The 144,179-nt window shown below is 44.0% G+C and overlaps 3 protein-coding genes and 1 non-coding gene across 17 annotated transcripts in view; 3 read left to right on the top strand and 1 right to left on the bottom strand.

Annotated features, from left to right (window-relative positions):
• The window catches only part of Rabepk (Rab9 effector protein with kelch motifs), a 20,396-nt gene extending 12,441 nt beyond the window's left edge, over positions 1–7,955 (top strand). For 4 of the 6 annotated variants that reach the window (XM_027423714.2, XM_027423716.2, XM_027423715.2 and 1 more), the window contains exons 5-8: positions 2,284–2,445; positions 3,619–3,768; positions 6,866–7,015; positions 7,639–7,955. In XM_027423714.2, coding sequence (XP_027279515.1) covers positions 2,284–2,445; positions 3,619–3,768; positions 6,866–7,015; positions 7,639–7,931 — 755 coding nt within the window. In that variant the 3' untranslated portion in view covers positions 7,932–7,955. The remainder of the gene's footprint in view (positions 1–2,283; positions 2,446–3,618; positions 3,769–6,865; positions 7,016–7,638) is intronic. The other 2 variants (XM_027423719.2, XM_027423717.2) reach the window with 2 other exon arrangements.
• Positions 7,956–9,004: 1,049 nt separating this feature from the next.
• On the top strand, positions 9,005–9,104 carry LOC113830759. Its single transcript, XR_003486865.1, has one exon. It is a non-coding gene; the product is annotated as a small nucleolar RNA U13 (small nucleolar RNA).
• A 2,442-nt stretch (positions 9,105–11,546) lies between these two features.
• Positions 11,547–15,790, bottom strand: Hspa5 (heat shock protein family A (Hsp70) member 5). Its single transcript, NM_001246739.2, is given in 9 exon segments — positions 11,547–12,328; positions 12,692–12,859; positions 13,143–13,380; positions 13,507–13,897; positions 13,991–14,103; positions 14,591–14,728; positions 15,111–15,342; positions 15,434–15,652; positions 15,739–15,790. Coding segments are annotated over 8 exon segments (1,965 nt in total). The 5' UTR covers positions 15,556–15,652; positions 15,739–15,790; the 3' UTR covers positions 11,547–11,765.
• Positions 15,791–33,217: 17,427 nt separating this feature from the next.
• On the top strand, positions 33,218–106,752 carry Gapvd1 (GTPase activating protein and VPS9 domains 1). Of its 9 annotated transcripts, none has more exons than XM_027423720.2 (27): positions 33,218–33,351; positions 51,044–51,261; positions 54,849–55,692; positions 58,502–58,588; positions 60,782–60,916; positions 61,022–61,211; positions 62,677–62,757; positions 65,371–65,531; positions 67,377–67,506; positions 69,582–69,707; positions 72,576–72,749; positions 76,421–76,561; positions 78,878–79,012; positions 79,543–79,662; positions 80,739–80,816; positions 80,947–81,311; positions 84,102–84,189; positions 84,980–85,060; positions 89,641–89,763; positions 91,138–91,267; positions 94,359–94,468; positions 94,688–94,847; positions 96,324–96,511; positions 100,263–100,476; positions 102,965–103,037; positions 104,403–104,600; positions 104,853–104,993. In XM_027423720.2, the coding sequence occupies exons 2-27, from the start codon at positions 51,077–51,079 to the stop codon at positions 104,991–104,993; spliced, it is 4,458 nt and encodes a 1,485-aa protein (XP_027279521.1). In that variant the 5' UTR covers positions 33,218–33,351; positions 51,044–51,076. The 9 variants fall into 9 exon arrangements, with proteins under 9 accessions (XP_027279521.1, XP_027279523.1, XP_027279525.1 ...); XM_027423722.2 differs by lacking the exon at positions 33,218–33,351 and adding an exon at positions 33,389–33,639 and having other exon boundaries at positions 67,377–67,443; XM_027423721.2 differs by lacking the exon at positions 33,218–33,351 and adding an exon at positions 33,392–33,639 and having other exon boundaries at positions 104,853–106,752.
• The last annotated feature ends 37,427 nt before the right edge of the window (positions 106,753–144,179 follow it).

Here is a 144,179-nt window from a genome sequence, read left to right as displayed (position 1 = left end):
GTGTATGTGAGTGAGTGAGTGTGTGTGTGTGTGTATGTGTGTGTGTGTGTGTGAGTGTGTGAGTGTATTGTGTGTGTGTGAATGAGTATATGTGAGTGAGTGTGTGTGTGTGTGGTGTGTGTGTGTGTGGTGTGTGTGTGTTTGTGTGTATATGTGTGGGGTGTGTGTGTGTGTGTGTGTGTGTGTGTGGTGGTGTGTGTGTGTGTGTGTGTGTGTGTGTGTGAGTGTATTGTGTGTGTGTGAATGAGTATATGTGAGTGAGTGTGTGTGTGTGTGTGGTGTGTGTGTGTGTGGTGTGTGTGTGTGTTTGTGTGTATATGTGTGGGGTGTGTGTGTGTGTGTGTGTGTGTGTGTGTGTGCGCGCGCATGCGCGCACGCACGCGCGCGCGAGTGTGTGCATGTGTGCATGTGTGTATGTGCTCCACAGCCCAGGGCTCATGCCTCAGCTTGGGACCCTATCTTTTTGACTCTGGGTGATGGCATTTATTTAAAAACAAAACAAAACCCCAGTAGTACACGCCTATAATCCCAGCATTCTAAAGACAGGGGAAGCAGATCTCTATATGAGTTTGAGGTCAGTCAGGCCTATGTGACAATTCCAGGCCAGCCAGGGCTATATAGTCAAACCCTATCAACATTCAAAACAACAACAAAAACAAAACAGTGAAACTCTGGGAAGATTCTATCAGAGAAATTTAGTGTGTGTGTGTGTGTGTGTGTGTGTGTGTGTGTGTGTGTGTGTGTGTGTAATATTCCTTTACACTGTGTGAATATATGTCACTGTGATTGGTTTAATGAAGATGACTGGCCCATAGCTAAGCAGGATAAGGTTAGCAGGAAGAACCAGACAAAGAGAATGCTGGGAAGAAGGAGGAGAAGGAGTCTCAGGGATCACTAGCCAGACTCAGAAGAAGCAACATGCAAAGTACATAGATGAGGTAAACAAGACCCAGGGCAGCACATAGATGAATAGGAATGTGTTTCTTTAAGTTATAAGAGCTTGTTAAAACAAGTCTTTGCTGGGGCTAGAGAGGTGGCTCAGAGATTAAGAGCACTGGCTGTTCTTCCGGAGGTCCTGAGTTCAATTCCCAGCAGCAACATGGTGACTCACAACCATCTATAGTGGGGTCTGATGCACTCTTCTGGCATAAAGGCATATATGCAGATAGAGCACTCATACATTAAATAAATAAACAATCAAACAAACAAACAGATAAACCTTTAAAAAAGAAAGCAAAACTGTTCAAAACACAGCTGGAGAGATAACTCAGTGGTTAAGGGCACTGTCTGTTCTGACAGGGAGCCAGGTTTGATTTCCAGCACCCACATGGAGGCTCACAACTGTAACTCCAGTCCAGGGGATCTGATGCCCTCTTCTGGCCTCGAGCACCAGGCATGGTGTACATATATAGATCCAGGCAAAACAGTCATACACATGAAAATAAAATAAATATTTAAAATGTTTATCTAAAGCCCAACAGCCATTTGCTAGCTATACCACCTTAAACAAGTAACAATATAGTTTGGCTTCAGTTCCCATTTGAGAAGGGAGAAACTGACATTTGCCATTTATTGTTCAGTAGGATTATTAATATTATGTATGCCTGTCAGAAGAGGGCATCAGATCCCTGATGAGTGAGGTCCTTCTGTGTATGTTTGTTTGCCCTAATGTGGTGGCGGAACTCAGGCAGCTGGCGGAAAGAGTTATCATTACAGATCCCATTATAGATGATTGTGAGAAACCGTGTGGTTGCTGGGAATTGAACTCTGGACCTCTGGAACAGGAGTCAGTGCTCCTAACTGCTGAGCCATCTCTCTAGTCTGTCTATTTTCTTTTTTGGGACACATTTTCTAGGGAACTTGGCACATTTGAGCTCAGCTGTCCAGTGGGAATATATTTTAGTAGACACTGGGCTCCTAAATGCAGGGGCAGAGTTGGCAGCAGACACGATACTGATCTCACTCCTCGTTGAACTTAACGGCTTCTCGGCTCTGGGGAAATGGGTCTGTCTGGACAGCCTCTGGTATCATTGTATTCTTCCTTGGAGAGTATGAGCTCCCTGCCTAAAGTTGTGCCGTGCCCTGTCGTGCTCCTTAGAGACTAGTGTACAAAGGTGGCCCTGCTAAGCCCTACCAAGGGTCACAGTCCGGGTTGGCAGTTGTGCGTTAGTGGTAAAATGCAAGCCCAGCAGGTCCTAGTACAGATCCCTAACACCTCATAAAGCTAAGAGTAAACCCAAAAGCCCCTCAGCCTAGGTCTGGCTTATTTTCTGTCTGGACTAGAAACCAGGACTTGGACCACACCAGAAGTGAGCAGCCCCCCACCATCCCCGAGAACATTCCACACGTCAGCAGCTGCTATTGGAAACCAGCTATATGTCTTTGGAGGAGGAGAGAGAGGTGACCAGCCTGTGCAGGATGTGAAGTTGCACGTATTTGACGCAAGTATGGCCTGGGGGTATGGGCGTCTTGGGGCTGCTTGCCTGGCCAGCAGCCTTTGTTATCTCTCATACAGGAAACAGGGTCTTGAAAAAGGGTTTGAGGGCTGGAGAGATGGCTCAGAGGTTAAGAGCACTCACTGCTTGCTCTTCTAGAGACCCTGAGTTTAATTCCCAGCAACCACATGGTGGCTCACAACCATCTGTAATGAGATCTCAAATCCCCACCTCCCACCCCCCAAAGAGAGAGAGATCTGGTGCCCTCTTCTGGTGTGCAGACATACATGCAGGCAGAACACTTGTGTATATAATAAATAAATCTTAAAAACAAAAGATAGCATATTAAAAAAAAAAAGAAAAAGGTTTTGAGCTAAGTAGAGTATTTGCCTGGCATTTACCAAACCCCACTCACATTTTGTCCCTTGCACCACACAAACCAAGAATGATAACAGATATGTGTCTACCTATAATCACAGCAGGTGAGAGATCAGGCCTAGCTGAGGATACATGAAACCTGTTTCAAAAAAACAACAACACAACAACAACAACAACAACAAAATCAAGCTGTGTGGATCAGCACACAGCTTTAATCCCAGCACTATGAAGCAGAAGCAGACAGGTCTCTGTGGATTCAAGGTTAGCATGGTCTACATGGTTCTAGGCCAGTCTCGGCTACATAGTGAGACCCTATATCAAAAACAATGACAAAAAGATGGTTACTCTGGACTGGATGTAGCTCAGTGATAAAGCATATACTCAGTATGTGCAATACCCTGTACTTGATTTCCTGTACCTCTCAAAAACAAACAATGACAACGAAAGAGAGAAAAAGAAAAAAAAAAAAAAAAAACCAACAACTCTGGTGGATTTTCACAGAAGAAGCACACACCTGTATTTTAACCTAAGGACAGTTGTGGGTTAATGTTTAAGGGATATATTTTTTCAATCCAAAGCAAGAAATGGCTCCCTAATACTCAGACTATAGGGCCAGCATGCTAGATTATTGGCTTTGCAGTCTCTAGCCCTGCATGTGTCCAAGTAGAGGCTGGTAGTAGGATTGAGATCTACTGACTAATAAGTCAGAGATGGGATTCCAAGGTCACTTCCTTCTTGGAGCATCTTTGCTCTGGGAGGTGCTGAAGAGACAGGTTACCTACTGCTAACTCATTTACTCTTGTAGACACTTTGATGTGGTCTCAGCCAGAGACACATGGAAGTCCTCCATCTGCTCGGCATGGCCATGTGATGGTGGCAACTGGGACAAAACTCTTCGTCCATGGAGGCTTGTCAGGGGACAAGTTCTTTGATGATCTTCATTGCATTGATATAAGTAAGTATGTCAGTGGATCAGAGGGCTTAGAGTTAAAAATTCTTTAAAATGTTCTTGGGAAGAATTCATCTTTGCTCTTATGTGTTGGTAACTTGAGTGGCTGTTAGAGTCTTTCCTAGATTCCATGAAGTATGGCCTGAATAATAAGGAATGTGAGGCTGGAGAGATAGCTCAGCCATGAAGCACACTGGCTACACTTTCCAGAGGACCTGGATTGGGTCCCCAGTGCCCACATAGCAGTAACAGCAGCTCCTGAGTCTGTTGCCCTTTCTGTCTCCATAGGTGCTGTATTTAGGTGGCACACAGACATACCAGTGGGCAAAACATTGTACACACTAAATAAGTGAATTAGACAGGTAGATAAGCAGACTGACAGATCTGAAGAAGAGGAGGAAAAAGAAAAAACTATTATTAACAATTGGACTATCAAGATGGCTCAGCAGTTAAAAATCCTTACTATTCTTGCAGAGTCCCCAAGTTTATTTCCCAGCATCCACTGGCAACTCTAAACAGCCCCAGGGGATTCACAACTGCTAGTCTCAACTGACCCCTGCATATACCCACACAGACACACACACATAAATACACATAATTAAAAATAAGAAATTTCTAGCCAGGTGGTGGCGGACACACCTTTAATCCCAGCACTTGAAACAGAGGCAGGCTAATCTCTGTGAAGATGGAGGTTTCTATCCCACCTGGCCCCACAGCCTCTTTACTCCAAGTAAACACACAAAGAATTATATTAATTTATAAATTATTCATCGATAGCTAGGGCTTCTTATTCGGTAGCTCTCTCTTTTTTTCTTTTTTCACGGGGGGTGGGGTTCGGGGTGGGGTGTGGGGAGTGGGAGGGTTCAATTTAGGGTTTCTCTGTGGCTTTGGAGGCTGTCCTGGAACTAGGTCTTGTAGACCAGGCTAGTGTCGAACTCACAGAGATCCACCTGCCTCTGCCTCCGGAATGCTGGGATTAAAGGTGTGCACCACTAATGTCCGGCCTGGCTAGCTCTCTCTCAATTATTAACCCATAACTACTAATTATGTATTTCTACATGGCCTTATCTTACCAGAGAACACCTGGAGCATCCTATCTTCCCAGTCTCTACATGGCCTCTCTCTACCTCCTCTGCCCTCCCTTCTCCTGGTCTGTTCCATCTCACTTTCTTACAGTTTGTGTTCGAAGTTAGAGCTCTTTAGGATTTGGCTCTTACTCCATTTCTGGTCCAGATAATGGAGTGGATGACCAGAACTGCATGTTTGCGGGGCTGCTTGGTCAAAAGCCCGGGAAAAAGGAAAGCTAGAGAGAACCTGAAGATTGTCTCCTCCTCTGAAGGCTGGATTTTCTTCTGAGTCTCTTTGGCTTTGAGCTCCATGGGGCAGGGACTTCCTGTTTCCTTTGTGTGTTGCAAGCACTTAGTGCAGTCAGCTGGATAGTGGCTAAGCGCTTGTCTGCTCTTGAGTGGATGGATGAATAAATGAGCAAGGTCTGCCTGGCTCTAGGCTACAGAACAACGGGAGGATGGACAGAAGGTACAAGAACCACTGAGCCATGTCTCCAGCTCTTGGCCTGATAATTTTCTAAGACTGTTCATTTTCCTGTGCTGAGGAAGTGCTATTTCTAGCTATTGTTTTCTTACTTCCCAAACAGTCTTGTAATGTAAAACCCAGTGGTATGTATGTATATCATTTGAGTGCTCCTTCAAAAGCATGCAGACATCTCCACAAAAAGTGTTGGAAGCCAGGCGGTGGTGGCTTTAATCCCAGCACTCAGGAGGCAGAGGCGGGTGGATCTCTGTGAGTTTGACACAAGTCTGGGCTACAAGAGCTAGTTCCAGGACAGCCTCCAAGCCACAGAGAAACCCTGTCTCAAAAAACCAAAAAAAAAAAAAGTTGGAAATGAGTGCTGAGTCAGCAAGATGCATCATAGAGGACACGACCTTGCAGCCTCGGTATGACCAACTTATGCCACTTACAAGCTACTCTGGTCAGTCTCTGTCCTCTCACTCTGTGTGTTCATCTATAAGAAGAAAAGATGTAGATAGAAGTGATGGCGCCGGGCGTTGGTGGCACACGCCTTTAATCCCAGTACTCGGGAGGCAGAGGCAGGTGGATCTCTGTGAGTTCGAGGCCAGCCTGGTCTCCAGAGCGAGTGCCAGGATAGGCTCCAAAGCTACACAGAGAAACCCTGTCTCAGAAAAAAAATAAAAATAAAAAATAAAACAAGACTTGAAAAATGTATCTAAAACATGCATGTATATATGGACATGTATGCCTGCATATTTGCACACACACACACAACCTTGCCTATGTGGACAGTGGACAGTTAAAGATTTCATCACTTTTAAAGGTTGCAATGCTTCTCAGAATACGCCAAAGAGCAGAATCTCATGATATGCTTTTTAAAACTGTAGATCCTTTGTTCCAAATCAGAGAATAATTCAAACTGCCCTCCCTCAAAAACAGTTTTGCACACTTAACCTTTCTCTGTTACTTCTTAGAGATCCCTGTGACTCAGGCATGATATTGAACATATTTTAATCCCAGTGTTTGGGAGGTAGAAGCCAGCCTGATTTCCATAGGGCATTCCAGACCAGGACTACATAGTGAGACCCTGTCTTTTTTTTTTTTTTTAAGATTTTATTTATTTATTTATTTATTTATTTATTATGTATACAACATTCTGCTTCCATGTATATCTGCACACCAGAAGAGGGCACCAGATCACATAAGGAGTGGTTGTGAGCCACCATGTGGTTGCTGGGAATTGAACTCAGGACTTCTGGAAGAGCAGCCAGTGCTCTTAACCTCTGAGCCATCTCTCCAGTCCTTTTGTTTTCTTTTCTTTTCTTTTCTTTAAAATAGGGTCTTGGGGCTCATCCATAATGAGATCTGGTGCCTTCTTCTGACCTGCAGGGATACATGCAGACAGAATACTGTATACATAAATAAATAAATAAATAAATAAATAAATAAATAAATCTTAAAAAAAAAAAAACAACACCTCCCTATGGATGACCCTCAATAATCATTTTGCAAACTGGAGCAGATAATTTTGAAATCTTATCTTAGCTCATTTAAAAACTCTTTCTTGTGACAGGTAACATGAAATGGCAGAAGCTTAGTCCCACAGGGGCTGTTCCAGCAGGCTGTGCTGCCCATGCTGCTGTGGCTGTGGGAAAACATGTGTATATGTTTGGAGGAATGACTCCCAGTGGAGCACTGAACACGATGTACAAGTATCACACAGGTGAGCAGGTGTCACTCCTGGCCTGTTTTTTTTTTTTTTTAAGGTTTATTTATTATGTATACAGTGTTCTCCTGCATATATGACTGCAGGCCAGAAGAAGGCACCAGATCTCGTTACAGATGGTTGTGAGCCACCATGTGGTGCTGGGAATTGAACTCAGGACCTCTGGAAAAACAAACAGTGCTCTTAACCACTGAGCCATCTTTCCAGCCCCGCTCCTGGTCTTTAAACAAATACAAACATTGTTTGAAAAGTGATGCAGAATCTTGTCGTAGTGGTGTCTTTTATCCCAGGACTTGGGAGGCAGAGGCAGGCGGATCTCTCTGAGTTCAAGGCCAGCCTAGTCTACAGAGCAAGTTCCAGGACAGCCAGGGGTACACAGAGAAACCCTGTCTCAAAAACAAAACCTTTCAGAAACAAACCCCACAGAAAAGCATGGTCTCTCTGTGTAGCCCAGCTAGTCTGAAAATGTCAGCAATCCTTTTGCCTGTGCCTCCTGAGCACTGGAATTAGATATACATTGTGCGACCCAGCCTGTTTTCCCCTTTATTTCCTCATTGTGGATTAACTAATGCAGAAAATCATTGTTTCTGGAAACATCTGTCTCTGTCCCTCCTACTTAGAAAAGCAGCATTGGACCTCACTTCAGTTTGATACTTTCCTACCCCCTGGACGACTAGACCACTCCATGTGTGTCATCCCATGGCCAGTGATGTCCACCTCTGAGAATGAAGACTCAGATTCTGTCATTCTAAAATGTGAAGCTGAGAAAGGGGATGCTGCTGACATACAAGTGGCTCAGGGTGGTGGGTTACCTGAGGAAAGCCAGACTAACATGTTGCTCTGTTTTGTGTTCGGTGGGATGAATACAGAAGGGGAGATCTATGACGATTGCTTTGTGACTGTAGTTGACTAATAAAACCCACATTTTTATTATTTGTTACTTTTTACAAAAGTGAGGCCTCTGTGAGTCACACTGCCAAATCCTTGGCACAATGTAGTCTCTTAACCAAGAGTGCTGTGCACACCTGGGGCTGTACATGCCTGTGGAGGCAGAAGGGTCAGGAGGAACTCATTGGGAACTTCGGAGACATAGTAAATTAGAAGCCAGCCTGAACCACATGAAATGCTGTCTCAAAAGAAAATAAAAAAGACTCTAAGATGGTTCAGCAGATAAAGGCACTTACCCGGGATGACCTGAGTTGAATTCCAGGAACCCACATGATGGAGAAACAACTCCCACAAGTTGTCCTTTGCCTTCCATGAGTCTGTCGGTTGTGACAGTGTGTATCTACTCACATACTGGGTGGATGGATGCATGATTGGTTGATTTTTTAATCAAAAAATAATAATGGCCAGGCGTTGGTGGTGCAGGCCTTTAATCCCAGCACTGGGGAGGCAGAGGCAGGCGGATCTCTGAGTTCAAGGCCAGACTGGTCTACAAAAGGAGTTCTGGGACAAGCCAGAGCTGTTACATAAAGAAACCATGTCTTGAAAAAAAAATATATATATATATATATATTTCCCCCTCAAAACCAATAGCAAGTGTTTAGGCAGCTCTGGAGTGTAACTAAGTCTGTGGGCCAAAGCCCAATGTTAAAACTGGCCTTGTTTGCTTCACGCTGGGTCAAGGGAGATTATATATATAAATCTTCATCTTTCACTTAACCAGCTTTGGTAACTGGATAGCCGAATGCAAACAATTCCAGTATAAAGTTTTACCAGCAATAAAATCTGCAGCTAACCAAACTAGGTATTGGATAGACATTTATCAATTGGAATCTCTTTTTAATCTGCATTAGCTAGTCATTAAAAAAGAAGTGCAGAGAAGGGGCTGGAGAGATAGCTCGGCAGTTAAGAGCATTGTTCTTACGGAGAACCCAAGTTCAGTTCCAGGGGATCCTATGCCTGACACTCTGCAGGAAAAACACTCATACAAATGATCAGAATTTGAAAAAAAAAAAAGTACTGATAAAAGCTGGGTGTAAGATCCTTTTTTTGGTTCATAGCATGATGGGTGTTCATGCCATTGCATGATGTGTGCCTTCCCTTAACCTTGTTCAGACTTGGGCATATTACCCATCTAAAAACAGAAAAAAAAAAAAATCAGAACATGGTGCTTTATGCCTTTAATCCCAGTCTAGTCTACGTAGTGGGACCCTGATTTTTGTTTTGTTTTGTTTTTTAAGGAGTGATAGCAAAGGAGGACAAGAATGAAGATGCCTTGTCTTTCCTGTTCACCCCTTGACCCAGCATGAAGCTAACAAGGTCAACTTTTTTAAATTTCTAATTCATTTTACATACCAACCAAGTTCCCTCTCCCTCCCCCATCCACTCCTCCCAAAGAGTAAGGCTCCCACGGGGAGTCAACAAAGCCTGGCACATTAAGTTGAGGCAGGACCAAGCCCTCCCTCTGCACCCACCATAGTGAATGGACTCCAAAACGCCAGCTCATGTACCAGGAATAGATCCTTATCCCGCTGCCAGGGGTCCCACAAACAGGCCAGGCTACACAAGCCCACATGCATAGGGCCTAGGTCAGTAACAAGGTCAATTTTAACATTTGCTTGGGCTTTGGGCCTGAAGACTTAGTTACACTCCAAACCTGCCTAAACACTTGTCTATTGGTGTTTTTTGAGCAAAGATCGGACAGTCTAGTCTGGCCTCAAAATTGTCATCTCCCTGCCTCAGCATCCCAGAGTGCTAAAATTACAAGCATGTGCTATCATGCCCCTGTCCATCTCTTTAAGGTAAGGTGGACAGGACTGGAGCAGATGGAGTAGGATTGCACATTGTAACCTTTAATTTGCTGACATACTTCTGCCTCAGCAAGCTTCCCGAGTATGAACCACCGTGCCGGGTTCAAAATATAATTATAATATAATATAATATAATAATGCACAAGTAAGACAGGGTTGCTGTCAGGTCCCCAAACTTTTTTTTTTTTGAGACAGGGTTTCTCTGTATGGCTTTGTAGACCAAGCTAGCCTCAAACTCACAGGCCTACCTCTGCCTCCCAAAGTGCTGGGACTAAAGGCATGTGCCACCACCTCCCAGCCTCAAGTCTACCAGTAAGTAAACTAATCTTACAGCTGGTTGGTTGTTCAGTTACAAAACACCCATCTTTGGACAGTACTGAATTTCATGTTAGCACTGGACAAAATCCTCATTGATCATATTGATTACCTAGCTCTCATCCCTTTCCTTAGGAAAGCAATCTTAACAATCCTCAACCAATCCTTGGACTAGCAAGTGAAGTTTGTAATTTCAATACCAGTAAAACCTTTAAGATTTGGGGGTTCTGACCAAATTAGGCTTCAGAGCATATTTTGGTTCATAAGCCCTGCTGAACTACATACATAACTGTAGCTGGTATATCATTAATCCTCCTGCCTCCAGCCTGAGCCACTTCACCCAGTATGCAATGCTGGGTATCAAATATAGGACTCGAGGCTGTTAACTATCTTTTTTGCAACAGGGTCTCTATATAGCTGGGGCTGGCCTGGAGCTCACTATGTAGACTAGTAAGTATGGCCTCAGAGATCCTCCTGCCTCTGCCTCCTGAGTGCTTACATCAGAGGTGTGTAGCACTGTGGATTTTCAAGCTATACATTTTAAAATATAAATTACAAACTAAGTACCACCCAGTGATAAGCATGTTTGGCACATTCAAGTCCCTTGATCTTACATCACAAAGAAAAATAAAATCCAAGTGTGTAAGTCATCAGGTCACTCAATTTTTTCTTTTTCTCTGGCAGAGGATTAAACTCAAGGCTTCACACTTGCTAAACAATGCCCTACCACTGAGTACATACCATTTTTGCATCTTTTCAGACAGCCTCAGTTCCCTAGGCAGGGCTTGGACTTGTCATTTCTCCTACCACAGCTGGAATTGTAAGCCTGGCACATCATAAGAGAATCTGCAGTCCCACATCACGACTTGTTAGAGGAAATGAAAAGGGGCAGTGATGGTGCACTTTGACTCCCAGCACAGGGGCATAGAGACACATGGATCTGAATTGAAGCCCAGCCTGGTCTAAAGTGAGTTCTAAGATAGCCGGGCCTACACAGAGACCTTGTCTTGAAATACTAAAACCAAAGAACAAACAAAAAACCCCAGAAAGCAATTTTACAAAGGGGAAGTAAGATTTCAGTCATAGTCAAGAGAACTGGACTTGGGCACTGTGAAATGAGCCTTGCCTAGGGGAAGAAACAGCAAACATCCTTTGCCTTGCTGTAAAGCTAGACAAATTCAAATTCCCAGGAAGTAGAACAACCCAGCAACATCACAAACCCTCCTTCCCTGCCCAACATATAGACAAACACCTGAGAATCGAGCCTTAAATTTTACCTATCTAAAATAAAAGACAGATAATTACAAGCTTTTCACAAAAATTAGACCAGTGTAAATAACAAACATTTATTGGTGTCATTTACGGTAGAAAAAAGTTCCTACACCAGATGTGCATGACCCAATTGTTAAATAGAACATTTCCAAGGTGAACACACACCCTGACCCAGCTTTTTCCCCAATTTTAAAAATTGCCAATTCCTCCTTTCCCCAACCCCAAGACATGTGAGCAACTGCTAATGAAAAGCAGTAAACAGCCACTTGGGCTATAGCATTTTCAACTCCACTCTGAGGTGAAGATTCCAATTACATTCGAGACTTAAGTTCTCTCAATTTTCTCCTAACGAAAGTTCCTGAGTCCAATATTTACAATATTACAGCCCTAGCAGATCAGTACACCTACAACTCATCTTTTTCTGATGTATCCTCTTCACCAGTTGGGGGAGGGCCTGCACTTCCATAGAGTTTGCTAATAATAGGCTGAACAATTTCCTCTAGTTCCTTCTTTTTAGCTTTAAAGTCTTCAATGTCTGCATCCTGGTGGCTTTCCAGCCATTCAATCTTTTCCTCTACAGCTTTCTCCATGGTTTCTTTATCTTCAGAGGAAAGTTTACCGCCCAGCTTTTCTTTATCTCCAATCTGGTTCTTGAGAGAGTAAGCATAGCTTTCCAACTCGTTCCTGGTATCAATGCGCTCTTTGAGCTTTTTGTCTTCCTCAGCAAACTTCTCTGCATCATTAACCATCCTTTCAATTTCTTCAGGTGTCAGGCGATTTTGGTCATTGGTAATTGTGATTTTGTTTTTGTTCCCTGTACCTTTGTCTTCAGCTGTCACTCGAAGAATACCATTAACATCTATCTCAAAGGTGACTTCAATCTGGGGTACCCCACGAGGAGCAGGAGGAATTCCAGTCAGATCAAATGTACCCAGAAGATGGTTGTCTTTTGTTAGGGGTCGTTCACCTAGAGCAGTAACAGGAAAAACTTGTTATTGACAAGCCTCAGTGTACTGGTATCCTTACACTTCTTATAATGTGGGGAGTGGGTGGCAAGGACCCTTTATTGGGGTAAAAGTCAGTATTGAACCAAGAGCGGCAACTCACTGGGCGCTACTACTCTTAACCAAATTTCATCTCTTAAAAAACACTATAAAAGTCCCTTAATTTGTATTTCAAAAGCCAATGGACAAGTATGCAAAGTACTGAAGCAGCTTCTTCATTTGAATTACAGAAGATACTTCTTTCCCTGGGCATTTTAATAATGTATTATTAGATCCAAAGTCACACTCTTTCAAACTACACAATATTTGTGAATGTTAATAATTACCTTCATAGACCTTGATTGTTACAGTTGGCTGATTATCAGAAGCTGTGGAAAAGATCTGAGACTTCTTGGTGGGTACCACAGTGTTCCTTGGAATCAGTTTGGTCATGACACCTCCCACTGTTTCAATACCAAGTGTAAGAGGACATACATCAAGCAGTACCAGATCACCTGCAGAAGAGAATTAATCAAGTTAGATTTCAATTTGAGTCCTAAGAGCACTACACTAAGCAATGTCCCACTGTCATTTGCCCAGGTTGTAACCATAAACACAATAGAGCAAATGAATTAACAGCTACTAGTGATGTTAACTAAGCCTGACCCAGGTCTTGTCATCATCACTTTACCTTCATTAGCTATGTGACCTGTTGCTCCTCACCCTACAGCTTTCTGAAGCAACAGCTGACCACTGGCTACTCCAACACATATGTGAGAGATACAGTGAGTAACCCACCTGTATCTTGATCACCAGAGAGGACACCAGCCTGGACAGCAGCACCGTATGCTACAGCCTCATCTGGGTTTATGCCACGGGATGGCTCCTTGCCATTGAAGAACTCTTTCACCAGCTGCTGAATCTTGGGAATCCGAGTAGACCCACCGACAAGAACAATTTCATCAATGTCTGATTTCTTCAGATCAGAGTCTTCCAACACTTTCTGGACTGGCTTCATGGTAGATCGGAACAGGTCCTACAAAAAAGGCATGATTATGATTAATGTGGTGCCCACTGTACCTAGACATTGTTTAGTTACCCTGCATCAGGTATCCTAAATTCTACAGTGTAAGTGGCCCTCAGCAGCAACCAAAGAGCTTACCATGTTCAACTCTTCAAATTTGGCCCGAGTCAGGGTCTCAGAGAAGTCTTCTCCTTCAAAGAAGGACTCTATCTCAATTCTTGCTTGATGCTGAGAAGACAGGGCTCGCTTAGCCTTTTCCACCTCACGACGAAGTTTCTGCACAGCTCTGTTGTCTTTTCTAACGTCTTTCCCAGTTTTCTTTTTGTACAGCTTGATGAAGTGTTCCATAACCCGCTGATCAAAGTCTTCCCCACCGAGATGAGTGTCTCCATTCGTGGCCACCACTTCAAAGACACCATTGTCAATGGTCAGAAGAGACACATCGAAGGTTCCACCGCCCAGGTCAAAAACGAGGATGTTCTTCTCGCCCTCTCTCTTATCCAGGCCATACGCAATAGCAGCTGCTGTGCTGTAAAAATGAAGTAGAGGAGAGAAAAATCTAAAGCCAGGTTCTCATTTCCCCTACCTGGCAGATCCACTGAACCTCGAGTTCCATACTTACGGCTCATTGATGATCCGCATGACATTCAGTCCAGCAATGGTGCCAGCATCTTTGGTTGCTTGGCGCTGGGCATCATTGAAGTAAGCCGGCACAGTAACAACTGCATGGGTAACCTAGGAGGACAAGAGATAACTGAAGTATACTTTGTTACTTCCCTATCTTATCAACTACAGCCAAAGCACATCAGTTTCTTTTTGGTTTTTTGAGACAGGGTTTCTCTGTGTAGCCCTGGCTGTCTTGGAACTAGCTCTTGTAGATCAGGCTGGTCTCAAACTCACAGAAATCCACCTGCCTCTGCCTCCCAAGCGCTGGGACTAAAAGCATGCACCACCAACACCCAGCACACATCAGTTTCTAAGTCAGCATACTGATAATATGATACTGATAATAAATCATAAACTTTTATAACCACAAAATTAAATAACTCATGAAAACTGACTAGCATTTAGATTGACCTTCCACAAAGCACTAAATCATTAAGCCTGACAAAAGTTGTTACCAGTTAGATTAAAAGATTTTAAACCAGGAAGATTTCCTATGTAAGCCAACAGGAGCAACAAAACCTTTTAACACTTAACACCATGCCACACATGTATTTACCTTCTTTCCCAAATATGCTTCAGCAGTTTCTTTCATTTTAGTGAGAACCATGGCAGAAATTTCTTCTGGGGCAAATGTTTTGGTTTGCCCACCTCCAATATCAACTTGAATGTATGGTTTAGTTTTCTTTTCAACCACCTATGATAAAGAATAATTTAAAGGTAATTTTTCCGAAGTTGAAACAATGGCACCACAAAGTTTAAAGAAAAAATAATCCGTTTCTTCTCTTCCATAACTTGAATTCATTTTGGTCCCTTAGGGAGATCTTGACTAAGACTAAGCACAGCTGTATTGTGGGCCGATCGACAGTTTTTAGTCTACCTTCCAACTTTTAGACATTGTAACACTGTGTCTCTTCTCATAATACTAAAAGAGACTACATCTAAAACCGTTACGTAAACCCCGACTGCATCCTTTTAGCCGTTTGAATGTTTTTCCGCCTCGTTTCAACCTCTAAATTTCCCACCACCCTAACAGCCCCTTAAGCGTGGGTTAAAAAAAAAAAAAAAACGGATTGGACCTTGAAAGGCAAGAACTTGATGTCCTGCTGCACTGAAGGGTCATTCCAAGTGCGTCCGATGAGGCGCTTGGCGTCGAAGACCGTGTTCTCGGGATTGGAGGTGAGCTGGTTCTTGGCCGCATCGCCAATCAGACGCTCGCCTTCAGGAGTGAAGGCCACATACGACGGCGTGATGCGGTTGCCCTGATCGTTGGCTATGATCTCCACGCGGCCGTTCTTGAACACACCAACGCTGACGGAAACACCCCACAGAAAAGGAATCAGCACCTCACTCTCTCACGCCGGCCCAGGAGGCCACGCCCCACTCTCTCTCCCCCACTCACCAGGAATAGGTGGTCCCCAGGTCGATGCCGACCACCGTGCCCACATCCTCCTTCTTGTCCTCCTCCTCGGCCCGCACCGCGCAGAGCAGCAGCAGCGCCGCCGCCACCATAGGGAACTTCATCTTGCCGGCGCTGTGGGCCAGTGCTCAGCGGTCGGTCCGTCTGCAGTCTCGAAGTCCAGCAACAGGCTGTAGTCCCGGAGCGCGGCGGCGTTCCGATCTGAGGGCGACAGAAGCCCCCCGGGTCAGGAGGAGCCACGAGACAGGCTCAAAGGAGGTCTGGCAAGAGCAGGCCGCGGCGCTTACCTCTCGGAGCCGCAAAGGCAGGTCCTCCGGTCACTGTTGTCTTGGCCAGTGTGGAGCGCGCCGCCGCCGACTTGGCTTATATACCCTCCCCCCAGCCCCGTCGTGGAGGCCTCCGATTGGTGAAGGCGCTTCTCGTTGGAGGACGCTGATTGGTCCATGCCACCAAGCTGGCCGCTGCCGATTCGAAGCGGCCTCCTCCGCAACTTACGTCACCGCTACGCCCCCCGGGCTGACTCATTGGCTACTGGTTACTCTCAACGGCCGCCAATGAGAGACAGCATCCGCCCTGTGCGCCGGTCCTATTGGTTCAGCAGCTGCCTGTCCCTCAGGTGACCTCTCAACCCGAGACCGTTTCCGCCGGTAACCGTCCAGGTCCTCCCGTCACCCGGCCCCCGGGGACTGCTGCGGGGTCTGCGTGTCAGTTCCCTCTGGGCGGTGGGACTTGGGTCCTTCCCCGGTCTGTCCCTTACCCCGAAGCAGTATGCGGCCTTTTCTCCTCCTAAGTCCCCTCGGGTCCCGAGCTGCTCAGCCTCAGCATAGATGCTGTGGTCGCCTGGGAACGCATCTCTGCCCTTCCCAGCCTCCCTCACGTTCTCGGGTAGCCGAGCGCCCGGGCTCTATGTTACCCACCCGGCCTGCACGTCTCGAGCTGGGTCCTAGTCTGTGTTCTGCCTCTCTGCGAATCGTGGCTCTTCTCAGCCAACTGTTTTCCCTTCACCCCTAGGCCAGCTGCATTTGTCTATCCTGGCCTTGCCAATTTTTCTTTTCTTGGGGTTAAGTCCCAGAATTGGCCTGGCCATTTGCAACCTAGTACTGAGCCCCCCGCTATGCTGTGGCTATTCTGTTCTATGAATAGTCAAGCGAGCACTTTCCACCCTGGAATATATCATTTTTTTTCTCTAGCTTGTCGCCCCATAATGTTCCCGATCCTTGTCTATCATTTTCATTTGTGGCTTGGTTATAATTTACAAGTCCTTCCTCATCCCTTCTTGACACCATTCTATCCTGACTCTTGAAATAGGTCTGATATGACAAAGGCATTTAGCAGACAAAGAAAAAATTGTCTTCCTGATGCTATGTAATAATAACATGTTGCAAAAAATACTAAATGTACTTCGTTGTTCCTTTTTGAGACATGGTCCAAACTGGTCTTGAAGTACTTATCCTGCTTAAAACACTGTTCTAAGGTTTTTTTTTTTTTTTTTTTTTTTTTTTTTTTTTTTTTTGCATGTGTCATTTAGTCCTTTGATTAATTCTTGGTAGATGTTTCCCATTTTCCAGAAGAGATCATTGGGGGGGGGGGGTGGCTAAATAGAATAGTCACTGGTGAGTGGTACAGGTAGAATTGATAACCTGGTTGATCTGTAGCTTATGCTATTGACTTTTTTGGTTTGGTTTGGTTTGGTTTTTCGAGACAGGGTTTCTCTGTGGCTTTGGAGGCTTTGTCCTGGAAGTAGCTCTTGTAGACCAGGCTGGTCTCGAACTCACACCTGCCTCTCCCGAGTGCTGGGACTAAAGGTGTGCGCCACCACCACCCACTGACTTTTTTTTTTAAGATTTATTCATTTATCTTGTACACAGAGGGCACCAGATTTCACTACAGATGGTTTTGAGCCACCATGTGGTTGCTGGGAATTGAACTCAGGACCTTTGGAAGAGCAGGCGGTGCTCTTAACCACTGAGCCATCTTTCCAGCCCCACTTTTTTCTTTTTTTAAAGATGGAGACTCATGTAACCCAGGCTAGCCTCAACACTATGTAGCAGATGACTTTGAACTCCTGAACCTTCTGCCAATACCTTCCAAGTGTTGGGACTAATAGGCATACATTACTGTGTCCAGTTGGGACTTGACCCAAGATTCTGTGCATGCTAGGCAACTGACTGATATCCATCCCCTGGGATGGAGCTCTCAGATCTACTGTCTCTGCCTCCCATGTGCTTACTTATATACATGCTTATAGGAGATGCTTAGGATGTTGTCACGGGCAGGAAATGACTCCAGTATTCCCATTAAATGTATCTTGAGCTTCATAAGTAGACTGTCTGAATACTACTGGAACATTACACACAGTTCACTAAAATGTGAGCTTGTGAGTCACTGTTCAGGAATTTCTCCTTTCTTGTTCCTCAAAGGTTATGTTGGTGACTCAGTCAACACCATCTTTTCTACAGATGTTGCATCATACACCACTTTCAGTAAGGCTTGTAATACTGTCATAACATTGATCTTCCTTGGGACTGTACCAGTCCAGTATGAAGACAGAAGTCACTAAGCCCAGTTTACTGCTGCATGCCTTTAATCCCTGGTCCCATGAAAGAGCAGCCAGTGCTCTTAACCACCGACCATCTTTGCAGATACTTTTGGCTTGAATTTTAAAGGAGACTACAGCCGGATATGGTGGCTCATGACTTTAATCTCAGCACAAGGGAGGCAGAAGCAGAGGGATCTCTTGAATTCAAGGCCATCCTGGTCTAAATAGTTCCAGAGCTGCATATTGAAACCCTATATGAAAAAAGAGTAAGAACAAGAAGAAGAAATGAAAGAAAAAAATCACTATTTGACCACATCACAGCTTCATGTCATTTCAAGCACATCTGTATCACAGTCTATTTCCACTAAAATACAAAACTCAATTTCAGCCTGTTTTTTGATTAATGAAGTACTTGCACCAATTTTTGTAACATTTAAAAAAGTGATACCTGAGCCACACCTAGTGGTAGGCCTGTAACCCCAGCTACTGAAGAGGCTGAAGCAGGAGGATTACAAGTTCATGTGTGCCTGGGCTATACAGTGAGTCCAAGGCCAGCCCAGGAAACTTAGCAAAAACCCTGCTCAAAAGAGGAAGTTGGGGGTGCAGCTCAGTGTTTGAGCACTTGCCTGGCATCCTGAAAGCTCTAGCTCCCCTGTCTCTGTTTCTATGTCTTTCTCTCTGTCTCCCACTCTCTGACACACTAACACAGTGTCTTCTTTTCCTAACTTAATCTTGGGTTTGGCTGGGTTAGGTTGAGATAGGCCCATTTACACCAGGCATCAGGCTTGCTTCCAATACTCTATGTAGTCAAGGCTAGCCTTGAAGTTCTTATCCTCCCAAGTGCTGGTATTTGAAGTATGTCACCAAGTTAGACTGACTGGCCAACTTCTAAAGCAGTGATTCTCACCCTTCCTAATACTATGACCCTTTAATACATGTTGTGGTATTATACCCCAACCATAAAATTACTTCATTGCTACTTTATAACAGTAATTTTGCTACTGTTATGGGTCATGATGTAAATATCTGTGTTTTCCTTAGGTGATCCCTGTGAAAGGGTCAGGAGTTGTAACTCACATGTTGAGAATTACTATGCTAAAGGATTAAGTATGTCAGTGGCTATAGCATCCTTTACTTTCTTCTTTTTTCTTGGGTAGGGGTTGTTATAATGAGACATGGTTTGTAAACCAGGTAGGCTTCGAACTCTCAGAGATCTAGCTGCCTATGCTTCAAGAGTGTTAGGATTAAAGACGTGCACCACTACTGCCTGGCTCTTTTCTTTTTTGAGACTGAATGTTTCTAGATAAGTATACTACATATTTTTGGCTGGCCTGAAACTTGTTATATAGACTTAGCTGACCTTAAACTCACAAGGAGCCCCTACCTCTACCTCCCCAGTGCTGAGAGGAAAGTCATGAGCCACCATGTCCAGCTGTAGTCTCCTTTAAAATTCAAGCCAAATGTATGTGTAAAGATTCTTGGTGGTTAAGAGCACTGGTTGCGGCCAAGCATTGGTGGCTCACACCTTTAATCCCAGCACTTGGGAGGCAGAGGCAGATGGATCCCTGTGAGTTCGAGACCAGCCTGGTCTACAAGAGTGAGTTCCAGGACAGCCTCCAAAGCCACAGAGAAACCCTGTCTTGAAAAACCAAAAAAAAAAAAAGAGCACTGGCTGCTCTTTCAGAGGACCCAGGTTCAATCCCCAGCACTCACATAGCACCTCACAACCATCTAACTCCAGTTCCTGGGGATTCAAAGCCTTTTGTCTTCTGCAGGTGTCAGGCAGGCATGTGATGCACAGACATACATTCGGGCAAAATACCCACACAAATAAATTATTTTTAAACACACACATGTATAATGTATATGTATGTAGGCCAGGATAGCAAGGAGAGCTGGGGTTTAACTCTTAAGAGCACACACCTTGGCAGATGTGCCCAGTGCTGCAGACAGGGCTGTCACCGTAACAGTGGGAAAGAGCATCCTAACCCGGTCATAATGAGGGAGCTTTGTAACCGGTGAGATTAAGATATCCTTTATTAGAGGGGCTGGAGAGATGACTCAGAGGTTAAGAGCACTGACTGCTCTTCCAGAGGTCCTGAGTTCAATTCCCAGCAACCACATGGTGGCTCACAACCACCCGTTATGAGATCTGGTGCCCTCTTCTGGTGTGCAGATATACATGGAAGCAGAATGTTGGATACATAATAAATAAATAAAATATTTAAAAAGATATCCTTTATTAGATAAATGCCAGCCGAACGCAAGCCAGAACATGCCAGGGGCAGCAAGGCAGGGAGGCCAGAGAGAAGGGGCTCCCATGTGCCTTGTCTGTCCCTTTAAAACCCTATCTTGAGTCATCATGACCTCACCTTGACCACACCCTGATAGGTGTGGTCAGGCACACCTGTAGCCAGCTTGAAGAGCTGAACATGGTAAGCTCTTTAGTTGCTGCCGAGGACTTACACTGTCCCCTACATATGTACAATAAATACACACATACATACATACATATATGCATATACACATATATATACTTGAAGCCAGGTGTAGTGGCCTTTAATCCCAAGATTGAAGAGGTATAGGTAGGTAAGGTAGATTTCTGTCAGTTGAAGGCCAGACAGGCTACATAGTGAGATCCAGTTTCAAAATAAGTAAAATCCAGGTATTGTATGTATTATGGGATATTCTAAGGCACAATCCTTGTGGCAATAAATCGGTAGGTACACAGACAAAATGTATTTGCTGAATGTTAAAGGTATCATAAGAGGTAATAGCCACTGTGATCAATGTACACAGTTTCTTTGCTGTTTTGTTTGTTTGTTTGTTTTTGTTTTGACACAGGGTCTATGTAGCCCTAACTGATCTGGAGCTCCTTTTGCACACCAGACAGGCCTCAAACTCATAGAATCCTCCTGCCTCTGTCTCTCTCCTGAGGGCTGGGATTGAAAACCTGTGTCACCATGCTCAGCTTTCTTTTCGCTCTTATGGAAGAATTTTCTCCACCATGTTTTAGAACTTAGGAATTGAAGGCCCAAGAGATACAGAAGTTTGCCCAAGAAGTCACACACCTGAGAAGTTGTGGACCCAGGATTTGTGCTGTTGAATGGTGGAAATGTGATTTTGTTGTTGTTGTTGTTTGGTTTTTGGGTTTTGTGTTTTTTTTGTCTTTGCTTTTGTTTTTGTTTTTTGTTTTTTTGTTTTTTTTCCAAGACAGGGTTTTTCTGTGGCTTTGGAGGCTGTCCTGGAACTCGCTCTGTAAACCAGGCTGGTCTTGAACTCACAGAGATCTGCCTGCCTCTGCCTCCTGAGTGCTGGGATAAAGGCCTGTGCTACCACCACCTGGCTTGTTTGATTAAATTTTATTAATTTTAAATTTGTGTATGTGTGTGTGCACATGAGTACAAGTGCCACTGGAGGCCCGAAGAGGGTGTTAGATCCCCTGGAGCTGGATTACAGGCAGCTGTGAGCTACGAGGGACTAGAACTCAGGTTCTCTGGAAGAATGATGTATACTCACAACCACTGAGCCATCTCTCCAACCCATTTCTGAGACAGTCTCTCACACTGTGGTACTGGCTGGTGAAGGATGACCTTACACGACTCATCTTCCTGCCTCCACCTCCTATTTAGAAAGTGGGAAAAGTGTGATTTTTTAAGGTTTATTTTTATTTTATGCATAAGGTGTTTTGCCTGCATATATGTCTGTGTACCACATGCACCCTTGGAAGCCAGATGAGGGCATCAGAATACTGAGACTGAAGCTACAGACCACTGTTAACTGCCATGTGGGTGATTAGAGTGGGGCCTGGGTCCTTCTTCCAGAATAGCGCATGCTCCCAGCCACTGAGCCATCTCACCAACCCTGGGAAGTTTGGTTTCTCTGCAAGTTAGGCTATTATCTTCTACTTCAGTCTCAGAGCACAGAAGACAGCTGTATATTTTATAAATATTTTGATAAGGAAATAGAGGCATTCATTTAGTAATTTAAGCCAGCTCATTTGGCTTGTGCTCCTATGAGTAAGAAAATATGTTTTAATCAGTGATAAAGCTAAGCTGGGGTAGGACTCACCAGGCTTAGGTATCATATATGTATTTGTGGTTTGAGGTCTGTTTGCTGCTGATACATCTGGATGGCTGGCCTGTGAACTTTGGGGAATTCTCCTCTCTCTTTGGTAGGAAGGAAGACTGGAATTATGGAAACATGCTACTGCCTTGCTTTTGGTGTTTGTTTTTTTTTTGGGTCCTCATGTTTGCACAGTAAATGCTCTATCCATGAAGCAATGTCCCAAGCCCAGTCATGTGTGTGCATGTGCATCCTTCCACCATGTGTGTGCCAAGGATAGAACTCAGATAGTCAGGCTTTCTTAAAGATTTACTTATTTATTATGTATACAGTGTTCTGCCTCTATGTGTGAAGAGGGCAGCAGATCTCATTATAGATGGTTGTGAGCCAGCATGTGGTTGCTGGGAATTGAAGTCAGGAACTCTTGAAGAGCAGTCAGTGCTCTTAACCTCTGAGCCATCTCTGCCCCCAGGTGGTCAGGCTTTAAGATAAGCTATCTCACTGGCTGGCTGGATCACTCTTCCTTCCTGCCTTCTTTTTTTAAGGCAGGTAAGGTGTCATTCTTTAGTTCATGCTGTCCTGGAACTCACTGTGTAATCCACACTGACCTAAACTTCTGTTCTTCTGCCTCAGATTTCTGAGATTGCTGTGATCGATATGCAGCAATAATTACCATGCAAGGCTTGTATATTGAAAGTGGAAGCCGGGCGTTGGTGGCGCACACCTTTGATCCCAGCCCTCGGGAGGCAGAGGCAGGTGGATCTCTGTGAGTTCGAGGCCAGCCTGGTCTACTAGAGCTAGTTCCAGGACAGCCTCCAAAAGCCACAGAGAAACACTGTTTTGAAAAAACGAAAAAACAAACAAACAAAACAACAAAAAAAAAGAAAGTGGATTAGAGCCAGGTGGTGGTGGCTCATGCCTTTAATCCCAGCACTCGGAAGGCAGAGGCAGGTGGATCTCTGTGAGTTCGAGACTAGCCTGGTCTACAAGAGCTAGTTCCAGGACAGCCTCCAAAGCCACAGGAAAACCCTGTCTCGAAAAACAAAAAAAAAAAAAAAAAAAAAAAAAACCAAACAAAAAAAAAAAAAGAAAGAAAGAAAGAAAAAAAAAGAAAGAAAAAAAAGTGGATTAAATGGAGCTGGAGAGATGGCTCAGTGATTAAGAACACTGGCTGCTCTTCCAGAGGACCCAGGTTCAATTCCCAGCACCCACATGGCAGTTCACAACTGTCTGTAAGTCCAGTTCCAGGGACCTGACACCTTCATATCAATGCTAGTCCTGGACAGCCTCCGAAAGCCACAGAGAAACCCTGTCTCGAAAACCAAAACCAAAAAAAAACAAAAAACAAAAAAACAAAAAAAAATTGTATATGTGTGTGATGGTGCATGCCTTTAATTCCAGCACTTGGGAGGCAGAGGCAGGCGGATCTCTGTGAGTTCGAGACCAGCCTGGTCTATAAGGTCCAGGAAAACCTCCAAAAGCCACAGAGAAACCCTGTCTCGGAAAAAAAAAAAAAAGGCTTCTCAGGGTTAGAACAAGGTTCAGTGGTTAAGATTACTCTGTTCCTACAGAGAACAGAGGTTCAGTTCCTAGCACCCAAATGGTGGCTAATAGCCATCCTAACTCCTGTTCCAGGGGATTCAATGCCCCATTCTGACCTCCGTGGGCACCAGGCACACACATGTTATACACACACACACACACACACACACACACACACACACACACACACACACACAGGAAAAACACTCATGACACATAATATAAGTCTTTGAATGTTTTAAAAAGTCTTCTCATAATCTGTATATGTGAGGAACATTATCACTACCCTCCATCTCTCAGAATATTTTCATGCACATTAACTCACTTCATCCTAGCAGGATAGGAAAACAGAAATCCCAACATTAGACAAGGAAGAACCCATTAGACAAGGAAGAATCCCCTTTTCAAAGTCATGTACAAGAATCTTTTCATTTGATACTCTCTCCAAGAAATGTGAGCAAGCCTCAATCTGGGTCTAAACATTCAACTTTTTTTGTTTTTGTTTTTGTTTTTGCTTTTCAAGACAGGGTTTCTCTGCTTGTCCTGGAACTAGTTCTGGCCTCAGACTAATAGAGATCCGCCCGCCTCTGCCTCCCAAGAGCTGGGATTAAAAGTGTGCACCATTACTGCCAGGCTTCATTTTGTTTTTTTGAGACATGTTTTCTCTGTGTAATAGTCCTAGCTGGTCTCACTTTGTATACCAAGCTGGCTTCAAAGTCAGAGATCTGCCTGCCTCTGCATCCCATGTAGGGATTAAAGGCATGTATTCACCACCACCCAGCAACATCCAACTTCTTATCTAGGCAGGGCTTTCCCTTTTCCTCCCTGTTCTGTGCCTCTCAATCCTTTTCTTTTAGAAAGGAAGACAGCCTGCAATTCCAACACTCAGAAGGTTGTGGCAGGATAGTGCATTCAGGGCCAGCCTGGACTACACAGTGAAAGTACTCTATATTTAAGTCAGGTATGGTAGCTGTCTCTGCAATTGCAGGACTTGAGTGAGAAAAACTGCCACAAGTTTAGGTCAGTGTGGGTTACATAGTGACATGGGGCAGCTTGGGATGGTAGATGAGACTGACCACCCGTGTCCCTCTGCAGAAACACACACAGTTGAATCGGTGTGTGCCTATGGAGGCAAAGGATAGTTGGCTCTCTCCTTGTATCTTGTTGAGGTAGGACGTCTCTGGTTTTTGTATCTGCATATTCGAGGCTAGCTGGCCTACCAACTTTCAGGTAATGCTCCTTGCTCCAACACACATTTCCTGGTAGGAGAGCTAGGATCATATATGTAAGACACTGTATTTATTGGCTGGGCGGTGGTGGCGCACGCCTTTAATCCCAGCACTTGGGAGGCAGAGGCAGGTGGATCCTGTGAGTTCGAGACCAGCCTGGTCTACAAGAGCTAGTTCCAGGACAGCCTCCAAAGCCACAGAGAAACCCTGTCTCAAAAAAAAAAAAAAAAAAAAAAAAAGACACTGCATTTACATTGGTTCTGGGATCAAATTCTGAGTAAGCTTATATAAACATCAACTTGGGCTGCTGAGCTCTCTAATTCTGACACAAATGTTTTCCTTCATAATTCAGGGCATGCATACTGGCATGTATGGTTTTCTTCATCACTAATGAGATTATGCATTTATCTATTGAGAGCCAGGTGTGGGGAGGCAGAGAGTTGAGTGTCTATGAGTTTGAGGCCAGCCTGGTCTACATAGTGAGTTTTATGCCAACTAGTGTTACACAGTGAGACACTGTCTCCAATATATATATATATGGTTTTGAATTATATTTTGGTATAGGTGGTGGTGATAAGAGGGTTATGTATGTATAGCATGTGGGCATGCACATACTGTAGTGTTCATACAGAAGTCAGAGGGATCGGTTCCTTCCTCCCAGGCATCAAACTCAGGTTGTCAGGCCTGGCACCTTTACCCACTGAGCTATCTTACCAGTCCCGCCCCCGACACAAATCATTTTTCTTTTTCTTTTTCTTTCTCTTTTTTTATTTTATTTTATTTATTTATCTATTTATTTATTTATTTGGGTTTTTCAAGACAGGGTTTCTCTGTGGCTTTGGAGGCTGTCCTGGAACTAGCTCTTGTAGACCAGGCTGGTCTCGAACTCACAGAGATCCACCAACCTCTGCCTCCCAAGTGCTGGGATTAAAGGCATGTGCCACCAACACCTGGCTTCATTTTTCTTTTTTAAAACAGTGTCCCCCTATGCAATCCATGCTGGTCTCCTGCCTCAACCTCCCAACTGCTTGAATTATAGGTATGTAGCGTTGACCCCACACCCATACATATATGTATATTTTTCTATTTTTTTTCATTGTTAGGGATTGAACTCAGGCTTTTGCATATACCAGGCAAACACTTTAGTTCTCAGCTACCTTTCTAACCTCAAACACACAGATTGTAAAAATTAGTCATTTTTGCTATATGTATTTTCAGTAACTCTGGTATATGTTTTTATTCCCTTACCTTTTTTTTTTTTAAAAAAAACATTGACCTTCTATTTATTTATTTATTTATTTATTTATTTATTATGTATACAACATTCTGCTTCCATGTATATCTGCACACAAGAAGAGGGCACCAGATCTCATAACGGATGGTTGTGAGTCACCATGTGGTTGCTGGGAATTGAACTCAGCACCTCTGGAAGAGCAGTCAGTGCTCTTAACCTCTGAGCCATCTCTCCAGCCCATTCCCTTACCTTTTGAGATAGGGGCTCATGTAGCCCAGGTTGGTCTTGAACGCACTGAAGCTTACTTTCAACTTCTGGCTGTCTTGCCTCTACCTTCCAAATGCTGGGGTTGCAGGTGTGCCACTCCCAGTTTTATACCCTGCTAGTGATGAAATTCAGGGTTTCTGTATGCTAGACAAGCTCTATCCCAACTAAGCTACATTCTTAGGCCTTTTATGATATTTTCTAAAACCTTTAGATTTTTAAATCATTGCAGACTTACAAGATTGGAAAAATTATAGAGCCCTATGTCTCCACTCAGCTTCTTCCAATGTTAAACTCTGGAAATTCACATTGGCATATTGCTTGTTTTAACTAACCTCCATGTGTTTTCTAACATTTATTTTCTGTGTGCCTGTGTGTGGGTATGCATGTGGAGCTCAGAGGACAATATCTGGGAGTCATTTCTGTCCTTCCATCATAGGGGTTCCAGGTGCCAGACTGCCTTTATCCAGTGAGCCAGCTTGCTGGCTATTCTTTCCTCCCTCCCTCCCTCCCTCCCTCCCTCCCTTCCTTCTTTCCTTTTTTTTTTATAAAGATTTTATTTATTTATTATGTATACAACATTCTGCTTCCATGTATATCTGCACACCAGAAGAGGGTACCAGATCTCATAATGGATGGTGGTGAGCCACCATGTGGTTGCTGGGAACTGAACTCAGGACCTCTGGAAGAGCAGTCGGCACTCTTAACCTCTGAGCCATCTCTCCAGCCCCTTTCCTTTGTTTTTTGAGACAAGGTCTCACTATATAGCTCTGGCTGTCTTGGAACTCACTCTGTAGGCTACTCTTAAACTCACAGAGCTCTACCCACCTCTGCTTCCCAAGTGATGGGGCTCATTCTCAAAGCCTGAGAGGAGCTGTGTCACCCCAGCTGGTTGACAATATCTCTGTGGGACTCAGCTCTCCAGAGGTGTTGCACCTATGGTGGCTTCTTTACATCACAACATACCTCGATTCACTGTCCAAGAAGTGGGTCACATGAGCCAGGCAGACAGTCTCTGTCTAGCAGGGGCTGTGGGTGTGGTAACTCTTAGAATAACCCATCATCTTCCAATATAGATGGAGAAGAAACAAATGAAGCAGTGGGGTGGATTTGCCTTAAACACCACAGTGGACTGCCTTGGCACAGAATACCATTAATTATTGAGGACATTAATAAGATCATTATTGTGTCAACCAGTGGAATTTCTACCCTGACTTCCATAGTGACTGGATAGCTAACATTTCCATTCTTTGTTGTTGTTGCTGCACTGGAATTGAATTTATGGCCTCCAGCACACCACTGGTTTATATCTTAAGTCTCACTACCTAGCCCTGGCTGGCCTCACACTCACCTCTACTCTTCAGTGTTGGGATTAAAAGAATGGGCCACGATATCCTGCCAAGGAGGTCATTCATTCTTTTATGTACTGATAAGGAAAGATGTCCAAGATATGATACAGCGTTCAATAACAAGAAAGTTGTAGAACATAGAATAGGATGTAAAAGATGGTCTTTTTTTTTTTTGGAGACAGGGTTTCTCCTTTGGAGCCTATCCTGGCACTCGCTCTGGAGACCAGGCTGGCCTCGAACTCACAGAGATCCGCCTGCCTCTGCCTCCCAAGTGCTGGGATAAAGGCGTGCGCCACCAACGCCCGGCTAAAAGGTGGTCTTATATGTACTACACACACACACACACACACACACACACACACACACACACACCACACACACACCCCCCCCCACACACCCCCACACACACACAGACACACCACACCACCACCACACACACACAGACACACCACACAGAACACACAGACACACACACACCACACACACACACACACACACACACACACACACACACACACACCACACATACACACACACACCACACCACACACACACTACACCACACAGAATGCACAGACACACATGCACACACCACACACACACACACACACACACACACACACACACACACACTATACCACACAGAGCACACAGACACATGCACACCCACACATACCACACAGACATACACACATATACACACAGACACACACACCACACAGACACACACACACATTGCATCACACAGAGTGCACAGACACATGCACACACACCACACACACAGACACAGACACACAGACACACACATAGAAATACACACCACACACCATACACACCACACAGAGACACAGACACACACCACACACACACACACCACACAGACACACACACACACACCACCACACACACACACATGCCACACACACCACCCACACACACTACACACACACTTACATACACCACACACACACACACCATACACACAGACACACCACACACATACACTCCACACACACACCACACACACATACACCACACACACATACACCACACACACACACACACACACACACACACACACACACACAGACACACACACACAGAGCACACATACATATATAAACAAATACACATAGACACACACACACACACACACACACACACACACACACACACACACACACACACCACACATACATCACACAGAGCACACATACATATATAAACAAATACACATAGAGACACACACATATTCATACACAAAAACACACCTACACAGAGACACACATATGTACACAGAGACATACTCATACACACAGAGCACACACACATCATAAACAAATACACACAAAGACATACACACATCCACACTCACATACAGTCATCCTCCTAATCCCCCCTCACACACACCAGTTGCATAAGTAAAAAAAAGCTAAATACATGGGGCTGGAGAGATGGCTCAGTAGTTAAGAGGGAATATTTCTCCTCCATAGCACTCAACTTTGGTTTGCAGCACCCACATCAGTTGGCTCCCAGCGGTCTGTTACATCAGCTCTAGGGGATCCAATCAATACCTCTGGCCTCCTTGATCACCTGCACTAATGTGCACACACATAATTAAAAAGTAATAAAAATAAATCTTTTTAAAAAGGCAAATGCATATTTATTTCTAGATAATAAATGGAGTTCCAGGTTAATAATGGTTAATAGTATGAGGTTCTCTGACTTTAGGGATTAATTATTGATTTTAATCAAGCCAGGCTGATGTGAGGCCTTCAGCAGTAGATAGAGCACTTGTACTGCATGTGTGAGGCTCCAGGTTGGGTTCCCTGGGTACCATCCCCAGCACTGCAAGTAAATAAGTAAATCAACAATAAAAAGACCTTCATCTGGTGATAGTAGTGTCAGAGAGATGACTCAGAAAGTAGAGGTGTTTGCTGACAAGCCTGATGACCTGAGTTTCTAGCCCCAGGTCCTACCATGTATCAAATTCCTACAAGCTGTCCTCTGACCTTCATATGTGCACCCATATACATAGACACAAAATAAAATGATAACTAACAACAACCTTTTTTTTGGTCTTTTTGAGACAAGATCTGTTTTTGCAACCCTGGCTATTTTGGAACCTGTTCTGTAGACCAGGCTGGCCTTGAACTCATAGAGCTCTGCCTGCCTCTACCACTTTGAGTGCTACTGAGATTAAAGGAGTATGCCACCAGGCCCTTCTTCTTCTTCCTTCTTCACATTTTTTTTTTTGAGAACAAAAATCTCACTATGTATTGGAACTCATTATGTAGATCAGGCTCACCTTGAATTTACAGCATTCCTGCTTTTGCCTCCAAAATGCTGGAATTAAAGGCATGAGATAACGTGTCCAGCCCTAAAGCACCTTTTAAAACAAAGTTTTATGTCTTTAGTCAATTTTTTGCTTTGTTTTGTTTTTTTGAGAAGTGTTTCTCTGTGTAGCTTTGACCATCCTGGAACTCTCTGTAGACCAGGCTGGCCTCAAGCTCACAGAGATCCACCTGCCTCTGCCTCTGGAATGTTGGGACTAAAGTCATGCACCACCACCTCATTTTTTTTAATTCAACACATCTAATTAATAATGAAGTTTGACAGATCACCCAGTTTTTGTTTGTTTGTTTTGTCTTACTTCTCTAAGACTGGCTAGGCACACAGGAAAGAATGCAATGATTTTAACAGTTTAATTTCTGAGTTTGTTGCTGCTGTGTTTCTGAGGCACAGTATTTATATGGACAGTGTGGAATTGGGAGTAGGAATATCTGAACACTAATGAGGATCTAGTATGAATTATCACAGTTGGGTCAACTGAGACAAGGTCTTGCCCCACAGCCTAGGCTGGTGTCAAACTCGTGATCCTCCTGCCTCAGCCTCCTGAGCACTGACATTACATGTATTATCATCATGCCCAGAGAGATTCAGTGAGAATTTGTTACCATGGATAAATAATTTTACATCCCTGTATATCATGGTTGGCTGAAGAAAATGTCCTTGGATAGAACTCATTGTTCATTTACTTATTTATTCTTGAAAAAGCCTCAAATATTCCATGCTGGTTCAAACTTTCCATTCTCCTGCCTCTAAGTCCCAAATGCTGGGGTTACAGGTATAAACCACCACACCCAAACAACAGTAAGAAAAAAAAATCACTATGACAAATTCTAGAAAGTACAGGTGATTTGCCCCACAGAGCAGTACTAGCACTATTTACTAAATTCTGACCATTTTCCCCAAATTTATTGTGACCCTATTTTTCTCTCCCACAGGCAAAATGCATAGAGTGTAGTAGCTACTCCACAGCCTGTAAGAAAGGTTCTGGTAAGAATGTTACATTCCTTAAGAATGCTGAGTGGAAAGAATAAAAGCTGCCCATCTAGTTCAGGCTCTCCATGTGTAGCTGACAGAACAGGAACTGAACATTCCTGTTCTCTTTTCACTTACAATGCACAGTCTACTTCCTTCATGACTCTTAAGATCCTTTAGCACCTTTCCTTTTCATTTATTTATTTATTGAGACAGGGTTTCTCTGTGTAGCAGTCCTGGCTGTACTGGAACTCACTCTATAGACCATGCTGGCCTCGAACTCACAGAAATCTGCCTCCCTCTGCCTCCTGAGTGCTGGGATTAGAGTTGTGCACCACCACCACTGCCCTACCCTCTCTTTCTTTTATTTATGCATTTACATATTTATTTATGTATTTATTTACACACTTACTTACACATACACACCATCTATTTATGTATTTATTCATTTATGTAGGGGACAAGTACCGGCCACAGTGGAGGTCAGAAGACACTGTAGGTGTCGTTTCTCAAACTTCAGCCATGTAGGGTGTTTGGGATTAAATTCTTGTGGTCAGGTTTGGTGGCAAATGCCTTTACCTGGTCTTCTTTTGTTTCTTTGAAAGACTTTCCTTTATCTATGTGCTCTGAAGCTTTTGAACTTCTTCTTCCTCTTCTTTTCTTTCTTTCTCTCTTCCTCTCCTTCTCTTCCTCCTTTCTTCTCTTGTTTTGAGTCTGGGTCTCTCTACACAACCCTGGCTATCCTGAAACTCAAGTGCTGGGATTAGAGTTGTAGGCCACCAATCCCAGCCTGAGTCCTGATTTCTTAATTTAATGAGGTCTTTTTTTTCCCCTCAGAAATCTCATAGCACTTTGTAATTCTTCATAGTACTTCATAATTTAGCTTATTGTTACATTCTTAATCTATGGGAGTACCTCTCCACTTTAGATTGTAAATTGTACCCACTTGCTTTTTCATCTTCTTGGTGCTTTGTACAATGTAACAGACCCAACTGATAATCTTTAATTGAACTCACCTCTTGACTCTGTTGAATGGCAACATGGTGCCAATAACATCTGGCCAGCTAGGTACTCACAATGCTATTTTAATGAGGTAGCAAACAGGAAGCAAATTCTGTCAAAAAATTTCTTTTTTTGAGTAAGGATCTCACAGGATAGGCAGGCTGGCCTGGACATGCTGTGTAGCTCATGGTGGTTTGAACTCTTGGCAATTTTCCTGCTTCAGCCTCTCAAATGCCGAGATTACAAGTGTGAGCTACTGTGCCAGTTAAGTCGGTCCCCGTCCCTCTCCCACCCCAGACGAGGTTTCTCTGTAGCTTTGGAGCCTGTCCTGGAACTCGCTCTATTGACCAGGCTGGCCTCGAACCACCTGCCTCTGCCTCTGCCTCCGGAGTGCTGAGATTAAAGGAGTGTAAGACCACCACCACCCAGTGCCAGTTAAATTCTGATCAGTTTTAAGGAGGTGTACTGAAGAATGATGGAAAACAGTCTGGGATCTGATTTACATTTGAAATAGTTTGGAAGATGAGTTTTCTTTCCCCTGGCCCCCTCCCCCCTCCTTTGACTTTAGACTCCTGGTGTTGGAGGATATATTCATTGTCTTCAATATTTTAAAGGGCTGTCACAGTGGGAACCAATCCTTGCTACCGGAAGCCTAACTACTAGCAAAGAGGACTTCAGCTCTGCAGGAGGCAGGTCTTTCTAACCTTTAGAGCTGTCCAACAGTGGAGCACGCTGCACTTTGTAGAGGTTGTGAGTTGCCTGATATCGGGACCTCTGAAGTGACACAGGAAGGCTATCTGGCTGAACTTGCGACTTGCGCGGGCCCTGCATGCGCGGGAGCTGCACCTATGACTTTTAAGGTATGTTCTAATTCTAAGATTTCTGTGACAGTTCGCTTCTGCTAACGGCTCGTTACGTGCCATTTTAGTTTTAAAAAACACACAAAATTTAAACATATTTAAAGTAACTGTATGGTTTACAATAAGAATCGACCAAACGACAAGTGGGAAATTAGATTTAATACTAAAAATGAAGATACCACCCAAGTGACGTAGTTTTTAACTGAAAAGGAATGTGCGCATGGGTGTGGAGAGAGAAAGGGAAGGAGGGAGGGAGAGTAAGAGGAAGGGGAGGGAGGGATAGAGGAGAGCGAGAAGAGAGGGAGGGAGGGAGGGAGGGAAGAAGGGAGGGAGAGAGAGAGAAGAGAGGGAGGGAGAGAGAGAAAGGAGGAGGACGGGAAAGGCAGAGAGGGAGAGGGAGAAGAAGAGAATTGATGATTGGATGATGTCCCGGGCAAGTGAGGAGTGTCATTTCTTTCCACACGTCTTCTCCAGCACCAGGTACACTGAGAGGTGAGAAAGCGTGGCTCCGCGGCGGACAGGTCCGAGCAAGCTGCTCTACCGGGAGCGGAAGGGCGGCCGCTGGCCGGACCACCGATCCCAGGGGGCCCCGCGGCACCGCGCACGCGCACTGGCGAGGGGGCAGCGCCGCCGCGGGAGGCAGGGAACCGACTGGCGATCTGTGGCGGCTCTGGGCGGCGGTGGCAGTTCGCGGCGACGACGACGGCGACGGCGACGGCTCCGAGGCCGAGAGGGCCGTCCGGCGGGGACCTGGGCGCCGTCCTCCGCATGACCTCATCGGTGAGTGCGCGTCCCGGCCGGCCCGCGCCGCGTGCGCCGCTCCCGGCTGGGCAGCTCCGCCGTCCGGCCTAGCTCCGCGGCCCGCGCCTGACGGCCGCCCAGCCCCGCCCCGCCCCGAAACCCGGGCCCCGGGCCCGGGCCCCCGGCCTGCGCCGCGCCGCGCCGGGCGACTCTCGGCGGGAAGCCGCGCGGCGGGCCCTGCGGAGAGAGAGGCGGCAGTGTGCGGGCCCCGGCGGCGCCCTCAGGCGGGGGACACGGGGCGCGTGGGGGATGGGACGCAGCGCGACGCGGCGGCAGGGGCGCAGTGCGCGGGTCGCCTCCGTGGGCGTCCGGCGCAGGTGGGCAGCCGAGCCGCGGAGACACGGAGGTGCGGAGCCGGGAGCGGACCGAATGGCTTCGCAGCGCCGCCAGTGACGCGCCGGACGGGCTGACGGGCTGGTGACGCCGTGCACCCGCAAACGCGCGCCGGCCGGGCTTGGCGTCTGTGCACTTGGCGGGGGTGGTCTGCGAGTGTCCGTTCTTTCTACCTCTCTTCCTTCAGTGTTGCGGGTGCTGGTTGGGCAGACCGCAGAAACGAACGGGATTCGATGCATAATTCTACATAAAGTGAGAGAAGGTGAGATGTCAGATGAGAGGAAGGTACAAGGAGGACTCCGTTTTTAACGTGTAGTAAAACCAAGCTTAATAAAATGCAAATTTTGAGTTTGAGCAATAGGGGATGAGTGCTTGGAACTAGAGTTTCCAGCCCCGCGGTTCCTTAGTGGATTGACTGTAGATAGAATGTACCTAGACCTTTTGCGAGAATGATGGTAAAATTACACCTTTATTTACAAACCAGTAATTGAAACTGACAGTTGCCCTCAGTTATGAAAGCAGGCAGCAAACCACAATAGTACTAGCAAGTCCTGTGAGTTTGCCGCCAATAAAAATGACAGATATTTTTTGTGTCACATTTACAGTTGGAGGTATCTTAAAATACCATGCCTGTTTATCGATCAATTTCTTTGAGTTTGTGGGTTTCCGTTATATCTTAGTGTAATATGCTATAGTTGTACATGTCAATTTTTTATTTCATAATATGCCCGTACTCACGAATTTTACGTTTAAAAGCAATATGAGAAGAGGACCTTAAGCTTCACCAGACTATCAAAGACGTAGATCCATGGCACGAAATGATTAAGAATTCCAGAAATAGCTGGGCAGTGGTGGTGTATGCCTTTAATCCCAGCACTTGGGAGGCAGAGGCAGGCTGATCTCTGTGGAGGCCAGCATGGTCTACAAAGCAAGTTCCAGGACAGCCAGAGCTGTTAAAAACAAAAACAAACAAACAAACAAAAAAACAAAAAGCAAAAGCAAAAAAAAAAAAAAAACTTTGGAGAAGTTAAGAAAGCAGAGGAGGGAAAAGCAGACAGAGTGAGACCATATACATACAAAGCAATGTTATAATTAAGGACCTAATTGTCCTGTTGACCTAAAACTGGGTATGTACACCAACCAGGCTGGCCTCAAACTTGCTGTAGCTCTTCTACCTCTGTCTTCCAAGTGCTGGGGATATAGGTGTATGCCACCACTCCTGGCTTTTCTTTTTAACATATGAATCAGCAGAGTAGTAGTTTTGAAAGATGACCAGACTGTAGATATTTCAAATAGTATACTGGGGAGTCAGCAAAATACTGTGCTGAAGAAAGGGAAGTGAGCATTTGGCCTTTTGAGTTTGTGCTGAGGCATACCCATACTTTTAAGTAGTAGAAGCCCTTTAAGCCTGTGGAAGGAAATTTTAGTATTTGCTGATTTTCTTTTTCTCTTTCCTTCTTGTGCATGTTGTGTGGGTATGTACATGTTCATGTGTTTTTGGAAGCCAGAGTTTCATGTTGAATGTCTTCTGTCTTTTCATTTTATTTTTTACTTTTTGGTTTTTCGAGATAGGGTTTCTCTGTGTGGCCCTGGCTGTCTTGGAACTTACTCTATAGGCCAGGCTGGCCTTGAACTCAGAGATCCACTTGCCTCTGCTTCCCCAAGTGCTGGGATTAAAGGCATGTGCCACCACCAACTAGCAGCTTCACCTTCTGTCTTTGCAGCTCTAGTGTAGAATTACAGGCACTGGCCTTTTACATAGGTGCTGGGAATCTAAACTCAAAGCCTCAGGCATGTGTGGATAGCCCTTTACCAACTGAGCCATCTCCCCAGCCCTCCTTCTCTTAAAATAAATTTCTTTCCTTCTTTCCTTCCTTCCTTCCTTCCTTCCTTCCTTCCTTCCTTCCTTCCTTCCTTCCTTTCTTTCTTTCTTTCTTTCTTTCTTTCTTTCTTGTTTTTGCATTGCTGTGAATAGAACCTAGGGCTTTGAACCTAGGGCTTTGCAGGTGCTAGGCAACCGATCTACTGCTTTAAGGCCAAGACCCTTTTTTATGGTTTTCTTAAAATCATGAATGTGGTATGAACTTCACATAGGAAGAGATCCTTGTTTTTCTTTCTTTAAGTGAAAAATAGCAGGCTCAACTGCTGTAATGTGTCTTTGGTTGTTATTTTTTCATATAGGACAAAAAATAAACAGATTATAGAGTCAGGAAGTTGGTAAGTCATCTTTTAAAACATTCTCTTTTGATGAATATCTTTCTTTTATCCCAGCACTCAGGAGGCAGAAACACATATCTTTGTGAGTTCAAGGCCAGCCTGGTTTACAAAGCGAGTTCCAGAACAGGCTCTGAAGCTATGGGGAAACCCTGTCTCAACTCCCCCCCCAAGTACCCCCCCCCAAAATAAAAACAAAACCAACCTCTTTAAAATTTCTCATGTTCTGGCACTCTGGTAGTGCTGAGAGTAGACTCAGGGCCACAGGCACTCTGGATAGGTGCTCTACTGCGGAGCTGTCTTTATGCACAGCTCTGTAGTTTTCATTTTGAGACAGGGTCTCACAAAAGTTGCCCAGGGTGTTCTGGAACTTTCTGTGTAACCTAGGCAGACCACAAAGCATCACATCTTTGTCCCCTACTCCTTTGTTTTCTTTTTGCCATGTTTCCATCTGTTGTTATGTATATATATTGAATGGTTTAATTATTTTTCTTCCCTTATGTGCTATCTTCATGACAACAGTATCATTGTCTTCACTGCTGTTCTAGAATAAGGGCTGATGCATAGCAGGTGCTCAGTAAAACAGTCCATGGACAAATGAGCTAATCTTTCTCTCTCTTTTTTTTTTTTTTTTTTGGGGGGGGTTTTTTCGAGACAGGGTTTCTCTATGGCTTTGGAGGCTGTGCTGAAACTAGTTCTTGTAGACCAGGCTGGTCTTGAACTCACAGAGATCCACCTGCCTCTGCCACCCGAGTGCTGGGATTAAAGGTGTGCTCCACCAACGCCCGATTGAGAAACCCAGTCTTTAAAAACAAAACAAAACAAAACAAGACAAGGTCTCACTATGTAACCCTGGCTGGCCTAGAACTCCTATATAGATCAGACTGTCCTTGAACTTCTTATCCTTTTTCCTAACCCTGAGTTGGGATTGTAAGCATCAGTCACTATGCCTGGGTCACCAGATATGAAATTATCTCACAAGCACTGTACAGTTCTTCTGTGAGCATTTGTTTTCATATGGGCATTACCTACTAGCACATGATGCCACAGAGGGTTTGGCTAGATTTACCTTCCCATGATCATGAAATGAAACAAGAGAGGTCTGTAGGTCAAGTGCTTTCTGATCTGCTGAGGTTTCTTTTGCTTGTTTTTGAAGGCAGGGTCTTGCTGTGTGGTCCAGGCTTTCCTGGAACTTGTCTCAGGCTCACCAACCCTTTTGTTTTTTCTTAATTATTACTATCACTTTCCATGCTGAGGGATATAATTTTGTTTTGCCAAAAAAAAAAAAAAGAAGAAAAGTAGTTCTAGAAGGTATATTGTTAGTATTATTATTGAATTAGAGAAATGAGAAAACAGATAAATGGTGCAGCTTTTTTTTTTTTTTTTTTTTTTTTTTTTGAGACAGGATTTCTCTGTGTATCCCTGGCTGTCCTGGAACTTGATCTGTAGAGCAGTCTGGACTTAAACTCAGAGATCCCCCTGTCTCTGTCTCCTGAGTACTTTAATCCTACCCCTCCCCCCCATTTTTTTTTCCCTCTGAGCCAGATTCTCACATTGTAGCCAGGCTGGCCTCAGAGATGCAATGGCAGTTTGGGGGACCTCATCTTCTTAAATAATGGGTTTTACAAGCAGCAGTCACCATCCCTGGTTTATGATTTTTCCATATAAATTCTTCTAAAGGGTACTGGGGATTGAACCTAGGCCTCATGTGAAGCAGTAAGTTTATTCACCTTAACCCTCCTTTTATGTTTTATTTTGAGATAGAGATGCACTAAATTGCTCAAGCTGTCTTTGAAGATAAGATTCCCCCTGACTCATCCTTTCAAATAGTTGGGATTGCAGCTCTGTTCCACCAGGCCTGGTGTCACATTCCAGATTTTACTTGTTTGTTTATTTATTTACTTATTTATAAAATGGTCTCACTCTGTGGCAATAAATGGCCTGGAACTCCCTCAGTAGACCAGGCTTTTCCATTGCAATCTGTCTGCCTTTGCCTCCTCAGTGCTGGGATTACAGAGGCATGCCACTTCACCTGGCTTTATTTACTTATTTGTTTGCAATTTTAAAGACAGGTGTGGTTGTACATATCTTTAATCCCAGCACTCAAAAGTCAGAGATAGGCAGATCTCTAAGTTTCATGCCAGCCTAGTATACAGAGTGAGTTCCAGGACAGCTAGAGCTACACAGAGAACCCCTGTTTGGAATTTTTTTTTTTTTTAAATTACATTATTGTGTGTGCCTTTGCCTTGTTTGTTTGAAATATAATCTCAAGTAGCACAGGCAGGCCTAGAAATCACTATGTAGCCGTAGCCAGGACTGGCTTCGAACTCTTAAGTGCTGGTGCCACCATGCCTGGTTTACATCCTAGACTGAAGGAAGTGAGTCCTATTCTCTTGGTGCCTTCTTTCCTGCTGTCATTTCTTATGTGTACCAGCTGGTTCCACTGAGGATGCTGACCTGCTCTCCAGTGATGACAACAATACCTACAACTTTACAAATACTGTTGGTAATAGTATTTTGGAGATTGTGAGGATATATTCTTTTCGTTGGTGCTGCTAACTATGAATTTTGTTACTTTTTAAATATGACAAACTGCAGTTTATTTTAAAAATTACCCCCTATATTTGCAGAAATGTTTAAATTTTTCTCAGGTACATCTTGGCATTAGGGCATTTACTTTATTCTTTCATTTCTTCCATTTTACTTTCTTTGAACACAGTCTCATAATGTAGCCCCAACTGGCCTCAAACTTGAGATCCTGCCAAATATTGGGATTATATAGGTAGATGCCATAATATCCATTTCTTTTTAACATTCTTTCAAGGGTGAAGATATTGGGGAGAATTGGTTACATGTTCTAGGAATCTCAAGGGTTAAGTATGATTTTTATTTTTTTGTTTTTTCGAGACAGGGTTTCTCTGTGTAGCCCTGGCTGTCCTGGAATTCACTCTATAGTCCAGCCTGGCCTCTGCCTCCCGAGTGCTGGCGCTAAAGGTGTGCACCACCATTGCCCAACTCCATTCTGTGCCTTTTTGAGTGTGAAGATGAATCTGAGAGAAAAGCATATTACATGATTTTACAGCCAGGTGTAGTGGTGTACACTTGTGGGTCTTTGTTTGTTTGTTTGTTTATTTATTTATTTTTCCAGACATGGTTTCTTTGTGTAGCCCTGGCTGTTCTAGAACTGGATCTGTAGATTAGGCTGGCCTCGAACTCAGGTCTGCCTACCTCTGCCTCTCAAATGCCTGGGCTAAAGGTATGTGCCACCATGTCCAGTTTGTGGTATATACTTGTAATATGAGCCATGTAATACTGGAGGCAAGGGGAACAAGAGTTCAATGCCAGCCTTCTCTACTGAGTGAATTTGAAGGCTACATGAGACCCTGTTTCAAAAAACCTTATCCAAACAGCAACAAAAACAAAACACTGTGTGTGTGTGTGTGTGTGTGTGTGTGTGTGTGTGAGTGTGATATGTACGAAAGTCAAATGTAGACCACAGTTCTGCTTAAGCCTGTGTATGTGTTTATACAGCTTTTTAGTATAAAATATAAGCTATTTTCTTAAGACAAGGTTGTGCTCATTATCTATCAGCTCATTATCTGTCTATCCAGAAAGGTGCTTGCTTAGTCTTGCTCCTGTATAATGCTGGTACACTCACACAGAGACTAGTAGAAAGCATGTTGTCAAAACGTGGCCAGTTCTTCTTCTCTTCCTTCTTTTGCTTACTAATGTATATCTTATTAATAATTTTTTTTATGATTCTTGAAGGATTAAGTAAACCAGAAAAATGAAAATATAAAAAAGGGGCCAAGGGCTAGTTGCTCTTTTCATTTACTTCAGGATCAGAGCCAATAAATAGTACCCTCCCAAGCAATTATTTGGACTAACTACTTGCTTTTTTTCTCTTTTTCTTTTTCCTTTGTGGTCCTTTAGCTCAAATCCAGAGCCCTGCACATGTTAGGCAAGCAGTCTACAACTGAGCTACATTCCCATTATAAGAAGTTTGTGTGCCGGGTGTTGGTGGCTCACGCCTTTAATCCCAGCCCTCGGGAGGCAGAGGCAGGCGGATCTATGTGAGTTCGAGGCCAGCCTGGTCTCCAGAGCGAGTGCTAGGATAGGTTCCAAAGCTACACAGAGAAACCTGACTCGAAAAAGGGGGGGGGGGGGGGGAGCTTGTGGGCTAGCTCTTGCAGAGGTCCTGATTTAGTTTGCAGTACCCATATGGCAGCTCACAGCTGTTTGTAATCCAGTTCCAGGGGATCTGGTTCCTTTTTATTTTTGTTTTTGTTTTCAAGACAGGGTTTCTCTGTGTAACAGCCCTGACTGTCCTAGAACTCCCTTTGTAGACTAGGCAGGCCTCAAACTCACAGAGATCTACCTGCCTCTACCTCCTAAGTGCTGGGATTAAAGGCATGGGCCACCACTGCTTGGCTATTTTTATTTTTATATTTTTTTGGGGAGGGAGTCAGCCCCTGAGTTTTTGTTCATCATTTAAAAACATATAATAATAAGCAATGACAAGTAAGAGCTAATACTTATTGAGTTCTTTTTCTTAGGCATTTTAATTTGCTTTTAAAGGTTTATTTTTATGTATGAGTCATTGGCCTGTGTGTATGTTTATGCACCACATAAATGCCCAGTGCCCTAGGAGATCAGAGGAGGGCTTCTGATTCCCAGGAACTGGAGATACAGGCAGTTTGGAGCACTGTATGGGTGCTGGGAACTTATCCTAGGTTTTCTGCAAAAGCAACAAGTGCTCTTACTTCTGAGCCATTTCTCTAATCCAATGAGGACTTTTTTTTTTTTTTTTTTTTTTTTTTTTTTTTTTTTTAATGAGGGCATTTTAATGGTTGGTTTCTTCTTTTTTATTTTTCTTTTTTTCCGAGACAGGGTTTCTCTGTGTAGCTTTGGAGGCTGTCCTGGAACTAGCTCTTAGTAGACCAGTCTGGTCTCGAACTCGCAGAGATCTGCCTGCCTCTGTCTTCCCAGGGTTGGGATTAAAGGCTTGTTTCTCCACTACCCAGTGATAACTGATTTTTTAGGTCAGGAGGTTTCTTTTCGGTAGAAGCACAGGCTCCATAGCTACACAGAGAAACCCTGTCTCGAAAAAACAAAAAACAAAAAAACAAAAAACAAAAAACAAAAAAAAAAAAGAAAAAATTATTTATTGTAGTTTATGTGCATCAGTGTTTTTGCCTCCATGTCTGTTTGTATGAGGGTGTCAGGTTCTCTAGAACTGGACACAGACAATTGTGAACAGCATGTGAGTCCTCTTAACTGCTGATCCATCACCTATCACTTCCTTCTTAGAACTGAAGGTGTTGAGATTATTTAGTCCTGAAGTCCAACTAAAACTTACCTTGCCAGACAGCTGTAAGCTTTCCAAGAAAACTGGGCAATGTCTGCACTCTGATTTACATATGAGACCTTGTTCAAGAGTGAGGCAGTGGCAGTAATTTACTTACAATTAATTCATTCTTTGGTAATCTCATACATGCTTTTATTACGTTATAGTCACATTTATCCTTCTGCTCTCTCTTAGCCTCTTCCATCTTCCTTTTCCCAACAAGTACCAATTCTACTGAGTAGTGGTAACCTTGACCATAAATTAAAACACTCACAGTTGGGAGACAGTGAATGCCTTTAGTGGTTACACACACACACACACACACACACACACACACACACACACACAGAGAGAGAGAGAGAGAGAGAGAGAGAGAGAGAGAGAGAGAGAGATTGAGATTGAGATTGAATTTGATTGTGTGTGTATAGCTATGGGAAACCGAATTTGAAAACTGGATAGAACTGGATTCTAGCCAAGGGTTGTGGTGGTGCACTCCTTTAATACCAGCATTAGGGAGGAAAAAACCAAAAAAAAAAAAAAAAGAACTGGATTCTAGTCTTAACTTTATATGTTTACTAATTTAATCTTGGGAAATTAAATTATTTTCACTTTTCTCAGCTATGTTGTAATTAAGAATAGTTAAGTATCAGGTATGGTGGTACACACCTTTAATTTCAGAACTTGGGAGACAGAGGCAATGGATCACTTGATGTCTACATAGTGAGTTCCAAGCCAGTCTGGTCTACATAGCAACTTTTAAGACTCTGTCTACCCCCTCTCCTGAAAAAAGAATGTCAAGACTCTGTCCAACCCCCCTGTCCCCCCCCCCTCCAAAAAAAAAAGAATTCTTATAGATGGCTCTGTGGGTAAAGGTGCTTGCCACCTATAGTGAGGGCTTGAGTTCCATCCCAGGACTCATATGGTATAGGGAGAACACAGAATCCCACGGACTGTTTTCTGACTTCTGATTTCCACATGTGTTCCCTGACACCCATCCAAGTCAATAAATGAATAGCAGTTTAGGAGAAAGAATACTTACCTTCTAGATTGGAAATGTTGGCAGAGTACATACTTAGCATGCATTTGACTGTAGGTTCAGCTTCCAGTGCCAAAACTGAAACAAGAAGTCACAGGATTTCTGTTTTTTTAAGATTTATTATGTATACAGTGTTCTGCTCCTGTACACCAGAAGAGGGCACCAGATCTCATTACAGATGGTTGTGAGCCACCATGTGATTGCTGGAAATTAAACTCAGGATCTCTGGAAGAACAGTCAGTGCTCTTAACCTCTGAACCATCTCTCCAACCCTGAAGTCTTAGTATTTCATATATTAAATTGGAGGATTTAGGCACCCAGTTGATGTAGAATGTAAGTTTGAAATGTGGTAGTTACTACTATTTGTATTTGCTAAGCACCTATGTACTTACAAGTCATAAGTGCTGTCTAACCTCAACTATTCTACTTCATGTCTCTGTCACTCTCCCAAATAGACACATTGTCATACTGTTGCCCAATCTGGTCTAACTCACTGTGTAGCCCAGGCTGGCCTTGAACTTGTAGCAACTCTTATCTGTCAGCCTCCCAAGTGCTGGGAAGGATTACATGTATAAGCCATTGGCTGCTGCCTTTTTTTGTTTTTGTTTTGTTTTTAAATGTGTGTAGATGTTTTGCTTCATGTGTGTATGAGCATCACATGCATGCCTGTAGAGGTCAGAAGAGGGAGTTGGATTCCCTGGGATTGGAGTTACATAGCTGTATATTACCTTGTGAGTGCTAGGACTCAAACCAGGATCCTCTACAAAAGTAACAAATGCTGAGTTACATTTCCAGCCCTGTCTACTACCTTTTATATATGTTCAATGCTGGGGACTGAACCCAGACAGGTATTCTGCTACTAACGTTCATTCCTAGCAAAGACCCTGGTTATTTCAAATAGGGTTTTATAGCCTAGGCTGGTTTCAAACTCAGGATTCATCTGTTTCAGCCTCCTGAATGCTGGAATTGCTGGCTTGTGCCACCATGCTCTGCCTCAATCAATATTTCTGGTAGCTTAAGATAAGGTTCACTATTGGGTGAAAGTTAACATTAAAGCTGGCTTTTCCCAGCACTTGGGAGGCAGAGGCAGACTGATTTCTGTGCCTGGTCAACAGAGCTAGTTCCAGGACAACCAAGGCTGTTAAGCAATGAAACCCTGACTCAAAAGCCCCCCCCCCCAAAACAACCAAAACCAACCAACCAGCCAAACAAAAAGCTGGCTTTTCAGGGCTGAATGTTTTGCTCAGTGGTGGAGTATTTGCTTTGACATGTGTGAGGCCATAGATTAAACCTCCTGCTCTGGGTGTGTGTGTGGGGGGGCGAAATAACAAAAACTTAATTTTTCTTAAACAGTTCTGCCTAGGAAATACATTTACCTCACTCCACAAATGAAATTAGTGCAGAATGTAAGAGCTCTGGAAATTGTGTAATGAAATTTCTATACTTTATTTTTTTAATCACAGAAAACTAAAAGAAAAACATAGTATAATACTTTGTGTCACAAAACCCTTTATGAATACGTGAATACAGACAGCAGGCCAACTTTTATTTGCAAGCCTAGTTGGCCTGTCACTACCACATACCATTGTAGAACGATGCTTAAACAGCCTGTCATTCCTAGCTGGCCTAAGTGATGTTTTAACTGTATGAATTGAGAAGCTTAAATTATTCCTCAAAATTTGATTTAATATGAATGGTAGCATATTATATATACATACACATATATGTGTATGTATATATTATTTTTGTTGAAGAAGTGGCAAGTGGCATTGAGTTTAAATGTCAGAGCCTAGTTTTTGACCCTTTTAAAAATGAAATTGGCAAAAAAAATTAAATTAGCCAATACAGAAAATGCATTTTAGGAAAAAAATATATATTTGTGGTGGTTTATCCTGACTGAACTTTTTTTTTTGTTTGTTTGTTTTTTTGAGACAGGATTTCTCTATGGTTTTGGAGGCTGTCCTGGAAGTAGCTCTTGTAGACTAGGCTGGTCTGGAACTCACAGAGATCCACCTGCCTCTGCCTCCCAAGTGCTGGGACTAAAGGCATGTGCCACCACTGCCTGGCTGACTAATATTATTAAGTATTATATTACTATTATTTGAGACAGGGTCTTTTTGTAGCTCTGACTGGCCTGAAACTCATAGTAGTCCAGGCTGGCCTAGAACTTGCTATGACCCTGCTTGTTACTCTAGTTCTAGACTTGTAGATATATACCATCATGCCTAGATGGTACCAGTTCTTTGATGTCATTTGATCTCTTTTCTTTCTTTTTCTCCTTCTTTTTAATTTTGTTTTTTTGAGACAAGGTTTCTCTGTGTAACCTTGGCTGTTCTGGAACTAGCTCTGTAGACCAGGCTGGCCTAGAACTCTCAAAGATCCGCCTGCCTCTGCCTCTCAAGTGCTGGGATTTAAAGATGTGTACCACCACTGCCTGGCCACTTGAGCTCTTTTTTTCAGAGTGATCTGTGGTGATGCAAGTACTGGCAAAGATATGAAAGCATTTTGTGTTTTCTATGATATCTGGAACTGGGGGTACATGGGCCTATCACATGCTCTCAGATTTCGAAGGACTGGTTTTTATTGAAAAGACAGGAGGTAGATTGTAAAAGATAATACAGCAAAAGCAAACTCTACAGTCAGTGGTTCCAAGTAAGTGATATAATTGGTTATTTAGCCCAGAGTTGAATTTATCATTAGACAATGAATATGATTGCAAATGTTCATTGAGCCAGGCTGTAGGAATTAAAACTTGTAGATAAGAAGATATGAAGACACAGGATAATAGAAACGAGAAGGTCAATTTGAACATACATTTGTACATGCATTAGTAAGGAAAAAAATAATAGAGTTAAATTGGCTTGGATAGTCTTGAGTTAAGACTGGTTTTTAATTTTGAGTTAAGGAGTTTGAAAATATGCTCTAAAAATTGCAGACCAGTTAACAAATCTTTAATATACTGTTTGTATGTGTGTTGTGTCAGCGAGTGTGGTGGTTATTTTCACCTATATACTGAGATTACATTGAGGCAGCCTGGTCTGTAGGAAACCCTATCTCAAAGTATGAGGGGGAGGGGAATACAGTCAATATAGTCAACGTATTGTCATTAACTATAGTTACTGTGCTTATAAAATAGAGCTCATATTTTTTCTCCTAACTGTAATATTTCCTAATTCTTCCTGTTCCTGCTACCTGAGACTCTGGAAGCTACCATTCTGCTTCTGTGAGGCGAGCCTTTCTGAGTCTGCATGTGAGTGAGCTCATGCAATACTTGGTCTTTCTCAGCCTGGCTTATTCATTTAACATAATGGTCTTTAGTTCCACCCAATGTTGCATGTGTAACTAGTTCCTTCCCCCCTCCTCCTGTTTATGGCCAAATAATATTCCATTTATATATTATATATACTATATAGACTAAATAATACACACACGCACACGCACACGCACAAGCACGTGATAGATACTTCTTGGTCCCATAACAGTTCTTAAAATTTTGTTTTACAGTGTAATGTTTTATGACATCCTGACCAGTTTATTATAAGGAAAGCTTATAGTTCTGCTTAAAGTAAAATGCTTAGTGAGTTTGCCTGTAGACTAAGCTTATTAAATGGTCTCTTATTAATGGTCTCTAAAGCTGGGCAGTGGTGGTGTGCATTTTTAATCCCAGCACTCTGGAGGCAGAAGCAGGTGAGTCTTCATGAATTTGAAGCCAGCCTGTTCTATAGAGTGAGTTCCAGGACAGTCTGCAAAGCTACACAGAGAAACCCTGTCTCAAAAGAAATAAAAAGTCTCTAAAACCATGTCTTTAGGGCTAACAACATGGCTCAGAGAGTAAAGCTGCCTGCTGCCAGGCCTGATGACTTGAGTTGGATACCTGGAACCCACATGAGAGAACCAGCTCTCTAATTTTTTGTATATATAATTTTGTTTACTTACCTATTGATTGATACTTAGGTTGGGTTGATTCCAGATAGTGGCTGTTGTGAAACGCTGCAATAAACATGAAGGTGCAGCTGTGTTTTTCACACACTGATTCCGTTTCCTTTGGTTAGATAACCAGTAGTGGGGCTGCTGGATCATGAGGTGGTTTTGTTTTTAAATTTTGGAGAATAATATTGTTGCTGTTCATAGTGATGATACAAAATTAAATTTCCACCAACAGTATGCAAAGACATTATTTTCTCTACAGCCTTCCCAGTGTATGTGGTATTTCAGTGTGGATTTAAGTAGATGCAGCTAGAAGTCAAATAATAGTCAGTAAAACCATCAGATTAAAAAAAAGCAACAAAATAACTCCTTACTATGACTAGAAGTCAAAGTAGACATGACTGACCAAAATGTTTAGATTAGATGGTTGAGATCTGTGTTTCTTTGTTGTCAGACAGATCTGAATCATATAGCATGGAGTTCAACACTTTCTTGAACTGTCAAACGTCTATGAGAGCACACCCGTCACTGGCTTGTGTAGGTTCAGGGAGGCATAAAAAGCCTAAATAACAGCTGGGTAGTGGTGGTGCACACCTTTAATCCCAGCTCTTGGGAGGCAGATCATTGTGAATTGAAGCAGATCTCAGTGAGTTCAAGGCCAGCCTGGTCTACAGAGTGAGTTCCAGGACAGCCAGGACTGTTACACAGAGAAATGCTGTTTAACGCCCCTCCCCCCCACAAAAAAAATGCCTAAATAACAACAATTGCAAAAAAGCTGGGAGATGGTGGCACACACCTTTAATCTCAGTACTTGGGTGACAAAGACAGGCAGCTAAGAGATTGAGGCCAACCTGGTCTACAGAGCACGTTTCAGGACAGCCAATGTTACAGAGAAGCCCTGTCTTGAAATATAAAAGACAAACAACCAAAAAAAATTAGTTTGATATTAACATTTTATTGCTAGTTTAAATTGTTAGTATTTTTCAGGAAACATACTTTTTCTAATATCTATACTTTCTTTGTCTTCATATGGTAAAATATTTCCTACTTATATTTAATTATGTTTAAATTTTATTTTATTTTTAATTTTGGAAAGAGTCTCACTGTGTGGCTAACTCGGAATTCACAGAGATCTGCCTACTTCTGCCCTCAGAGTACCAGGAGTGAAGCCACATCATGCCTGTTGTGTCCAAATTTTATTTCAGCTGTTTCTTAGTTTATCACTACTGTTAACTTGTGCTGTAAGTATTGTCTTAGAAGAACAGAACAATTTTATCGACTTCAGCAATTCTTGTTTTGCCTTTAATCTTGGCACTTAGCAGATCTTGGTGAGTTCAAGGATAGCCAGAACTGTTACACAGAAAAACTCAAAACAGATAAAACCTCACTCATTTCCTTAATTGTCATTTTTGGTTTTTATTGCTAAGAATTGAAACCAGTGTCTCAAGCAGGCTATATCTCTAACACTGAGCTGTATTCCTTAGTTTACAATAATTGTTCTTAAATTTTTGGTTTTTTTTTGTTTGGTTGGTTGTTTGCTTTTGAGACAGGGTTTCTTTGTGTAGCTCTGGCTGTCCTGAACTCATTCTGTAGACCAGGCTGAGCTTGAACTCAGAGATCTTCCTGCCTCTGCCTCCTGAGTGCTGGGATTAAAGGAGTATGCCACCACTGCCTGGTTTGTTTTGTTATCTAAAATACAGGTATTTCTTTTTTTTTCCCCTTTTTTCTTTTCTTTTATTCTTTTTTCTTTTGGTTTTTCGAGACAGGGTTTCTCTGTGGCTTTTGAGGCTGTTCTGGAACTTGCTCTTGTAGAACTCACAGAGGTCCTCCTGCCTCTGCCTCCCAAATGCTGGAAAATACAGGTATTTCTATTGTTATTATAAAACATTTGTGGTCTGGCAGTTCAGGGATATAGCTCAAATAATAATTTAAAATAAGAATGTTATTTGTATGTTTATCTAGTTATTAGATATATAAGTATTGTTTGATTTCATTCATACCTTTGAAATAAAAATTGATTGATTTCATTCTTGCCTTTGGCAAATACTTACTCAGTTACTACTGTGCACTAGACACTCACCCAGGCTTGAGATCAGAGCAGTGAACAGAACAGACAAGTCCTGGCATACATTGTTAAGAGGTGGAAGCCACTCAGTAAAGATGGTTAATAAGCCAGTAGGTATCTGTAGTAAATGCTTGGTAGGGTTTTGGAGGGTCAAAGATGTAGCTAGGGAAGACCACTTAGAACTTTAGGTTTCATTCTAAGTATGAGGTAAAGTCTAAGGAATCAAATGATGTGACCTTAAGGTACACTCAATATTACAGGGAGAACAGACTTGGGAATTCAAAATAGGTAGCAAAGAAATCAGCTAGTCATAGGCTTTCTTTCAGGGGAGGCGATAGTAGATTCCCAGTACGTAATCAGATTATTTCAAAGACAGAGTCAACAAGTGTATTGTTATGTGAAAGTAGTCAAGGGTGACGCCCTTTAGATTGTATTGGATGTTGTCAACTCCAATTCAGAAATAGTCTGCTGCGTGTGCAGGTGCATATGTATAATTTCAGGTCTTGGGAGACTAAGACAGGAGGATCAGGAGGTCCAGTTCATTCTCAGCTACATGGTGAATTTGAGGCTAGCCTGGACTATATGAGACTATGACAACCGACAAAAGGACTGAGGATGTAGCTCAGTTGGTAGAGTACTTGCCTAGCATGCACATGGGCTCTGACCCTGGTGTTATATTTTGCTGCAGCTATGGATGTAAAGAAAGGAAACTAGGGATGAACAACCCACGTGTAGTTTACTGACAGGAAGAGGGGGAGGATGGGGTTGGATTGTCAGCCAACCCGAGAGGAGACAGAGAGAGGGGCGGGGGGAGGCTGGACCTTTTAAAGGGAAGACTGTGCATGCTCACTGAGGTTTCATGCACGTGCAGAGTCTTCACGAAGGCCTAATGTGTGGCAGGTGACGTGGTGATGATGTAGCAGTTTTCCTGTGCGTGCCCCGCCCATTGTTAGATGGTGGGGTCAGCCAGGTTTATATCCTTACACCTGGCACCACATAAACTGGGTACAATGGCTCATCCCTGTAACCATGGCTTGGGAGGTAGAGGCAGGAGAACAGGAGTTCAAGATCATCTTTGGGTACATAAGCAAGTCAAAGCTAGCCTGGCCTCTGTGAGACAGTATCTCCAAAAACTGATATATATATGTGGGCTGGACAGATGCCTCAGTGGTTAAGAATGCTTGTTCAGTGATATCAAAACAGGAATCCAGATCCCAGTGTCCAGTTAACAAGCCCAGTATCTGGTGCATGCCTGTAACCCCAACTCTGGGTGTGTCAAAGACAGGGGGATTGCTAAAGCTTGCTGGCTGTCAGCCTAGCCAAGACAACTTGAGCTCCAGGTTCTGGTAGATACCTTGCCTTAAAGAAATAGGCAGAGTTATGAAGACTACCCAATGCGCTCTTGTCTGGCATATGTATATGTATGTGTATAGGTTCATGCACATTTTTAAAAAAATTGTGGTCTAGTGAGATGGCCCAGGTGATACAGGTACCTGCTACCAAGCCCGAGGACCTGAGTTCAATCCCTGAGACCCACATGTTGGAAAGAGAAAATCAGACACCCACAATTTGCCCTCTGACTTCCACACATATGCTGTGACATATATGTAAGTGCAAAAATAAAGTATAATATTTTAAAATTTTGTGTTTCTTAAATTACAGAAGGCTTAGTATAGAAAATTTGGTAAATATAGATTTTTTTAAAAGCTCCTAATAAGGACTTTATTCAGAGATAGCGTTTTAAACAGTTTAAGCCCGCATCTGTCCATCAGCCTAGGATCATCCCTGGCTGTTTTCCTTCATGTTGCAATCACAATCTGTTGGTTTTCTGAGATGGGTGTCTCATGTAGCCTCAGAGTCACTAGGTGGGCAGCCAAGGGATGACTTTGACCTTCTGGTGTCCCTTTCTCAACCTCTCAAATGCTGGGATTATGTTTAAATTAAAGTCAGTGGTTGTACTAAATATAATTAAAGTCTTACTTACAGACAAATTCTTTTTTTTTTTTTTTTTTTTTTGGTTTTTCGAGACAGGGTTTCCCTGTGGCTTTGGAGGCTATCCTGGAACTGGCTCTTGTAAACCAGACTGGTCTTGAACTCACAGAGATCCGCCTGCCTCTGCTTCCCAAGTGCTGGATTAAACACATGTGCCATCACCTCCCGGCTGACAAATTCTTTTTTATGATTTAATTTATTTTAATTTTATGTGCATTGGTGTTTTGTTTGCATGTATGTTTGTATGAGGGTGTAAGGTCCCCCAGAACTGGAATTATAGACAGGTGTGAGCTGTCATGTGCTGGTAATTGAATCCTGGTCCTCTGGAGAGCATCCAGTGCTTTTAACCACTGAGACATCTCTCTAGTCCCCATAATCAAAATTTTAATGTATTCTGCTCATTTTGATTTTAGAAAATAACTTATATGACATGAACTTTTGATTTTGTCTTTTTTTTTTTTTTTTTTAGTGATCAGCCTTTGTACCTTTTCCGAATTCAAAGATGGTGAAGCTAGATATTCACACTCTGGCCCACCACCTCAAACAGGAGCGCTTGTATGTGAGCTCTGAGAAACAGCTCATTCAGAGGCTAAACGCAGATGTGCTGAAGACAGCTGAAAAGCTGTATCGGACAGCATGGATTGCAAAGCAACAGAGGATTAATTTGGATCGGCTAATTATAACTAGGTAAAGTCAAAATTTTTAGGTTATACATTTTGTGAAACTGAAGTCTATGCTACTAACTGTAACTAAATGAATTTCTTTAAGTGCATGTTTTTAAATCAATATTAGGTGAGTCTTCGCTTATAAAATATGTGGAGTTTATTTTGTTTATTAATTAGCTTAAATAGTGAATAGAAAATTATAACTTAAGGATTAATATTTTATACCATACTAGTTTTGTGTCTCTTTGTATATATAACATTTTATTGTTATAGAGAGTAAATTTTGTGATATTACTTATATACATTTCTATGCTTTGGAATTGTATGTCTTTTAAAGAAAAATGTTTTTTATGTTATGTGTATGAGTTTTTTTTTTTTTACATTGAGTTGTTATTTTCTTTTTTTATTATTGTTTACATTCCAATCCCAGTTCCTCTTCCCTCCTCTCCTCCCACTACTGCCACTTCCCCCTCCGTCTACTAAGTCTGTCCCATCATCTAGTTGAGGCTCCATATAGAATGGGCTCCACTAAGTCAGTTTGTGCTTTAGAGTTAGATCTTTGACCTGCTGCCACTGGTCTCATATATTTTCTCAGTCACACTGTTGTCACCTATATTAAGGGAGTCTAGTTCGGCTTTAAGCAGGTTCCCCATTTGTCAGACCTGAGTTAGTGATCTCTCACTAGCTCTGGTCAGCTCATTCTGTGGGTTTCCCATCATGGTCTTGACTCCTTTGTTCATATTATTGGCTCCTCCCCCACTTTGTCCAGGAACTTGGCCCGTTGGTTAGTTGTGGATTTCTGCATCTGCTTCCATCTGTTTCTGGAAGAGGGTTCTAGCTTCTCTGCGGTTATGGATCATAGGCTGGGTATCTTTTGCTTTATATCTGGTATCCACTTATGAGTGAGTACATACTATATTTGTCTTTCTGGGTTTGGGTTAACTCACTTGGGATGTTTTTTTCTAGTTCTTTCCATTCATTTGCCTGTGAATTTTAGGATGTCATTGTTTCTTACCTCTGAGTAGTACTCGATTGTGTAAATATACCACATTTTCTTTATCCATTTGTGTAAATATGCCACATTTTCTTTATCCATTCTTCAGTTGAGGGGTATGTAGATTGTTTCCAAGATCTGGCTACTACAAATCATGTTGCTATGAACATAGTTGAGCAAATGTCCTTGTGGTGTGACTGTGCCTCCTTTGGGTATATGCCCAACAGTGGTATTGCAGGGTCTTGAGATAGGTTGATCCCTAATTTTCTGAGAAATCACCATACTGATTTCCACAGCAGCTGTATAAATTTGCACTCCCACCAGCAATGGAGGAGTGTTCCCCTTTGTCCACATCCTCTCCAGCATAAGCTGTCATTGGTGTTTTTGATCTTAGCCATTCTGATCTGTGTAAGATGGCATTTCAGAGTAGTTTGGATTTGCATTTCCTTGACTAAGTGTTGTTATTTTTCTTCAGTTGCAGCTGCGGGTGATGAAACATGAACCACAAGACTCAACAAACCCACGTGGAGTTTATTGGGAAAAGGAAACACAGAGAGGGGTAGAGATGGAAGATGGGACAGAGATGGAAGAGATAGAGGGCTTAGGAGGCACTCACTTAAAAGGGGAAGCTTGCACATGCGCACAGAGTCCTTATGCAGCCACATAACGCATGGCATAGCCACGCAACACAAGTCTCTTTGAGCCATCTAAGTATCTGCCTGAATGCCGGTGTGCATACCCTGCCCATTGTCAGGGGGCGGGGTCAGTATAATGCTTGGATACCAAAACTAAGGATGTTGAACCTTTTCTTAAGTTTCTGCCATTTGAGATTGTTCTGTTGAGAATTCTTTGTTTAGATCTGTACCCTTTTTTTTTTTATTTGGTTTACTTGGTAGTTTGATTTCTAGTTTCTTGAGTTCTTTGTATATTTTGGAGGTCAGCCCTCTGTCAGATTTGGGGATAGTGAAGATCTTTTCCCATTCTGTAGGGAGCCTTTTTGTCATGTTGACCATGTTCTTTGCTTTACAGAAGTCTCTCAGGAGGTTCCATTTATTAATTGTTTTATTTATTTATTTATTTATTTATTTAATTTATTTATTATGTATACAGTCTTCTGCCTGCATGCCAGCAGAGGGCACCAGATCTCATTCAAGGTGGTTGTGAGCCACCATGTGGTTCCGGGAATTGAACTCTGGTCCTCTGGAAGAGCAGTCAGTGTTCTTAACCACTGAGCCATCTCTCCAGCCCCCCATTTATTAATTGTTGCTTTCAGAATCTGTGCTACTGGTGTTCTATTTAGGAAGGGTCTCCTGTACTTATGCATTCAAGGGTATTTCCCACTTTCTCTTCTATGAGGTTCAGTATGGATGGATTTATATTGTCTTTGATCCATTTGGACTTGAGTTTTGTGCATGGCGATAAATACGGATTATTTGCATTCATCTACATGTTGACAGCCAGTTATACCAGCACCATTTGTTGAATATATGTTCTTTTTTCCATTTTATATTCTTTGCTTCTTTGTCAAAAATTAGGTGTTTATAGGTATGTGGGTTGATACCGGTCTTTGATTCCATTCTATTGGTCCACCTGTCTGTTTTTATGCCAACACCAAGCTCTTTTTTTATTACTATAGCTCTATAGTAGAGCTTGAAGTCAGGGATGGTGATGCCCCCAGATGATCAGGATAGTTTTGGCTCTCCTGGGTTTTTTGAAAAATTGTGCTGGGATTTTGATGGGGATATAGGAGTTGTTTTGCCCACATACATATCTGTTTGCCAGTAGTGATCCAAATAGTTTTTAACTGTAACAATATTAGTATAATGTTGATAAAAGTAGTCAGATAAAAAGAGAATATATATTGCATATAACTGTATAAAAATCTTCAAAGGCAGGACTGATCTTTGATGTCATTCAGAATCACAGCTCTTTGTTGGGCTTTCCAGGGAGATATTGACGGGAAGGCCATACAAAAGCATTTCATGAATCAAACCCAGGGCTTCGTGCATGCCAGGCAAATGCTTTTCCAACTGTGATACTTCCCAGCTCCCGTTTTGATGATTTTTAGTACTTGAATATTTGTGAATGTTTTTGTGTCAGTAAATAGCAGGTTTTTTTTTTTTTTTTTTTTGATTTTTGAGACAGGGCTTCTCTGTGTAGCTTTGGAGCCTGTCCTGGAACTAGCTCTTGTAGACCAGGCTGGTCTCAAACTCACAGAGATTCACCTGCCTCTGCCTCCCAAGTGCTGGGACTAAAGGCGTGTGTCACCAATGCCTGGAAGTAGATAAGCAGTTTTTAAGCTATAACAAAGTTTGAAATTTAATCCGTAGAGGGTCACTCTGGAAAATGTTATTAGTACCTATAAATTGACACTGCACTAAAAAAAAAAAAAAAATTGACACTGCACTAACTTTGATTTAATATGAAAAGACTGCCTTCCTCTTTACTTTTAGGTGTGTATTACTCATTCCTTGCTGATGTTCTCAAGGATTTAGCAATTCAAGGGGATATCATTGTTGGCACAATAATGAACTCAGATTTATTCATTCCAATATAGTGCCTGTGTTGTATTGTTGTTATTAATATTATTTTGCCTTTGTGCTACTGTTTTCTAGTGCTGAAGCTTCCCCTGCTGAGTGTTGCCAGCATGCCAAAATTTTGGAAGATACACAGTTTGTTGATGGATATAAGCAACTGGGATTTCAGGAAACAGCTTATGGAGAATTCTTGAGTCGGTTAAGAGAAAATCCTCGACTTATTGCCTCCTCTTTGGTTGCTGGAGAAAAACTCAATCAGGAGAGCACACAAAGCGCTATCTACACAGTCTTTACCTCCTTGTATGGCAACTGTATTATGCAAGAAGATGAAAGCTACCTCCTTCAGGTTTTACGATACTTGATTGAATTTGAACTGAAAGAAAGTGACAACCCCAGGCGGCTTTTGAGGAGAGGAACTTGTGCCTTCAGCATCTTATTTAAACTGTTTTCTGAAGGACTGTTTTCTGCCAAACTTTTTCTGACAGCTACTTTACATGAGCCCATCATGCAGCTCCTTGTGGAAGATGAAGACCATCTGGAAACAGACCCAAACAAGCTAACTGAGAGGTTCTCCCCAGCTCAGCAGGAAAAACTCTTTGGAGAGAAAGGCTCAGAGAGATTCAGGCAAAAGGTTCAAGAAATGGTAGAGTCCAATGAGGCCAAATTGGTGGCTTTGGTGAACAAATTCATTGGTTATCTCAAACAGAATACATACTGCTTTCCGCATAGTCTGAGGTGGATTGTGTCACAGATGTACAAAACTCTCTCTTGTGTAGACAGACTGGAGGTTGGGGAGGTCAGAGCCATGTGTACCGATCTTCTCTTGGCTTGCTTCATTTGTCCTGCAGTTGTCAATCCAGAGCAGTATGGAATAATATCTGATGCTCCTATCAATGAGGTGGCGAGATTTAACCTGATGCAGGTGTGCCTTTGCTATTACTAATGCTATTATTAATTCAATTTATAGTCAGCTGGTCTTTATATAGTGGGGTGGGAAGAAAATGATGACATTGTTCATATATTCTTATCATTTCTTTTTCTTTTTTTCTTTTTTTTTTTTCTCTTTTTTTTTGAGACAAGTTTTCTCTGTAGCCCTGGCTGTCTTGGAACTTATTCTGTAGAGTGAGTGCTGGGTTTAAACCAACATCCAGCTATCATCTTGCTTTTCAAGTTGTCTTAAATATTCGTTTCTCATAAAAAAAAAAAACCAGCAATTATTTTAGGATTGTGAGGTATTATAGTGATAAAACACTGCATTGGTTTTCAGTAAAATCCTTGAACTCTTAGAGATAGAGTTAACTGGGTTTTCTAGAACAAGCCCATCACCCCTTTCCTGTAATTTCAGAGTCCAGACTGATTGGAAACTGAAAATGTCCTTTGTACTTCAAAAATAGAGCTGAGGCCTGGCAGTGGTGGCACACATCTTTAATCCCAGCATTCGGGAGGCAGAGGCAGGGGTAACTCTGTGAGTTCAGAGACCAGCCTGGTCTACAAGAGCTAGTCCAGGACAGGCTCCAAAGCCACAGAGAAACCCTATCTCCAAAAACCAAAAAAAGAAAGAAGGAAAGAAAGGAAGGAAGGAAGGAAGGAAGGAAGAAAGGAAGAAAAAAAGAGCACAAAAATGGAGCTGAACAGGCTGCTACTTACAGTTAGTGTTCTTGGAGTACTAGTGACCATATAGACCTTTCTGCAGAAATGCTCATGTGTTTTGACAGTTAGACACCACTCTATGAAGATGTTACACATATGTAGTAAGTTACCCTCCTAAAAATCTGAGTTCTGGGTTAAGGAGATGGCTCCTCCTGTAAAAGTCCTTGCTGAGGACCCAGATAACTTGAGTTCAAAGTCCCTGGAACCCATCCTAGTAGATGAGAGCCAGCTACTAAAAGTTGCCCTCTGACCTCCACATGCATGCCATAGAGGAACCAGCCTCACATGTGCTAAGCACATGTTCTACTGTTAAGTTACACTTGAAGTCTTATTTATTAATTTATTTGTTGTGTGGAATGTTTTACATAAAGTCTTACTATCTAATTATTATTTATTTTATGTGTGTATGGGTGTTTTACCCAGTCTTATTTATTTAACTTATTTTGTGTGTGTGTGGAGGGGATTTTGCCTGCATATATATCTGTGCAATGTCTGCAGAAGAGAACAAGGGATCCCCTGGAACTGGAGTTATAGACAGCTGTTTGCCTGCCAACAGAGGCTGGTAATTGAATTTAGGTTCTCTGGAAGGACAGCCACTGGTCTTAACTGCAGAGCCATCTCACTAACCACCCTGCGCAGTGGTTTTTGTTTTGTTTTGTTTTGGTTGAGTTTTTTGAGACAGGGTTTCTTTGTGTTAGTCCTGGCTGTTCTAGAACTTTGTAGACCAGGCTGGCCTCAAACTCTCCAGAGATCCATCTTCCTCTGTCTTCTGAGTGCTGGGATTAAAGGTGTGCCTGACTCAATACCTGACTCAATAAGCCTTTAAAAAAAAATCATTGGTTGGTGCTGGAGAGAGGCTCTATGGGTAAAAAAGTTTCTTCTTCTTCTGGAAAAGTTGAGTTCAGTTCCCAGTGCCTACATCAGGCAGTCCACCATCTCCTGTAACTCCAGTTTCAGGGGATCCGACACCTTCTCTGGCTTCCAGGGGCAGGCACACATGTGACTTATACTCAAACACACACACACATTTAAAAAAAATTGATTCTTGCTTTCATGGTTGCACACACTTCTAATCCCAACAGTTGGGAGGCAGAGGTATGCACATCCCTGTGAGTTCGAGGCCAGCCTGGTCTACAAAGAGAGTTCCAGAACAGCCAGGGCTACATAGACTCTATATCAGAAATAAACAGAAAAGTATAAAGAGAGTGTTTTACCCTAGATTCTTCATGAATTTGTAAGGGGAAAGGCACTTTGTGTTAGCTTTGAAGTCAATTATTTTGTGGGTTAGCCTTTGCAAATTATTTAAACATTTTATCAGGCCCACAGGTAGTTCGAGGGTAAAAAATGGTGTGTAAGCTTAACTTGAATTCCATCTCTGGAACCTATGGTAGAAGAGAGCTACTCCCAGAAGTTATCTCCTACCCTTCACATGCACTGTTGCATGTATGTATTCCCCATCCCCCATAATGCACACACATACAGTAATAATAAAGGTTTCTTTGTGTGTAACCCTAGCTGTCCTGAAATTTGCTCTGTAGATCAGGCTGGTCTTAAACTCAGAAATCCACCTGCCTCTGCCTCCCAAGTACTGGGACTAAAGGTGTGTACCATCGCCTGGCTAGTTTAAAATGTTTGTAAGTACACAAAAAGTGCAGTATCAGAAATCAGTATACTGCACTTGCTATTTCCTAATGTTCCTGTCATGTGTTAACAAAAATTACAGCAAAATTTTCTACTTCCTTTACCACATTTTTTTTTGCTTTGTTATGTTTTGTTTTGTTTTGAGACAGGGTTTCTTTGTATAGTAGCCCTGGCTGTCCTAGAATTCTCAGAGATCCACCTGCCTCTGCCTCCTGAGTGCTAGGACTGTAGGCATGGGCCACCACCGCCTGACTTAACCTCTTAATATGAAAATACTAAAAGCTGACATAGATTTTACTGGGAACGTTATTTTCTTTGCCTGATCAGATGAATGTGGATATTATTATGAAACCAGATACTTAGACTAGAATGGAAGTGATTTCATAGACCAGTGTTGATGTGTGTAGCCTACATATGCTTATCACTGTTTTTGTTCACAGGTTGGCCGCCTTTTGCAACAGTTAGCAATGACTGGAAGTGAAGAAGGAGATCCCCGGACCAAAAATAGCCTTGGAAAATTTGACAAAGTAGGAATGAATGTTGGGTTATGTGCAGTACTCTTTGTAGACTGTTAGGTGTCCAGGTGTGCTAGCCCACACCTGTAATCTCAGCTGATTCAAGAGGATTGCCATGAGTTCAAGGTTAGCTTAGACAACAGTGTAAGCCCTCATTATCACAAACACCCTTACTTGGTGCACAGCTTTAACCCCTGCACTCAGGAAGCAGGGGCAGCTGATTACTGTGATTCTCAGGCCAGCCTGGTCTACACAGAAGTTTTAGGCCATCCAGGGCTATTTAGAAAGACCCTGTGTGGAGAATAAACAGTATAAAATACAATTTATAAAAATCTGGCAAAGTATTACTAAATTTAACTATTCTGTTTATTAAATGTTGTCTTTAGGTAATATGAAAGTTAAATAATACAGGCATTAATTTGCTTTTAAATTGGTTAATATTGAGTCAGCATTTCTCTATTGATTTCTCTAATGGTTAAACTTTCTTATAAATAGGTGTCTGGTTCCCTGGAACTGGAATTACAGATAGTGATGAGCTGCCATTTAGGTGCTCCGAATTGAATCTTGGTCCTCTTTAAAGAATAGTCAGTGCTCTTAACCACTGAGCTATCTCTCCAGCTCTCCTATTAGATTACTTTTTAAATGTTTGTTTTTAACTAATTTGTTACTAATTTAACTAATTTAACAATCAGCAGTAATTAAGTACTTTTAAGTGTTCTTCATTTGTGGCATTGTTTAGTTAATTGAGTAAAATAAGTATTTCATTAGATTTTGAATAAATTATCACTTCAACTTGATTTAAAATTCAAGTGTTGGAGCTGGAGAGATGGCTCAGAAGTTAAGGGTGCTTGCTGGTCTTACAGAGGACAAACAAGAGTTTAGTTCTCAGGACCCACCTTGTGTCGCTTGCAACCACTTGTAATTTCAGCTCTCAGGGGACCCTGCATCCTCACCTTACCTTTGCAGTCACCAGCACAAATATGCTAATATATGTATGAATGCATGTGTACATAAATAAAAATTAAAATAAATCTTAAAAATAAATGAATAAAAAACATAAAAACTCAAATACTGTGCTGAATATAGAAGTACATACTGTAATCCTAGTGCCAGAGGGGTGGAGGCAGGAAAATTACTCTGGTTGGAGGACTGCCTGGACACTATGGTGAGTACAAGGCCAACCAAAGCCACAGACTAGGATTTTTTTTTTCCTCAAAAAGCAACAAGAGGGAGCTGGAGAGATGGCTCAGAGGTTAAGAGCACTGCCTGCTCTTCCAGAGGTCCTGAGTTCAATTTCCAGTAACCACATGGTGGCTCACAACCATCTGTAATGAGATATAGTGCCCTCTTTTGGCCTGCAGGTATATATGGGGGCATAATGTTGTATACATAATAAATAAATAAACAAACAAACAAATAAATAAATCTTAAAAAAAGAGCAACGAGAGTAACAACAAAATGTCCAAGAAACAGCCACGTGGTAGTGGTGCACCCCTGTAAACCCAGCACTCAGGAAGGAAAGAGAACAGGCGGATCTCTGTGAGTTCGAGTCCAGCCTGGTCTATAGAGTGAGTTCCAGAACAGCCAGGGCTACACAGAGAAACTCTGCCTGAGAAAACAAAATACCCTTCACCCCCCACAAAAAAAACCCCAAAAACAATACTCCAAGAAATGGGGCCAGCAAACTGGCTTAGTGTGTAAAGTGCTTGACACCAAGCCTGATGGCCTGATGATCCTCAGAACCTACAGGAGGAGAATGCTGACTCCCTCAGGTTGTCTTCTGATCTCCATGTGTGCATATGAACACCCTCACTGCCCCCACACACAAATAGATATATGAAAACATTTAAAGGAAAAACCAAATAAATTAAAAACTTGTTCTGTGCCATTTCCCCATACTTCTCATCTCTCACCTTCATTTCCTTTCCAAAAAGATCTCAATGAGTTCGTCTTCTAGGGGGTCTATGTGTATCAGCAAATTCTTCATAGGTCTCCCACTCCACACCCCTGCCTGCCTATCTTTCAGAATTGTAGGTTAGAGATTACATATACTTTGTTTTTCTTGAGCTTATTCTGCATCACCACATAAATAGTTGCAGGTTCTAAAATGTTAGGTTTCAAATAATTTTCATGAAGTTACATTTTTTTCATGCTGTCCACCTTGGTCAGATGAGACTTTCACATTGATCACTTCTGTTTTAACAGAGCTGTGTTGCTGCTTTCCTTGACGTTGTAATTGGGGGCCGTGCAGTGGAGACTCCCCCACTGTCCTCCGTTAATCTCCTGGAAGGCTTGAGCAGAACTGTGGTTTATATAAGTTACAGTCAGCTTATTACTCTGGTAATGGCATCATTCTTCAACTGTTAAGTTTTTTGAAATTCTTTTAGCCATACATTGGCAGGTCACAGTTGAATGCATCCTATAAGAAGTATGTATTATTACCAGGTGAATTTTATGAAGAGTGTGATGTCTGGAGATCAGCTGAAAGAAGATAGAATGGCTCTTGACAATTTGTTGGCAAACCTGCCCCAGGCTAAGCCAGGGAAGAGCAGCAGTCTAGACATGACTCCATACAGCACTCCTCAGATGTCTCCAGCAACCACTCCAGCCAATAAAAAGAATCGATTGCCTATAGGTAATGAGAACTTTCCATGTTGGAACTTTTTTTTAAATATACTATCTCTTCAAAGTGGGAGTTGTAGTTAATAGGTATTTACCCAATTTTCGTGATGCCCTGGGCTCAGCCTCCAGCACTGCATAGACTGAGTGTGATGGCACAAGGCCTTAATACCAGCACAGGAGGTGGAGGCTGGGGCATCAGAAGCTTAAGGACACCTTTGGGTAGATCTTGGCCAGCTCAGGTTCTATTAAATCCTGCTTTAAATAAATAAGTATATATTAATGTATATACACACATATATATTTAACTAGGCTTTACTCACTGATTATGTGTTATCTATCGTAGAAGCATGCAAAAATTGAGCATGTAGTCTGTAGTGGGTACTAAGTAAGCCTTTTACAGATGTTTCATTTAATCCGCATAAATATCCAGTCACGGTGTGGTCACTATGTTGCACTTGAAACACTCCAGCAGATGCCGTGAATACAAAGAACATTAGTATATGCCCTGATAGTGTCAGGTTAGTCACTCCTAGGTAGTCAGGGAGAGTGTGAGACCAGTGCTCTTCCTGCTAAGTGTCTATGGAGAGAAGCATGTGGGTCACGGGAACATAACTTAGCCAGGTGTAGGATGAGGAGTGGAGCTTACACTCTCTTCTGAGGAATGGATGGGAGTTAGACCAAAGAAGCAGGAATATTAAGCTCAGGAAGCAGGAGTATTCCAGCATCTGCATAATGACCTATTCAATTTGGGTTAGCTTTGTATGTCTTCCTTTCTTTTGGGGGGGGGGGTTGTTGTCTAAGGATTGAACCTAGGGTTTTGAACATGCCAGACAAGTGCTCAGCCACTGAGCCATATCCCCTGCTCAACTTTCCACATTTTTGCTCTGTTTTATTTGTTTGTTTTTTTGTTTTGAGACAGGGTTTCTCTGTATAGCAGCTCTAGGTGTCCTGGAACTCGCTCTGTAGACCAGGCTGGACCAAACTGTGAGTTAGAAGTTTATTTTTCGAACTCTGTCTCGAAAAATAAAACAAAATAATAAGTTTCTGAGCCAGGCATGGTGGCTCACACACACCTTTACTCCCAGCACTCAGGAAGCAGAGGGAGCCAGCCGGAGCTACACAGTGAGACCCTGTGTCAAAAAAACCCAAAATTTTCTTTTGTCTAAAAAAATATTTTTTATGTTTAGCGATTTTATTATTTATAATTTAATAACATGAAAAAAACACTATTTTTGGTAGAGATCCCCCTCCCCCATTATTCATTGTTGTACATTAGTTTTTTTTTTTTTTTTTCTTTTCTTTTCTGGTAGTTGAAAATGTAATTAGAGATGGATTTAATGGGGAGTAGATTTTGAATGTTTGCCCAGTATTTTGTATGGTCATGTGACCTTGTCATTGCATTTAATTTCATGTTTTAAACAATGTTTCCAATGTTCAGAGGGTTGATTTTCTTTCTATTTAATGTTTTTGCAACCCAGGACAACAGTTAGCAGCCATCACTGCCTGGGATTCCTCAGCCACCAATCTCACTGCACATATTCCTCTAGTAACCCCATTTGGTGGGTAATAGGCTGTTCTCCTTTTCTTCCATAATTGCACTTTAGAAATAATCACAGGTGTGCTCTGTGTGCATGCTGCTTTTGCTTTCTATAAGTTGCTACATGAAATTTGATCACTTGCATTTTTATGAATTACAACTTTCAAGTTTGCTTAGACCATAGAGCTGCTCATGAGGTTAACTGAGTTCACAGTTCAATAGAAGATGGGGCATAGAAAGATGTGGTGGCCCTGTCTTAGTAAGCTCACAGTTCAGTAGAAGATGCAGGGGTAGAAAGATATGGTATGTCTGTTTAGGTTTTGGAGGTTGGGGTGAGGTGACTTCAGAATGAAAGTGATGATGAGTGCATCTACAGTTTTGTGAAATGATGATTGTCTCTGCCTCTGCCTCTGTCTGTCTTCACTGTACTGTACCATCAGAGCATTTCCACTTGTACAGTATATTGAGTTTGATTGCTCTGTGAGAGAAAGCGTAAACTTCTCAAAGGAGACTAGGTCACTTTGTCACAAAAATTGGATGTTTCATTGTTCAAAATTTCTTAAAAGGATGAAGCCTGGGATGGCTCAGTGGTAGAGTGTTTGTTTAGCATGGGCAGGCCCTGAGTGCAGTCATTAGCACCGTGGATGGATGGATAAATAGGTTTTTTGTTTTGTTTTGTTTTGTTTTGTTTTTCGAGACAGGGTTTCTCTGTGGCTTTGGAGGCTGTCCTGGAACTAGCTCTTGTAGACCAGGCTGGCCTCAAATTCAGAGATCCACCAACCTCTGCCTCCTGAGTGCTGGGATTACAGACGTGCGCCACCAACGCCCGGCTGATAAATAGTTTTTTAAATATATATATATATATATATATATATATATATATATATATAACAAAATAGTTGAAAAATAAGTATTACTTGTAAGGCTGGAAAGATGATTCAGAGGGTAAAGAATTTGATGCCAACCTGACAACTTGAGTTTGATCCCTGGGATTCATATGGTAGAAGAAGAGAACTGGTTCCCACAATCTGTCCTTTACCTCTGCAGGAATGCTGTGCTAAACCCCCACACTAACGAAGTAGAAAAAGGAAAAAAGAAAGGGAAAAATATATTACTGGTAGGAAAAAAAACCAAAAATAATGAATTAAAAACAAAAAACATTTTGTGGATGCAGAGGCAGGTGGAACTCAAGGCCTGCCTTGTCTACAGATTGAGTTCCAGGATAGCCAGGGCTACACAGAGAAACCCTGTCTCGTGCGTGCTTGCGTGCTCGTGTGCATGCATGCGTGCATGCGTGCGTGCATGTGTACGAGTACAAATGCTCCAGCATGTGCTGGTGGAGGTCAGAGGTCAACTTTTAGGAGTCAGGTTTCTTTTTCTACCAAGTCGATTCTGAGACTTGAACTCAGGTCACCAGGCTTGGCAGCAAGTGCCTTTACTGCTGATATACCTGTCAGTCTGAATCTTCTTTAGACTATTTCAGTAAAGCATAAAGGACCTCACTTTAACATACAGCAGTATCCCCTGTGTCTTTAGAAAGGATGGATGTATTTCAGAAGAAAGAAATGTGCTTTCAGAAACTGACCCTGGCTTTGTTAGTGATTGTATAATTCCTTTGCTGGGCATGGTAACAGATGCCTGTCAGCTCAGCATCCAGAAGGTAGGAACCCTCTGGAATAGTGGTGATGGTAGGTTCCAGACTTCTCTGAATTACCTTATCTTACAGAGATAAGACCAAGCATATTACTTCATTGTGTAGTAGGCTTTCACCTGGCATATTTATTTATTTTATTTTTTCTTCTTTTCTTCTTCTTTTTTTTTTTTTTGAGACAGGGTTTCTCTGTGTAGCTTTGGAGCCTATCCTGGCACTCGCTCTGTAGACCAAGCTGGCCTCCAACTCACAGAGATCTACCTGCCTCTGCCTCCCGATTGCTGGGATTAAAGGCGTGAGCCACCAACGCCCAGCGTCACCTGGCATTTTTAAACACTTAAACATATATTAGTAGTATGTGAGACTGCTGGCAGTTAAAACTTTTGAAAGAAAAATAGTTCAAGTGTCTTAAAAACATGAGAAACAAGGTAGTCCTATTTTGTACTTGAAATCCTGATTGGCTGGGATGTGTTTCCTGTAACACATCTGTGATCAGGTGTGGCCTTTCTGTTCAGTGGAGGTGGAACACTATTTCTGATGATGTTTAAAACTTTTTTTTTTTTTTTTGTATTATGTGTATGAGTGTTTTGTCTGCATGCATGTCTGTGTACCAGGTGCATGCTTGGTGCCTATGGGGGCCAGAAGAGGATGTCAGATTCCCCAGGACTGGAGTTACAGACAGTTGTAAGCAAGTATGTGGTTGTTGGGAATTGAATTCAGGTCCTCTGTAAGAGCAGCTAGTGCTTTTAACCACTGAGCCACCTTTCCAGCCCTTTAATGGTCAGTTTTGAAGGAGAATCTGTGTTAGTCATCAGGAGAGTGACTAGCAGGACCTAGTGTTTGTTTTGTTTTGATTTTTCCTGTCTTATATTTTTACCATCATATTTTATGCAAGCATGAATGTTCAACACTAAGAGAAAATACATTTTTGTATTCCTGTGCTATTTTTTTCATTTTGACTTTTTCTCTTAAATATTTTGTTAGCAACTCGGAGCAGAAGCCGAAGTAATATGCTAATGGACTTACATATGGACCATGAAGGATCATTTCAGGAAACCATCCAGGAGGTTCAACCAGAAGAGGTGCTGGTCATTTCCTTAGGGACAGGTCCCCAACTTACTCCAGGGATGATGTCAGAAAATGAGGTATGAGGGTATTACTACTTTTTATTTTGTTTTTCAAGATGGGGTTTCTTGAAAAAAGAGATTTACCTTCGTTTTCCTCTGCCTCCTAAGTGCACTGGGATTAAAGGAGAGTGCCACCATTGCTTAGCGCTTTGTTTCATTTTGTGTTTTGATACTGAGTCTCATATAGCCATTGCTGGCTTGAACTCTGATCTTCTGTCTCTAACTCCCAAGTTCTGGGGCTGTAGGTATATACCACTGCACACAGCATAGAGCTTTATAATGTATAAAAAAAATAATGGAAAATATACAAAATAATATAAAAATTGCTAGTGGTTTATAAATAACAGAAGTTTATTTTATTGTTCTGGAGGCTGAAAAGTTCAAGACCCAGGTGTGTTTGGTGTCTTCTTAGGGCCTTTCAATTTTTTAAAAAAAATATGTATATATTGTCCTGTATGCCTGCACGCCAGAAGAGGGCACTAGATCTCATTATAGATAGTTTTTAGTCACCATGTAGTTTCTGGGAATTGAACTCAGGACCTCTGGAAGAGTAACTAATGTTCTTACCCTCTTACCCATCTTTCCATATAGCATGGGCTCCACTAAGTCAGTTTGTAGAGCACATCCTATTCTAGACGACCAAGCACACACATCAGGTGGCTCACAACTGCTTGTAACTAGCTCCAGGGGATCTAATGCCCTCTTCTGGGCTTTCCAGGCACCTCCCCTCCTTCCAACATATACACATAGTTTAATTTTTTAAAAAATTTCAGTGAAAAATAAAAGAGACTATGAAGCTGGGCATAGTAGCACACACCTATAATTCTAGTACTTGGGAGGAAAAGGCAGGAAGAGTGCATGCTTAGGATCAGCCTGTTCTGCATAGGGTTCCAAGGCAGCCTGGGCAATGAGAGAGACCCTGTCTCAATAATCAAATAAAAAAGAGAAAGAAGGTAAAGGGAAGAGGGAGAATGAATGTTAGAGAAAAAAAAATCAGTTTTAAGAATTTGTGAAAAGAGTATAGAGTTAAAAGCAAACAAGAAGAAGCAATCTTAACTCCAATTATAGGGAGTGTCTTGCAGACTGTGTGTGTGTGTATTGTGTACTAGCTCCACACATTTTGGTTCTTGGGGATTGATCTCATGTCATCTGTCTTAGAGGCAAGTGTCTTTCTTACCTGTTGATCTTACTGACTTAGAAACAACAACTTATATTCAATAAATGATGGTTTATTTTTCAAGACAATTTATTGCTAGCTTGGAAAGTCACAGCTCATAAATTCAGATGTGGTAGCTTACACCTGTAATTCTCATGCTCAGGTCATAGCTGCAGGGGGGCCAAGGATTCAGGGCTAGCCTGGGGCACTAAAACACAACAAAATCTGCCAGATTCTTGGCTGAACACTAAGCTGATGTGTACAGAACAGCACATGAAGCCTTGTGTTGCCTATGCCTCTCTATTGACTCCCTGTGTGACTGTCAGTTGCTGGCCCTGATAGAAGGAAGGAAGGACATAGCTTGAGTTGACTTTAAACATCAGACTTTGTTCTGAGTTCATGTGAAAGCTTGACAGGACTTACCAATGGGTTTTTAGTTAAAAATAATTAAGGCATCTCCGAGGAGCAGGTGGGAGGGGGAGAGGGGAGTGGGAAGAGAGAAGGGAAGGGGAAGTGGTATTGGAATGTAAAAAGTAAATTAACAACAACAACAACAAAAACAATAAATGAAAATAAATAAGTAAAAAAAGATAAAAAATAATAAGAATGTAAATATGCACTCTTAGTTTATTTATTTTATTGTCAGTAGTCTTTTGTTTGTGATAAGCCAAACATTTTATTCTATTTCTATTGTTCATTTTTTTCAGGTCCTAAACATGCAGCTCTCGGATGGAGGACAAGGAGATGTCCCTGTTGATGAAAACAAACTCCACGGTAAACCTGACAAAACCTTGCGCTTTTCCCTCTGCAGTGATAATCTGGAAGGCATATCTGAAGGTGAAGGGCTACTGCATTCAAGAGTGTGTGATCTCAGTTGTTCTGTGTTCTTTAAAGGAGCCTTATAAAGTATAGTTGAGCCACCTGTGCCTCTCGATAAGGAGGGAGAGTGACATTTTCCTCTAATGAGCCTTGAAATGGCTGGAAGACTGTTTTCTGAGTAAAATTCAGACTGCAAGAGGCTGTTGGTCATTCAGAGTTAACGTGCTTCTCAGTCTTGATCTCCGTCAAAGCTTATAGAGCTCCTTTAGAAGGATATAGTGCATGTGCAAATGGGGAGGATGGACTTACTGTGACTAGCATCTCAGGATGTTGTGATACTTCTTACTGTTCTGTGTTCCTTTATCCACACACCCACACCTGCCTTTATGAATCAGGACACCATGGAATTAAAAAGGTAGTTGAGGGCAGAAGTATAGCTCAGTTGCTAGAACATTTGCCTGGCATTCATAGATTTAATCTTCAGAAGTAGAGGAAACAAAAAAAAGGCAAATCTAAGACAGATCGTGAAGAGTTTGTCATTCCATATATTAGGGTGTTTTGTTTATGAAAAAAAGTCCAGTTTATACTAACATTTAAGAGAAGATCTAAATGAGTAACATATGTTCACTGTAGAAAATGTGGAAAAGAAAGAAACTCACCTGTAATTTCACTATTAACAGTTGATATTTGGATTATTTATAGCAAAATTAAGCTTATGATATTTTGTAACCTTTTTACTTTTTTGTGCCAATAACGTTCCCTTTGTAGTTTCTGTTAGTATTCAGGCATCTGTACTGGCTGCCCTTGGTATTCTGACAGGATACATCTTCAGCTATGGCTACTAAGAGCACCACCTGTGCATATTCACTGTGTTCCCTTTTAAAAGTGCCCTGCCCACCTTCCACCCACCCCCCTTCTCTCTCTCCCCCTCCATTTGTGTCCCCCACCCCCACCCCTCTTTCCTCTCAACTGCTGCTCTTGTCCCTGGAGGCTGGTCTCCCCCTTTCCCTTCCCCTTCCCACTTTTTATGATCCCTTTCCCTAATAAAAACCTCTCTGCCACATGGTGTCTTTCTCTTGAGCCTGCTACTTTTCTTAAATTACAATAATTTGTGTTCTTAAATATCATGCTTTTATTTTCATTTTATTTTTTCATCTTTCTTTTTGAGACAAGGTGTCACTATGTATCCTTGGCTGGCCCAGAATTCACTATGTAGAACAGTCTGGCCTTGAACTTACAGTGGTGCTCCTACCTCTCTCCCAAGGGATTAAAGGCATGGACACCACACCTGGCAATTACATGCTTTTAAAGGGATTTTTAGCATTGATTTGTTTTGGCATTCTTCTGTGTGTAGAAAGGGAGAATGCTTCTACTTTTTATTTGGTTATTTATTTATTTATTTACCTTTTCACTTTTATTTATGACCAATATTCCCCAATTTCCCCTGGTCAAGAGTTCTTTGAGACAATTCCATTAACCTTAGCTAATTGTCTGATTTGTCCATGCTATGAATGGCCCTGCAGGTGGCATAGGTTTTAAACTGGCCATTAAACCTGCCTGTGACCTTGTCAACCTTGTCTGTATTCATCTGGATGAATGAATGGTCCTTGGCACTGGTGATGTGGCTATTTGCTGAGCATGGATGTCCACAGACTTGCTGATGTTGTTCTGCATGTCCAGGTGTCACCTGCTCCCTCCAGGTCCTGTGCAGAAGTGCAGAAAGTACTTCTACTTTTTAAATATTACAGTAGTTCTACAATAAGCACCCTTAGCTTATTTTTCCTTATTAGTTTTTTAAAAGATAAATTTCTAAAGCAGAGCTATTGGCTCTCAAAGGCATCTATATTTTTAAGGAAATAAATCCAATATTAAAAGCGTTTTAAGTCAAGCATGATGGCACACATCTGTAATCTCAGGGCTCAGAAGGCTGAGGCAGAAGACGTGAGCTTATGAGATGAGTCTGGGCTATGTAGTGAGACCTTGTTTCAAAACAGAACAAAAACTAATTTTTAGGTCTTTTCATGGCATGAAATGTGATGTGGTAACTTATGAATGTCTTAAAAAGGTTGCTAACAGGACAAACATTCCTCTAGGTCCTTCTAATCGCTCTAATTCCGTGTCTTCTCTGGACCTGGAAGGAGAGTCTGTGTCTGAGCTTGGGGCAGGACCTTCTGGGAGTAATGGAGTTGAAGCCCTCCAGCTGCTAGAACATGAACAAGGTAAAGTAGTGGTGAATACAGCTATACAGGAGAAAAAAAGGTTACATGATTTCAAAAGAAGCTGTCTAATGGCATGTGAGCTGCCTGTGTTTGGGAAGTTGACTAATGACCATTAAAGTTGCATTTATTCCTAGCTCCTTCAGTTTTTAAAAAGATGTTTAGGGAAGTGAATGATTGAGGCTTAGTTACACACAGCAGTATGAACTCCTTTAAATTCTGTAATATTTGCTGTCCTTAATTCTTATGGACAATGGTGTACAATGGTAACTACTCAGGGCTCAAGGAATTTAGTTTAAGGAAATAACAGTATGCAAATGGTTAAGAGCCCCCAACCCTGGTGATGGGCTTTGATCCTTGTAACCCACTTAGTGGAAGAGAACCAACTCCTGTAAGTCGTCCTCTGAGTTCCACATGTGCACCATGGCATCACTGCATGCACACATTCAGACAGTCACACAGATAGATACACAAACAGAAAAGAAAAAGGAAGCTAGGAAGATAGCTCAGTGAGTAGCTCACCACACAAACATGAGGGCCCAGGTTTGGATCCCCAGCATGTACATGTAAACCTGGGCATTATGCACACCCATAACCTTAGCTTGGGGATGGAAGGATGGAGAGGTGATGGGGCAGAAGCAGGCAGATCCCTGGAGCCCTCTGACCTCTTGCTCACATACACATGAAAGCTGTATGTACATCCAACAAACAAAAGCTTCTAGTTAGGGAACATATCCTCAACTAAGTTTGAGGTAGTGATTCTTAGACTTTAGTGTACATGAAAATTACTTAGGGAGTTTTCCAGGCCATCCTAGATACTTATTTTTGAAAAGAAAAGCAGTGTTGCCATTGGAGTGTATGGCTTGTATAGAAATATTGCCATATTGGATTTGTTTTCAGTGTAGCAATTGATACTAAACTTATTGCACATAACAGAGAAACCTAAAATTAGACAATTTTTGAGGTTGAATGAAAAATCAAACCTTTCCAGGAGGTGGTGGCACACACCTTTAATCCCAGCATTCAGGAGGCAGAGGCAGGTGGATCTCTTGAGTTCAAAGCCAGCCTGGTCTACAGAGCGAGTTCCAAGACAGCCAGGGCTGTTAACACAGAGAAACCATGTCTGGGGAAAAGAAAAGAAAAGAAAATCCCATCTTTGTGAGGCCTTCTGAGTGATTCCACTATATGAGCTGACAGTCTTCACATGTGAAATCCTAACGTAGGGAGTGAATCAAGAGTTGGAGAGATGGCTCAGCCATTTGTTGTGTGACAAAACTTTTCCTGGGGAAACACTACACATGCCTACTCACTCCAGATGGGGAGCCTATTACCAAAGTCCAAACTTGGTGAACCATAACTTTCATTGGGGTTACTTACAGGAGTAGAAATGACTCAAAAACCTCATTATGAGTGACAGTTCACAAAAGTTTGGTTTTTCTTGATTTTATATCTGAGATGGACTGCCAGCTTTTACTGTTTACTCTGGCAGGAGGGGCCTAGTGAATCTGCTCGGTTTCAGGGGCTTCCTGAAGCTATTTTGAGTTGTTTATCTCTTGCTTAAAGAGCTTTCCTTCAGGACGGAATGTTTGAATTTCAGAGAACTCTGTTAAATAACACTGCTAAGAGGACTTACGGCTCTTGCACAGTGCCCTGCTTCCATTCCCAGTACCCACATGACAGCCTACATGGGATCTGCAAACACCCAGGCATGTTTGTGGTACAAATACATATACATGTAGGCAAAACATTCATATACATAAAATAATAAATAAATAGAGAGTGCATTTAGATATAGGTATAGTGTGCATGTCTTTAATCCTAGCACTCAGGAGGCAGAGGACTTCAAGCTAGCTTGGTCTACACACAGAGATCCTACCTTAACACAAAGGCAGAAAGTGAATTGAGCTAGATGTGGTGACCTATGCCTATAATCCCATCATTAAGAGAGGGTGAGGTGGGACAAACATAATTTCATGTCATTTTGAGGCCTTGTTTTAAAACAAAACAAAAAACATCATCAAAAAACCAAATCAGTTTTATAAGAGAATTTACAAGAGTGAGTTGTGGGGCTGGTCAGATGGCACATGGGTAAGAGTGCTTACTATGTAAGACTGAATGCTCTACAGTCTGATTCTCCAGCCATATGTGCCTGTATGTAACCTCAGCATTGGGTCAGAGACAGCACAGTCCTTGTGGCTTGCTTAGCTGGCTGGTGAGCTTTCAGCCAGCAGTAGCGAGGACACTTGGCTTCTGAATGTGCACATCACATACATAAAACAAGTTGTAGAAAATTTGTCTAGGAAAGAATGAAAACTCTAGAAGACGCACTTGAGCTATTGCCAAGTGAAATAATTTACATATGGGTTTACCGCCTAATTATTAACACAGTAATTGGATCCAGTAAGTAAGCTACTCTGAAACATTTACTTTTCCTTTCCTTTCTGGGTTAGATTTTTTTCATTTAGACTGGGCTCCTCTATCTCCTGTCAGCAGTGGTTAGGTGGGGATTTCTGCTAATCTTAACTGGGGTGAGTTGATCAGTGGGGAGCAGGCTAGAATGTGTGCTTATTAATGATAAAATGGGGGCTGGAGAGATGGCTCAGAGGTTAAGAGCACTGACTGCTCTTCCAGAGGTCCTGAGTTCAATTCCCAGCAACCACATGATGGCTCACAACCATCCGTTATGAGATCTGGTGCCCTCTTCTGGTGTGCAGATATACATGGAAGCAGAATGTTGGATACATAATAAATAAAATCTTAAAAAAATGATAAAATGAATAACTTGAAGTTTAAAGATACAATTCTGTCAGATCAACCAAAAAGTTGTATCTGTGTCACCATTTTTAAAGTGCTTAAATTTGTTTTTGATAGCTACAACACAAGATAATCTTGATGACAAGCTGAGGAAGTTTGAGATTCGTGACATGATGGGACTGACAGATGATAGGGACATATCAGAGACAGTGAGTGAGACCTGGAGCACTGATGTCCTGGGAAGTGACTTTGACCCTAACGTTGATGAAGATCGTTTGCAAGAAATTGCAGGTAACTGGTGTTCAAGGTCTCTAGAAATGAATAGCTGTTTACTTGTTATATCCATTTGTTCATGGGAGGGTTAGGGCTAGGGCTCTAAGCACTGCCTGGGTAGCTGGGCTCCATATGGAACAAGGCATTTCAGTCCCTAACCTAAATAGACATGTGATACCTACTGTCTGTGTTAATCTCCGCCATGCTGGTAAAATGGCTGAGCTGGTAAAGGCCCTTGCTTCGAAGTCTTACAAGCTGACTTAGATCCTTAGGATCTATACAGAGAAGTAAAGAACTGTTTCCCAGAAGTTGTTCTCTGACCTCCGTGTATGCCATGTTTTTGTTTGTTTGTTTGTTTGTTTTGTACATTAACCAGTTTATTACAGGGTGGGAGAGGGAGAGACAGAAAGAGGGTAAGAGTGAAGAGCAGAGGAAGAGGAAGCTAAGAGCGAGAGAGTAAGAAAGCATAAGTGGGCGGGGTCTGTCTTTTAAATACAGTTTTAATACACACTTTTTTAAAAATACAAAAGAAGGTCAGGTTAATTCCAGTTCTTGGGAGGCAGAGGAAGAGGCAGGTGGATCTCTGTGAGTTTGAGACTAGTCCAATCTACAGAGAGAGTTCCAGGACAACCAGGGCTACACAGAGAAACCGTGTCTTAAAAAAAGGAAAGACCACATGTCAAATATTATCTTTGGAGAACAGTATATGCTCTTAATGTGTGATTAGACTATTGTCTTTTTGAGGCTAAAAACCTTATGAAGGTTTTTATAGATAGACTATAGCCATAAAATAAGGACTAACAGAATACTGAAGTTCTCTAAAAGAACTGTAGGTGTAGATATCAGTGGAACACTAGCCTACCATGGGTGATGGTCTAGGAACCATCACCAAGCACCACAGGACCATAGAAAACATTGAAATGAGCTCATTTCTGGAAGGAATAATTCTGTCCTAAAGGAGGGTAACTAACCAGTTTTTCCTTTTTGTTTTTGTTTGTTTGTTTGTTTTTTGAGACAGGGTTTCTATGTCTAGCTTTGTAAACCAATCTGGCCTCAAAATCAGAGAGATCCGCCTGCCTCTGCCTCCTGAGTGTTACCACTGCTCGGCTCAGTTTTTCCTTTTTTTAAGCGTCAGTTTATTGTGTTAGGTTCAAAACCTACCCTTTTTAGAAAGCTGTTTTGTGACTTTTGAAAGATTCATAATACAGCCTTTTAATTATCTTTATTTTATTTTATTTTATTTTTGTTTTTTTGTGACAGGGTTTCTCTGTGTAGCTTTGGAGCCTATCCTGGCACTTGCTCTGTAGACCAGGCTGGCCTCGAACTCACAGAGATCCACTTGCCTCTGCCTCCCGAGTGCTGGGATTAAAGACGTGTGCGCCACCAACGCCTGGCTTCATTTTCTTTTTAAATCATGGAAAATATCAACTAAAGACAAAACAAAAACCCAGAGAATGGTAGGAACTCACTGTATCTGGCCTTGAGTTTCAGCAATTAGACACACATGGCCAGTTTTGTTTTCCTATTCTTCCCCTGTCCCGTGGTGTCTCCCCACCCCCATCATGCTTAAGCAAGTTTTAGACATTCTTTTTTTCTTTCTTTCTTTTTTTTTGTTTCATGTATATGAGTGTCTGCATGTATATATGTGTACCGTATGCATACCTGATATCTGCAGAGGCCAAAAATGGGCATTAGATTCCCTGGAATTGGAGTTAGAGACATTTGTGAGCCTATCTCTGTTGCTTTTAAGCCAGGCGTTGGTGGCACACGCCTTTAATCCCAGCACTTGGGAGGCAGAGGCAGGCGGATCTTTGTGAGTTCGAGGCCAGCCTGGTCTCCAGAGCGAGTGCCAGGATAGGCTCCAAAGCTACACAGAGAAACCCTGTCTCGAAAAAAAAAAAAGCTTTTACTTTTACTTTTAACTATTCTCAAAACTTTCTTATGACCCAAAATAGAATGCTTCTTTTTTATATAAATGATTTTGTTTCTTTTTTTGTATGTATGTGTATGTATGTGTGTGTATATATATATATATATATACATACATATATACATACATACATATATATATATGGTTAAGGGTTAGGGTTTTGTATGTATGTATATATATATATATACACACACACACACACACACACACCAATAATGGCAGTATGTTATGCATCAGTAGCAGCAACAGCTTTTCCAGGTTCTGCAGTCATTTGAACAAAATTGTAGAGACATCCAGCACTCTTCAAAAAAAAAACAAAAACAAAAAAAACAAAAACAAAAAAAAAACCAAATCTCAGAAAAACAGCAGTTTGTTACTTTTGTGGTACCTGGCACCATGTTTTTTTTTTTTTTTTTTAAATTAGCTTTTCTTTTTTTGAGACAGGGTTTCTCTGTAGGTTTTGGAGGCTGTCCTGGAACTCTGAAGACCAGGCTGGCCTTGAACTCATAGAGATCCGCCTGCCTCTGCCTCCCAGTGCTGGGATTAAAGGCGAGTGCCACCACTGCCCGGCCATGATTTTATTTCTGTTTTATGTGCATTAGTGTCAGGTCCCCTGGAACTGACAGTTGTGAGCTGCCATGTGGATGCTGAGAGTTGAACCCAGGTCCTCTGGACAAGTAGCCAGCGCTCTTAACCACTGATCCATCTCTCCAACTTCAGAATTATTCTTTTATTAGGTTAAAGCAAATGTAGTACAGAATTCCCATCTTGTGTATGTCTGCACCACATGTGTGGGGTGGCTGCAGAGTCAGGAACTAGTGTTACAACTATTTGTGAGCTGCCAGGTAGATGCAAGGAACTGAACGTAACACCTTTGGGAAAGCCTCCAGCAATTTAACAGCTGAGCCATTTCTCCTCATCTTGAGTATTAAACACAGATATATAATAATGTTTCATTCTGTCTTCTTTTGCTTTTTAGTAGTGTATAGAGATTTCTCATTTGGTTTTGCATTACTTTGTTCCAGATGCTAATGTAGTATTGTTCTTGGCTACAAGCAGTATTTGCAGTTGACTGAGTGCTATGAAGGAGCTGTGTAGTATCTTGCATATGTATTTTATTGCTCTGAATTTATTGCTGATATGCTAGAAAAAAAAACGTATTTGGCTAATATAACTTTCTGTGGCTAATTCTCTGGAGTTTTGTAGTCCCTGTGGAACTATACATTTTATAAAGGTAAAACAGTTTTCAAGTACATAGATAAGATTTGCTGAAAAACCACGATGAAAACAAATTGCCATGGATCTAAAGATGTGTTTTCCCTGTGGAGGGTCACAGGTAATCAGGAGGAACTTAATGAAAAGGAGAATGTGGACTGGAGGGCTGGCTCAGCATTTAAGAGCACTACATTTACTGCTCTTGCAGAGGACCTGGGTTCAGTTCCAAGCACCCACATGGTGACTCACAGCTGTGTGTAACTCTAGTTGCAGGTATTTCATGTCTCTTGTGATCTGCTCTGGTTTGCACATGCATGTGGTGTATGTAACTCAGTCACACATATGCATATAAAGTAAATATTTTTTCTAAAAATGAATGAAAGGAAAGGAGGTTGTGCTCAACTGGGAACTTTGTTTTCTTAGTATCATGCTTAAATGAAATAATTCCTTCCTTGGCCACTTTCTTGTTGGTAAAGATTTTGTTTACCAATGCTTCCCCATTGCTCTCAGACCCTTGTAACATTTTGCTCCCACTGTTGTGCAGGTGCAGCAGCTGAGAATGTGTTAGGCAGTTTGCTGTGCCTCCCAGGTTCAGGGTCAGTTCTCCTTGACCCTTGCACTGGCTCTACCATATCAGAGACCACAAGTGAAGCTTGGAGTGTGGAGGTATTGCCAAGTGACTCGGGTTAGTATGCTGTCATCGTTTGCTTTTTCCTTTGTATATTTTAGTGTGTAAGGTGTCTTAATTTCTATATTAGATGTAGTTTACCAAATGATATACTTTTTTTCTGTTCTGTCTTTTGAGACAGGGTCTGGCCTAGGTTGACTTTGAATTAAAAAACTGCCTCTATAAGTACTAGAATTTCAGGCATTTACCACAGCACCTGGTGACTCAAGTGTGTGTGTGTGTGTGTGTGTGTGTGTGTGTGTGGGTGTGTGTGTGTGTATGACAAATATCAGAAAATCATATTGTTAAATTTTAAGTAGAACATCAAGGAACAGAGGAAAAGTTTATTGTTGGTTAGCATTCATTAACATAGTAAGTGCCACCAGGTGTGGTGTGTGCCTTTCATCCCCGGGTTTGGGAGGCAGAAGCAGGCAGCTCTCTTGAGTTCAATGCCAGGTTGGCCTATAGAGTTCCTGAACAGCCAGGAGTACACAGAGAAACCCTGTCTCAAAAACAAACAACAAAAATAATAATAAATAAATAATAACATAGTTAAGTGTTTTCTGAGTCTGTTAAATTATAATTGAAGAATTGTTTGAAACTAATCAGAGTTTTGTGTTTATGGTGTGTCCAGTGTCTTCCACAGTTCATTCCAGGGTGAGAGTAACAACCCAAGAGAGACTCTGCACACTTGAGTTCCTAGTCAGCAAGCACCCTTACATTTACTCCTGGGTGGCCAGTTAGATGAGATAGCTTCATGAATAATAGTGCTTGCAGCCAAGCCTGATGGCCTGAGTTCAATATCTAGATGTAGAGAACTGCTTTCTAAAAGAGAAGCATGTGCATGTACTTTTAAGGGATGTCTAAATGTTTGTTTATTTAGTAATCTTTTTCAAATAAAAACAATTTTTAAAATTACATGTTCACATGGGTGTCTGTATGTGGGTATGTATGCATGTAAATGCAGGTGCACACAGACTGCAGAAAAGGATCTTGGTCTCCTGGAGCTGGAGTCTGGAGTTATAGACAAATATGAATGGTCTGTTGTGGGTCCTGGGAGTTGAACTTAATCCTCTTTTTTTTTTTTAAGATTTTATTTATTATGTATACAACTTTCTGCTTCCATGTATATCTGTACATCAGAAGAGGGCACCAGATCTCATAACGGATGGTTGTGAGCCACCATGTGGTTGTGGGAATTGAACTCAGGACCTCTGAAAGAGCAGTCAGTGCTCTTAACCTCTGAGCCATCTCTCCAGCCCAAACTTAATCCTCTTAAGAGCAGCAGACACTTCACCACTGAGTCGTCTTTCCAGCCCTAATTTATTCATTTTTCTTCTATATGTTTGAGTGTTTATGTGCATGTATGGCATGTGTACAATGCCTGTGGAGCATCAGATCCCCTGTACCTGGAGTTATAGCCATTTGTGAGCTGCCACGTGGGGTTCTGGGAACTGAACTGAGGTCCTCTGGAAGAGTAGCCAGTGCTCTTAACTGCCGAGCCATCTTTCCAGTCTCTTAAAGGATACTTAATTTGGTGGCACATGCTTGTGCTAGATTGTGAGACCCCCATTTTCAAAGTGCTAGATAGTGAGACCCCCATTCTCAAAAAGCTGCTAGATAAATTTAAGTGAAGAAATTACTTTTCCTTTTTCTTTCTTTTTGGGGATGGTTTGAGGTAGGATATATCCATATATCCTAGACTGTTCCTGGAACTCCTATGTAGATCAGGCTAGCCTCAGACTCCCAAAGATCCACTTAGCTCTGCCTCCTGAGTACTAAGATCAGTGGTGTTTGCTGTCATGCCCATTTTAAAGTGCTTCAAAAAGATATGAATTATTTGTTTGCTGTGTGTGTATACAGTGCACACTAGGAAAGGACACCAGATCTCATTACAGATGTTTGTGAGCCACCATGTGAGTGCTGGGAATTGAACTCAGGATCTGTGGAAGAGCAGCCGGTGCTCTAACCGCTGAGCCGTCTCTTCAGCTTTTAAAGTGCTTTTGAAAATGTTAAAATTTAGACACATTGATGCTATTCTAAGCTATTCTGTGCTTTCTTATACAGTTCACACGTTTACCAAGAATGTGTTTTGCTTTCTCTTTCTTTTCTTTTTTTTAGGACATCTAGAAATTAGTTGTCAGCTGTACAGAACAAACTGGATATCTCAGGGGAAATCATAACTTTGCCTTCTTTAAATCCTGCAGCTTTGCTAAGTAGCTTAGACTTAGAAATCTCTTTACAACCTGAGAGCTTATATGTCTGTGTCATGGAAGTTGAAATTTTCGTGCCTACTGAATTCCTAGGTGACTCTTTCTGTCTTCTTGTGTTCAGAGGCTCCAGACCTGAAGCAGGAAGAGCGCCTCCAGGAGCTGGAGAGCTGTTCTGGACTGGGCAGCACGTCTGATGATACAGATGTCAGGGAGGTCAGTTCCCGCCCCAGCACACCAGGCCTCAGTGTTGTGTCCGGTATGTCTGTCTTGTTTTAAGGACTAGGAATTTGAAGGCATCCCCTACTCCCTGTTCATAAAGTGTTACCAAAGAGATGATGGGTTTTGTTGTTTTATGGTATAGTGTTAGCTGTTCAACCTAGACTTGGGGCATGTTAGTCAAGTGCTCTATCACTCGGCAGCATCTTCATCCCCAAGTTATGTTTAAGAGCTCAGTAGTCTTCTGGGAACAAAATTAATTCTGTGCCTCCATAATCTGTGAGAGCTTAATGTGTGGCCTTTACAGTCTGTTGGAACAACTGATGAACTACTCCTCTACAACTCTTGATATTGTTGGTAGCTTCTGCTGTATAACAGGGTAATACTGATTATGTTGTACAAGTATATTTGGACAACAGTGATAAATTCACAGTACTCAGCAACTCACATGTATAGAACTAAATATGTAAGGTTTAAAAAAGAATTTCTTCAAACCTCATATACTTTTGTGTAATTACTCTGTTCTTCTTGCAGTTTATTTATTTATTTATTTTTGCTGTATTTTCAAAGGTATAAGTGCTACATCGGAAGATATTCCCAATAAGATTGAGGACCTGAGATCTGAGTGCAGCTCTGATTTTGGGGGTAAAGATTCTGTAACTAGTCCAGACATGGATGACATAACTCATGGTAAGTAGTGGGAGAGAGAATGGCTTTTTAAAATGAACATAGCGTGGCCTTGCCTGGTGACACTTGCCTTCTAATACCAGCACTTGGGAGGTGGAGCCAGGTTTATCTCTGAGTTTCAGAATTGTCTGGGCTACATAATGAGTTCCAGGAGAGCCAGGGCTACAGAGTGAGAACCTGTCTCAAAATAAAACCAAAGTGGGTCTGGGAGATGACTCAATAGTTAAGAGCACTGATTGCCCTTCCAGAGGAGCTAGACCCTTAGCACCCACATAGCAGCTACTAACACCTTTTTTTTTTTTTTTTTTTTTTTTTTTTTTTTTTTTTTTTGAGACAGGGTTTCTCTGTGTAGCTTTGGAGCCTATCCTGGCACTCGCTCTGGAGACCAGGCTGGCCTCGAACTCACAGAGATCCACCTGCCTCTGCCTCCCGAGTGCTGGGATTAAAGGAATGCGCCACCAACACCGGCCGAAAGTTATAGTTTTTAAAATCAAGTCATTTGCTGAAAACAGTATTATACTTTCAAAGTTTACAGTTCTCTAATTACCTCTTCTTTAGATAATATTGCTTGTTTTTATAGGTGGGGGGAAGGTGAGTCTCTGAGAGCCTGAGCCATTATGAAAAATATGGTTGCAATGTTAAGGTTGTATTCTTCACACTAACGATGATAGCATTTGCATTTGTCTATCATGTTATTAAGCATATGGATACTGTACCCTTCAAATATAGAGAAAATCCTTACATGCAGATTAAAATGTGGGGTAATCAGAATAATTTTGGTTTTTTCAAGGTAGGGTTGCTCTGTGTGGCCCCGGCTGTCCTGGAACTCGCTCTGTAGACCAGGCTGGTCTTGAATTCAGAGATCCACCTGCCTCTGCCTCCCAGTTACAGAGATTAAAGGCGTGTGCCATTACTAGCTGGTGGGGTAATCAGAATTTGGTACTTGTTTCAATTATTTCTGGTATGCTTCTCAAGTTCTAATTAATCAAGAGAAAAACTGTGGGAAAGTACCAGCATCTTCTTCAGTGTGGGATGAGCTGTCTTCATCTGGCCTGATCTCATGGTTTGCCTTCTTGTAGGAGCCCACCATCTGACCTCTCCTCCCTCTCAGTCAGAGTCTCTGCTTGCCATGTTTGATCCACTGTCTTCACATGATGGTAAGCTTGTGGAAAGAACCTTTGGACTCTTGTCACAAACAGAAGTGAGATCTGTAAACCTTTGGCAAATGCCAAATGCAAATGTTGAGTAGTTACGCCTTGTCTGCAAAGCTTCTTTGCTGTGTTACAGGGGCCTCTGCTGTTGTAAGGCCGAAGGTTCACTACGCCCGGCCTTCGCATCCGCCCCCAGATCCTCCAATCCTCGAAGGTGCAGTGGGAGGAAATGAGGCCAGGCTGCCTACCTTTGGTTCTCACGTCTTAACTGCAGCTGAAATGGAGGCATTCAGGCAGAGACACTCTTACCCCGAGAGACTGGTTCGCAGCAGGAGCTCTGACATAGTATCTTCTGTGCGGCGGCCCATGAGCGATCCTAGCTGGAACCGCCGTCCGGGGAATGATGAGCTCCCTCCAGCTGCAGCCACTGGTGCTACTTCTTTGGTGGCTGCACCTCACTCGTCATCGTCTTCCCCGAGTAAGGACTCTTCAAGAGGAGAGGTATGGGATACTAGCTATGTAGAGTTTTCATGTTATGGCCAGGTCATTGTTCTGAAGGGTTTCTATGATGTCTGAAATGAACGTGGACTGTGAACTCAAGATTAAGGGTGACTGTGGTCATGGATTAAAGATAATCTGTCATGCTGGGCCATGGTGGTGCATTCCTTTATTCCCAGTACCTGACAGGCAGAGACAGGTGGATCTCTGAGTTTGAGGCCACCATGGTCTACAGAGCAAGTTCCAGGACAGCCAGGGTCACACAGAGAAACCCTATCTCAAAAAAAAAAAAAAAAAAATCTTGTCAGTCTAGTAATCCATTGGATAGATACAATACAACTTGAAATGATCTTGCATTTTGCAACAGTTAGATCCTTTCTCCCAGCAATTTTGTGTCTAAGGATGCCTAGGACTGACTCACAGTACTCTTCTGAGATGGTCAAATGAGGTGTATATATATAATTTTTTATTTGAAAGTCATAAAGTTGGGAAGACAAAACGCTTCTTCCTCATTTAATAGTAAGTTTCCAACCTGGTTCTTTTCTCCCTCTTTGTTGAATTAGTAGTACATTGTCCTGCATGTAATCCATCAGCATTCTGAAATGCTCCCAACCATGGCTTTACTTCCTTTTCGTTTGTTTTGTTGGTTTGTTGTTGTTCTTGTTTTTTGAAACAGGATCTCATTATGTAGCCCAGGTGATCTGGCACTTATATGTAGATCGGCTCATCTTGAACTTGTGATAATTCTTATGCCTCTGCCTTCTGAATGTAAGTGAGTCAGTATGCCTGATCCATGCTTTATAGCAGCAGGATTTAACAGTGTGCGTGTTGTTTGTCATCTCACTTTTTTACACTTCTACTCTGCTGGTTGTTCAGTTTTGTCTTGGCCAATTTTTTCTCTTTAATTATTTTGAGGTTATTTTTATTTTATGTGTATAAGTGTTTGCCCAAATGTCTGTCTTTGTAACATGTACACACAGTATCTGCAGATGCCAGAAAAGGGTGTCACGTCCTTTAGGACTAGAATTACAAGTGGTTGTGAGCCGCATGTGAGTTTTAGGAATGGAACTTGGCCCTCTAGAAAAGCAACCAGTACTCCTAACTGCTGAGTTCCTATGCTGTGTTCTCTGTCTATCCTGGAGATAGCTTTTTTTTTTTCCTAAGGGTGTTGAGGTCCTTTTGGTCAAAACTCATGCTTAGAAGTTGAAGTGAATCAGAGCTCATTCTGTGGCATGTTCCTGCTCTCAGAGCCTCTTAATGGCTAGCCCTAGGGAGTATTTGTATTCTGTAGGTGTATGTACAGATACCTCTGGATTCACTTTATCTCTGCTTTGATTGGCATAGAGAGGACAATGAATGAACTCTGAGGATTTAGTTTCAGTCTAGAAAAAACAGTTTATTTTTTCCCTACCTCTCCCATAATTTAACTCCTTAATGGTGAGAAGCCTGCTTTCGTTGATTCCTCATGTGTATAAACATATAGATAGATACTCCAGCCTCACCTCTTAACTTTCCCACCACATACGCCCTGATCTCTCTGATTGGAGAGATCACCTATTATTGAGTATTTTAAGTAGTAATTTTATCGTCTCCAGTCCCATGAAGCCTTTTGAAGAAGTATTTCCTTCTAAGTAGAAATAGAGGTAGTTAATTACAAAGAAGAAAGCAGAGTAAGAGTGGACTGGTAGGCAGAGAAAAGGCACCTGCTCCAATAGCCAAGAATGTATTTTTAGTCCCAATTTTGTAAGTGAAAAAGTGGAAATGAAGAGATTTTGTGAGGTCACATAGGCTAGTAATAGAATTACTGGCCCTGCCCTTCAATGTGAACAGAGTTGATGACAACCTTATAACCTGTGATCAAAGACTGGGCAGGTCTAGGTTTGATGGTCAGCTGTGCCACATGTAAGCTGTGTACCTTGAGGGAGATCACCTCGTTTAGCTTCATGTTCCTCATCTGTAAAAAGGACTTATGACAGGGCATAGTGGCGCACACCTTTAATCCCAGCATTCAAAGGCAGAGACAAAAGGATCTCTGTGAGTTCAAAGCCTGCCTGGTCTACAAAGTGAATTTAGGACAGCCAGGGAGTGAGAAATAGCAAAAGGGGGAGAAAGGACTGGTAGCTTGTAATTGGGAGGTTGAGACAGGAGTATTGGTGAGGAAGAGGGCAGCCTGGGCTACAATTGAGACCCTGTCTTCAAACAATATCTAACAAAGAAAGATCTCTAATAATAGGAGCTTTAGGCAGCCGAGAGGATTGAGGGATCTGTTCTTATGCTGGCTTCTGATGCACCACACTCCTGTTGGTGCACCACACCATCAGAACTCACTGCACTGCCTTTACTTAGGGTTCCCTGTTGCATCTTGCTGTTGTGCTGAGGGCTAACCCAGAGTATGTACCTGCTAAGCACTTGTTTCTCCCACTGAGCTTTCCTCTTAAGGAAGCTCAACACTTCCTTTACAGGCGATACTGAATCCTGTTAGACCTTTGGGTTTCTAGCAGTATGGAGATAGTGCCTACCCTGACACATCATCAGCCTGACCTGGAGGGTATTCTTTTACATTCCAGAGGGTGCTTGGCAGGCATTGGTAGTTTTCTGTGCTGGGAATTTGCTTTAGTGGCAGGGTGCCCTGCGTTCTATCCCTAGCACTATTTTCCTCCCCCACTAACACCCCCAAAAGAATAGTCTTGTTTTTAAGGCAAATGAGACAGGTGTACAGATTTACTGGAATCCTTTTCATAGCGACTTATCCTGCTGCTCAGCTCACAATAAACCATCAGACTCTCTCTGCAGGCCGAAGAGCGCAAGGACAGTGATGATGAGCGATCAGACAGGAGCAGGCCTTGGTGGAGAAAGCGCTTTGTGTCAGCTATGCCTAAAGGTAATTTCATAAAACTTTAGAGCCTAAAGTCTCACCACACTTCTGTGATGTTGCTGGGCCTATTTGTAGTTGTGTGGAAGTGTAGAAATGCTTTCACTGAGCTCTGGCAGAGCTTTAAAATGTCCATTCTTTGTGGGAAATGGCAGTGGTGTCCCTAATGGAAATCATGCCAACCACTGTCGTTTAACATGGAGGACTCTCAGCATGCTATAATTTAATCTTGAATAGACACTCTGATGTTCCTGGAACAAGTCTAAGCTTTTCATGTGTATGTGCATTGAAAATGTGCGTGCCCTACAGATGTAGCTGGTGTCTATTTTGGAAGGTAGTTGTATACATTTGTTTTTAGTGAATAGCCTAGCCTTGATTGAGTTGGTCAAAATTTCTCTTCCTGGAGGGGATCACTCTTCCATAAGCCTTTTTCCCAGGCTGTGTGCTTAGGAACTGAGACCTGCTTCTACCTGTGCTCAAGCCCACTTACTGGGGTGGAGTGAGTGAGGCAGGAACTCTGAACGTGTTCTTTGGCAAGGTTAAGCGGCAATGGTTTTGATTCATGCTCAGTGGATCCTCATTAAATCACTCTTTCTATGGCAAATGACTCCACAGTAGACTCTGAAAGCTTTTTTTAAGAAGCTTTGATGCAATTTTAAGAATGATTATCAGTTGACTCTTGGGATTTCTTAGCTTTAAACTTTCAACCTCCTTGCACTTAGAAATGTTGGCACACCAGTTAACTTCCGAGGAGTGCAGTATGTTATATGTCACACTACTGACTTTATTTAATTTCCAGCTCCTATACCATTTAGAAAGAAAGAAAAACAAGAAAAAGACAAAGATGATCTGGGGCCTGACAGATTCTCAACACTCACAGGTTTGTAGACCCATGGGCTTCCTGGCTCCTTCATTCCCAGAGCACATATTTCATAACACTTTTTCTTGGATGCCATGAGCGTTGCCTTTTTAGAAGAGTGTGTCTGTGTGTGTACAGTGGGGAGTATGTTCTTCATGGCTCTGTGGTACTCCTTAGGGGCCACAGTGGGTCTTGGTGTGCTCTTCCTACAGACCACCACTACCATCACCATCCTCATTACCATAACCTGTTTCTGATAAGGCCTGCCTGACAGCTCACCACCCAGGAAACGATGCCACAGCACTGTAGGAGTGTGTGCGCTGCCTGCCTCTAGTGCTCTGCATGCCACTCTGGATCATTGGTTAGATAGTTTTCTCTAACACTGATTGTAGGATGCTACATTTATTTTCATTTATAGTTTGATTTACTTTATTCAGGATCACAATGAAATGCAGTTTTATCTTATCACCTTATTTTTCATAATTAAAGTATTTGTTCAAACAGTATTACAATTGCCAACCATTGTAGTAAAAGTTAAAGACATCACTAATGGTTTTTTTTTTTTTTTTTTTTTTTTTCAGCTTGACCCATAGCAGAGCTTTAGGGATCTTCCTTATCTGAGCCTGCATTCTGCAGCTTCTTTAGTAGCTTACAAGTGTGTGAGCTAGCACACATGACCAGCTGTGCACTTGATAGATGCACATTGACTTTTAGATGCTGTAGAGCATGTAGAATACAGTTCACGACTCACTTCTTTTTTCTTATTTTTTTTTTCTTTTTTTTTTTTTTCGAGACAGGTTTTCTCTGTGGCTTTGGAGGCTGTCTTGGCACTCACTCTTGTAGACCAGGCTGGTCTCGAACTCACAGAGATCCTCCTGCCTCTGCCTCCCTAGTGCTGGGATTAAAGGTGTGCGCCACCAACGCCCAGCCTCTTATTTTAATTTTAAGGTGTGCTGCTTTCCCATCTATCCTACTAAGTTATAATGAGGCTTTTAAATTTAAAAGTGGAATAGGTCAGCCAGGCAGTGGTGGTGCAGTCCTTTAATCCCAGCACTTAGGAAGAGGCAGGTGGTCTGTGAGATTGAGGCCAGGTAGGGCTACACAGAGGATACCTGTCTTGAAAAACAAAACAAAACAAAAAAAGTGGAATATGTCTTAAGAACATGGTCTCAAAAGTGCCTATCACAATACATGCAGCATCCCATTTTGATCCGTGTTCTGATGTCTAGTTGTGCATGTTAGGTGTACCCATATTTCAGTTTATATAGCCCTGCTTTATTGATATAGTAACTTTTCTATAATAAAGGGTATGAGCAGCAGGAGACAGATGGACATGCCACAGTCCCCTGCTGACAGCAGCCCAGCCTATCCTGTTTAGTCAGCAAGTATTTGTTGATCATCTGAGTCTTGCCAGACACTTGTACTAGGTACTATGGGTGTTCAGTCAAATTACAAATGGCCTGAGTTTGCCGGAACATTCCAGTGTGGTTGGGAAGAGTTGGAAAAACGCTGTATTTTCCTGTGTCCCAGTTCCTGCTGTTAGAAGTACACCAACGTCACTGAGTATGCTGGCACACTCCTTTGATTCTAGCACTCAGGAGGCAGAGATTGGAGTTCAGGGCCAGCTTGATCTACATAGTGAGTTCCAGACCAGCCAGAGCTACATAGGGAGACTGAGCCTTAAAAAGGGAAATGATAGAGAGGAAGGAGTACTGCAGTGTATGTATGCAAGCTGAATTAGATTGTTTAATTAAGGACTTTGAAGAAACTGCAAGTTGTTAGGTCTTTGGGCAGTAATTTTTTTTCATGATGAGATTGGAAGCTGAGTAAGTTTTTGTTTTTTTCTTTTCATAAAATAGTTCATTTTCTTTGGGTCTGATTGGAGAAATTTTCCCCAATCCTAACTAATGATCACTTAGATTATAGTGAAGTCAGTTTGAAGTGTTACAAAGAGATGTTCCTTATGAGCCTGGCCATAGTCCTGTCACTATTATAACTGACTTAGGTTCTATCCCAGTCTCCTCAGTATTTGTGCATGGTGGCCTTTCTGTGACTAAATCAGACCTGTGTGACTTTGTATTTGTCTTTACCATGTTTCAGACACTTCCCAATTTGTACTGGTTCCAGTTGGTTTTCGAATCCTTTTTACTTGCTGTGAAATGATTTGATTCTACTACACTGTAGAGTAACTATTCTTTTCCTATTGAAGTATTTCGATTGTTTCCTACCATTTTTTCTCTGAAAATACATTTGTGCACATGGTGTTGTGGTTCTGTTGTATAACAATGCTGGGGACTGAACCCAGGCTTACAGCTGCCATCAGTCAGTCTCCTACTAACTGTACCCCTGCCCTGCATAGCAGCTTACTAAAGGAAGAGGCAATAAGCAACATCTTAGTTTAATTGACTGAGTTTAGCCAATTTATATCTGTCCTTTCTCACAGACCTGTCAGCTCTCAAAATATAGCTAGTGGAACCTGCTGCCTTTGTAGAGAATGAGCTCAGTTCCCATCACACACGTGCTGACTCATAGCCAGCTGTAACTCCATTTCCAAGGGCTCTGAAACCTTCTTCTGGCCTCTTCAGGCCCCAGGTGTGCATGTGCATACATGAGGCAAAACAACCAAAATATTAAATAAATGAATGATAGGAATATTTTTAAAGCAATCACCAAAAACATTACTCCTTAAAAGGGTTCTGCAATGGTTGCACTTATATTTTGTAAAAGTTCACAAGAGATTCTGAATCTCTTGTCATGACCACATTGTTATAGCAGACAATATTGAATGTTTTGGAAGTCAGGTGTGCTCACAACTATAATCCCAGCACTCACAAGGCTGAGGCAGAAGAATTGTCACAAGTTCAAGGTCAGTGTAGTCTACAGAGTGAGACCTGTCCCCCCCAAAAAAAACTACAAAACACTACTTTGTGGGTCATCTGTATGACTTGAGGTATTTTTTAGAAACAAGAACAGAAGATACTTGTTTGGAGATGAAAGGCCCCTTGAGCTTGCTGCTCAGTCTCCAGGTTTTGTGCTTGCTCTTCTGTGACGTGGTGATGACAGTGCCTCTCTGAGCAACTGTCTGATGAGCAAGTGTCCACACAGGTGCCCAGCACAGTTCACTGCCACATGGTACACATGCAATACATATTAGCTGCTCTTGCAATTCATACATGAATAGTGATTTTAATGTGATTTATTGAAATTTTTACAAATGGAATTCTAGCTGGGTAGTGGTGGTTCACGCCTTTAATCCCAGCACTCGGGAGGCAGTGCGTACTCACTCTGTGAGTTCCGGACCAGCCTGGTCTAGTGAGCAAGTTCCAGGACAGCCCCCAAAGCTACAGAGAAACCCTATCTCGAAAAACCAAAGAAACCAAACCAAAACAAAACAAAAAACCCACAAATGGAATTCTACTAGAATGTAGACAGCTTGGTTACCTATTGGCCTAGCTCAGTCTCAGGAGTTTGTGTTTCACTATAGAACTTTATTTTGTATTGAAGGTCCATAGTAGTTGATTAATGACTACTATTTGAGACTGTGGGCTAGGTAACTTGTATGTGTGGTGCTGGGTGTCAAACTCAGGGCCTTGTAAATGCTGAGCAAGTCTCAACCACTGAGCTATGTCCCTAACTTGGTGTCTTTGAGACAGAGTCTCACTATAGCCTAGGCTGGCCTTGAATTCACAGCTCTCTTACTTCCACTTCCCAAGTGCTAGAGTTACAAGCATGTACCATGACAGCAAGCTAGCTCAACAGTTTTGATACCTGATTTGGTTGTCAGGGTAATAGTCCCATCAGTGAGACAAGCTGCCTTGTGTGCAGCCCATAGACCACCCTAGCCCTAGAATTACTGGGTTCTCCAGCAACGCCAGTGACTGTTGTATGAACAGAAGTGCTGTACCCTGACAGCTGCACTGTCATGGACAGCTGGAATGTGATAGAAGCTTTCAGATGTGATCTAAAGAGGGATTCTCAGAGAAAGAACATTGAAAGCCATTTATCAAAATTAAAAAAGGATTTAGGTCTAAGTTTGAATAATTATTTTTCTCCTTCAGGGTAGAGATATCTGATTAAGTTTGTATATAAAAATTTATTGTTGGGACTGGTGTGGTGGTACATGCCTCCAGTCTTGGCACTCAGCAGGCTTAGATAGGGGAACCAAAAACCTAAAGCCAGGCCTTGGGCTACATAGTGAGTTAAAGGTCAGCCTGGGTTATATAGCAAGACTATTTCTGTTTGTCCCCCATCCTAAAAAAAAGAAACCATTGGTAGAAGTTATGTTCACATGAATTGATAGTTACTGTGACTTGAGCAAGTGCTTTAGACTCCTTTCTGCACTGAACTGTCACATAGCCATGCAGAATTGCAGTAGTGCTGAGGTGGAGTGACTCTTCCTGTTTTCCTGCTTTGGGAAGGCTCTTAGACATAGTGGTGGGATGGAGTAGGCAGCTGCATGGTGTCTTGTAACACTGAGATATGTGCCCTTTTTTAGTCTGACCTTCTAATCTGCCTTTGGGATTATGCTACTGGTGTTACACTAATAGCAGGGTTGATATAAAACCAGGGAAATAATTCTCTCTCTTTCTTTTTCCCTGCAGACGAGCCCAGCCCTAGGCTCAGTGCACAGACTCAGGTTGCTGAAGATATTCTGGACAAATATCGCAATGCCATTAAACGGACCAGCCCCAGTGAAGGCGCAATGGCAAATGATGAGAGTGCAGGTGATAATCATGATAGATCTGACAGTAGCAATTTACCATGGTGATAATGACAATCCTAACTACAGTAGCCTTTAAAATAGGCTATCTAGAGGAGCAGGTCAGATCAGCATGTCCCTCTCCATGCTTTCCCACTAAACCCGGCCACCCCAGATGTTTAGATGGTTTAGGGTTATCTGATGAGTCTGAGGTGATAGCCCAGAGGCACTTGGTGCATGTTTTAGTGAGAGGGAATTCTTTTTTACTATCTAGAGAAGTGTGATTTGATGTAGTTATGGACTTCAGTAGAGCTGTGGTGGTCAATGCAGGCTAAGGCACCCTTGTTGCTTGGTACTTCTCTTCTACAGGGTTCTCTCTCTTCATAGAGGAATACTGACTAGATATTGTAAAATTATGGAATCATCAAGATAAATTGAGGGAAAGTAAAATCATGTAAAACCATAAGCAGAAGTTTGCTAATATCTATGCCTGCACATGCTGAGAGCATTTTTTTGAAGTTGAAATCAACAGTTTTATTTTAGCATTTATTTATTTATTTAAATTATTCTCAATTTTTTTCGCAGATTTTTTTATTTGAATTAGAAACAAGATTGTTTTACATGACAGTCCCAGTTCCCTTGCTCTCCCCCCCCCCCCGTTCCCTACAAACCCCCCCAACTAAAATCCTACCTGTCACATACCCCCTGGATGGTGAGGCCTTCCATAGGGTGTCATCAGAGTCTATCATGTCCTTTGGGATAGGGCCTAGGCCCACCCCTGTGTGTCTTGGCTCAGGGAGTATTCCTCAATGTGGAATGGGATCCCAAAGTCCACACTTTGGGATAAGTACTGAACTACTACAGGAGGTTCCATAGATTTCCAAGGTTTCCTCACCGAAACCCATGTTCCTGGGGTCTGGATTAGTGCCGAGAGCATTTTTGAAAGAATCTTCAGCAAACAGTTACCTGTGGAGGATACCTAAGGCTGAAGAGGAAGTGAGGGCAGGAACAAATCTACCTCTTTGTTTCCCTTTTCAGGGTAGTAGGGTGGTAGCACAGGGTCTCACTCTGTTGGTCAGGCTGCCCTGAACTTAGAATTCTCCTTCCTCCGGAGCACTAAAATTACAGGCATGTGCCATCATGTCTAATTTTTTTTTTTTTGTGAGGGGGGAGCTTTTAAATAACAGTACAGTAAAGGTTAATAAATCCTATATTTAGACTTGCCAATTACAAACATTTTCTCACACAGTATTTATTACATTCAGGAATATTTTATTCCCTTTGACTTAGAAGGTGTTTTTCTGTTTTTGAGATAGAGTCTCTGAATACCTGCTAGAACCAGAAATTCCCACATTAATTAACTTGGGTTATCCTTTTCTTGGGGACTGGTTTTGTCTAGAGGTCATTGGTGATGGTGAAAGTGCTCATGATTCTCCCCGTGATGAAGCGCTGCAGAACATCTCAGCTGACGATCTCCCAGACTCCGCCAGCCAAGCAGCCCACCCTCAAGATTCTGCATTCTCTTACAGGTATTTCTTCCAGGAGTTGTAAGATTGGGGTTTGGACTTATTTTTGTTTTTCCTAATATTTTTGAAAATAAAGTATAATTACATTGTTTTCCCCATTCCCTGTCCTCCTTCCAATGCTTCCTATCAGGCTTTGGATTTTTATCATCATTTTAATCATTTCAAGTCAACCAGTATAAAGAACTAGTAGATGATAAGTGCTTGCTGCACAAGTGTAAGGACCTCAGTTGAATCCCCATTGCCTACCTGAAAAAGCCGAGCATGCTGATGTGCACCTGTAATCTTAGCACTGGGACCCCTAGGGCTCACTGCCCAGCTATTAGCTGGTCAGCCTTTTGTTGGACCAGCCAGGTCCCTTAGGCAGGCAAAGCAACATAGCTTTACATGATCAAACAAATGTAGCATAAACAGGCGTAACACATCTTTGACTAGTTAAAGGAATAGTCCACCACACTGCTATCTGTGCCCCAGGAGCTACACAAGTAACTCACTACTGTCTGTGCAAACCCAGTGGCCTCTGTCAGCAAGGTGGGGGACTCAGTAATGAGGAATAATTGTAGGGTTGCCCCACTAGTAACTGGAGCTCATTCTTGGCACCCTCTCCATTCCCTGCAGTCAGCCTCCTCCCACAGAGCTTGAGAAAGTAGCTTTGCTTGAGAAAGTGGCTTTGGGAGCCTAGCATTTGCCCTTGCTTGGTAACAAGCTGCTGCTTCCTCAGACAAGGAAGATGCCGTACAGCACCCTCACCTAGCTTGTGTGTGATTGTTTCCACCTAGCTTGTGTGTGATTGTTTCCACCTAGCTTGTGTGTGATTGTTTCCTCTCCATTTTAAATTATTTTTTAATGATTTTTTTTAAAAAACATTTATTTCTTATGTATACAGTATTCTGTCTGCCTGTGTGCCTGCAGGCCAGAAGAGGGCACCAGATCTCATTACAGACGGTTGTGAGCCACAATGTGGTTGCTGGGATTTGAACTCAGGACCCCTGGAAGAGCAGCCAGTCAGCCAGTGCTCTTAACTTCTAAGCCATCTCTCCAGCCCTGATTTATTTATTCTTTTTTGTTGTTGTTGTTGTTGTTGTTTTTGTTTTTTTGAGACAGGATTTCTCTGTATTGCTTTGGAGCCTGTCCTAGATCTTACTATGTAGACCAGGGTGGCTTCGAAATCACAGAGATCTGCCTGCCTCTGCCTCCCAAGTGCTGGGATTCAAGATGTGTGCCACCAATGCCCGGCGGTTGATTTATTTATTCTTAAACTGTAGACATTATTTTATCCATAAATATTTGGAAGTTTCATATTTTTTTCTCTTTGGTAGAATTAAGGAGAGAATGGCAGACAGTTTTATTGAGTTATGACTTCTATAAATCAGGTAACTTTACCATAATATAGTTTATGAAATTCTTGGCCAAACTGGTTAGTTTTGTCAACTTGATACAAACTAAAGTACCTGGGAAGAGGGAGCCTCCAGTTGAGGAATTGCCTCCATTGGATTGGCCAGTGGGTGCATCTTCCAGGCATTTTCATGATTGATGGTTGAAGTGAGAGGGACCAGCCAACCCACTGTGGGCAGTTATGCCCCTATGCAGGTGGTTCTGAACTGTATAGGAAAGCAAGCTGTGAGCTGGAGGGGTGGCACAGTAGTTCTCTTCCAGGAGATCTGAGTTCAGGTCCCTGCACACACTTCAGGTGATTCATAGTCACTTGCAAGTCCAGCTCCAGAGGATGTGACACTTCTGGCCTCAACAGGAAATTGCACTCATGTGCACAGATGCACACATATACACATGATTTAAAATAATGAAAATGTGTTGGTGGGGAGGGCTTACCAACCCTTAGAGAACACCCTTCCTCCATGACTCTGCTTGAGTTCCTGCCCTGATGGACTGTGATCTGGGCATGTGAGCCCAATAAACTGTTTTCATCCCAAGTTGCTTTTGGTCATAACGTTTCGCAGCAATAAGAACCAAACTAGGACAATGGGTGAATGTTATGTTTGATGAACTTCATTTCTAAGTTATTGGTTTGGTAGGGACAAATCTGCTAAGGCAAGGCCCATGGCTAAGTCATGAGGTGGTTATGTGGTGACCTATGGAAGGAGCAAATAGTTTTTCTCCCTTCTTTGAACAACCCCACAGGACGAGGAAGGGTCGTGGGTCCTAGTGAGGGAGAGACACATATGTTCATGTGGGTGGGAAAAGCTGCCTTGCTGTGGAAGGCAGCCTCTACCTGAAGAGGCTGTGCCACTAAATGGCAGTAGGTACGTCACCGCTTAGAAGTTACAGAATCTAATCTCAACACAAAACCTCCAAGCAGTAGAGTGTGGATTTTTTTGTTGTTGTTTTTTCCCCCAAGGCACGGGCTTTTGTGTAGCAGGGATGCTATTTGTGGAGATCATAGACCAGGGTCTAGTCCAGAGCCACCTCTGGGGTCCAATTTATCACCTTGACCTGATCATTCCACCCTAGGGTCCTCCCTATTGACCAAGTAGAAAGATCTATGAAAACCAGGAACCAAGCTCTACTGTGTCTACCTCGTGCTACTTCCTTGCCTTGCTGCTACACAGCATGCAGGTTGGCTCCTAGGAATCTGTGCTCTGATACTCCTTTGTCTGCTCTAGATCACAGCAGGGTTCTGACTGACATGCTGACCCCGCTGAGCTTGCCCAGAGCACTCTTCCAATCCTCTCACCCCGGAACTAGGGTCCTTTGCTTCTCAGTGAGGTGTCACTCAGTTGAAACTGATCTTTTCTAAAAGAATCATTTGTGTGCCGGGCATTGGTGGCTCATGCCTTTAATCCCAGCACTTGGGAGGCAGAGGCAGGGGGATCTCTGTGAGTTCGAGGCCAGCCTGGTTTCCAGAGCTAGTGCCAGGATAGGCTCCAAAGCAATACAGAGAAACCCTGCCTCAAAAAACAAGAATCATTTGTGTTCTGAGCTAACATGTTAATTTATGTGTACATATTTGTAAACTATAGCCTTTTCTGGCTGACAGTGTGCTTAGCTAGGGGGTCTTGTATCCCAGCTCCAGCCATACAAAAAAGGATGTCATCATTTCTGTGTAAGTAAATTAATGTGCCCTGCACTTACTCTTCAGAGATGTTAAAAAGAAGCTGAGGCTTGCGCTTTGCTCTGCGGACTCTGTGGCCTTCCCAGTTCTAACCCATCCAGCAAGGAACGGATTGCCCGACCACACAGACCCAGAAGGCAAGTCACTCATGACTCTTTATTCTCTCCCAAAAGCACAGCTTGAACAATGTAGCAGCTGCCATCTCTCACCTGTCAGCTGACAGAAATTCCGTGTGGTCCAGGTCACTTAAGGGTACTCTTGTTATTGGCTCCAATAGTTAGGTGTGCAGCAGGATTAGTATCCTAAATGCTAAGTGTGGATACCCTAGCAGAATTCTTGTTTTTGTTTGTTTTTAGACAATGAAATTGTATGCTTCTTAAAAGTTCAAATAGCTGAAGCAATTAATTTGCAAGATAAGAACTTAATGGCACAACTTCAAGAAACCATGCGTTGTGTGTGCCGCTTTGACAATAGGACTTGTAGGAAGCTGCTGGCATCCATTGCTGAAGACTACAGGTATGTTCCCAGCCTAGCTGCAAGCTGGCAGTGTTTTGTGTTGTTTGTTTCTTTGTTTTGAGGTAGACTTTTTCTTGTTTGTTTTAATTGGTCGTTATTGAAGAAATTAAACTAGGTGACTATGTCTATTTGGATAGAGCTTTTTAAGCAACACAATTTAGAAACGTTGTTACCAACAGTTCTTGCTAATAAAGAAGTGTAATTTACTTCAGCTTCGCATAAAAGGAGGTAAAGCAGAGGTTGGGGAAACAGCTCAGTGAGTAAAGTACAACTATGAGGACCTGAGTTTGGTTCTCCAGCACCCAGGCAAAAATCAGGTGGTATGTATGTTATCTGTAACTCCATCTGGATGAGGAAGAGCAGATACATATGGATTTGGGAGGCTTGCTGACTAGCCAAAGCTGTAGACTCCAGGTTCAGTGAGAGATCCTGTCTCCAAAAAAAGGATAGATAGGGCTGCAGTATGTCACTGGATAAAGCATATACCATAGAAGCTTGACAACCTCAGTTAGATCTCCAGAGTTCACAAAAAGGTGTCCTGTGATTTCTACATGCATTCTGTGGCACACTTGCATGCACACTGGTGTATATACAATAATAAATTTTTTGTTTTTTTTTTTTTTTTTGAGACAGGGTTTCTTTGTGCAACAGCCCTGGCTGTCCTAGAACTCACTCTGTAGACCTGGCTGATCTCGAACTCATAGAGATCCACCTGCCTCTGCCTCCCAAGTGCTGGGATTAAAGGTGTGCACCACCACTGCCCAGCATAAATAATCTTTTAAAAGCAAGTAAATAGGTTTTCTTCCACTGTGAGGCCAGGATGACTAGGTTATCACACACACACACACACACACACACACACACACACACACACACACACACACACACACACTCTCTCTCTCTCTCTCTCTCTCTCTCTCTCTCTCTCATGTGCTAGGAAAGACTAGATGTCCAGGGAAGTAGAAATAAGCTTAGGAATTGGTTTTGCTGCCAAGATCTAGCCAGTACGGGGGAAATGTGAGTACCCCACTTAGGCAGAACGGAAACTCCTAGCATCAGAGTATCTTGCTACACTAACATTATAAGCAAGTGAGTGATAGTGGTTATTTAATGATCTAGTGTATATAATTTGTATTTTGTCCAGCAGCCAATTTTCTTTTAAGTGTGGGGTCCTATAAGCATGAAGACTGTGCTTCCTTCCATAACAAATGGAATGAGCCTGCAGAGGACCTTAGAGACATGTAGTGAGTTAGGTGCTGATGATGTGTGCCACAGAAACACACACATGGGCTTTCTTCTTGAGCTGGCAGTGTGGGTAGTTCCCAAGATGCTTGTCTACAGCCTCGTGTGCCAACTTGCAAAAGCCACAGTCTATGAAGTAATTTGTTTTAAAAAATTAGCACTCTTAGTTGCTGAAGAAAGTATGTGTGTTTATTCTGTACACATCTGATATTCAGCAGCACTTTTTTCTTTCAGGAAAAGAGCCCCGTATATTGCTTACCTCACCCGTTGTCGACAAGGACTGCAGACCACACAGGCTCACTTGGAAAGGCTCTTGCAAAGAGTTTTGAGAGACAAAGAGGTAGCCAATCGATACTTTACCACTGTCTGTGTGCGGTTGCTGCTTGAGAGCAAAGAAAAGAAGATCAGGGAGTTCATTCAAGGTAACTACATGCATTCACACAGATGTCTCCTCAGTCATGTGAGATGCAAAAATTCTTTTGATTCACTGATTTATGGACATGCCTTACTTCAATACCCATTCCCTCCGCCCTCCCCTCCCTCCCCTCCCTCCTCCCTCCCTCTCCCTCCCTCCCTCCCTCCCTCCCTGCCTTCCTGATTTTGGGGACTGGTGAGATGAGTATTGGCTGCTCTTCCTGAGGACCAAGGTTCAATCCCCAGTCCCCACATAGCAACAACTCATAGTTATCTATAACTCTAGTTCCAGGGGATTTGCTCTCTTCTAGCCTGTGCAGGGACCAGGCATGTGCATGGGCACAAACATTTGTAGGCAAAACACCTATACACATTAAAAATAATAACAATAATAATAATTAGAAGGTTTTTAGTATTTATGTGTACATACAGTGTGTGTGTGTGTGTACTTCTTTTGAGATTTATTTTTATTACTTTTATTTATAATTTTTGGTGCTGGGTCATGCCACAGCATGTGATAGAAGTATAAGACAACTTGAAGGAGTTGTTGGCTCCATGGGATCTGGATTAGTCATGTTTCTCTACAGGAGCATAACTGTTAGAACGAACTGTCTGTCTGTCTGTCTGTCTATGGGGTTTATTAGAATGATTTACAGACTGTGCTCCGGCTCGTCCAACAATGGCTACCCATAAATGGAAGGTCCAAGAATCCAGTAGTTGTTCAGTCTATGAGGCTGGTTGTCTCAGTATACACCAGAATCCTGAAGAAGTAGGCTCTAATGCCGATGAAAGAACAGACTTGCCAGCATGAACAGGGCAAGCAGGCAGAGAGATGAAAGCTTCCTTTTCCTGTGTCTTTATATAGGCTGACAATAGACGGTGTGGCCAGATTAAAGGTGGATCTTCCCACCTCAAAAGATCCGGATTAAAAGTGATCTTCCTACTTCAAATGATTTTCCCTCCTAGGTGTGCTTAGTCACTTGGCTTTTAGTTAATCCCGGTTGTGATCAGGTCAATACCCAAGAACTGCTATCACGGGGTCTGACTTAGGTTTTCAGGTTGGCTCCAGTTCCAGGGGATTCCAGACGCTCTTTTGTCATCAGAGGATACCTGGCATGCATGTGTTACACAGACATGTAGACAAACATGCAAACAAAACACTCATATGCATAGAAAAATAAATCTTTTTAAGAAAGTAAAAGAGGGAGGGAAACCAAAGTGGCTCCCAGAACTATGATGAAAGAACTCTGTACCACAGATGGTCTACCTGAAACAGTCGTCAGCATCAGCATAGTCCAGATGGGGCCAGTGTGCAGATTCAGGGCTACCCCTTGCAGGGACTCATCAAAAACTCATAGACTTCCCAATGGTGGGCTGCTGCTGCTCAAGTACACTCTGGAGGGAGGACCAGTCATTATCCTCTGTGGATACCAGCTTTCCCTGGTCTGCTCCACAGTATTGCTCTGCTCTGTGAATACAGTACCGAGCTCAGGATGTATAGGAAACGCCACACACGTATCTGCTGCTCCACTACTGGAGTGAAAACTGAAGGCAACTTCTGCTCAGAATGGGTAGATGGCAACAGATCTTGGCAACACTGCCTTCAGGATGTGCCTCCTGCCTTGGTAGGAGGCATTATCACACTGGATGGAGTGCTAATTCACCATAGCCAGATGCTGAAAATGCAGGCCACTCACAAAGCAGGAATCTGCAATAATGTAGAGATCAAACAGCAGCTTCACTTTTGTTGTTTCTTTTTTTGGGGGGAGGTTGTTGGTGGTTTGTTTGTTTTTTGGACAAGGTCTCACTGTATATCCCTGGCTATCTTTGAAGTCACATTCTATCTCTGTCTCCTGAATCCTGGGATTTGAGTTGTGTGCTATCATACCCAGCTCTTAATAACCTTTGAAGCTCTATACCTATAACCTAGCACTTGGGAATCTGGGAGAGAAGGACTATAAATTTAAGTTACCCTTGGCTATAAAGTGAGACACTGTCAAAGGAAAAAACAAAACTACGGGCATGGTGATATAGTTCTGTAAGTTGCGCAGGGGTCTGAGGCAGGAAGATCACACATTCAAGGGCTTCCTGGAATACTGAGTGAGTTTAAGACCAGAGAGGACAATTAGGAATTAAAGGCTAGCCTGGGCAATTTAGTGAGATACTCCATTTCAAGATTAAAAGCAAAAGTAGGTGAGAACGTAAGTTCAGTGGTAGCCGTATCCTGGCATATGTGAGGCCCTTGGTTCAATCTCCAGTGCTTTAAAAACAAACAAAAATTATAAGTAGTAAGCATTGATATCAGATCTCTAAGTTGCATTTTTTTCTCTGAGATTGAGTATCTATATATTAAGACTTGTACAAGTGCTGCAGAGATGGCTTAGGAGTTAAGAGCATTTGCTGCTCTTCCATGACCCACATGGCAGCTCACAACCGTCTTTTAAGTCTAGTTCCAGGGAACATGATAGCCTGCATACATGAGGCAAAACACTCATGCAGGTAAAAGAAAGTTGGAGATGTTAAAATTTTAGTTCTACTTTTTCATTATTATTTTTGATTTAAAGTCTCCTGTAGCCCAGGCTAGCTTTAAACTCACTGTGTAGTCGCCATAAACTGTATTGATCCTGTCCTCTCTAACTCCCAAATATTGGCATTAAAGGCATGTGTGGCCATATCCAGCATTGTAACACTCCTACCATAGCCTTCCAGATGACGAGGGTATAGGCATTTGTCACCGTGTCCAAATTATATCCATATAACTTTTAAAAACTCTGTATATTCAAAAACAAAAAAAAAAAACAAGACAACAACAAAAACCAAACCTGTGTATATTTTGTAACAAACCTTAAATGTTTACATATTTCTATCTTTTTCTGCTTTTGGTATTTTGGCTTCAAATTCTAAAATCTCATCCGTACACTTTTGGCTTTAAGATTAGGGTATTAATAGCATTAGTTATCTAGAATGATTTCTACAGGTTGCTCTCTCTTTTCCATGAGAGTGACATTCTAAAGCTACTATTGTCCCCAGTGGAGCCCTTAAACTGTGCATAGGACTGAATGCTGCAAAACTGAGCTCTAAATGAAGTAACTAATGAGCAGGTTATGTACACAGTGTGGCCATTCTGACCAAAGGGATATTTCACATCCAGCTAGATAGAATGGGAGTTTCTAGATTTCTTCACTCTATTCAGAACAGTGTGTGGTTTAAAACTTAGGAATGGGGTAGAGAAGATGGCTCAGGGATTAAAGGCATTTGCCACCAAGCCTGATGCAGAGTTTGATTCCTGGAATTCATATGGTAGAGAAAACCAACTTCTACAACTGGCCTCTAACCTCCACATGTATGCTATGCCAGGTGCACAACCCTCCCACACCCCATAAATAAGTAAATGCAACAATTAAATAAATAAATAAATAAATGGAGAGAGATAAAAATAAAACTTACAAATGTTTATTTCTAACTTTTCCATTTAACACTTTTTTTGGTTTTTCGAGACAGGGTTTCTCTGTGTAGCTTTGGAGCCTATCCTGGCACTTGCTCTGGAGACCAGGCTGGCCTCAAACTCACAGAGATCCACCTGCCTCTGCCTCCCGAGTGCTGGGATTAAAGGCGTGAGCCACCAATGCCCAGCCCCATTTAACACTTTTTGATAAAATAATGAGAATAGAAAACAAAGCTGAGGATGCTTGGGGTCCACTGTAATTCCTTTTTAGTGTTACTTCTTGACGTATTTTAAAGTTGACTTTTTCCTTGGAGACTTTCAGAAACTTACTGCTGCTGATGATAAAACTGCTCAAGTGGAGGATTTTCTCCAGTTCCTGTATGGTGCAATGGCTCAGGATGTCATATGGCAAAATGCCAGTGAGGAGCAGCTGCAGGATGCCCAGCTGGCCATCGAACGGAGTGTGATGAATCGGATCTTCAAGCTTGCTTTTTACCCTAACCAGGACGGGGACATACTCCGTGACCAGTAAGTGTGTCAGTGCTGGACTGCTCTTTTAGTAAAGGGAGATTGTATCAGTTACCATTTTCACTCATCAGAGTTAGGCAGTCCAAGTAGATGAGAACACTCAGTTTGCAGGGTTGTTCTGTAGGAAGAGAGTAGTATGAATTGGTGTGGTTTCTGAAGGCTCTGCTGTGGATCTGCCTCAGATGTCCTTCTATGTCTTCTCTGTGGGTGGAATTCTTGCAAGTTGTTTCATCTTGACTCAGGCGTCACTTTCTCAGGAAACCATTTCCTTTCTAGCTTAAATTGCTCAGGCTCATCTCTTTAATAGTCTTGAGGTTGTCTTTTGCCATTTGTTTGAGTCATAGTTTCTTTTTTTTTGTTTTTTTTTTAAACTTTTATTTATTTTTATTTTTTAAGATTTTATTTATTATGTATACAGTCTTGTGCCTGCAGGCCAGAAGAGGGCACCAGATCTCATAACAGATGGTTGTGAGCCACCATGTGGTTGCCGGGAATTGAACTCAGGACCTCTGGAAGAGCAGTCAGTGCTCTTAACTGCTGAGCCATCTCTCCAGCCCTCATTTTTAAAGATTTATTTTTATCGTACATGTATTAATGTTTGGCCTGTGTGTGTACCATGCCTGTCATGAGAAAATACAGATGTGATATCTTCTGCTGGTAAGTCCAGCACTTGGACAGCTTAGGCAAAAGGTTCATCTCAAATTACAGCCAGCACAGATTACAGTGTGAGACCTTGTTCCCTGTGAAAACAAATAACAAAACCACATTTACTAACCACTGTGTTATAGCATCAAGAACAGGGCTTGGCTCCCGATATGTGCTCATTGTTTATTTATTGAGAATTAATAGCTACATATCTGAATATTAAATGCAATTGTATGTAATTTAGTTTATAGTTCAATAAAGCTGTTTATAAAAGTTAAATTAGGGGCTGGAGAGATGGCTCAGAGGTTAAGAGCACTGGCTGCTCTTCCAGAGGTCCTGAGTTCAATTCCCTGCAACCATATGGTGGCTCACAACCATTCATAATGAGATCTGCTGCTCTCTTCTGGCCTGCATGCAGACATGCAGATAGAACACTGTATTCATAATAAATAAATCTTTTTAAAAAAGAGTTATCTTGCAGGCAAGGGATGTAGTTCTGTGGTAGGCTATGAAAGGCCCCGAGTTTGATCCCAGTATTATAATGAGTGAAAAAGAATGCAGAGCCAGGCATAGAGGTATACACCTATAATCAGGCTTTGGGAAGGCTGAGGCAGAGCACCCACAAGTCCATAGGGACCCCCCCCCTCCCCAAAAAAGAATAATCCTGTTGGGGTTGGCTGGGATAGAAGAGTACCAAAAGTGTAGAGAATTTAGCTTTTGTGTTTTTCTTCTGTTTCCCTGAGTACTATGTCTGCCCCCAAGCATACTGACGTCACTGTTTTCTTGCAACGACTTTGGTGTCCAGAGACCCTCAGGAGTCTATGTGGTAGGGTCTCAAGGAAGGCTATTAGTAGTTTTTGCTTTTTATAGGTTTTGTGTGTGTGCATATGTGCACACACTGGGTTTTATGTTTGCTCTACTACTGAGCTACACCCAACCCTCCAGATGTGTGTTTGAGAGATTATAGTTTGCTGTGAAGTGGGCATTAGGGTTGTCCCAGCCATCTAAGTGCTCTTAGCCTCAGGCTGCCTACTTACCCTGGGCCCATTTCCTATTTGTGAGTCAGGCATGGGAGACTGAATTGCGGTGTTAAAGCTACAAGTACCATCCATTCATGCGGGTTTTACAGTGTGAACAGCAAACTCGTGTCTAGAAAGGATCAGAAGCCATGAGGCTGGATTTAGCCCTTGCTGCTGAGGCAAATCCTTAACTTTTAAAATCCCAATATGGTCATCAAAATGAAGGGCAGGCAGGTAGTGGAGTCTTGTCTCTACCTGACAGCTGTGGTCCTTGCTTTCTGGCCTGTGGTCGCTCTTGCTTGTCCCTTCCATGTTCTCACCACCCTTTCTTTCACTGAACAGTGTGTCCAAGCTCAAGCTCTTTTCCCCTGTCTCCACACTCCCACACCCTCCCTTCAGGTTACCCTCTGACTTACCTTGTACTACAAGCTAAGCTAGGAAAAAAGCCTTTTTTAAATAATGTATACCTTTGACTAAGAGAGTCTCAGCCATAATGTAATCTATATCTAGAAGTAAGTCTAAAATGTTTTTTTAAGATTTTTTTTTATTTTTTTTTTAAGATTTTATTTATTTGTTATGTATATAACATTCTGCTTCCATGTATATCTGTACACCAGAAGAGGGCACCAGATTTCATAACGGATGGTTGTGAGCCACCATGTGGTTGCTGGGAATTGAACTCAGGACCTCTGGAAGAGCAGTCGGTGCTCTTAACCTGAGCCATCTCTCCAGCCCAAAAATGTTTTGTTTTGATAAAATACAATTATAACTATATTTTATTTTCAGAAATGTGTATTTACATATGAATTTTGGGTGGTTTTCAGGGTTCTGCATGAACATATCCAGAGATTATCTAAAGTAGTGACTGCAAACCACAGAGCTCTGCAGATACCAGAGGTAATATGGGCTTGTGTGCAGTGTGGGTGGTGGGTGGAGAGTTACCACTTTGACAAGGCATCCAAGTACCTCAAAATAGAAAGCAACATTTCCCCAGGTATTCTTCCATTTCATTGTCACTGTCCCGAGGGTTCTTGTGGGGTTTTAACTTCCCTAGTGTGGAAAAAGACCTCAATGGAAGAGCGGGGAGAGCCCACAGGAGAGTTCCCCTCAGTGACTCTGCACCTAGAATAGCTTCTGTCCCTGCTCTGCCCTCTGGGCCGGCTGGTGTGCTGCCCCTGCACACCTTCTGATGGACTTGACACAGCTGCCAGGTAATAACTGTTCCAGAAGAAATGCTCATGTCTGCAAGGCCTCAGGGCAGCTACTCAGATAAGCATCATACTGCTCTTTCTCCTGATGAGTGTCATAAGGAAGCTGCAGGGCGGTGACTGCTTAAGGTTTCTGGTTGTTGTTAAAACTTACTTACAGCCAGGCAGTGGTGGTACACACCTTTAATCCCAGCACTTGGGAAGCAGAGGCAGGCGGATCTCTGTGAGTTCGAGGCCATCCTGGTTTACAAGAGCTAGTTCCAGGACAGGCTCCAAAGTTACACAGAGAAACCCTGTCTCGAAAAACAAAAAAACAAAAACAAAACTTAGAATGAAGCTGATGGTCTCAGTGGCACATGCTTTTAATACAACACAGAGTGAGTTCCAGTACAGTCAGGCTGGTACACAGAGAAACCCTGTCTTGGAAAGCAAAACAAAAACAACAAAAGTTCCTCATAAAGAAACAGTACCATTAAGTTTTACGTTTTTTTGTTGTTTCTTATCTGTCTGTCTGCCTGCCTGCCTGCCTGCCTGCCTGCCTGCCTATCCATCCTATCTATCCGAGGCAGGTGCTTTTTGTTGTTTTCTGAGACAGGGTGCCACTGTGTAGACAGGCTCCCCTTGAACTCACAGTGATCACTTTCCTCTGGTTTCAAGCCTGCTGTATTGCCGAGGCTGACCTTAGACTCCTGCTCCTCCTGCCTTGATCCCCCAAGTGCTGGGCACAAGCATATGCCACCATCCTGGACTTCAAGTTTGTTTTTTTCTAGAACCACTGCAACAAAGATCCACAGTGATGTTTACATTGCCTCCTTCTGCTGGCTTCTCTGTGCTTTGGAATTAGTTAAATGTAAAGTCTCACCCCAGTTTTGTAAGAAACAGGACAGTTCTGAGTTCCAAGTTCTGTGGTGTACCGTCTCTGTACCCAATGTCTTGGGTGGGAGGGAAGAAAACAGGCCTTTGTCCTTGTTGATGGGGATGGGACAGGTACCATAGCTGTAGTGCAGGCTGCTGTTGGATTTGTGATCTCTGTGTTGTCTGCCATCTGGCTTAGGTCTATCTTCGTGAGGCCCCTTGGCCATCTGCACAGTCAGAAATCAGGACAATAAGTGCTTACAAAACCCCCCGGGACAAAGTGCAGTGCATCCTGAGAATGTGCTCCACCATCATGAACCTCCTGAGCCTGGCCAACGAGGACTCTGTCCCTGGGGCAGACGACTTCGTCCCTGTGTTGGTGTTTGTCTTGATAAAGGTGCGTCTCTTACAATTGACTGATAGTTTATGTGGCCTCTTGAGCAGGTGCCACAGCACTTCACAAGCTAATAGGTTCAAATCCTGGGTTCCTTTGTAAGTCTTGAAGGTGCTTATTTCCAAAACAGTTTAGGGGCTGTTGTGCAGATCGTGGTGTGCTATCTTGTCACAGACATTGGAAGCATAGGTGCTAAGATGGCTCCATCAGAGCATAGCACAGTAATGGGCTCTTTCTTCTTTTTCAACTGTCTAGGCAAACCCACCCTGCCTGTTGTCCACCGTGCAGTACATCAGCAGCTTCTATGCCAGCTGTCTGTCTGGAGAGGAGTCCTACTGGTGGATGCAGTTCACAGCCGCGGTAGAGTTTATTAAAACCATCGATGACAGAAAGTGACCATGACCAGGCTCACCAAGGCATCAGACTGTAGCCAGGAAACAGATCTCTGAAGATTGTTTTGTCTAATATGTACAGCTTCCAGACGTTTCCACATGGCTCTTCCTAAGCAGATTAACAAGCTAACACGCTGGTTCTCTTTCCCTTCAGCTGTTCTGAGTTGCATATTTTATTTCTTGTCTCCATGTAGAGAGTAGTACTGCAAAAGGGACCATGTTTTTCCAGGTGTTTTAAAATATTAAAAAACAGAACAGAATCTTCTAGGAAACACCCAGATCTCTGTTCTTGGATTTCCCGTTTGTCCCTTTCATTTTAGAAAGAACAGTGCGTCTTGTAAGACCCTGTCTCACAGCTGCACTGTGGGTTTCGGGAGCAGTGTGCTACAGCCTTCCCATAGACACACTTTCCTGAGTTGAAAAGCTAAGGAGGACATGTAAATATAATATATATTTATATTTGATGTGATATGGGCATCTCCAGACTCTAACAAACAGGGGCAGTTGCTGAGAGTAGGCTGTGACATTCCCTCTTGTGAAATGGTTTCCTTGACAAAATTTAAGCTGAGCTTAAAAGCAAAACCATAAATATTTATTTGTGTAATTCAGTTTATTACTCTCCACGTGTGGAGTTTGATGGGGAAGTCATGTAGGCACGCCACCATGGACATGTGTTGAGCCTGCACCTTGGGACAGACTCCACCATGTGTCACATAGGATGAGTAGTACATGGCCAAGAGTGCCATGTCCTCTGCACCCGCACACTTGAGTAGAAGCCACAGACAGACCCTTAATTGTCACCTGTTTGATGATGATTCACATTGAATGCACAGACCAGGAATTCAGTGAATGTCATTTTTTAAAACTAATTTGTATTGTCTGCTGTACTGATCCAGGTTTTACTAGTGTTAAACTATTTTGATCAGCCGCACTATTCTTAGGGGGGAAACTATTTTGGCAGGTTTCTGTGCCTTTATTGCCCTCTTCTGGAAAAAAAAAAGTGCGTAGTTTGGTTTGCATTGTACACCAGTAATTAATCAGGAATGGGCTTTGGTGCCTGAGGAGCTGGCCAAGGAGGCCCACCGAAGCTTCAAGCACAAGTCTTGTACATAGGCCATCACTGATGGGTTCCACCTTGTATGTTTCCTGAACTTGTTTAGCTTTATGACAAATGCTGCAATTCCGTACTTTCAGGTCCCTTGTTGCTGGCAGCAATGCAGGCGTCTTCTAAGGGGCCTGTGACAACCAGCTGTGAGCAGATGGATAAAGAGGCCATCTGCCCCCTCTCTGAGAACTCGGCCACACTGTGCCAAAAGAAGCTGGGTTTTCTTCATGCTTCCATCTTTTCTCATTTCCTTTAAAATCCCAAAATAGGAATTTACACAGGAGTATGGATGTGGTTTCTGCCTTTCAGGGAGAGATCAAAACTAGAACCACAAAATATCCTTTCAAATGTTGGGTCAGGAAATCTATGTACTTCATGAACTGTCATTGTCAACCTTGCCTTGGTGTCAGGCATTACATCCCATCGTAAGTACACTGCAAGCCAAACTGACATGGTTCTGCAACTAGATGGGAATCTAACATCTACTTCAGCATTGATTCAATAAATGTTAAGTCAACAGATTTTGAATAGTTGGAATACATTGTTAATGGGACTTAACTTGTAAATCAATGAGAGATTTTTCTCTCTCTCTGTAATGGTAGCTAAATATATTCCATGTTATCACTGTGGAAATAAATAAGAAGGTGTGGATGTTGCACAAAGGCTCTTTTCTGTGAAATGAAGGTGGTGGGCTTGGGGTGCAGGCTACACTGCCCAAGAAAGTACTGAGATAGAATTTGGCATTGACACCTCTGGACTTGGGAGTTAAAGCTAGCACTGTTCTGGGGGTAGACAAATTCCCTCTAAAACCCACCATCACTGCTTTGTATTCAGGCTAGAATTCTTTTTTTTTTCTCCCAGATTTATTGTTTTTATTTAATGTGTATAGGTGTTTTACCTGCATGTCTGTCTGTGTACTATGTTTATGCAGTACCCACGGAGTCCTGGAGAAGGGTATCAGATCCCCTAGAACTGGTGTTACAGATGGTTGTAAGCTGACATGTGAGTGCTGGAACTGCTGTTTAGAACCTCTGGAAGACCAGCCAGTGTTCTTAACTGCTGAACTGTTGCTTCAGCCCCCATGAAAGAATTCTTAAAGTGTTGATTTCTTAATTTAGCAAGTATTTACCCTCTGGCAGTGATAGCATCTGAGACTGAAAGTGACTTCTTTTGTTTGTTTTCCTGGCAAAGGGAGTGACTGGTTTTCAGGGTTCCCTATTATGTTCCTAGCACTTGTTCTATGTGAAGGCTTAGAGCAGTGTCCAAGTCACCTTGGAAAATGTTCAGGCACCTATGTAGAATTTACAAAATTAATTGAATATTAAACAGGAAGACAGAAAGTTCTGTAGAATTAAGGAAAAGAAAAGCCCATTTATATTTTCCCTTAATGTCCTGTTTTTTAATGTAATAGAAATAGATTGCAGATCATCTTTCATACAAACTTAAAAAAAATTTAAGATCTGGTAATTTATTTTTATTTTATGTGCATTGGTGTTTTGCCTGCCTGTATGCCTGTGTCAGAGTGTAGGATCCCTGGAACAGGAGTTGCAGACAGTTGTGAGCTGCCGTGTGAGTGCTGAGAATTGAGCCGGGATCCTTTGGAAGACCGGCCAGTGCTTTTAACTGCTGAGCTGTCTCTCCAGCCCTAAACTTTTTTAAAACTAGGAAACATCTTGTTTTTTTTTTTTTTCTCCCCCCTCCCCACCTTAGGTTAAATATGGCCACAGTAATTTCTCTTCCTCCCTCCCTCCCTCCCCTCCCTCCCTCCCTCCCTCCCTCCCTCCCTTTCTGTGCTTATTGGTAAAAATGTGCTTCTAAGAGCCGTTTGGTATAGATGGATAGCTGTCAAAGGGGTCTTGGGCTTTTTTGGAGCATTGGAAGTAGATATGATATTTGGTTATCTCCTTCCTGTTGTGCCCCAAATATCTTCATTGAAATCAGACTTGGTAAATCCTCATTCCTGAAGTGTGTAACCAAAGACGCAAGCCCCAGTCCTATAGGAGGGCTGTGTTCTGCTTAAGAACCTGCATTCACCTGCAAGTTGAGCCAGGTACCGTCTGCATACTGCTAATGGTAGAGTTGCATCTCATAAGGCCAACTAGGAGTCTCCGGTGTGTGGCATTCCTCCTGGTGACTGGTGTGAAGAGGGAAGGGAGCCACATACCCATCAGACTCATTAGAGGGCTGCACAGGCAAGACAGAAGTGATAAGAGTGTAGTCCTGGCAGCGTGGTATTGGTGGCGTAGCCTGCTCCCTTCCACTGCTCCATCTCTGCTGTCTCCTAAAGGAAATCAATCTACATCCTTCTCAGGTCTTCGAGATCTAGCTAGTTGATTCTGTATTTGCTCTGATGGGGGTGTGTGTGTGTGTGTGTGTGTGTGTGTGTGTGTGTGTGTGTGTGTGTGTGTGTAACCATTTTCTTGAAGCTAATGCACTTTCACACAGTGGTGGACTGTTGGGAATTTGAATGCCAATGTGCCTGAACCATGCGGCTCATGGCTGTGAGCCTATCCATGGAGACTGAGGAGGGCTGTGGGCCCAGAGCTTATCTCAAGTCAATAAAAAATAAAAATACTTGAGAGCTTTGCCAGATTGATGTTGGTGAATGTTCCAAGAACAGGTGGCTGGGAGTAGCTTTTTACTGGGAAGAACACTTGACAAAGAAAGGTACAGCCTGCTGTGCTGAGAGCCATCTGAGCAGAGGGCATGCTCAGGTGAGAAGGTTCCCATTTGAGCTGCAGAGATGACACCTGCCTCACCTGCTGTGATCTCTGCATCCCTGTATTCACAGAGCTGTGTTCTAGCTTTCCTCCATCGAGCATCTCCTCGTTGTGAGCCTGGGTCTGTGGGCCTATACAGTCATCCTGCCCATTACTGCTCTAGAGTGTCAGTCTGTGAACCCCATTCACAGGGACGGTGGCCTTCATGGTTGTGTTGTGTATTCTGTGTTCTCCTTCACTGCTGTGTTGTGCGTTCCATGTTCAGAAGCATTGCTGAAAATGTCCTTCACCTCTTGAATGTTGCTGATGTCCTCCCTGAGTTTTACTTAGGAATTAGCTATGGATACTTGCCCATATGGAAGATGGTGAAATCGAGTCCAGCCTTGGGTATATAAAATACTGTCCCAACAAAAACCTTGTTTGTGTGGTGCTGGGAAGAACTAGAATGACCCAGCAGTCCCTGCGCTGCCTGGCTGCTATTGAGCACACTACCTGCCTGATCCCATACTGGGTGTTCACTGGCTTTGTTGCCTTCTAGTTGCCGTATTTATGAAATGTCTCTGTTAACCCCAGGCAAGCTATTGAGAGGCAGGCCTGTGAGGCAGCCACCTTGTGGGGGCTCTGCTCGATGATGGAATGTACTTTCTGGACAACTTGCTTCTGATTGGGAAGAAGACGTCTGAAAGCTGGCTGAGGGCTCAGTTTTCCTTTATGGCGGTCAGAGTTAACACATTGCTCTGACTTGCCTAAAATTGGGAGATGCCATCATCGCTTGCTAAGTTGGAGGTACGTGTGTCTCTTGTACTCCTCCTGTTTGTGTGCACACAGCCTCCTCTAACTCAGTGTTGATGTAGTTTCTTACACTCAGCCTGCACTGCTGAGGTATCCCTGGAACATGGGACCTGGTCTGAAGCCCCTTGGCGCTCTGTATGCTTCTTCCCACATAAACTTGGAGTGCTCTGGGCATCATGTCCAATCTGCTTAGGGTAGTCCACAGGCTCATAACCATTTATCACATGGTCATACTTGGCAATGTTTGGCCAAGGAGATCCAAAAAACAAACAAAAATACACTCTTGGCTGTTTTTTTGGCCTGTAAACAACAAACTTGAAGTGCAGTTGATCTTACTTCTGTTGTCTGGGAAGCCCCGTGCTGCTGACTAATGCCTGGAATTTTATGGTGCACTCAAGAGTGGCCAGAAGAGTTTTCACTTTAGTGTCCCTAGCTTTTCTTAATTCATAGTTGTGACAAAATTTCTGTGACTTAGGTCTGTTGACAGTGTTTCTTCTAATGGTTCCTGACTAACTCTGCCAAAGGAACTGATGTGACCTACAAGACAAAATTGTCATCTTTGGGGGGTCGACTCCTGGAATTGGCTTTTCTTTTTTTTCTTTGAGATAGGGTTTCTCTATGTATCCTTTACTGGCCTGGAGCTTGCTCTGTAGACCAGACTGGCCTCAAACTCACAAGAGATCCGCCTGCCTCTGCCTCCTGAGTGCTGGGATTAAAGGCCTAGATTGGAACATTTCTAAATGCTTTATCAGGAAGCTGCCAGGGGTATCCATCCGTTTAGGTCCCAGCACTGTGTAACAGCTCTGGTGTCCTTACACCTCCATAGCCCCAGTTCTGAGAGGGATGAAAGACAAAGGAGTCCCAGTTCTGAGGGAGGATCACTAGGACCTGCGGACTTCTGGCCTAGTGAGAACCCCAGATTCAGGGAGAGACCCTAGACCCTGCCTCTAAAGGAGCTCTGGAGAGTGGCTGACACCTGATGCTCTCTTGGCTTCCCCATGCACCCAGTAACAGACACAAACAAGGCAATCTTAACAAAAGTAATAGCCAAGTCTGCGGCTGCCCCAAGCTGTTTTTCTCTTTGGTTCTGTCTACCTTTGCCAGTCAGGCCCTTCTTCCTACAGCTCCAAGCCAGCCCCTCAGAATTGTTCCTTCCGCCATTGTTGTTACCTCTGTCTCCTGCAAATACCTTTTGGAGGACCCAATGACTCCTCCTTTCCCTCTCAGTTCCTTAGGGCAGAAGCGACTTCCTAGTGCTCCTTCCTGTTTGCCTGCACAGTCAGGGTCAAATATACCCAGACATTTCCTGACGGGAGGAGATAGTGGGAACTATCTTCTTTCCATATTCAGGCGAGACCTGTTCACAAAGCAACCTCCTCCCCAAACTCTGGTCTATGGTTCTGTAGTTCCCACTTTGTGAAAGGATCATGCCCATAATCCTCTCCAGCTGGGTTGCAGGTATGTTCAGGTGGGCTGTAGCTGGGATGTAGGAGGGTACAGATGGGCTGTAGTCAGTCTGCTGGTGTGCACCGGTGGACTGTTGCTGGGCTGCAGGTGGATTGAAGGTGCGTTTGCTTCCTGGCATTTTACCTATGCGGTAAAGTTCAGAGGGCCTGCACCGCCTTGCGGCATCTCTTGTCCAAGCTCGGGAGTGCGGTCAGAAACTTCCACAGCTGCTCTGCGGTGGGGTTGCAGGCTGCGCATGCGCTGGCCGACCCTCCCTCTGCTCCCCTGCTGGGTCGCAAATTCAGTGACTGCGGCACGAAGAAACGTTGTTTGCTTGCTGGGAATGACCAGGTGGGAAGCCATGGAGCCAAGACGGTTCTCGGCACCTTCTGTGTCCACGCGCAACCCACGCAGGACTTGCCGAGCGCCCGTGGGGCATCCGTGTCTCCCGAGAGCATGTTCGCAGCCGTGCCCAGGGCATTGACGCGTTTGCTTGGGAAGAACTCAGTCGCAGCCCCGCCTGGTCAGGTTAGGTGGCGTCTATTGTGGGCTCTGTAGAGATCTGCCCTTGTCCCCTGGTTGATTCCGGTCTGGCATCTTCCTCCCAGGTCCCCGCTTTTCCGCTCCTTGGGTGACATCTTGTGGCCAAGGACAGGTACAAAGCACTGGCTGTGATGTGGCCCTGTGGGCTCTGGGCTGGAACATAGTTCCACCGCCTTGTAGGAGCCCTGGTTCAGGACAACTCTAGACAGTCCCCAGAATGTGTGTAGGTCCCCACATTACACATGCATCGTGTGAGACGGTCATCATTCCCAGTACATGGCACTTCTCTACGACAACTCTTTGTCAAAGTTACTGTAGTGCCTTAAGTCCTTCGCTCAGAGGCTCCCATCATGAAGACATGCAGTGCTGTCCTGATACCAGGAGCCTTCATGCCCCATTCTGCAGGGGGCTCTGCAGGAGGGTGTTGCGTCCCTACTCACAGAGGTGCAGCCCCCTCCTCTTCATATGGCAAGAGTAGTGCCCAGTGCTTTACATATGTATGTCCTTCCCACAGCATGGGCATCACCGTGGCCCCATTGTCCTGGTTTCCCTTTCATTACTGTGATAAAACACCCTGACAAAAACACGTTTAAAAGACGAAGGCTCGCAGGCTGCGGTTGTAGTGCTCACCTTTATCCCAGCACTTGGGAAGCAGAGGCATGCAGATCTCTGTGAGTTTGAGGCCAGTCTGGTCTGCAGAGCAAGTTCCAGGACAGCCAGGACTACACAAGGGAAAAACCCTGTCTTGAAAAACAAACAAACAAACAAACAAAAAAAACAAGCAAACAAACAAACAAACAAAAAAACCAAAATGAGAGGGGGCGCTTTCTGTGCTTTACAATTCCAGGTGATAGTCTATTATGGTGGGACTCGAGGCAGGAACTTGAAACAACAGGAAAAAATGAACTTAGGTCATGCCTCTTAATGTTCCCTGTCTCAGCTTTTGTACAGTCCAGGGTCCTGCCCTGGAAATGTCACCACCCACATCCTAGGTGGGTCTTTCCACAGCAATTAACCCAGTTAAGAACACCACACAGAGACAATTCCACCGGCCAGCCTGAAATAGACCATCCATCCCCGAGATCTCCCCAGTTGATACTGGTACATTGTGTGGAGTTGACAAATCATCACACCCCAGTGGCTTAGAGAAGTGAGGAGGCTTATCAAAGCTGTACAGAAAGCAAGCAGCAGGTTCCTTAGCTCACCAGGTGTTGAGAGACAAATTTGTCAGACAAATCTGTTTAATGGGTCCTCAAGCGAATACTTTCACCATGAATTAAACCTACTACAGTTCTAACCTCAATTTTAAATGGTGTGTACAACCTAATATCATAGATATAATTTGTCTATTTCCTTACTGGTGACTATTTAAAAATACTTGTTTTTATGTGTATACGTGTGCATGTTTGTGCATTATGTGTGTTCAGTACCCATGGAGGCAAGAAGAGGGTGTTGGATTCCTGGAAATAGAGTTACAGGTGGTTGTGAGCCACTATGTGGGTTCTGGGAATCGAACCCAGGACCTCTGGAAGAGCAGCAAGTGTTCTTATCTACTAGGCCATCTCTCTAGCTCCACTGATGACTTTGTTGTTGTTTGAGACAGGGTTTCATTTATGTAGTGATGGCTGTCCTAGACCTCACTATGTAGACCAGACTGGCCTCCAATGCGTGGAGATCCACCTGCTTCTGCTTCTGCTTCCTGAGTGCTGGAATCAAAGATGTGTACCACCATGCCCAGCTCTGATAACTTTTTAAAAGGTGAGGGGAGAGTCCCAAGTGTGGTGGCACATCAGAAGCAGGAAGATCAGAAGTTCAAGGTCATTCTCAGCTATGCAGGGAGTTCTTGAATAGGCTGGGCTACTTGAGACCCAAGGCATGGTGGAAGATGCCTTTTAGTCCCAGCACTCTGGGGACAGAGGCAAGTGGATCTGTGAGTTTGAGGCCAGCATTGTCTCCATAGTGATTTCTAGGTCTTAAAACAAAATAACCAAAGGAAAGGAAGGAAGGAAGGAAGGAGGGAAGGAAGGAAGGAAGATCTGAATCTGGATCTCAAGAATTCCCAAGTCTGTATTTTAGCTTCTAGGGATCTGACCCTGTCTGCTTTCTGCAAAACCAGTCTCAGAGGACTATGGAGGATCACGAGAGCGGGGAGCAGAGGAGCAGTGCGAATTGTAGAGGGCTTCCCCATGTCAGTGTTTTGTGGTTTCATCACTGTCATCTCCTTATGTATGAGTCCTTTGGCACAGGGATTGGCACTCTTAGTGTCCCATTGTTAGGGTTTGACATCCAGCAGGACTACAAAGGACAGACCAGATGTAGTCCCTATGGGAGGGAGATCCATGTCTCTGTTCTGTGTCAATGACACAGCAAAAGGGAACAAGCAGGTGACCTTCACCTCCTCTATGGTGTGGCTGACTGGCACTGGACTTCCCACAGGTCCTGGGGGAGAGGGCCTGCTTGCGGAGTGGGGGTCCCCTGCAGATCCTGAGGAAAGCAGGAAAGTGATGGAATACAGATAAGGAAGCCTCCAGGTGGTGGGGTGGAGCAGCCCCACAGGGCAGCAGCCTCTTCTCTCTGCACAGATTGAGTCCATGATGAAGATGAATGGAACCCTTTTGTTTAGGAAATGTGGTAGCAATCAAGCTGGCTACCTGTGCCCAGGGTCCCTCCCACCAGCCCTGAGCAGGAAAACATTAGGATTTGAAATTGCAGCCCCTTCCACATGGTTAGCACAGAAACTAGGCAAAGACAGACCAGCAGCCTTGATTACAGGATAATGATACAGGATGCTCGAGAGCTTGGCAAGAACAAGCACACAGATGACAGCTTGCTTAAAAGCGAGGTGGCCAAATGCGTGAAGACCCCTGGCCCAGTCTGGACCCCTCAGTGAAGTGGCCTGAATGACTAGAACCCTTCCTCACCCATTATTGGGGGCCTAATGGGTGGATGAGGGGGGATGTGGTATTGCTTTGTGTGTTGGCTGAGGAAAATAAACAGGACTCTCCGAGTCCAGATCCCACACTGGGAGGCACGACTGATGAGGACACTGTGTCTTCATCTTTCCAGCCTCCCAATCCCAATTTTTCTCAATATGTCCACTGTGGAGACACAGCTGATCATCCTGGTCACACGGACCAGGACGGGCAAGGCTGCCGGCCGCACCGGCTAACGCTGTCGGCGAGATTGCAGGGGGTGCGCTTAACTCGCTTCAGGTGCTCCCGAAGCCTCGCACAATGGAGAAGCTAATTACAAATCATGCCTATTTATTCATTAAACAGGGCCTGGGGGAAATTCAAAGAGGCAGCACCGGCTTCACTTCATTCAATTTGCAGTCTGTGATTAAACGGAACACAGCTGCAAGGCTCGGCTGTCTGTTCCCTTCCGCCTTTTCTCGGCATCAGGCAGACCCTTTTCTAGGGGTCATGTCTATCCTCAAACAGGGTCTTATCACCCTTCTTCAGCACTTCAGCTACCTGTGGGCTCCTGGGTGACATTGGGCAAATCCTGTCAGCAGCCAACACCTCAGTTTCCTCATCTGTGATGTGGGCACATTAGACCCTGAGAGGCCAAAGGGAAAGAGGCCTACCCTATGGCTGTCCTATTCGCTGTGTGGTGACTTCTTTGGTGTCTCTGACCTTTTGCACAATGACTGTCATAGAGGCAGAGGGCCTAGGGTCCGTCTCCTTGCTTCCTAGACTCAGCCCCAAACCTCTAGGCCATGCTCACTGGCAGGGTGACCAACCACCCCATTTGCCCAAGACTGAGGATTTATCTAGAGGTGACATTGTTCAGGACCAGTCCCAGGAAGTCAAAACAGTGCGTCTCTGTAGTCTTGGTGTCCTGGGACACTCTCCTTACCTAATGCCTCCTAAAGTAAGCCTCAAAGAGGGACGCATACAGGCTATGGTAAAAGGCAGAGCGTGGACCTTCTGTTATCGATAGGATGTGTTTGGTATACAGATGGGTGTCATGGGCCTTCTTTTCCATTTTTCTGTAGCCCTTGACTGAACCTTCAGTGCCAACATGGGAAGTGTGAGGTCAGGGGCTACAGCAGGGCACAGGTCCTTTGTCTTGTGTGATTCTGAGGGCTGGCAGCCTTTGGGTTCTGTGGTACTCTTTCTTCCTTATATTATTTTATTATTACATTTGTGTGTGGGGTGCATGTGTGGTGTGCAGAGGATAACTTGAGTCAGCTCTGTCCTTCCACTGTGAGCATCCCAGAGATGAAACTTAGGTCTTCAGCCTTGGCAGCAAGCTCCCTTACCCACAGAGGCATCTCTCCAGTCCATTGCTGTTGGTGTTATGAACATCATAACATCACTACAAAGTCCCAGGCTAGGTAGCCCAGGCTAGCCTAAAAATTGTTATAAAGTAGAGGATGGCCTTGAACTTATGATCCTTCTGCCTCTGCCTTCCAAGTGCTGGGATTTCAGGCATGTGCCACCTCACCTATGGTATGTGGTCCTAGCAATGGGTTCCATCTCCATATTAGGCTAGCACTCCCTCAGCTGAGCTATTCCCTATATTCTAATTCCATTGTATTTCTGTGATAACATATTCTGGACATAGCAACTTAGGGCAGGAAAGGGTTTGTTTTAGCTTCCAGGTCACAGCCCCTCATGGAGAGAAGCCAATGTAGGGACTCAAGCAGGAACTTGAAGTAGAAACCATGGAGGAACATTGTTTGTTGGCTTAACAAACTTCTTTGCACAGCTCAGGACTACCTGCCGAGGGATGGTGCCCTATTCAATTAGAAATTAAGACAGTCCCACACAGACATGCTGTCAGGCCAGTCTGATCTGGGCAATTTAACTCCCTTCTCAGATGACTATAGGTAGGTGGTGTCAAATTCACAGTTAAAGCTACATAGGACAGTAGAGAACTCAGATCCTCCCTCCCCCTTTCCTTTTCTTTTGTGAGGAAAGATCTTCCTTTGTAGCCAAGGTTGGCCTTGAATTTACTATGTCCCACAGGCTGGCCCTTAATTTGCTACACAGCCAAGGCTAGCTTTGAATTCCTGACCCCCTTGTCTCTATCTCACAGGAGCTGGGATTGCAGGTGCATACCCCCTCAGGCTTTGCTCATCCTGCCTGGATATTGCTGCAGAACCTAACCTCTTGGCAGGTGGCTCTCCAGGAGAGCATGAGTCTACACTGCTCTGCTCTTCTGCCTTCCCAGCCAAGTGACAAGGTCCCCTTTCATCACTGATGTTTCCCTAATGACCTTGACTCTGGATCCGCTTTCCCTCTCTACCCCCAGCTAGGGGACTCCCCGCCCCTTGAAGTCCTCTCCCTAAAACACCCCATTTCCCATGGCTCGCTGTGGGGGGCCTAATGGGTTTTTAGACATGTTGTCATCCCCCCCATGGTTTCTAAAACATACAAATCACTCTGTCTGTGCTTCTGTTTCATTACTAGGAATGCACATTTGAAAACAACAGAGGGCGAGGTCTAAAAGCAACATGCAATTTTTATTACATATATCTCCAAATCTGCCATTAGGGCCATCCCCGAGGTGTTATTGACCTTGGCTCTTTCTCATTTACATCCTGCATTTTTCATCCTTTGGAATATGGTGTTTGGGGACTTCTCCATCATTAAGTGGGTTTACAGCAATTTCCCTGTGTGTTTTCTCCAAGGGATTCTGTTATGAGATGCACATTAAGTCTCCATTAATACCTCATTATCCCACTGATAAGATTACCATGATAATGAGGCAGAAATTCTAATTGTTTCACTCTTATTGCGCCTTCCATTTAATTCTTCCTCTCTACCTGGAAGTTGTTCATAAGCCAGGGCCAGGTTGGAGCAGTCCCTCCCCCTGGAGAGGCAGAGACTGGATCCCAGATCACTGGTGATTGGGCCCAGAAGGGGTGCTAGTGAAAGTGAGTTTCCTGGGCCAGGCGTTTGGATTGAGAGTTTCCTTGTGTGAAGCCGAGGGACACACTGGTTCACACATGTGCCTGCCACACATGCATAAAGGGAGCCCAGCCTTTTTGATTTTCTGCTCTGTTTTCCCACTGGCCTGGTTGCCCTTCTAGAACATTCCTGGTTCAGGAGCAACCCCTGAACCTGCCTTCCAGGCTGGTGAATCTTTTTGACAGGGTTAGAGGCTCCAGGGTCAAGAGTGGAGAGGGGAAAAAAGGAAATAGGAAAAGAGGCGTCTTCTGTGGAGGCCTATACCATCACCCTGGGCATTTCTGGACTCCAGACATGTTTGTCTGCCACATGTGGGGGTCCCTCCATTTGTTGGAGGTTCCACTGAAGTGATTCAGTGACCAAGGGCATCACCCTCATCAGGCTCAGGGTACAGCAGCTTTGAAGGCCAGGACATTCCTACAGTGGGGTAGCTTAGCCTGTGGGAGACCTAGGCCCCCAGACCTCATTGTGCCTCTCCTGGGTCCCAAGCTTAGACTGAGAGAGCATTTTCTAAGCCCGCAAAGGCTTGGAAGCATCCAGAAAGCTGCTTGATGGCTGTCACAGTAAGTCTGTGTGGCTTAGAGAAACAGTGGGTAGAGAGACTCCTGTCCTCTGGTGTTACAGTCAGCTGGAGCTGACTCCACTTCTGCAGGGCAGGGTGGCATCACTGTGAGCAGGGTGGACAATGGTAAGAGACCCCCAGTGTAGGTTCCAGACACTTCTAGAGCAATGTGGTCCTTCTCCAGTGACCTGGGGCCATGACTGCAGCTTTCCCAGTCACCTCTGTTGGCTGTGACAAAGTTATGGATGACTTAAAACAATGGCAATGTCCTTTCACAGCTGTGGAGGCCAAGTCACACAAATGGAGGTGCCAACAGTGTCACCCCCCATCTCCACTGGGTGGAATTCTCCTTGTCTTAGATCTAGGTAGAGTTTGTCACTCTGTGACCCTTGGCTGGCACCACTCCTGTCTCTGCCTCCACAGCACAAGGGCTGTCTTCCCCGTCTGTCCTCTCTTCTAAGAGCCCTAACCAAATTGGGTTCATCTTAATTTGATGTCATCTGCCAATGAAGCTTCACACAGGTATTGGGGAGAGGCCCTCATCACATATTTGAGGATGAAAGGCAAATGTTAACTCTTAAATCTTCCAAAATACATTCATGTAATTAAAGCACAGGGCAAGGCTAGGCATAGTGGCACAGGGTTTTAATTGCAGCACTCATGAGGTAGAGGAGGCAGAGGCATCTCTGTAAGTTTGAGGCTGGCCCAGGCTATATTGTGAGTTCTAGGCCAGCTAGGGCTATGTAGTGAGACCCTGCCTCAAAACAAAACAAACAAACAAATATCCCACAATAACCAAAACCCCAAAACTACACTAAAAAGCTCCCCAAGTAAATACCATCACACACAATGACAGCATTAGACAAAGACTATTTCACCTGGCAGAGATCATCAATAGTTATCTCAGGGGCTGGCACTTGGGCCTAACTGGAGTGAGTGTGTGTAGATGGGAAATTATACTTTAGACCCCAAGTCCATTTTCAATGGTTGCTCAGGTTGGCCTCAAATTCACAACAATCTTCCTGCCTCATCCTCCTAGTGGTAGGATTACAGTTATGAGCCACTATACCTAGCTGGTATTTTTAAATTTTTCTTTTCTTAGCCAGGCAGTGGTGGCACACACCTTTAATCTCAGCACTTGGGAGGCAGGCCCAGGTGGATCTCTGTGAATTCAAGGCCAGCCTGGTCTACAGATCTAATTCAAGACCAGTCAGGACCATATAGAGAGACCCCATCTCAAAAATTAATTAATTAATAAATTAACAAACAAAACTAAAAATTTATTTATTATTTCTTTTGTTTGTTTTGTTTTTTGAGACATGGTATCCTGTAGCCTAGACTGCCCCAAACTCCATATGTACTACAGGGTGACCTTGTTCTAGCATAGTCTTCTTTATCTTATTTCATGTGTATACATGCTTTGCCTGCATGTATATATGTTCACCACATGTGTGCCTGGTGCCCAAAGAAGAGAGAAGCTGATGAGGCTGCCATATGGATGCTGGGAACTGAACCCAGGTTCTCTGTGAGGATAGCCAGTCCTCTAACTGCTGAGATATCTTTGTCATTTAATACTAGCTCTTTTTGGTTTGTCTTCCCTACTTCTTTATGTTGACACAAAAACACAGATCCCAGTTCTAGGGGATCCAACAAGCACATGTCTGTATACATACATGCATGCAGGGAATAAAAGATAGTTTATTCTGGAGCTAAATGTGAGTGGCCATGGCCCGGGAGCAGAGATTCAGGTTCCCTCAGTATCACATTCCAACAAAGTTTTTATAGTGACAGAAAAAGGAAAAGCTGGGATCAAGATGCTTTTCCAATCTGTTGTCAGAAACATCAAGTAAATGTGTGTAAGCGGGGACATTCCTGTTGCAGCTTTCAGAGGCTATCTCATGACATCCTTGGCTTTGGATTGTAGGAAGCTAGGAGTCTGTTAGTACATTCCAGGGAGATTTACCTGACAGTCACAAGGATGTGAGTCACACACAGAGGTGTGTGTGTGGGGGGGAGGGCAGTGGCTAGTTAGAGGTCTCAAGACAGCCTACGATAGCGCGCCTCTGGATCTGCAACATTCCAACTTCCAAGCTGGGCCTTGGGCATGAAAGCTGGGACACGGGTGTGGCTTTTCCTATGCTTTCAGCTTACACTTGTGTATATAACTCCAGTTGAAGGCTGGACACGAATCAGCTTGCGTTGAACAGCAAAGATAAGTAGACAGTGCTGGTGTCTAGAGACATGCACCCTTCTGCCACATCTTTCAGGGACTTGCGTTGGTCAGGTCTGGTATTGAATTGGGTCTGCTTTGTGGTTGTCTTGGTTACCAGTACCCCTTTCCCTCCCATACTTACGACAAAAGTGAGCACCTTTTGTGCGCTTAATTGTACATGTGTTCATATAGGTATATATACTTAAATTCTCAGCATTGTTTGTCCTTGGAGATAGACTCTCACTAAATTCACTGCTTATTTGAGACAGAACCTCTGGCCCAGGCTGACCTGAACTCCCCATGTACCTTCCTGCCTCCACATCCCAAGTGCTGGGGTAGCGGGCAGGCAGATGCCCCAGTGCTGTTCTGGAGGCTCAAACTTCCTTCATGCCCTGCAAGAGTCCTACAAATGGCCTGAGGCCTGAGCTGGGGGTGGAGGCTGAGGCCTGAGCTGGGGAGTGGGCCTGAGGCTGGTATCTGAAGTCAGTGCAAGGAGGTCAGTGAGCTGGGATTTGGGACTTGATTTTGTGGCTAGTGTCTGGGAATGTTGCCTGGGGTGGCTCTTGAGGAGGATGACGATGAAGACTTTGGCTGGAGTCCAGGGCTGTTGCTCCAGGCTGGAGTCTGGAGCTGGGGCCTGGACCAGGGTCCTTGGGCAATAGTAAGGACCATACCTCAACTGAGTGCAGAGCTTGGGGTTCAACAGGGTCTAGAGACTTGGGGTAGTGCTTGGAGTGGGACCTGCCATGGAATCCTGGGGTTAGAACTCAGGGCTGAAACCTAGGACAGGAATCTAGGCCAAGAGCCAGGGTCTGTATTCAGGGCTGCAGCCTTTGATTAGAGCATGTGGCTGGGGCCTGTGGCTGGTGTCTGAAGTTGAAGCAGATGGGTAGAGGCTGGAACTGGCCCTGAAACTGGAGGCTGGGACAGGAGTCTGGGACAGTGCCTGAGCTGGTGTCTGAGAGCCCAATTTTATGGCTGTAAGCACACAAAGTGTGTGCCTGATGCCTGTGGAGGCCAGAAGAGGATGCCAGGTCCCCTGGGACTGGAGTTAAGGTGGCTGTGAGCTGCCATGTGGACCTGACTCCTCTAGAAGAGAAGCCAGTGCTCTGAGCTGCTGAGTCATCTCTTTAGTCTCCATTTCACCTTAAAAAACAAGAGGATGTGAGAGAGTGGGAGGCCAGGAAGCAAGCAGTGATGACAGGAAGCTGCTTTTCAGGAATACTGCCGCCCTTGGTCCTAGGACAAGTGGCGATGGGTGCTGGCATGGTGTCCTCTTGTCACATCCACACTGTCTTCACCCTCATGGAAGTCCCAGCTGATACCAAAACCTTGCTTGGCAGGAGTGACACAAAGTGTTCTTCCAGAAACCTCTATGTCTTAGTGGCTTTCTCTTGCCGTAAGGAAACAGCACCACCTAGGCAACTTACCGAGGGAGGGGTTTATTTGGGTTTATGGTTCCAGAGGGCCAAGAGTCTCCTACCATCATGGGAAGTGGGGGCAGCCAGGATGGAAGCTGGGAGGTCGTCTTATCAACTACAAGCAAGAAGCGGCGAGAGCAGAAACCGGGAGTGGTGAGTCTGTGAACTCTCAAAGGCTACCCCAGTGACACACTTCCTCCAACAAGGCTCATCCTCGCATCCTGCCTGAACAATGCCACCAACTGAGGACTAGGTAATCAAATGCTTGCGAATATGGGGGATGGGGACATTGTGTCAGGGATGCCCCTGCATCCCTGGCACAGTTACCAGCAGTCACTAGGAGGCCCACCACATCTGCATGTAGGCATAATTTTCTGTCCCGTGAGCCAGCTCCCAAATAACCACACAGAGACTTATTATTAATTATAAATGCTTGTCCAATAGCTTAGACTTGTTACCAACTAGCAACTTAAACTAACCCATATTTCTTATCTATATTCTTCCACGTGGCTCAGTAACTTTCTTCAACACGGCATGTTCATCTTGCTTCTCCCATGTCTCTTGGTGACCCCAACTTTCTTCATCCCAGAGCTCCTTCCTGTCTGCAAGTTCTGCCTAACCTCTTCCTGTCTAACTATTGCCCATTTAGCTCTTTATTAAATCAATGAGAGCAACACATCAAAAGTCACAGTGTACAAAAAGATTATTCCACCACATCTGCGGGCTTTGCATTTGCAACTGAAGTACCTTCAGTTGAAGATACTTTATAGAAATGTTAAGTCAGTTGTGAGGCTGATAGTTTTTCTGACAGACCATCTAAGTAACACAGGCTAGCAGCTGTTCATATCTGCAAGGAGTATGGCAAACCATTAGGAGACAGCCGTAGGAACTCAGATGCCAGGGTAGACACCCCACTCTCATGTGTGAGGGACCTGAGCAGTTACAGGTTCTGGTGTCTGCAAGTTACTGAGAAAGGACTGTGTATCCCGCCTTTCCCTAGACACCACCTATTTGCTTCAGGTAAGTGGCCCAGAGGACCACAATGGTCAAATGACAGTCTCAGCTTCCAGTGTGACACTAATGTTGTGGTCTCCAGTGTGACACTAATGTTGTGGTCCAGTCTCAGAACATTTCTCCATGCAGGAATGGGAAACAAACATTTTACTCGAGGGTCACTAGGGAGAACAATGACTGGAGCCATTCTCACCCTTTTGACTCCTGACTGTGGGAGCACAGCCAAGCCTGATGGGCAAAGTCCCTCTCCTACAAAATCCTGAGTTTTGTGGCCAGGGACATAATGGAGTCTTCTGAAGGACAGTTACACCCTTCTACAAAACCTGATGCTTCAGGGTGGTGGAGAGTCCTGGGGTGAATGGGGGCTTCCATAAGCCCTGTGACATGCAACTGGCTACAGAATGATTTCTCTGGGCCTAGGCAGGACTGCGTGTCTCCATAGTGGCTGACAATCTATTTGAACCGGGTAGATAAAGCTTTGGCAGAGGCATTTTGGGTGAGAAAGCAAATCTATATTAAAATAAATGTTCTGGAGACGGGGATGGCTCAGTTGGTCTTCAGCACTCACACGGAAAAACAAAAAACAATTGTGTCAGCATGTTTGTAATCCCGCTGCTGGGGGAGTGGGAATTGGAGGATCCTAGATTTGCTTGCAGGCCCATGTCCCAGTGAGATACCCTGTCTCAAAAGAGCAGTGGGGATGGTTCAGGCAGACCTCTGCCTGCTACTTTCCCCAGGAATTCGTATAGTTCTTGCAGGACCCTGGGTAGTTCCCACAAGAGGATTTTAGAAAGAGAAAGCCTGTCCCATGACTCACTCTGGCTTCCTTACAGTCTCTCTCACAAGCATGCCCACATGGTGCCCTCCACTGTGTTGTTCTGTAGCCAGAAGCCCAACAGACTCCATCCTTGCACTCTTGAACCTTTAGCAGCCATCAACTACCACACCCATTTTCTTTATTAAGTATCCAGCCTCGAGTGTTTTATTACAACAGTGAACTAAGACAGCATTACTTTCTTATAATTCTGAGCTGTGTCAGGGAGCCCACAGGTTCCTGTCAATGGGGTCTAGGGAGACTGTCCTCACTGTCTGATCTAGGCTAGGCATTTCTTGACATTTTCTCCATTAGGAAATGGGGTCTACGTCCCTTCTCTTGAGTCTGGGTGGTTTGTGGTTGCTCTGACCCACACACTAACGGAAGAGACAGTGTGACATCTGGGCTCAACAAGATGTGAAATGGAATGCCATGGGTTTTCATCTCAGAGATTGCAAAGCCAAAATAAGTAGTCAAGATATAAAAGAGTAGAGAAAGATGGATGTGCCACTCGCTGCAAGGAGAGCAGAGGAGTTTGTCCCAAAGCTATGCTTTGCAGCAACAAAGGTAGGGGAGGAATTTATAAGGGCAGATGGAAGTACTCAATGGGAGAGGCACTTCGGGGAGAGTACAGTCCTGCGCATGCCTAGTTTGAAGGTGCTTGGAGCAGGACTCGGGACCCCAAGGTGCTTGCCTTGCTTACACACTAAGGGATGTGTCGCTCACCTTGTTGGCTGGCACTGCTCTGTCCCCAGACACTTGGGTCAATGGCCAAGATGGAAGGCATGTCAGAGAGGCTTCATGGACCTCTAAGAGCCACCCTCACACCCACTGAGTACCACTGCTGATCTTGGCAGGCAAGAGCAAGGTCAGGAGGCGTGGCTTAGAGCTCTTCATGGACCCCAAATAGGACTTGGGAAAAGTGTGGGGGCATGTTCACTGTAGAACTCATGAAAAAGTCCCTGGACTGCAGCGGTATCCCGAGAGACTTCTAGAATTAGCTTAAGTCGGAGCCGTCACCCTGTAATCCCTGGTGTTCTCTTTTTGACACAGGGGCACATTGCTAAGTGCCCCTTAGCACTTCTATCCTCAGGTGGAGGATAGAAGCGATCTTATAGTGACCTGAGAAAAGTGTGGTAGGGTCTTTCATCATGGGAGTCCAGCACCCTTTCATCCAAGGCCTCTGGGCTGTGAGCTGCTTAGCATGGAAACTGGGGCAGGGACTCACAATGATCCCTGTGCCATAGCTTCAGTTCTGGGTTCTGTTTTCCATGTTTAGCACTTTTCTGTTTGTATGAATCAGGACTTTATTAGGTTGCCGATTTATCTGGGGTCACCATGATCGAATGATTCATTCATCAATTCTGTCCCCTTGTTCTTCCCCACCTCCCTGAGAAGAGACTGAGGGTGTGGGCCAGTGGGTAGATAGATCTTAAAGGGTAAGTTCACCCCCAGCATTCAGTTCTAACCTCTCTAAACATCTCTGTTGTTAAGAACATTGACTTGTGTGGGGATATGTGGTGTGGCGGTCAGAGGACACTTGTAGGAGTCAGCTCTCCCTTCCACCATGTGGGTATCAGGGATTGAACTCAGGTTGTTGGGTTTAATGACCAGCGCCTTTGCCCACTGAGTTATCTTACCAGCTCTTGGTTTCTGCCTTGAGATGGTGTCTTGTTATGTACCCAGACTACCCTGAAGAGCATGATCCTCCTGCCTCAGCTTCCAGATGCCGAGATTACAGGCATACCTCCACATCTGGCCTTCTATAATCTGTTGATGTTTTCTACACAGTACCAAAGAGTTTCCAGGATCTCAGCCTCACTCAGTAGAGAGGATCTCTGGGTCCAGGATTTGATAAACCAACCATGTGAACTCTTTTTTTTTTTTCATTTTTTTTTAAGATTTATTTTTTATATATACAGTGTTCTGTCTGCTTGTATGCCTGCAGGCCAGAAGAGGGCATCAGATCTCATTACGGATGGTTGTGAGCCACCATGTGGTTGCTGGGAATTGAACTTAGAACCTTTGGAAGAGCAGTCAGTGCTCTTAACCTCTGAGCCATCTCTCCAGCCCCCATGTGAACTCTTAGAGCAGTCCTAGCAACTTGAGCTCCCATGGGGAGCCCAGCATCCACTTGGTGCCCATCTATGTCCGTGAGCCACTCCAGACCCAATGCTCTATTCTTTCCCCTGGCTGTGACATGAAAGGCTAGCTCCCAAGTACCCACCCCTGATGACCTATGTTAGCACATGTGCTGGTGAGGTGTCTGTCAGTTTGACACAAACTAGAGTCATCTGTGAAGACAGAGCCTCAATTGAGAAAAATGCTTCCATCAGATTGGCCTGCTATTGCCTTGATTAGAGACAGATGTGTGTGCTCCCTCCCACTTTGGGTCATGCCACCTTGAGCTGCGTAAGAATGTAGCAGGTTGACCAAGTTCAAGTCTACAATTAGCACCCCTCCATGGCCTCTGCTTCACCTCCTGCCTACAAGCTCCTGCCCTGGCTTCCCTCGGTGATGGACTGGGATAGACACGTGAGCCAAACAAACTCTTCCCTCTCCAAGTTGTGTAGTTTGGTCATGGTGTTTATCACAGTCCATGTTAGACTTCTCTTGGGAAGATGACACTCCTTGTGGGCCACACTGTGTCTCTAGCCCTGGAGCTCACGGGGTCTGTTGTCCAACTGAAGATCGAGAGGCATCAAGATGCAGGCACAGATCTTGGGGAAGACTCCTGTTGCCATACCAGGCTGCCACCTGGGGAAGAGGCTCTTCTAGGAAGCTGGGCTGTGAGTATTATGGGATACTGAGCCTGACCAGACTGGGAGTGGTGGGAGGCTAAAAAGATGCTGGGGCCAGAGAGGGCGGGGCCCGCCGGCAGCTGAGAAGCCAGATGCTGTGGTTAATTAAGCCTTGGAGATGGCCTGGTGGCATTTACAGGAGGGTGGAGGCTGCCCACACAGCAGCACTGAGGTGAGTCCTGCCATTAACTACACCATCCAGACAGAGGGTCAAAGGCACAGAGAGGTGTCGGCAGAGTTTTCCTGTCCCAACTGCCTGCTACCAAATAACTGATACAGAGGCTTTGTATTACTTATAAATGCTCAGCCCATAGCTCAGGCTTGTCATTCTTACATTTAAATTAACCCATATTTCTTATCTGGCTTTACCACATGGCTCATGGCTTGTTTTCTCATTTTCTACACATCCTGCTTCCTCGGCATCTGGCTGGCATCTCTGTGATGCCGCCCTTCCTCCTCCTCCTCCTCCTCCTCCTCCTCCTCCCATTCTTCTCAGTTTGGCCTGCGCAACTAGCTTTATTCTGCTCAGCTATTGGCCAGTCAGCTTTTTTCTTAAATCTATCATGGCAATATATATTCACACAGTGCACTGGAGGGTTATTGCACAGCAGAGAGGGCATGCGGCTGCTGCCCTTGGGGGCAGAATTCCCACCCACCTTGATTTGCCTTGTGGGACCAAGATATAGAAAGCCAGTGCCGTGTGGTCGAATGCAGAGACACAGGAAAGGAGCCTGCAACAGTAGCCTTCTAGACTGCCTCCAGTTAGCTGGGAACACTTACAAGGGAATGCTCACTCACCACTCACAACACAGACCACTCCCACGTCTCACTTTTGCCTGACTGAAAAAAGGAGCTCCCAGGCAGAACCAGATGCCATATTTCAGCCTAAGGGTGTCCTAAAGCAAGCACCATGCCTCCAGGAGAAGGGCACAGTTCTCATGAGGAGCCATTGTTCTTGGGCCAAGTCGGAGCTCAGACCCTTCCTGATGATGAGATTTTGGGGCAGGTATCACAACTCCTTTCAGTGATGTTTCTTCTAGTTCTAGAATGAAAACTATCCCTAACCAAATTGACAGCATTCCTATCCTTAGAGTGACCATTCTCCCATCCCTAGAATGACAGTTCTCCCATCCCTAGAGTGACAGTTCTCCTAACTCTAGTGTGACAGGTCTCCTATATCTAGAGTCACAGTTCTCCTATCCCTAAGTGACAGTTCTCCTATCTCTAGAGTGACAGTTCTTCTATCTCTAGAGTGACCGTTCTTCTATCTAAAGAGTGACACTATTCCTATCTCTACAGTAACATATCTCCTATCCCTAGATTTACAGTTCTTCTATACCTAGCGTGACAGGTCTCCCAGCACTTGAGTGACAGTTCTCCTATATCTAGAGTGACAGTGATCCTATCCCTAGAATGACAGTTCTCCTAGCTCTAGAGTGACAGTTCTCCTATGTCTTGATTTACAGCTTTTCTCTCTCTAGAATGACATATCTTCAAATTCTAGAGTGACAGTTCTCCTATCTCTAGAGTGACAGTTCTCCTATACCTAGATTGACAGTTCTATCTCTAGAGTGACAGTTCTTGTATCCAAAGAGTGACACTATTCCTGTCTCTACAATAACATATCTTATATCCCTAGATTGGCAGTTCTCCTATTTCTAGACTGCCAGTTCTCCTATCTCTAGAGTGACAGTTCTTCTATCTGAAGAGTGACAGTTCTCCTATCTCTAGACTACAAGTTCTCCTAATTGTAGAGTGACAGGTCTCCTATATCTAGAGTGACAGTTCTCCTATCCCTAAGTGACAGTTCTCCAATCTCTAGAGTGACTGTTCTTCTATCCAAAGAGTGACACTATTCCTATCTCTACAGTAACATATCTCCTATCCCTAGATTTACAGTTCTTCTATCGCTAGAGTGACAGTTTTTCTATCCCTAGAGTGACAGTTCTATCTCTTGAGTGACAGTTCTCCCAGCTCTTTTTTTTTTAAGATTTTATTCATTTATTATGTATACAACATTCACTCCCATATACATCTGCACCAGAAGAGGGCACCAGATCTCATTACAGATGGCTGTGAGCCACCATGTGGTTGCTGGGAACTGAACTCAGGACCTCTGAAAGAGCAGTTGGTACTCTTAACCGCTGAGCCATCTCTCCAGCCCCAGTTCTCTCAGCTTTTGAGTGACAGTTCTCTTATATCTAGAGTGACAGCTTGTCTCTCTCTAGAATGACAGATCTCCTATCTCTAGAGTGAGAGTTCTCCCATCCCTAGATTGACAGTTCTCCTATCTCTAGATTGACAGTTCTTCCAGCTCTAGAGTGTCAGTTCTCCTATCTCTTGAGTTCAAGTTCTCCTAAATCTAGTGTGATAGGTCTCCTATCTCTAGAGTCACATTTCTCCTATCTCTAGAGTGACAGTTCTTGTATCCAAAGAGTGACACTATTCCTGTCTCTACAATAACATATCTCATATCCCTAGATTGGCAGTTCTCCTATTTCTAGACTGCCAGTTCTCCTATCTCTAGAGTGACAGTTCTTCTATCTCAAGAGTGACAGTTCTCCTATCTCTAGACTACAAGTTCTCCTAATTGTAGAGTGACAGGTCTCCTATATCTAGAGTGATAGTTCTCCTATCCCTAAGTGACAGTTCTCCTATCTCTAGAGTGACTGTTCTTCTATCCAAAGAGTGACACTATTCCTATCTCTACAGTAACATATCTCCTATCCCTAGATTTACAGTTCTTCTATCGCTAGAGTGACAGTTTTTCTATCCCTAGAGTGACAGTTCTATCTCTTGAGTGACAGTTCTCCCAGCTCTTTTTTTTTTAAGATTTTATTCATTTATTATGTATACAACATTCACTCCCATATACATCTGCACCAGAAGAGGGCACCAGATCTCATTACAGATGGCTGTGAGCCACCATGTGGTTGCTGGGAACTGAATTCAGGACCTCTGAAAGAGCAGTTGGTACTCTTAACCACTGAGCCATCTCTCCAGCCCCAGTTCTCTCAGCTTTTGAGTGACAGTTCTCTTATATCTAGAGTGACAGCTTGTCTCTCTCTAGAATGACAGATCTCCTATCTCTAGAGTGAGAGTTCTCCCATCCCTAGATTGACAGTTCTCCTATCTCTAGATTGACAGTTCTTCCAGCTCTAGAGTGTCAGTTCTCCTATCTCTTGAGTTCCAGTTCTCCTAAATCTAGTGTGACAGGTCTCCTATCTCTAGAGTCACATTTCTCCTATCTCTAGAGTGACAGTTCTTGTATCCAAAGAGTGACACTATTCCTGTCTCTACAATAACATATCTTATATCCCTAGATTGGCAGTTCTCCTATTTCTAGACTGCCAGTTCTCCTATCTCTAGAGTGACAGTTCTTCTATCTGAAGAGTGACAGTTCTCCTATCTCTAGACTACAAGTTCTCCTAATTGTAGAGTGACAGGTCTCCTATATCTAGAGTGACAGTTCTCCTATCCCTAAGTGACAGTTCTCCAATCTCTAGAGTGACTGTTCTTCTATCCAAAGAGTGACACTATTCCTATCTCTACAGTAACATATCTCCTATCCCTAGATTTACAGTTCTTCTATCGCTAGAGTGACAGTTTTTCTATCCCTAGAGTGACAGTTCTATCTCTTGAGTGACAGTTCTCCCAGCTCTTTTTTTTTTAAGATTTTATTCATTTATTATGTATACAACATTCACTCCCATATACATCTGCACCAGAAGAGGGCACCAGATCTCATTACAGATGGCTGTGAGCCACCATGTGGTTGCTGGGAACTGAACTCAGGACCTCTGAAAGAGCAGTTGGTACTCTTAACCACTGAGCCATCTCTCCAGCCCCAGTTCTCTCAGCTTTTGAGTGACAGTTCTCTTATATCTAGAGTGACAGCTTGTCTCTCTCTAGAATGACAGATCTCCTATCTCTAGAGTGAGAGTTCTCCCATCCCTAGATTGACAGTTCTCCTATCTCTAGATTGACAGTTCTTCCAGCTCTAGAGTGTCAGTTCTCCTATCTCTTGAGTTCCAGTTCTCCTAAATCTAGTGTGACAGGTCTCCTATCTCTAGAGTCACATTTCTCCTATCTCTAGAGTGACAGTTCTTGTATCCAAAGAGTGACACTATTCCTGTCTCTACAATAACATATCTTATATCCCTAGATTGGCAGTTCTCCTATTTCTAGACTGCCAGTTCTCCTATCTCTAGAGTGACAGTTCTTCTATCTGAAGAGTGACAGTTCTCCTATCTCTAGACTACAAGTTCTCCTAATTGTAGAGTGACAGGTCTCCTATATCTAGAGTGACAGTTCTCCTATCCCTAAGTGACAGTTCTCCAATCTCTAGAGTGACTGTTCTTCTATCCAAAGAGTGACACTATTCCTATCTCTACAGTAACATATCTCCTATCCCTAGATTTACAGTTCTTCTATCGCTAGAGTGACAGTTTTTCTATCCCTAGAGTGACAGTTCTATCTCTTGAGTGACAGTTCTCCCAGCTCTTTTTTTTTTAAGATTTTATTCATTTATTATGTATACAACATTCACTCCCATATACATCTGCACCAGAAGAGGGCACCAGATCTCATTACAGATGGCTGTGAGCCACCATGTGGTTGCTGGGAACTGAACTCAGGACCTCTGAAAGAGCAGTTGGTACTCTTAACCGCTGAGCCATCTCTCCAGCCCCAGTTCTCTCAGCTTTTGAGTGACAGTTCTCTTATATCTAGAGTGACAGCTTGTCTCTCTCTCTAGAATGACAGATCTCCTATCTCTAGAGTGAGAGTTCTCCCATCCCTAGATTGACAGTTCTCCTATCTCTAGATTGACAGTTCTTCCAGCTCTAGAGTGTCAGTTCTCCTATCTCTTGAGTTCAAGTTCTCCTAAATCTAGTGTGACAGGTCTCCTATCTCTAGAGTCACATTTCTCCTATCTTTAGAGTGACAGTTCTCCCATCTCTAGAGTGACAGTTTTCCCATCCCTAGAGTGACAGTTCTCCCATCCCAGAGTGACAGTTCTCCCATCCCTAGAGTGACAGTTCTCCCATCCCTAGAGTGACAGTTCTCCTATCTCTAGCATGTCAGTTCTCCAATCCCTAGAGTTACAGTTCTCCCAGCTCTAGAGTGGTGTTCTACTAGCTCTAGTGTGAGGTCTGTAAACATACACATTTCCCATGTCCACTTTACTTATGAGTATTTTAAAAACTATGAAATAATGCTTGGGAGATGTTTCAACTGGTTCATGCCACCCAAACCCATGGAGACCAGGGTTTGGAGCCCAGAAGGCACAGATGCAACAGCAGAGTCTGTACTTCCTCTGCTTGGGAGCAGATATAGGTAGTTTCCTGGAGCTCATTGGCAAGCCAGCCTAGCCACCCTTGTTTCAAAATGTAAGGTGGTGTCCTGAGGAGAGGAGTCAATGTTTAAGAGCACTGACTGCTCTGCCTGAGGACCTGGATTCAATTTCTAGCACCCACATGGCAGCTCATAACCATCTATCATCCCATTTCCTGGGGGATCTGAACTCTCTTCTGGCCTCCTTGTGTACCAGGCATGTACATGGTACACAGAAATATATGTAGTTAAAACATTCATACACAAAAATGTTCTTAATTAACAACATTCAGGGTTACTTTTGCCTACATAGCTACATGCTCTCAGCCAGACCTCGTGGCACAGACCTTATTCCACAATTGGGAGGCATAGGCAGGTGGCTCTCTGTGAATCTAAGACCAGCCTGGCCTACTTAGAGAGCTCAGGACAGCCAGGGCTGTTTCCTGCCACCTGCTGTCCCACCATGCTGCCCTCTAATCCTCTGAAACCATAAGCCAGAATAAACTCTTACATATGTTACCTTGGTCATGGTATTTTTATAACAGTAACTGAAAAGTAACTGATACACTTCCTTAAGTTATTTCTATTGGGAATTTTAGTCATATCCATGTAAAAGTATGAGCTTGGGCCCTCCACAAGGTGATGCAGGCAGGGATGCAGTCTGTGGTGGACTTTGTTTTCAGCACACATGTTCATGTGTCTCACTTGAATACCAGGCTGTGGCTGGCATGGGGGTGGGGATGGGCGTGAGGGGAGTGATTCAAACATGTGCCTAGCACAGGGGTGGTGGTGGTGGAGACTGATCATGACCTTTGAGTTGTCTGTCTCAGTGGCCACATTCTCTGGCCAGCAAATAGCTTCATGTGGGAAGCTCTCAGTGGCCCCTGGTGACACCCAGTCCTGGTATCATCACTTTGAGTGACAGCTCTTTTTGGCAGCGTGGCCTCCTCTCAGTGTATGCCCTGATGATGAGAAATGCAGGAAGCTGGAGGCCCATTCGCCCAGTAAGGCTCTCCATCAAGCTGGCTGCATGGCCTCCATAGCTGTAGGTGAGCCAGCCCTGAGATCCCAAGCTCCAAGTTCCCAGGGTGCCTGATGACTGTGGCAGACTGTCTACTTATTCCCTTGTCACAACAGGCTATTGATTTCTTTCTTCTTGAACTTGGTTGACCTCATACAGAGACTGAGTCTATGACATCGTCTGAGGTCCCCGGAATGCAGTGTGTTGACCAGTGCCTTCTCTCTCAGTCCCTTCCTCTCTCCCTCTTCCTGCCTTTCTTCGTGCTTGTCTTTGGGGGCTCAGCTATAGTCTTGAGGAACCCAGGTTACCATATGTAGGGATTTCAGCTGACAGCTTCAGCCATGCCGGGGACAGCCAGCACCAACAGCTGCCTAAGTGTGCATGGTCAGTCCCTAGATACCCGCTGCCCACCTCTGACTTCCCAGCTGGGGGCCCTGATGCTGTGATTCATCAGCCACACAAACCATAAGAATTTTTGTCTCAAGCTTTGGGGCTGTTTGTCAGACAGCAGTTAAATATGCAACAATCATGGGCATTCTCTCTCTCTCTCTCTCTCTCTCTCTCTCTCTCTCTCTCTGTGTGTGTGTGTGTGTGTGTGTGTGTGTGTGTGTGTGTGTGTGTGTACACACGTGTGACAGGTGCATGTACATGTATGTTACATGTGAACTTGGGAGGCCAGAGCACATACATGATGTCTGATGTTCTCAGATGCTAACCAGCATTTTTAAAAGGTTTATTTTCTTTGTTTTATGTGTATTATTGTTTGCCCATATGTCTGTCTATGCACCATATGCTTGCCCTGTACCTGTAGAGGACTGGAATTCCTGGAATTGGAGTTGCAGTCATTTGTGAGCCACCATGTGGGTTCTGGGAACTGAACCCAGGTCCTCTCTGCCAGAGCAGCAAGTGCTCTTAACTGCTGTGCCATCTCTCCAATTCCACCATCTGACTCTTAAAACATGTTATATCACAGTATTTAATTACTGTGTGGGTGTATGAACACATGCACATATCTGGATGTGTGGGGATCACAGGACCACTTTTGGAAGTTACTTCTAGCTTTTTACTGTGTGGGTCCCCGGGTTTGAACTCAGGTCATCAGACTCGTTTGCAAGAACCTATATCTGCTGAGCCATCTTGTTGGCTCCTATTTGTGCTTTGAGACAAGGTCTATTACTGGCATTGGGAGCTCCCCATTTGGCTAAGCTGGCTGGCCAGTGAGTTCCAAGGGTCCTCCTGTCTTCCCAGCACTGAGATTACAGGTGTGTGTTAACATGCCTGGCTTTTTACGTGGGTGTTGGGAATCAAACTCAGTTCCTCATGCCTGAAAATCTGTCACTTCACCCACTGAGCGTCTCCTAGGCCCACAGTCACGACTGCTCTACCCTGTTGCAGGCTTCTAGAGTCACCATTACTGCCCTCCTGGTTTCCCTGAGGCCACCTTCCAAATCGGCCAGCGATATCTGCTTCTGGGGGACCCAACCAAGAAGACATATATTTAGAGAAGAGATGCCTAGGAATTTACAAGGCAGGAAAGTACTGGAGGCATCTTTTGGAGAAGGTTCCCAAACCTGAAGCTCCTCTGTTTACACTTCCGTCTTCATAATAACACGTAAAACCACAAAATACAACATCCAGAAAGCCTTGGTCAGGCCACAGAAGACCCAAGATGGACCCAGGAAGCAGAATCAGGGATCTTGTGTCCAGAGAGCAGATGGACCGGAAGCCAGTAATTGTTTGCATGGGTGCTGTGTGGAGGTCAGAGAGCAATTTGCAGAGTTATTTCCTTCCACTATGTCACAGGGTTGTCTACAAGTACCTTTCCCACGGAGCCCTCTGGCCTGCCCAGCCATGGTATTTATTGCTTTTTATTTTTTTAATATTTTATTTCATGTGTAGGGGTATTTTGCCGGTATGTGTACCATGTACCATGTGAATGCTTGGTGCCTGTGGGAGTTAGAAGAGGGTGTTGGATCCCCTGGGACTGGAGCTACAGACAGTTGTGAGCTGTCAAGTGGGTGCTGGGAATTGGATCCAGGTTGTCTGGAAGAGCAGCCAGTGCTCTTGGCTACCAAGCCATCTCTCCAGCCCCCAGCAACAGTATTGTTAATGTTCTAAATAAGAATTTAAAGACTGTGGTTTGGAAATATCACTGTTTCGAGTGCACAGTCCAGCAGCTGTCGTTGTTATGAAAGCAACCACATCTCCAGAACTGTTACCTCAGCTGAAACTCCATCCCCAGTAAACATTCGCCCTGGGGCCTTTGAGATGGCTCAGTGGGCAAAGGCACTTGTCACCAAGCCTGATGACCTGAGTCGGATCCTGGGATACACATGGTGGAAGGAGAGAATTGATTCACTTAGGTTGTCATTTGACATCACATAGGCCACCGCACAAGCACACACCCAATCCCCAACATAAATAAGTAAATGTATATAGTAAAAATTTAAATATTCATCCCTAAGTCCCTGGTCTGCCAGTCCCTGGTGGTCACCCTTCTACTGTCAGTCCACAATCTCACCCTAGAATCTCACACAAATGGACCAAAAAAATGACAGTTTTATTCTTGTGTGTCTAGCTTACTTGATTAATGTGGCTTGGACCACCCTGTGGTCACTGCTCCCACATGGCCCTATCCTCCTGTGTCCAGTGGGTGTGGCTGGCCCAGACACTTCATTCCAGCCCAGCTCCAGGCACCTCCCCTTCTCTGGGCCGAGCAGAATTGCTGGGCAAGGTTAATCAACATTCAGTCATGTTTCCAAGTTTAAATGGCGCATTTGTTTAATTATGTGTAAGCAGCAATACATTGTGGCTATTATCTAAATCACTATTTTATTTCCTGGATGTGGTTTTTATAATGCGGGGGTTCCGCTCCAGCCTTGCATCATTAACAGAGAAGAGTTAATGAATATAAAAGTAGAAAGGCTAATTACACTTTAATTTACAATCATGGTCTCATTTTGGGACCACATGAAATCTGTTTTGAAAACAATTAAAAAAAATCCTACTCTTGTCCTGGTAAGAGGAGGGACCTGGCCAGGAGCTGGGCTCTGCCTACCATGTCGTGCCTGAGTGGCTGTGGCTGGCACTGACCCTCTCCCTGGAGTCATGACTGGGTGGTTCGAGAGACTGGATCCAGCATCCCACACACTGCCTTTGGTTCTTCAGTGTCTGCGCTGAGAGCTTCACGGTCTGACTGTCCCTGCATGGCTTTGTGAGGAAAGCTGCTGGGGACCCCGGAGCACTTCCGTCCAGGTGAGGAGTGGGCTTTCTTTGGGCTCCATGGTGGTCCACGAACTCTGATGGTTGCTTTTACACACATCATTTATCTCTTGGAATGGCCTGTCGGGGATGACTAGTCTAGAAGCACGACTTAGTCCCTTGAAAATGCTTCATGGACAGCATGAAGGTGGATTAAGAATGATGATGTCCGTATCCCTGTGGTCCTGGGGAGAAGAAGAAACTTGGGGTGAAGAAAGGTCCATCTGTTTGCCTCTAACTCACACTTGACTCTGGAAGAAAATTAAATAAAACAAATATGGAGAGGGGGGGGGGAAGGGACAGACAGGGAGAAGGGAGAGACAGGAGAGCGTGCACAGTGTGACTTATTTTTAGTATGTTTTTGGGTATGCATGAATGTGTGAGTGTGTGTGTGGAGGCCAGATGTTAGCCTTTGGATGTCATTCTTCAGAAGCCATCACCATCCATCTTAAAAATTATTTGTTTAACTTCATGTGTATGTGTATTCCTGAGTGTGCAGATCACACCATGTGGGTGCCTGCTGCCCTTAGGGGCCAGAAAAGTGTGTCAGATCCCCTGGAATTGGAGTTATTGGCAGTTGTGAGCCTCTTGATACTGGGTACTGGGAACCCAGCCCTGGTTCCTCTGCAAGAGCAGTCAGTGCTGTTAATTGCTGAGCCGTCTCCCCTGCCTACCCCCACAACTCCACCTAACATTTAAAAAATTATTTATTTTATGATTGCCTGTCCATAGGCGTGTGTACCACATGCACAGCTAGTGCCTGAGGAGGTCAGATGAGGGCATTGTGTCCTCTGGGACTGGAGTTACACAGTTGTGAGCTGCTATGTGGGTGGTGGGAATTGAACCCAGATCTTCTGCAAGAACAACAAGTGCTCTTAAGCACTGAGCCAGCTCTGCCACCCACTTCTGTTTTGAGACAGGATCTCACTGACCTAGAGTTTGCTGGTTAGGCTGAGCATCAGGGGCTCACTTATCTCTACCTCCCCAGTAGTGCATTGTAAGCACACAGCAGCACCCCTGCCTTGTTAACTATTGCTTCTGAGGATGTAAAATCAGCCATGTGCTTGCTTTACCAGGCCTTTGCCTGCCAAGCCCTCCCCCAGATCCTCATCAATCCTAACACCCTCCAACTCCAGTGCTGGGGACTGCCTTCAAGTCTTTGCAACACTAGACAGTTCCAGGAGGGGATGAGTTCCAGGAACTCGTTGCCCAGTTCCTTCAACTTTTCAGGGTTTTGAAAATTCAAACAGTAAAAATTGGGAGGAAGCTGGGTGGTGGCACACTCCTTTGATCTCAGCATTCATGAGGCAGAGGCAGGTGGATCTCTGTGAGATCAAGGCCGGCCTGGTCTACAAAGTGAGTTTTGGGACAGCCAGAGCTACACAGAAAAAACTTGAAAAAGAATTGGGAGGAAAAGAAAACCATTCCTGGCTGAGGATGGAGCTCACTGGCAGAGTTGGCCTTGTACTTCAGGTCTTCCTGCCTCAGCAATGTGTGCCCCATGCAAGTGTGTTCCCCATGCAAGCTTGGTGAGTGACATACATCTCCTTGATGTATGACAGAAACTCATTTTCTCTCAACAGAGACAAGGTCCTTCAGTTAAGCCTGCCAGCCTTTGTATGCCTTCATAGTATGAAATATTGGAGCCTAGAATAAAAATGAATTAGATAATCAACCAATCAGAAAATAAATACATGCACAAAAAGGCAAAATAAAGCTACCTTTGGTCTGTGTCTGTGAAATCGGGCAATGGGGAAGGTATGTGAAGGTTAGTGTTAACTGTGAGGGGATCTACACTCACTTGGGAGACCAGCCTCTAGGTGTGGCTAACTGAGATAGAAAGACCTGCCCACCGTGGGTGGTGCCATTCCTTGACTGGGCTCCTGGACTGTGTAAGTGGAGAACGGAGCTGAGAAGTGTCACTCTCTATTCCTGACTGCGGATGTGATGTGAGCAACTGCTTCTGTCCCCTATGGCCCTCCCTTCCTTCCTCATTTAGATGGACAGTTCCCTTGAACTTTCAAGAAGTAACCAGTTGTGGTCCCCTGCTGCTTGCTCCTAAAACCCTAAATTCAGGGTCTCCTTCTAAAGAACAATCATTTAGGAAGACCCCAGCCATTGCTCTTTTTTGTCTAGAGAGGAAGGAAACAGAACTTGGCTCAGCTGGGGAGGTGGCTGTGTTCAGCTCTAGGATGTCTTCTTCAGGAAGCACAGCACACTGCTTGCTGCCCCAAAGTTTTCTGTTAGAAGTAAGAGCTGGGCCTGGGGACATGGCTCAGTGGGTAAATCACTCGTCCTGCAAATGTGAGTTCATTATCCAGAACCCACATTAGAAAGAATGCTGGGGCTCAGTGTCAGTGGGGCACACCTTTAATCCCAGAACTCTGGAGGCAGAGGCAGGTGGATCTCTGCAAGTTCGAGGCCAGCCTGGTCTACAAAACAAGTTTCAGGACAGACAGGGCTACACAGAGAAACCCTGTTTCAAAAAGTCAAAGCACACACACATATACACACACACCAGGAAAACAGATGACCCATGAAAAGCAAATGGAAAATTGTTTCTATAGAATGATCTGGAAAATGGGAGAGAGACAGCTGCAGGCAGGCACATCTGAAAAGAAATGCCCAATGTTTTCTTATCATTCAAGCCCAACACTATCCTCACACTTTCCAGCCTTTCTGAAGCTCTGTGGAGCTCAGGAATCCCTGGGCTGTGTGCAGATACTAGCATGGTCTCACCCCTGGTCTTGACTGGTTGGTTGGATCAGAACAGGCACTGCCCTATCCATGTGCTTGGGAAAGAGCCAGGGGCTGAGGACCTAGAGGAACCTCCTCCCCCACTGAGGTGCAGCCTGTGCCTCTATTAAGACCCCTTAGCATTTTATTACATGTTCTTTAAATGGTAAGCCGGGCTCAAGTGGATTTCTGTTATCACAAACAGTTCTTATTTCATATTGTTTAAACAGCACAAAGGAGAACAGAAACTAGGCCCATCTACCCTCTGCACTGACACCTCAAGCTGAGCTGTCCCTGGGCCCCCAGATTCTTGCTGTTCTCTGCGGCCCCACCTAGATGACCCTTCCAGATTCAGCCTCCTCCGGGGGGCTGGCACAGTCTGAGGGACTTGGTCTGGCACTGCCTGCTCTCCTGAAACCTCTCTGTGTGTCCACAACTATTCCAAGTTCACACTGTGTTCCTTCTGTCCACTCATAACTGGCTTGATCTAGTCACTTTGCAGTGTGTATGCATTTCAAGGCACCATGCAATTGGGTTTGGATTTGTAAAAACTCAAATCCTAAAGCTGAGGGTGTAGCTTGGATTGGATCCTTGGAACCTTTTAAACCGGTTTGGTTGTCCACACCCATAATCCTAGAACTCAGGAGGTGGACACAATAGGCCACAGAGCTCAGGGTCATCCTTGGATACACAGAGAGTTCAAGGCCAGCCTGGGCTAAGTGAGACTCTGCCTCAGAAATAGAAATTAACTAACTCCACAGGACTGGGGCTGTAACTACGGGGCATAAGTGTTGCCTAGCACACAAGAGGCCCAGATCCATTTTCGATACTACAAAGTAAATACATAGATAATCCAATAAATACATTGAATAATAAGTGAGAAGATGCCATTTCCCCAGTTGATTGATAGCTGGAAATGCGCCTCTCGGGGCCTGAGTCCCCACTGCATGCAGGGGCACTCAGAGGACCTGCTGTCAGAATACTCTTGTCACTAGATTTGGCTGTCACTTTCCTTGCTTCTGTCCCCTACTCCCTCCCCCACCCCCCAGCCAAACCCAGATTTTCTGCAAGAGCAGCAAGTGCTCTTAACTGCTGAGCCATCTCTCCAGTTCTGCCCTCCATCCTTCCTTTCTTCTCCCCATCCCTCTTCCTCTCTCTTTCTTTCTGTGGTTCATGTCCATGAGTGTCCCCGCTCCCTAATTCTTGGTCCCACAGTGGCAGCAATGGGCTTTTCACCTTCCCTTCAAGATCTGTATTCTTGTTCATTTGCTCATGTCTTTTCCTGGCTTGAAGAAAACTTTTGTTTGGTACCCCCACCCCTATTCCCCCCACACCATCCCGTCTCTGAGTCTCTTAGTCTAGGCAAGCTTTGTATTTGTCATCTCTATGAAGATGACTTTGAACTCCTGACTCTCCTATTTCTACCCTGATCACACGTAGGGCCCCCCCCCACATTGGTGGCTGGATTTTAAGAATGTGGTTGACCCATGTGTATCACTAAGAAAATCAAGTTCCCATGGGCATGTCCCTCCCTCTTCAGTGGTAGGAGGGAGCTGTGACTTCTGTCAGCTAGGCAGCACTGGGCAAATGACCGATGATCACCAGCCTCAGTTTTCTTCCTGTGAAATGGGACCATTGTATAGCTTAGGTTCTGCTAGAGGCCGAAGGGTGAAATTGCCTCAGCTGCTTGTGATAATTTTACTATCACTGGCAATGTTAGCAGGCATAGAGGAAGTGTGTCTGTATGGCTCATCCACCTGCTTTGCATATCCAAAGCTCAGTCCCACCTAGGCTCTTTGGGGAGTCCGGAGGCTGCATTCCCCGAGGCTGCATTTTGGCACCAGAGGAACCTAGGTGCAAGCCTTGGCCGTGGTACAGAGCCACGTGAATCTGTGCGGGTTACTAAATCCTGGACCTCAGTCATGGCAGGAAGACAATGTCAAGGATGAGCATCGGCTGAGTGGGCTCAGCCTTGAGAAAGTCCCAGGCAATGAGTCAGGAGAGGCAAAAGGAACCAGACAAGGGTGGATGCCTTAAGGGCAGCCATTAAAGGGGTGTCACCACTTCCCTGCTAATGGTCACTGGGCCTGAGGGCCACCAAGGTGCAAAGCATGGGGTGCTGGGTCCTTGGGCACCTTAGCCTGGGTGCCCCTCGGGAACCTGCAGCGCGTCTTCAGTGCTGAGAGTGGCATTGTAGGGATTCAGTGTATTGCCCTCCTCAAACCCTGCACCTCAAACAGGATGTGTAAGCAGCCACCACAGCCCCTCCCAGCAGGAATTAGGACCTTGGCTGTCACAGGGCACAGAGACTCAGTCTCTGTATCGCATCATGTGTTACCTCCATTTCTTCCACTGCACCTGGTTGTAGAGTTGGGCAAGGACTCAGGATGAAGTGGCAGCCATGGCACCGGCCCCTTTGGTGGGGAGGCATGGTCCATACTGAGGGAGCCTTCTCAGTGCTTTGGGAGTTCTGGCATTACAATGTTTGGGTTGGTGCACAGCTGGCTCCGCCTCTCTGAAGAAGCGCTTGTCCCTTTTAGAGTGCATTACACAGCTACTGTGTACTGCACACTCCAAGGGGCATTGTTCCGGTCATAGAAATGGTACAATTTCTAAAGTTAGAAGACTTTTCTCCAGGAAGGGTGTGTTTCAGAATTCCCACAGAGAAGGCATTGGATTACGAATCATTTTGTCTTTGGGAGCACCGATGATATCTGGTGAACTATTTATGCTTGAAGAGGGCTCCCCCATTCTCCCTAAGAGGCCCTACCCTTGGGGGTGGAGTCATTGCGGACCCTCCCAGCCCCACACAGCCCTTTCTTCCCCTCACCTGGCTGAGAACTTTGGGGTTTCACTGGGTTAAGAGCTCATCCACTCCAAGCCTTAGCTTTGTTGCAGGAGTGAGACCACATGCTATGTTGTTGCTTAAAATGTTGAAGCAGGGACAGCAAACCCACGTCCCTTTGGACCTGTGACATGGATAGAAACACCAAAGTCCAGGAAGGGAAGGGCTTGTCCTGGGTTCTGCCACAGAGGGGTGGCAACTGCTCTCCACTGCTTGGTGGGGTAGAGGCCAAGGGGCAAAGAGGAGCTTCACCTTTGAGACAAGGAGCTGGAAACACCTAGGCCACTGCTCATGGGAGTCAGCTTCTTCCTGGGCTACTGGACACAGTTGTCCTGTGTCTAGGTAATGACTGGCAGACGTTGGGGGACGGGTCGGGCTGGACGCCTGCCATTGGGGTGCCCCGGCTTCTTTGGTGCCCCTAGTTTCTTGTCTCATCCCTTCGCCTTCATCTGCCTGAGATTTATTCCTGAGCTACAGAGCCTGGAAGTAATTTGCTGACAAAGCCGGGTCCCGGCAGGTGCTTTAATTGGTTCTGTGGGAACAGATCTGGGAACGTCTATTTAGAAGGAAATAGAAATTATGGTGGTGCCACCATCCTTTCTCTGAGGCGGGGACTGCACAGTGTGTGTGGAGGATTGTGAAGTGTGGGGGGAGGTGGAGGCTTCAACCTGGTGTGAAAGCAGGATCTGTTAGCTTTGGGGTGGGGGTCCTGAACCTCTCAGAACTGGGCCAGAGAACATGAGGCCTAGAGCCTGACCCCAGTGTAAGACCTTCTTACACTGCCAGGTCCAGTCCCCGCCATAGCTCTTCACTGTCCTCAGAGTGACATTCAAGGTGACCTCCATTTGCTCCTCCATTTTTCTAAAGAGCAGTCTTTCTGTAGGCTTCCTGTGGGCCCCACACTGAGTCAGCCCACCCGAACAGTGTCACCTTCATTTGACTTGCTTAGAAAAGCTGTCTGTGGGAGGCTGTGCCACAGCCTGGACTTGAACCCTTGCCTGTCTGCTGCTCAAGCTGCCTCCTCTCTGTCACACATGACATTGGCTGAGCTCCTTGCAAGCCCACACCTCCCGGTAGGATGGCCCTTCTTGCATTTCCCTGTGGCAAACTTCTAATTCCAAAGCCTACTGATAGCACCACTTGGTGAATTCCGGAGAAACCTTTCAGCTGTGACCTCTCCAAACTCCTCCAAGCCCTGACTGAGCCCAGGTCTTAGTAGTGAGCTCTGGGTTTGCCCCTGGGTGTATCAGTGTGCCCCTTACCACATGGGGTGCCCCTTACCACGTGGGGTCCCCCTTACCACGTGGGGTGCCCCTTACCATGTGGGGTGCCCCTTGCCACGTGGGGTGCCCCTTACCATGTGGGGTGCCCCTTACCTTACTACATGGGATGGCCTACAAGCTGATGCTCTCCTCTCATGGTGAAGTTAACGAGCCCAGAGTCTGGTGTGTTGAACACTTGAAAGCTCTGAGCCACACGATTGTCCCTCGTGTGTGTGTGTGTGTGTGTGTGTGTGTGTGTGTGTGTGTGTGTGTGTATGTTAGAGGTTATTCTCATGGGGTGTCATGCCATTCCGTCCCCACAGAAGCTCAGTGTAGTCTGGCCTTCAGTTGCTAGGCATGGGCGTGGGAGTGGGCCATGGGCTGACTGTGGACTCTACCCCAGTTCAGATGCTGCTCAAACCAGAGCTGTCCAGTTCTGCCCTCCCATTGTGACTCAAGAGTGTTCACAAGTTTGGAGCCATGCTGCTTCTGGATGCAGCAGGGGCTGGTGGGAGAACACCAGGAAACGGAGCCGTGTCAGAACAGAGGGCCTGTGGCTGGTGTTTCTGGGGTCACAGGCTGGCTTTTCCTGGTGTCATCATTTAGAAACCCTGGGATGGGGCAAAATGTGGGGTACAGATGCAGGCAGGGGAGGGTTTAGTAGGAGTTGGACGGAGGAAGACAGTACCTGGGTGATGGTACCAGTAGTCCACATGTCAGTTGTCCCAACCCACATCCCAAATCAGGCCTCAGTTTCCCCTAGCAGGACCTCCTTGTGGTGGAGGGGAAGGTTCAGAGAGAGTATGGACATCTTGGCACTCATTTTGTCCGCAGCTGATTCGCGGGAGAAGGCAGGACCCTGCCGGGTGTCTGCCCTGGCATCCCCAGACCAAGGCCGAGAACTGAAGGACTTCCTTGGGGAAAGGAAAAGACAAACAGCCACTCTGCCACAAACTTCCCGCCTAGCAGAAAGCTTGCCTGCGAGACTGGGCCGTAGGTGGCGCCACAAGGCTGCAGTTGCGCCTCCCTCGCGGTTCAGTCCCGGCTGTTCTGCCGGTGTGGTCATCTCCACGTCTGGGTCCATTGACACCGCGTGTCAGTTTGGGGCACTAGAGTTAGCCCCAGGTCTGCCAGAATCAGCCACGCACAGGCAGTGGACGTGGAGGGAGACCTGGAACAGCTTCCTTGGCCCCCGCAGCTGCCGTTCCAGGGCCTTGGTGTTAAAGGTGGGCCACACTAGCGCAGGTGTGCTGGAGTTGGGGTCCCTAGCAGAGTGGACAGCCCGGGTACCCTGGGTGCGTGTGCGCGGCACGAGTGGGCGTGGGTGCCGAAGACGCGCGTGGGACGCAAGATTACAGCCCGGTGCTTCCTTTGTTCCAGCGC

This window comes from Cricetulus griseus, chromosome 6 (assembly GCF_003668045.3).
Source record: "Cricetulus griseus strain 17A/GY chromosome 6, alternate assembly CriGri-PICRH-1.0, whole genome shotgun sequence".
NCBI classification, from domain to species: Eukaryota; Metazoa; Chordata; class Mammalia; order Rodentia; family Cricetidae; genus Cricetulus; species Cricetulus griseus.
The sequence above is the reverse complement of the archived record's forward strand: the minus strand, read 5'-3'. Positions and strand labels throughout refer to the sequence as shown.

Excerpts from the sequence above, each read along its gene's own strand:
- Gapvd1 (XM_027423721.2), top strand. The coding sequence starts at position 51,077 with ATGGTGAAGCTAGATATTCACACTCTGGCCCACCACCTCAAACAGGAG. Across the intron at positions 84,190-84,979 it reads TGTGTCAGCTATGCCTAAAG|CTCCTATACCATTTAGAAAG; the intron begins GTAATTTCATAA and ends TTTAATTTCCAG. Across the intron at positions 103,038-104,402 it reads GAGCTCTGCAGATACCAGAG|GTCTATCTTCGTGAGGCCCC; the intron begins GTAATATGGGCT and ends CATCTGGCTTAG.